Source organism: Lonchura striata, chromosome 19 (assembly GCF_046129695.1).
Source record: "Lonchura striata isolate bLonStr1 chromosome 19, bLonStr1.mat, whole genome shotgun sequence".
NCBI classification, from domain to species: domain Eukaryota; kingdom Metazoa; phylum Chordata; class Aves; order Passeriformes; family Estrildidae; genus Lonchura; species Lonchura striata.
In genome coordinates, this window is record NC_134621.1 from 7,124,784 (window position 1) to 7,250,134 (window position 125,351).

General features: G+C 40.2%; 3 protein-coding genes across 7 annotated transcripts; 2 read left to right on the forward strand and 1 right to left on the reverse strand.

The window, feature by feature from the left end:
• Positions 1–12,596: 12,596 nt before the first annotated feature.
• Positions 12,597–35,460, forward strand: TOM1L1 (target of myb1 like 1 membrane trafficking protein). Its single transcript, XM_077787371.1, has 15 exons — positions 12,597–12,710; positions 12,791–12,875; positions 15,040–15,118; positions 21,047–21,196; positions 21,449–21,568; positions 23,071–23,178; positions 23,747–23,863; positions 26,693–26,826; positions 29,231–29,291; positions 30,720–30,834; positions 31,589–31,685; positions 32,144–32,222; positions 33,039–33,126; positions 33,383–33,455; positions 34,360–35,460. The coding sequence occupies exons 1-15, from the start codon at positions 12,653–12,655 to the stop codon at positions 34,418–34,420; spliced, it is 1,425 nt and encodes a 474-aa protein (XP_077643497.1). The 5' UTR covers positions 12,597–12,652; the 3' UTR covers positions 34,421–35,460.
• Positions 35,461–36,376: 916 nt separating this feature from the next.
• Positions 36,377–40,228, reverse strand: COX11 (cytochrome c oxidase copper chaperone COX11). The gene is made up of 4 exons (XM_021555549.3): positions 39,977–40,228; positions 39,543–39,698; positions 38,354–38,479; positions 36,377–37,861 (listed from the first exon to the last, which is right to left on the reverse strand). Exons 1-4 carry the CDS (start codon positions 40,211–40,213, stop codon positions 37,679–37,681), a joined length of 702 nt encoding a protein of 233 aa, XP_021411224.3. The 5' UTR covers positions 40,214–40,228; the 3' UTR covers positions 36,377–37,678.
• Positions 40,229–40,292: 64 nt separating this feature from the next.
• Positions 40,293–107,733, forward strand: STXBP4 (syntaxin binding protein 4). Of its 5 annotated transcripts, XM_077787375.1 has the most exons (24): positions 40,293–40,450; positions 40,911–41,003; positions 41,945–42,065; positions 49,433–49,506; positions 49,684–49,779; positions 50,775–50,844; positions 51,630–51,704; positions 53,681–53,766; positions 54,378–54,510; positions 55,073–55,205; positions 57,306–57,412; positions 57,813–57,996; positions 58,983–59,061; positions 61,594–61,676; positions 62,170–62,266; positions 63,571–63,683; positions 64,348–64,434; positions 65,521–65,586; positions 71,184–71,360; positions 73,568–73,684; positions 74,208–74,257; positions 75,378–75,508; positions 92,103–92,160; positions 104,839–107,733. In XM_077787375.1, exons 3-24 carry the CDS (start codon positions 42,031–42,033, stop codon positions 104,948–104,950), a joined length of 2,163 nt encoding a protein of 720 aa, XP_077643501.1. In that variant the 5' UTR covers positions 40,293–40,450; positions 40,911–41,003; positions 41,945–42,030; the 3' UTR covers positions 104,951–107,733. The 5 variants fall into 5 exon arrangements, with proteins under 5 accessions (XP_077643501.1, XP_077643500.1, XP_021411006.1 ...); XM_077787374.1 differs by lacking the exon at positions 40,293–40,450 and having other exon boundaries at positions 40,742–41,003; XM_021555331.3 differs by lacking the exons at positions 40,293–40,450; positions 40,911–41,003 and having other exon boundaries at positions 41,408–42,065.
• The last annotated feature ends 17,618 nt before the right edge of the window (positions 107,734–125,351 follow it).

The following is a 125,351-nucleotide window of genomic DNA, read 5'->3' on the forward strand; positions in this document are numbered from 1 at the left end:
TCCTAATCAAAATGAAACCCCTAATAAGTTTCTTTTTAAAGAGGAAAAGGGCTAAGCACTAAGATTTTCTGGTTAAAAACATAAAATCATTCTGTGGAACGTATGTTTACAACCAGAAATATAGAAAGAACTGGAAAAAAATACAGGGGAGTAAACATTGACTCAACTGATAGTTAAATATTAACCATCTTCATAAGGACAAGGGAAATTACAAAGGCCTTGGCAAACTGAGTTGTCCAAACTGACCGGCTGAATCGAGAAGTTAAACATCCTTGGGCACCAGCAAAGGTCATTCCTGTTTCCTCAATGGGTTTTTCTCTTTCACTTTGCAATTGGGCTGGGGTTTTCAATACAGTTTCAGTGTGCAGACACAAAGGTCTTGGTCTCTGTTGAACAGAAAGGCTTCAAAAGGGATCTCCTCACCCAGGTGTGCAGTATTGGGCTGTTCCTTGCAGCAGCCCCACATCCGTGTATGTGAGCGCTCCCCCAGCCAGGCAGTGCTTAAAGATCAGAGCTGTAATTAGCTGTGCTCTACTGGGCTTGCCTCTAGGCCTCAGAAAGAAAAGCATTAGAAGAAGAGCAGTGGAAAGATTACTTTTATTTGGTCTTCCAGCACCATCAGCATGCTGTGTGCTGCATCTGTGCCATGGCACCTCTCACCATTGCACTGCTATTTCAGGCTGTTGCAGTAGAATTAATTTCCTTTATTATATCTGTATTCCATTGCCACAGGAATTACTTAAAACACCAAGAAACCAGCAATCACCTTGCTGGTGCAAGTAAACACATCTGTATTCAAAAGTCTGCTGACAATATTGCACATTTTCTTCAACTGATTTGAGCAGTGGGAACAGTGAGGGTCTAACTGCAGCTCAAGTGCCCTGTTCACAAAAGGATGGTGCATTGTTAACCAAGTCAAAGCTAAAAGTAAGCAGCACTTGAAGCTTAATACCACTGAAGTGAGTCCAGTTAAAAGCAAGCACCAATTTCCAGGTAGCGACCTTGAGCTGTGGGTGTTGCATTATCAGCTGCAGCTGAAAGGGATTTGGTTCAGCTGAGAGGTGTGCACAGACTCACAGTAAAGAAATTAGAAGTAACAAGGCACTGCATGAGATGCTCTGTCTACCTTGCTCTCAGTTCCTGTTCCCCACAAAGTCAGAAAATTGATGGTAAATGCACAACATGTTATCGTTCATGGGTGGTTAGAGAATTCCAATTTGAAAGGGCTGATGTTATTCTTGCCTAGCAGACTAAATGCTAACTATATTCCAGTCCATCTGTGTATAGCAATGGAAAACATGATTTATCTGGGATGTCAGGAATGACATTGACTTTCATTAGCCATAAATAATGTTATGAGTCTCTGCTCTACCACTAGGTAAGTTCATGTACTATCAATTTCTGTGCATTTATACACATGCAGAATTAGTAAGGTGGAAATTCCTCAAAACCTTGCTAGGAGAAACCTGTTAGGAGCTTATAGGAGGTATTTATTTTATGTTTTAAAAATTCAATAGACTCCAGTTAATCTGCCCTCTGGTAATCCACAGAATAGTGATTGAGCCAGACACTTAGCTGGTGTAATGTACTGAAGCTCTTCTGAAAGCAGCAGTCAGGCTGCTCCTCTAAGATATAAGAGGCTTAAGCTCAATTCTCTAATTTACAACAGGTCTCCTGTGTAACTTTGGCCAAATTCCTTCTATCTAGATAAAAACAGGAATTTACAGGTAGCGAACAAAGTTCAAATCCCAATTATGCTCAGACTTCCTACGATGCTTAAGAGAGAAAGGCTCAATGGATGGAGTGCAGAATTAAAACACAGTGGCTACATACTAAGGAGGCACCCTCAGCACCCTCACATAATTTCTATGTGCTTTAGGAAGCTGATTCTATGAAAGGCATAAATCTTCATATTTCCAGTGAGAATCCTCTGTTGCTGTTTACAGGAGAGCACCAGTTTCTTACTGCTCCCAAAGGCAAGTGGAAATTAGGGGCCAAGAAATTCAGTTCAGTCACAGCAAAAGGCTTTGTGGGCAGGCATGGATGCAATATTTTCCAGTCTCTAGTCAAGCCACAGCTATGAGCACATCAGTTCTCTAGAACTAGGCATCAGAAGAAGGATTTTGGAGAAATTAACAGCTCCAACATTTAATCTTCCTATTGTTGCTTCAGAACTTCAATGTGGGATTGAAAGGTAAGTGGATTAAGGAGTGTAAAGCATTCATTATTGTAGCAGTGGGGAACATCTAAGCAGCTAAAATTGATAGGTGCTATCATTTATAATTGCTGAGAACTTGAGCACCAGAGTGTGTTACAAGTAGTGCAGGGGGAAGGTTTGAGCTGTTCAGGGGCAATGGTCTGATCTCTGATCCATAGAGGTACAGCTGGCTGGGGGGAAATTGTGTGCAGATTCGCCAGCCTGGAAAGGTCTGCCCTGCAGACAAGACTGCAGAACAAGCACTTCCACTGCAGTGATGCAAAGCCTGGGTGGAAATGCTCTGTAAGCAACTGGTCAAAAGAGCAATGGTGTCAGTGCCTTTTGCTAGCTGGATGTTTCAGTTCATTCCAGAAGAAATCTTTATTGTGGACATAGTTCCAGGAATAAGTGAATGGAAAACACTTTAGGCGACTATTCTGCCAGAAGAAAGGTTGGAGAAGTGGGCCTGGCAAAGATTCCAAGAGGCCAAAAGTAACAGAGGAACAAGGTGAGGAAATATTAAATCAAATAAGGAATGTATACTGGGCCTTCTGTGAAATGAGAGAAATTATTTGGGGCAAATTCAGCAGAATACAAGGGGACAAGTATCTGAGGAAGGTGAGTGTGTGAGCATGCATGCAGTGCATCAGGAATTAAGTTTCATTCTTCTCTTCTGCAGGATGCTGCCTTGTCAAATGACATCTCACCATGAGCTAAAGAGTTATTTGCTTTCTGTTACACTTGATAGCATTTTCTTCATTCTCATCTTCTCCCCTTCTTCCCATTTGACCCACGACAGGTATTGATATCCACTTTGACTATTCAGGAGCATTTTCTGACGCAAAATCTCAATTTGAGAGAAGTGTGGCAATTTATAGTTGAGTTACTTATTGCTGGATCTCAAAAGCTCTTGAAGCAGGGCTGCCAGAGCCAATGATTTATCAAGTGTGTCAGTGGGAGCCCAGGGCTGTCTTTAATGATGAGAACAGCCTGCACCAAACCATGGACAGCTCCTGGCTTTGGGCTTTGTGTGGAACCAAACATGCAGGGAGAGCACCAGCCATCCTTCCTTATCTACTGGATGTGCAAATCCATACCAAAATTCAGCAGTGGTCCTTAGAAAGCATCAGTGTAAAGCCAAAGCATGCGATTCCCTTAAGCTGAGAGGCCAAAAGTACAGTTCAACTCTGCATTTCTTTTTGAGCAGACCTATGTGTACCATTTTGGAGTCTTTCTACTCACAAGATCAGAAGTAGGGAAAGGATATAAACGAGTGTCGTTGCAAGGAAAAATGAGTGTATGAATTAATAGAAAAGATGGAAGAATTGCCTGTTTCCAGGAGTGACCACAGTAGAAGCAGCAGCAGACTTGATGTGATGGTCTAGTATGGGAAGACCTCTGACATATTGATCATGATAAAAAGAGCAAATCATCAAATAATTTTGATACTATTCCGTATTAAATATTTCAGTAAAAAAACCCTCCACTGCTGACAATACTGCATCATTACCCAGAGAGAGCTGTGGTGAAAGATGAAGTATATACAAGCAGAAATTTCCCGTTTGTCTGCAGGACTTGTGCTGTCTCTTAGAGTGAGTATGCACAGTGCATCCCAAACCATGCTCTGCTTTTGGAAATAGCAGTAGGATTCCTGCAGCACATGAACTGTTCCTTTTAGACATAATGATATGTGTTTCACACAACATTAAATTACTTGTAGCTGCATGGTCTTGCAAATGCCAGAGCTCCAACTGCCTGGGTAAAATGTACTGCACTGTTTGCCAAAAACATCAGTGTGGAGGTGCAGCCAAAGCAGGGAGTGCATTCTGAGGTTTACAGCTGTTCTGATTAGAGATTCAGAGATTTTGACCTTAAGTTTCAGAGCAGCAACCAGCACTAACTCCCTGATTCAGAGGATGTACCTTCTGCAATTTCTCTCCTTACTGAGTCTAACTTCAGTGAGCTCAGGCTCCATGACAGGCCAGCATCCAGGAGTTTCTATGAAAGTGCAGTGCAGAGGAGCTCCCCAGGAAAGCTGTGTGCTCCTCTGCTGCACAGACTGGAGCTCAGGATGGCCCAGGGGTGACAGTGCCACAAATCTCCATTTAGGCCACGTGTTAATCTCTGAGTCCCAGATTAACAGCTAGGGCTGTGTAGCTGCCCCATGGTCAGAGCCACCTGCACTGACCATGCCCAGTGTGGTGTAAATTAAAGAAATCTGAATCCTTTTTACTCAGAAGGTTCAGTCCAACCACAAGCATCCTTTGTTTCTATGTCCAGTTTAGGAGCCCAGGTGAACATTTGCCTCCCCTAGAAACAGGGGAAGATGTTTTCAGCTTTCACTGAGTTACAGCATTAAAATCTGCACTTATTTGTTTATTCTATTAACTGGCAGATATATGGTTGATTCTTTCCATTAAACAAGTTGCATAATTTTCTCTACATCCTGCACTCCAATAGCAGGAAAATCACTGCCTTTCAAGTGGGGTCTTTTGGCAGTTCCCCATAACTGTCACCACTAGTGGAAACATGTTTTGGGTTGGGTTTTTCATTTCCTATCTGTGAGGTAATTAATGTGTAATAAAACCTGCAGCTGATGGGAAATTTTTCCAACAAAACACCCCTGATGAGCAAACACTGACTTGTCAAAATCAAAACTGTCCAAAATTCTAGTTCTGAAATTATCAATATATAAGGTCCTGCATGCTTATAATGAAACCTAATGATTTTTTTGTCTTTGAATAGTTTCTGGATATACTTGGATGGGAAGCATAGTTTAAACTGCTGTTTTGCTAAAGAAAAAACAAAAACATTAGGGAAATCTCAACACTTTCTTGCTTTATATGGAACTTACACATGACAAAAATCCAAAATGGTTTTCTGAAGAGGATGGAACCATAAATTGCATATGTATTTTAGTTTAAAAAAACAGAACAGAATAAAAATGCAAATAAAACAATGCAAACAAAAACTGTAACTTTTTCTTCTCAAGCAGGAAACCATCCCAGCAGACAGAACCTGCATCCAAATTACCTCACTGTCTGCTGAAAGCCTCTTTCCTCAGTTCACCTGACACTCTCCATGTCACCCCGATGGATGAGGCTCACCGAGAGCGTAGATAAAGACTTGCATGGAATAGAATAATTGATGGAGAGCTCAGAATCATGGCACTAGTTTCTTCTTGTTTTTCTTAAAATCCTGACCTTGGCATCTTTTCAGGCCCTGCCTGTGTTTGCTGTAATGCATTTGTTTCATTCAAACTTGTTTCAAAAGTGCTTTGTCAGGCAACTGAAGTTATTAGTAAAGTTATGACATTTGTTATCCCTTAAAAGAGATGAAAATTAATGGTTTTCTTTATGAGAGATGCTTAGTCTAACAATAATTGCTGAGTAATCAACTAGTTCTATTGTTTATCTTGGCATCACACAATTTTTTCTTAAATTAGAACCTAAAAAATAGGTGTTTTTATTTATAGAGGAAAGAGGAGCAAAATGGCTGTAGCAAAAGCTAAAAACCAAACTAAGAACTCATGTTTATAAGCTTTTTAAAAAACAGTTCCAAACCTGTTGCAATTTTTATTTTTATGCTGAGAAGTCCCCTTGCACTGCAGAAAAGTAACTGGTATTCTGCACACTGCTCATGAAAAGCAGTGAAACCTCCACCATTCACTTTTTAATCATTCCTGAGTTTTTCTAGCAAGGACCTGCCTTTTAATTTGCTACAACCAACCTGAAACATCTGTCAAATTTTTTCCCCCCATGAACTAATAATGCTGTAATTAAAATCCAGCAGAGAACTCAGCTGAGACTCCTGGTTAATTAGGACAGGAAGGGCCATGTGAGCAGCGTGGCACTGCATGGCTTGGATTGGAACCAGGGCTCCATGGGTGATGAGTTTCTGCCAGCCCATGAAGCTTTTGGATGCTTCTTCCATCAGCCAGCACAACTATTTGCAGGCAATCAAATATTGCTGAATTGATTGTGATTTATTAAAAAAATATAGATATTGATCTAGTACCGATATCCAACTGTGATGGACAAAAACTCTCTAACAGTTTAAAGTTAGGAAGTTTGTGTTTATTGTGTGTGGGACAGCTCCCAAATCCACACCGCAGCTTCCAGGTGATTACAGAGTCTTTCTATCCATACAAGTATTGAATACACAAAATACAAATCCATATTAATAATTTTGGTACATCCCATTCCCCACTTTGTATGTTAATCACTCCAAAAGACATTCAACATGCATGGTTTGTTCCTTGAAATGGGTCGATGTCCCTTTCATGGGGAGGGGTCCCAAAATGAGGAAATCAATGAAGTCTTCCTCCTTCTGACCTTTCTACCTTTTCAATGCAAATATGACAAATGAACTCTTAGTAGAACTCCCATTCCTTGTCTTCAATTGGTTTCAGAACAGAGGAGGCCCACAATTGTCTTATGTTCCTAAAAGCTATTTATCAGTTTCTATATTCTTCATTATAAACCCAGCTAAACATTGTGCTGACAAGCAATCAATTATTAGTTAACTACTAACTCCTGACTTCATCAAGGCCTACTCATTTATTATTATTATTTTAATTAACTCTAGTAAGGCTTATTTCTAACTAAAATCTTAGCTCCTCTAAAATCTCTAAATTCCTTAAAGTTTACGTTTCAATTGAATTTGTATGCATTGCCCCAAAATTTTTTTCTGTATGTGTATTTTTAAAGAATCTGTGTTTAGTTCTTGTTTCTCTTTAAGCACTAAGAAAATGAGAAGCAGCAGTGCTGAACTAAGCTCTTCCTGAGAGATGTTTTGCACTTCAGGTGGCCGTGGGAGTGTCATGAAGAGAAAAATGAACTCCTTGGTAAAGGCCATACCTGCTGCTAATGGGCAGTGATTGAGGATCTGTGTTTCTTCCAGGATTGATTTCCACACTGATAATTGCAATGGTGCCCAACTAATCAAGATTGCTCCTGGTACTGAAAATACCAGCTTGATTCAGGTTTGATGCTTGTTGATTCCTGTAGCTCAAGTTCTTATACCACACATTCGAGATGTAAGGATTTGGAGGTTGGCTGATTTGTTTTGGTTTGGGACAACAGACAAAATTATTTCTAGTTTTATTGCATTTCAGAACACTTAGAGATGACAACATCAATCTGAAGACCTCATTTTTCAAGTATTTTTTTTAATTTTAAAACGTGCACAAATTAAGTTTTTCACGCTTGCTTGCTCAAGGCAGAGAAACTTATATTGCACCTCAGAGTGAGATATAAGAAATTTTTATCATGAACCTAAATAATTTGAAAAGTAAACTAAACTTGTAGCACATAGCAATGTGTAAATGCAGTGTCCTGCTATGCACCAGTACCATGTAACTCAAAAAGCATTCCTGATTTAATTGGGAAAGTGTGTTTTACAACTGTTCAAATTCCTGAAGGACCTCCCACAAAATAAACTTCAGGCAGCCTCTAATGCAAAGAGATGTTTGGCTAATTCATGCATTTTTTATTGTTAGCTGAAATAAGAACCACTTGTTTGCCACTTTCCTTTGACTTCTCATATGTTAGTTTGCAAAAATCTGAGTTATCAAGTTCATACCTAATTTTTAATTTTGAGCTTGTTTTTTATGCAACATTATATATATAGATATATATACATATATATATGGCAGTTGCACCCTATTAATGAGAAAACTATCTACAATTGCTGTAATTTAAGATTAAGGGAGTCTTTCTTTCTTTGTGAGTTTTCCTGTGATAGTCAAGCTGAGGATTCTACCTATATATATCTATATAAGATATATTTAATATTTACCCTACTACAGAAAATGTTAGTCAAGACTCACCATATTCTGCAGTATAATAATAATTTCATAATTTCTTTATAAATCTAGACTCCATTAGAGTAAAATACACCTCTGGAAAGAAGCTCAGGGAAGTGGATGATGCATCTTTGTCTCTGAGAAGGTGAAATTCAGAAAAGGCTTAGGTAAATTTCCTGAATATACAACAGAATATTTATCTCTAGCTTTGATCCAGGGAAAAAGGAAAGTTGTTTCCTGAAAGGGAGGAGAGGAAAGTTTTTGGATTAACACCACATGGTGAGGGTAAAATCCCAGAGGGATGTAACATATCTTGGGGAAAAAAAAAAAAAAAAAAAAAAAAAATCAAAAAAGCCACAACCCCAAACAAACACAACCCCACAACAATAAACAAACAAAAACCAGAAAAATAAACCCCTGAATAGATGTAAAATTCTTATTTTCTGCAAGATTCTAGCCTCAGCCTGATGTAAAACAAGGTAGACATGATTTTAGTTTCAAATTAGCTGAGACTCCTGTAGTGTATTATTACAGAAAAAAAAATTAATTGGAAATTCTCAGTGTTTTAGGAGTGGGAGAAATACAGATTTGTCTAACTTCACCTGAGAGTCCCAGGGCAGTGGGAGCTGCTTAGGGCAGTGAGCCAGGAAATGCAGCAGGGTCATGTGTGAGAAAACCTCTCTCATCCACAACAATCCCTGACCCTCTCCTACCTTTTGATTGCTTGGCATTGCACTTACTGAGGTTTTTTTTTTCAATTATTTCAAATTGCAAGAGAGCAATGCTAACAAGCTGTATCTAGAGCTCAGTAAAAGAGAAAAGCCAATATGGCTGAGAGGGAATTTTCCTCAGCCACTCTTCACTTCAAGTAGCTGCTGCATGAAAAATGAGATTCCTTGACCAAGCTTGCCCTCTGCAGGCCTCTTCCTCTCTCTGGCACTGCCAGATTTGTTCCTTTTCTACACATTAAATTTAATGTGATGCTGACATAACAGCATTTCGACATTCCTTCCTTTTTCTGTTTGTTTGTTTTGGGGTTTTTTTTGTTAGTTTTTTTTTTTTTTAATAAAATAGTAACTACTTAAATAGATATTTGGGGGCAGCTCTGCATTCTTAGTGCAACTGGGTCCCAAACATTAATTGAATTTGCCCAAATAGCTCCTGATTAGGTTTGCTGTTATCTGAAGCAACGAGCTAATGGAGATGATGCAGAAGGGATTTGATATAACCCTGGAGCTGTTTGTTCAAGTAAAGCTCCCAGCACAGGCTGTAAGCAGCATCTGGTCTAATGAGCCACAGTGAGAATCCCACCGACTGCATCTCTTTTACTGGATAACAAGGAAGAGTCATACTAAAATAGGCTCCTGGTGAAGGCATTGAGAGTAAATACAGCCCCTGGGAGATGGAGGAGAGAATATTTTGCAGCTCCTCACTTAATGTCTGATAAATAATGACCTTTTAAGAATATCTTATTTTTAAACTAAACTAAAAAATCATTGCAATGGCTTTTAATTTTCATATTTATAAATAAAAGCAGGTAGAAGTCAATACCATAAATCAGTTTATGAATGACAGCGGTTTAAGTATTTCACTCAATGTCCTCTGTACATGTATGTGATTCTTTGAAAATAGGACTGAAAGATAAATAAGGTAAAGATGTGACTTTAAAAATAATTAATGCGATATAACTAAAATGTGAAGCCAGCAAAACTAAATTAAAAAAGAATCTCTGCATAGCTATAGCAATTTGGGTTGGTTTTTTTTTATTTGAAATTGACATAACATCATCAAAATCTCTGGTACAAATGAAACCACATTATCAATCCTGCTTCTTTGGTATAATACATGTTAGCTGAGCTGAGAAAGACAGAAGCTATGCCACTTAACACTTTTGCTTCAAACATTTTGCAAAGAGAAGTTCTTTAACCTCTTCCTTTTTATAACACTCTATGTGCTTGCAAGAGGCAGAAAATATCCATTCATTAATAGTAGTAATTAAATGTAATACTATCTCTTCAATAACAGTAAAATTGTAAGAAGTGCACTGGGGCTCTCCTGGGACTCTTTGATCCTCATGAATTCTGAGGATTCCAGTCCTGAGAAGGCTGAAGAGCCAGAGAGGTTTTGCTTCAAGCGGAACCTGAAGCCCACTAGGAGTTCACAGATCTATACCAAAAGCTGATTTCAATTAGTAACTTTAATCAGTAAATTCCAATGAAAAAATACTTTACTGGAATTTTTTCCCCTGATTAGCTCAATAAAATATGCTCTTTGAAACAAGATCTGACTTGTGCTGCAGGTTTAACAAGGGCTAATTTAAATAGTCCCTCATTACAGTTCCAGTGTTAAAGAGCAAATTAATGAAACACCTATGTTTAGAGGATAGCTTTCAAAATTCTGCAAATAAAAATAAATAGACTCCTGTTTTGAAAGCTGGTGTCTGGCTTTTAGCCAAATAACAGGATAACAGAAGTGTGGAAAATCGAGATGTGTTCATTAGAACAGTCTCAAATGGAGCCTCACTGGGCTGCATGATGGATTCCACCTATTTACTACAGACTGAGTAAGAAAAAGATTCCTACATTCATGGTACATGAGCAATTTGCCTAAGAGTTCTTAAATAACTTGTTTTTCATACAGATACTTGCAAGTACACCAAAAAATGTGGTTTTCTCCTGCATTCGCATTAAAACCATCCAGTAGATGGGGCCACAGAGTTGCACAAACCACAAAAGAAAGTAAAATTAATTCATCCTAAGAAAAACTCTCCTAGTGCAAATAGAGCTTGTTAATCCATTAAATTCTAATGTCAGGCAAATAATTTATTTGCTTACATCGTGTCTTGACTGTATGACTCATTAAGCTCTACTCAAAGGCTAGTTAATATGATTCAGTTTGATACTGAAATAATTACAGCTGTCAGCCAACAAAAATTACAGCTGAGATCTTAATTTTCATTCATCGTTTGTTCCCAAGTATTGTACAGGTGTGAGATAGGCTTGTGATGAAGCGACACAATGGAAGTCATTGACAGTAATTGTAGCAAGAACGTCCCACACGTGGAAAGGTGTGTGTTACAGGAGGTTCCTGCAGGACACAAAGAGGGTGACTTTATCAATGGAACTTGGAGGCGCCGTTGGGAATCTTTCCCGTTTCTCTGAGATCTTTGCTCGTATTCTTTTCACATGTGCGGATCAGGGAAGAACGTGGGGGTTTGGAAGCGCCTGTCGGGAGGCTGAGGGGCAGCCCCGGGGCTGAGCAGCGGTGGTGCAGAGGCCGAACCCGGGTCTGCACATGGGGCGGTGCAGAGGTTGAACCCGGGTCTGCACATGGGGCGGTGCAGAGGTTGAACCGGGGTCTGCACATGGGGCGATGCAGATGTTGAACCCGGGTCTGCACATGGGGCGGTGTAGAGGTTGAACCGGGGTCTGCACATGGGGCGATGCAGATGTTGAACCCGGGTCTGCACATGGGGCGGTGCAGAGGTTGAACCGGGGTCTGCACATGGGGCGATGAAGAGGTTGAACCCGGGTCTGCACATGTGGCGGTGCAGAGGTTGAACCCGGGTCTGCACATGGGGCGGTGCAGATGTTGAACCCGGGTCTGCACATGGGGCGGTGCAGAGGCCGAACCCGGGTCTGCACATGGGGCGATGCAGATGTTGAACCCGGGTCTGCACATGGGGCGATGCAGAGGTTGAACCGGGGTCTGCACATGGGGCGGTGCAGAGGTTGAACCCGGGTCTGCACATGGGGCGGTGCAGAGGTTGAACCCGGGTCTGCACATGGGGCGGTGCAGAGGTTGAACCCGGGTCTGCACATGGGGCGGTGCAGAGGTTGAACCCGGGTCTGCACATGGGGCGGTGCAGAGGTTGAACCCGGGTCTGCACATGGGGCGGTGCAGAGGCCGAACCCGGGTCTGCACATGGGGCGGTGCAGAGGTTGAACCGGGGTCTGCACATGAGGAGGGTGAAGGGGCCGAACCCGGGTCTGCACATGGGGCGGTGCAGAGGTTGAACCCGGGTCTGCACGTGGGGCGGTGCAGAGGTTGAACCCGGGTCTGCACGTGGGGCGATGCAGAGGTTGAACCCGGGTCTGCACATGGGGCGCAGCGAGGTGCGGGCACCAGAAGCGGCTCTGAGCGCGTTCCTGAGCTTCGCCTCACCGAAAACCAAATTCCTCGTGGAGTCAGCCGTGCAATCCCACCTGGGAGCCGGCTGAGCCACCGCTGCCGATGAGCGGGGGGCTCGCAGGTTAAATCCTGCGCACGGGGCAGGAGAATGAGCCCGTGGCTGCGTGCCCCGGGGAGGACAGGCGCTGCTTTAGGTCCAGCCGGGGTGAGGGGCGCGGCGTTGGCCCCGGGTCGCCCGAGGGCAGGGCGACATCGAGAGCCGGCGTAGGGCGCTGATGTGAAGGACGGCTTGGGTTCCGAGGGAAGGCTGTGCCTGAGGGCTGCCGGGGGCAGCGCTGCCAGGGATGCCGGGCTGGCTCCCGTCCCGGGGGAGGCCCGGGCGGGAGCCGGCCCCGCTGCGGGGCGGTGCCCGGGCCGGAGGGGCCGCGGCGGCACCTGGAGCGGCTCCGCCCGGGCCGGGGAGGGAGCGGCCGGGTCGGGGCGGCCGCAGAGCCCGCGGGACGCTGCCGGCAGCGGGCATGGCGTTCGGGAAGGCTCCGAGGGACGCGTTCGGCACGGCCGTGGGCAGCCTGGTCGGTGAGTAGCCCGGAGCGGGGCCCCGCGCCGCCCCTCTGCCCCCGCCGGGCGCTGACCCTCGGCTCCCCTTGGCCTTGCAGAGCGGGCGACGCTCGGCTCGCTGCAGACGGAGGAGTGGGGACAGTTCCTGCACATCTGCGACCTGATCAACGCCACGGAGGAGGGGTGAGCGAGCGGCTCGGGGGCAGCGCGGCAGCGAGCGGCCGGCGTGGGAGCCGGTGTGGAGCGTCCCGAAACGAATAGCGCAGAGGGACAGCTTCGGTTCCGGGCAAAAGCTGTGCCTGCCGCGGGGCCACCAGGGCTTTTCGGGATTAGGCTCGGAGGTTCTTCCCCGTAGACACACGCTAGAGAAACTGGTGACAGAGATTTCTTCGCTAGAGAAACTGGTGACAAAGATTTCTTATCTGGGTCTGACGTGTTCTGTACAACCCGTACTGCTCGTCAGGCTGAAGGGCTGTCCCTGTGCTCTGCAAACCCACCTGGAAAAAGGCTCTGAGCACTTGGCTGCCCACAACACTATTTAAAACTCTGTAGGCTCTTCGCCTTGGAGCTCCCTCCCCACCGTGCGGGGTCTCCGGCGGGCTGTGCCGCAGCCGGGGTGGAGGCTGAAGGTGGGCTGGGATCCTGCGGTGGGGTCCATCCCTTCCAGGTGTGCTCCCAGGACTGAGCTGGTCTCTAGCACCGGACGGCCACGTCCAGGCTTGCTCAGCCACTTGCTGCTCTGAACTTCCTTGTTTCCACCTGTTAAAGGGGAAAAAAGGAAACTTGTTCTCATGCAAGATCTGCTTCAGAATTGCATTGCAGGAACTCATTCTAGCAGTGGCATATTTTAATACTAGCTAAAGAGTTTTCTCCAGAGCAATGAGGTATTGTTTACTTTCTGCACAGGTGTCTTTTTTAATGTATCAACTTTTCTTTCCTTGTTTTGGACTCCTCTCACCCGTAGTTCTTAGTGCTTGAAAGGTCAGTAATAATGACTTCCTTCTGGTTATTACCATAAGCAACAACACGCTCTGGCCTTCAGTGTTAGTTTTTATGTAAAGTTTCCATGCAACCGAGCCATTTTTTAATAAACTGTTTCCTTTTGTGCACAGCTTAGGCTTGCAGGGGAGTTCCTTGTAACTTCCTCCTAGGCAGCTACTACTAGTCACAGTCTGTAACAGGATAGTAGGAGCAGCAGAACTGCTGCATCTAATTAGGGAAATGGTTATTTTAATGCAATATCCAGCCCCTGTCCAGAGCATTTCCAGATGCTTCAGTGAGGGAAGCAAGCAGGAGTGGGATTATAGTACAGCTCTCTGCAAGGGAAACTTCTCCACTCCTGTGCCTCCATCTATCACTTGATGCTCTACTGATGTGCCTGGGTATGATGCATGATTAAGAAAAATAGAGACATGTCTCTTGGTTTGTTTTTTCTCTTTTTCTCATGAAGTATAGCACTTCAGACAAAGAGATGCAGTAATGGTAAACACCCACTTAATTTCACTGACTTTGAAATTATTTCAACAAAGATTACTTTTTATTTTTTTAGTGAAACATTGTATTTGGGCCTCTTGCTCCATCTTAGATTCTAGAGAGATCCTAAAGAGACGTTAGGACATCTTGTTTATGTTGATCATGAGTGTTGGGCTGGCCCTAATAATTGTACACTATAGGTAGTCCATATTGATGAGGCAAAACTGCTTCCCACATGTGATAACCTCGATACCATCTTCCACCCTTTTCCTCCTACACAGATAGTTAAAAGATACGGGGAGTATATATAGAAATGAAAATGGATGGGTTAGAAATGCCCCTATCTCTGGGCTGGAGTGGGTTGTCCATCCGTGGTAGTTACTCAGATGAGTTAAGTGCATCCTGCAATTATAAGATTGGAAGCTACCCATGACACCCCTACTCCTGACAACACTCCCAGGAGAATATTTTCTAATTGCATCATACAGGCAAACTGCCAGTCAACTCTTGCTACATCTGGCAATTGATATTTCCTTTCATGGCAATAAAAGCTAGATAAGTAATTCTGTTCTAAAACAGTGGAAAATGTAATTTTGGAGCAGCTTTTGCAGAGGAGAATAACTTCATTTCTCTGCACAAGTCTCTGGAGTAATGCACAGTCTGCTGTAACAAACCTGATTCACTGCTTTGTTGCTCTAGTTCAGTGCTGAAGAGATTTTGCTGAAATCAGTTGGGCAATTGCTCTGGTTTTATGTGGGTGTAAACATGGGGTGGATTTAGTCTTGTATCTCAGGCTGATATTTTTGGTTCTTGGATGAAGTTATGAACTAGAAAATTTCACTGGTAACTTTTCCTCTTTCATTTCTTGTCACAGACCTAAAGATGCAGTTAAAGCACTGAAGAAGAAGCTTTCAAAAAACTGTAACCACAAGGAGATCAGGCTTACCTTGTCTGTAAGTACAGCTATATTTATATTAATTAGACACTAAGAAGGCAAACAGTCTAAACGATAAGGTGGCATGCAAATTATCCCTGACACAACTCTCCAGGATGTTTTCAGTCTTTGTTGTTTGTGTGCACAGCACTGCCACAGTGCAGATCAAATGGTTTGCTGGCATTCCATGGACTCCTGGATGATGCAAATTCTGGTGGTGAGGGGGGCTAGGGGGATGGGTGGGGAGGTGACTTGTTCTATGTAAAAGTAGGATAGTTCTTATTTGCTCCAGCGACTGTCCTGTGAGAGCCCCACCTGTTTGTGAAAGACACGGAGGTTAGGATATTACATAAAAGCTACATTTGACCATTCTATTACTCACCTTGTGGTGCTGATCTTAGTCAAACTAAGCACGGTGTGCAGCATTGGTGGAATGTCTGATACGTGCTTGGTAAAAGGAAATGTTATCACAAATAAATGATAAACTTGAAGGAAAAGGTGGGTTACATAAGGGAGCAAGAGGCAGAGTGAGCTGTGTGAATTTCAGATGTTATGGCTAAAGGTTGGAGTGTCTGGGAATATCCTTACTTGACATGTGGTCTCTAGAATCTGACAGTGTTCCTGAACTGCCCCAGGGTTTGGGGAGCTGTTGTGATTTCAGCCAATTTAAGATTTACTTGTTAATGCAGGAAGTTCTAATACTGTCCTAAGTCCTGAATTTCTGACTTGAATTACTCTTGACTACCAGTGGTTCTACTATGACAAGAGTAATATCTTTTGCATTTTAAGTTCTTGAGAATTAATTTTTCGTTAATCGGCTAAAAGTATTTTCTTCACCATTTCCTTTTTTGAGGTTTTAGTGGCCTATCTGCATCACTTGAAGTACTGTTACTCATGGGTTTGGTATTTGTTGTGCAAAATCATAATCTATGTCAAGATGTGCTGAGAAGTGATTAAAGAAGATGGGTTATGGATAGTGCCAAATTGTAGGTTGCTTAGCAATTGCCCAAGTGTCTCGCGACAAGTTCGAGATGCAGATAATCATTAAACGTGTCAATACAGACCTTCAGCTCACTCTGTTTCCGCACTGGCTTCCTCCTCCACTGTCTCATGAGTCACGTTTTTGTGTGTTTTGTGTGTTTGCATAATGAGAACACTGGCTTTCCACTGTACCTGCAATCCCTGTATCCGGCGTGTCTCCTGCAGCCCTGGTGCAGCAGGGTCCTGTTGTGATTATCTGACACAGTCTCTGCTGATAACCCCGGGTTTAGGTTTGGGAGCTGTTCCTTGAGTATTTACAGTGCAGGTATACCCAAGGTGACACTATAGCTTAGCTTTTGAGTATATAAAAGTGGGGGAAGGATCTTGTTCCAGGTCTATCCATGGAAGAACTTTATCACACTGACCTGGAAGCTCATTGTGTTGCAGAGGGAGCATGCAGCAGGTTCAGCTGGGAGTGCAATTCCTGTCCTGTACCAACCCCTTTCTCTGTCCTCACCCACTCCCATGCACACCTGTAACTCACCTGCCAGGCAGTCACATCCTCTTGGCCCAGCTGCTGTTTTCTGTTTGCAGAGATCTTATCCCTGTATTCCTCTTTTTTTTTTCCTTTTTTCTAAGTTTAAATAAGTTCCAGTCTTTCCTCTAACTCTTTCTAGCTTTAGTTCTTGCATAAGATCTTTTATACTTTGCCTCTCCTTCTGCCTCTGGCTTTTTTCCTTTTTCTTTTTTTTTTTTTTTACCAGTACTGCCATAATTTTAGCATGTGTGAAATCTTTCCTTTGATGACCTCATTGCTGGCCATGTGTGGTTTTTACCTTTCCCACATCACTCTTCCTATGTGCTGTGTCTTCTGTTTTTATCTTCTTAATTGCCTTAATGTAATTGTTCCTGTGTTCCATTTTGAAATGCTTAGATGACAACAGCAACTAATTGAAAATGGAAAAAAAGAAATAATTTTCAATCCCTGAAACACAAGCCCTTCCCTCCCTGTGGAACTCTCATCTTTTAAAAATTCTTTTTCTCACAGAGTTTTGCAAAAATAAGGGTTCTTTTTGGATGAACTGTTATTGCCTGTATTTCTTACAGTAAGTGTGGTCCTCTAGCTTTTGAGACTCTACATAAGATTCTCTCCTACCTACATTTGATAAAACTAAGAAGTTTCTACAAATCTCATTTCTTAGAAGTGCACTTTGATCCACTTCTATCTATTTAACCTTGACATCCTTGAATTTAGTATTTCTAATGAAGCTGCTTAAGGAGCTCATTCCCAGAGGATGCACACTGAGTGGAGTTTGGAAATCTTCATGGAAGCAGTTCAGCTGCACACGTTAGCCCTGATTCTGTTACTGGGATGTGTTAAATCTCAGCAGTGTGCTCCTCCTCCTCGCTCTTGGGTGATGCTTTATTTACTTGGAGGAAGAAGGCTGAGTGCCAGCTGGATAATGTGCTGGCTGTAGCTTGGCTTCAGGTGCTCTGAGCTGCTGAAGTTTCTGTGAAGTCACGAGGATGGAGGTGTTTGTGTCAGGCCATGGAATTGCCTCGTTCCCAGTCTTTGATAACACCGAGAGATCAGGGCTGGCACTGCCGGTTGTGCAATCAGAGTGAAGAGGATCAGAACTGTCAGGCAGGAATCCAACAGACTGTGTGTGTGTTACTTGACTTTTTATTGCTGGTAGATTTTAGATACATAAATTCAGTTTGGTTAATGAGTACTGAGACAGCTGTTCAGTCACCTGCACAGAGCAGCCTTGGTTTTGTAAAGCTTTGTTTGCTGTAGTGCCCCAGTTCCAATCCCTGTCAGGGCTCAGGAGCTGAACAGCTCATGGGGAAATTGTTCATTGAATGTATCCCTCTCACTCTTGCATTCAAAGCAGTGGGCAGAAATTTAAGATTAAATTACTGTTTCACCTGTGTATTACATTGTTGGGAAATATTTTAAAGGAAGTCATTTTCCCAGAGAAATTGTAGATGCCCCATCCCTGGAAATGTTCAAGTCCAGGTTGGATGGGGCTCTTAGCAACCTGATCTAGTGAATGGCAGGGGAATTGGAACTATTTGATCCTGAAGGTCCCTTCCAACATAAGCCTTTCTATAATTGCCTATAATTAAATTTTGACAGGTATTTTTTCCTAAGAATATTTCCTTTTTCCCTTTTAATCGTAATTTTTCTGATGCAGAAAAAATTTTGCATGGTATATGTGGCCTTTAGATTTTAGTTTGTTAAATTGACATTTCACAAAACATCTAAAGGCTTTTTAAAGGATCTAAAAAACAAAAGCATGAGAGAGTCCTCCAACTCCTCAATTTAAAAAGTGTTACTCTATTTTTGTTATATTTTATGGTATGTGCTGATAAAGAAGAGGACATCAAGTGGGAACCAAAGAAATCCAAATCTCAGTGTTTGAAATGTGAAATCTGCAAAAATCAAGACTTTAGAAAATTCAGTGTTTTTGAAATGCTGCACATTGACCAAGTGTACCAAACTCCTTCACTGTAATAGGTGAGTGGCATCTGAAGGAGCTGCTCATTCCGGTTTGGTTTAAATGCTGGCCTTGGAAAGAGCATATTGCAGTTCCAAACCCCAGCTGGGCAGGCATCAGGATGTGTTGAGCAGAGTGTAATCCTGGAGATGGATTAATGGCTTGTTCCCCTTGAGTCAGAAATGTGAAGAAGCAGGCTGTTCATCTGGGTTTTCTTGCAGCCACCTCAGCTCTGAGAAGTTCCCTCACAAGCTGCACCCATTGCTCAGCTTTGTGGACCAAACCTGGCTGCTTCAGATGTGCAGTGGGTCCTGAAATCTGAGCGAGGGCTCCGTTGATAAGGAACATTCCTGACTTTGCTATACTCACCATCTTCTCCCATTTCTTGTTGCTGCTTCACAGTTTAGCTTCACCTCTCTGTAGATGCTTTTTATCCTTTTAGTTCTGTGATTCAGTCCTGTAACCAGAAGCCTTGGGTTACACAGTTTGCATCTTTTGCTGAGTGCAGATCTCTGGGATCAGTTATCCTGGAACACAGCAGCTCTGTCAGTTCCAGCACTTCTCACATCCTGTTTGCCACTGACAGGAAGTTTAATGGTTTGATTGAAGTTAATTTGCCAGTTTTGTTATTAAAATGTGTTTCTGTTTTGTGCTGTCTGGGGCAGTGGTTGGCTTGGCCAGCTTGGATCTCTTCCTTCCAGTGGAAGTGCTTGGGACTATGAAATCCTATTTGCACGATAAATACCCATATTGAAATTCTAATGAAAAGTGTTATTAGCATGAAAGTGGCTTGTTCATGAATAGTCCAGTTAAAAATAATTGAGTCAAATTCTTCTATTTCTTATACCAGCTTAGTTTTACCCTGAGTGGGCTGGACTGGCATGATTGAGTGGAGGATCCAGACCATTAGTTCAGTACTTTCATTCAGTGAGTAAATACTCAGTCCCCTAAGTAGGGAATTAATAATAGGGAGTAGTATAACAAGTTTCCCATGCACTGGGTTGAAAATATTTTACACAAAGTATCTTTGAAGTACTGCGCAGGCAAATGACTTGGCTTATTAGCATATGTTTCATGTACTCTCTATGAAAAGTAATGTTTTGAGCCAAGATGTTTTTGTAATTATCTTTCAGTTAGCTTTTTGCACAGCAGTCTGTCAGTGTCTCTTTGTTTTACCCTGTTTTTGTTTTGGCAATATATCTTCTTCCAGTCTTCTTCTGTTCTCCTGTAAGTTCCTGATCACACTGGGAGAAAAATCCCTGAGTCTTGGGGCTAAAAAATGAGTTACTAACATGATTTCACTTAGTCAAATGTAGTCTGCTCTGAATAGGAAAGTATGCTTAACCTACTTTTATCAAGATCACCATATCATCCCTTTAAATACATGTATCCTTTTGAGAATATGTTCTGTCTGTGACATGATTCAGGGGAAGTTTTGTCTCAAAACCCATGAAATTTTGCAGCCTTTTGTAAATGTCAGCCCTTTCCTTTCACTTTTTTGTCTTCCATCCTTGGGAGGGAAAATGAAGCTGCAATTGTAGAGAAAGAAGCACAAGAATGACAATCTTTCCCTGTGTGGGTCATCATCCATCTTCACATTTGGGCCAGGCCAGATGAGTTCTGTTCCTGATTCTGCACCTAATCTGATTGATCTCAGTTTCCTCTCAAGTCCCAGGTGACTGGCATGTAATGGCAGCTTTTGACATCTCTTCTGCAAAATGCGAATTGTAATCAGCCACCTCCAGATGTACAAGGGAGAAAGAAGTATTATGTCCTTTCCACGTCCTGCTGTGTTTGATAGGGCAGGCACAGTGCTTGCAGAGATCCTTCTCTAAGCATTTGAAGCATGGTTTTGGAAGTAGACTTCCCTCATGAAGATGAATCTGAGAATTGGAACATTTCAGCTCATCTGGTTCAAATCAATGTGACCTTTGAAAGACGTGGAGAATTTGTGTTCCAAGTTGGTGAATTTGTTCTTTCCTATTTTATCATTAGTCTCTCACTTACAGGGCAGATTAGAGGACAGGCATTTAGTAATCTGATTTTCTTCTCTTGCAGAGCTCTTCAGAATCTGTCAGACCAGGGTACCTATGTGCTAGGCAGTGAATTAATTCTATTGCTGAACCTGCACAAGTAATTTTTTTAAGATTTCCTGCTGTTAAGGTACCATGTGTTCAGTGAGTGCTGTGACATAGCAGCAAGTGTGACCATGCTTCTCTGTTAAAAATAGTGTCACTGTGGCTGGCACAGCTTCTTTGGACTGTGCAGGTATAACAGAGCACACAGGGAGCTGCTGTTTCCCTGAAGTGACCTCATCAGGCATACTGATAAGCAGTTCATATCCTACTCTTCCCTCTAACTCCTTGAAACAAATTAAACAAAAAGAAAAAAAAAAAAAAAAGTTGTCAAGTTGTGAGTTTCCCCCCACCATTCTTTGTGTAATCAAAGGTTTTTTGTGTGTGCAGCTGCTAGAGATGTGTATGGAGAACTGTGGCCCAAGGTTCCAGTCTTTAGTTGTGAAGAAGGATTTCTGCAAAGACAAGCTGGTGAAACTGCTGAACCCAAGATACAACCTGCCCATTGATATGCAGGAGAAAATCCTGACCTTTATTATGGTGAGTCTGGAGTACACTGTGAGTGTTTACAGTGTCTCTGCTGTGTGGTAAATGTTTAATTGTGTTTAAATCCTGGGAGCCTCTTCTGAAAGCAGAGCTTAACTTCAGAGCTGTTGTGGTTCCTGTTGCACTGAATGGAATTATCCAAAGTGGAATTTAGGTGTCTTTAGGACCACATGTTTTAAAAGCATTTGTCTGACCCCTGACTGGCCATTTCTGTGACTGTTACTGTTCCTGATATTTCAAAACCAGGTCTGGGCACGAGGTTTTCAAGGGATGGTGGATGTGAGCGAAGTAAAAGAAGTTTACCTAGAATTGCTGAAGAAAGGAGTGGAGTTTCCATCCTCTGACACCAGCAGTGTTGGATCTAAGGTGAGGATACACAAGGACACTTCAGAAATGGGATACGTTAATTTTATGGGACACAGAAGGTGTGTTTCATCTGGGTTTTTTTATTTAAATGCTTCAGGGCAGAATATGACCAAATTACTAAAGCACGTGAGCAGGAATCAGTTTCAGTTACAACAGCTAAGCTAACAACAAAGAAACCTGACCTATATAGTAGTTTATTTCATTTTCTAGTACAGATTCATGGATATGTTCTCAGAAATGAAGCATCTCTGTCTTGAGACTTTGGAAGATCTGTGCATGCTGTTTACTTCAAAATAAATGAGTGCTTAGTGCTCCAAACTTGTCAGCTTCTGAAAGCCTCAATAAAAATGAGTAAGATTTTCACAAAAACACATACTGTTGAGAATATGAGCATCATCTATCTTTAAGATTAAATGGAGAGATGTAGAAATCAATAAGAAAATATTATTGTCTGTGTATCTCTCCAGCTTTGCACAGTAAGAGTTATTTAAGTCTATGTCATAGGTAGTATTGTGTGGCATTTAGGACATTAACTATAACTATGCTTTGAACATTGTGCAGTAGCTGGAAATACAGTACATGGTTTAATGCCATTCTTTCTAGATTTCCTTTTCTTTTTAGATGAATTTTCACAAGAGCTTTGGGCAGTGTGAAAGCCATCCATCACTGCATGGAATCTTGCAGTTACAGAGTTTGATGTCTATAATTAGTGCAGACAGGAATAATTCAGATTTATCCTGAGTTTGATATTCTGGTTGAATAGTGGAGTGCGCAAAAGCCTATGTATTTAAAAGTTCTTAGAACAAGCTGTGTGAAGAATGCTCTCAATAGATACTAATTTTTTCCCTCGCCTAGTCCATTAGAGATTATTTTGTCTACATCATATACTTGCCAGTAAAAATCAGTGGCAAACCTTCTGTCTCTCTTAGCAGACCTGAACACAGTGTTTACCTTAATCTCCAGGAAGTTAAGGGTTTGTAGTGTGTTGTGCAGGCTGGAGTTTACATTGGAATTTTTTAGCAGTCAGTTCAGATGCAGTGCAGGTGAAGCTCTCTCAGGCTGTTTCTGCTTTTCAGTCCAGGTGACTTTTGCATTTTACCTTCTGCAGAGACCCAGACTCAGCCTTTCTGCTGCTTCCAAGTGTGATCACATTCCAAATTGTCCTTCATTGCAAAATTGCAGTGGCACTCTGGGAAGGACTCTTTGCTCTTAGATGGCTTAATTATTCCTTGCTAGCCTGTTCTTAAGGCATCCCCACTTCATCCTGTGATGGCGCTTATTTGCAAACCCTTTCTAAAAATATTTGATTTCCAAGCCTTATTTCATTACAAAATAGCCATTATATTTATTTTTGTAAATAGGAGCACAACGAATTCCTTGGGAGCAATGATTATGAGGAAGATCCTTCCCATTTGTGTAGTCTGAGAGATGTTCCTCTCTCAGCAGGATGCCTGCTGCAATTTTGTTCAACCCAAGCTCTGGTTTTTTTTGTGTTTTCACAGATTTCACCCCGGCCTTGTGCAAAGTCATCCCCATCCCCTGCCAGTCCTGCCAAACGTTCCTTGCTGCCTCTTCCCACGGGCCCAACGCTGTTGTTGACTCCGGAGCAGGTGCAGCACTGCAGGTTTAGGGGAGGGTGGGAGCACTGAAAAGTGCTGTGAATGTGAGCCTTGAGCAGCCTGGGTGCTCCTGGAGGGACCCTCAGTGCTGTGGGTTCCTGCTGGGTTTGTGGAGTTACTGCTCGAGTGTGTGGATATCTAATCACATCTTGCAGTGCTCTTATGCAAATTGATAAAAGCCTGTTCAGAGATAAGTGAGAAAGCCAAATTTATTTCACATAAGGCTTGTGTGAAGGGGTTGTTATAAAAAACAGGAAGGCAAGGACAGTTCTCTTGCATTCCTGCTTGCCCTGTATGTAACTAAAAGGAGGAACAGTAACATCAGTAAGAGGCATTAACTGTAAGGAAACAAATAGTGCTGTCAGGCTCGGATCTTAGTTTGAGTGCACATTTAAAAGCTGAACTAATTCTGTTAATTTCCATGGTGTGTTACCAAAGTAAAACAATGCTAATTAATAATAATGCATATTATACCTGATGGGAAAGTGTGTATTAGAGGTAAAAATTAATCTATTTTCTCTGTTCACCTACACAATATCCTCCTGTTGAATTCCAACAGATTGGGAAACTGTACAGTGAACTGGATATGGCAAAAATTAATGTGAGAGTGATGTCATCAATATTGAAAGAAAACGTTCCTGGCTCTGAAAATCCGGATGATATGAATCTTTTACAGGTACATGATAATTCATTGATAGGGCTATTGGTTTGGTTATAATTGTTTTTTAAAGTGTAACATCTTGACTTTTAACATTTGGATTCAGATTGACAAATGGAACCCAACAACAGGTTTCTATCTCTCATTTTCTTTCATTTCCTTCACCTTCCCTTTGACATCTTGATAGTCAGGAGAGGACAATACATCTTGCAATGCAAATTTAAGCTCTAGGGAATTCCAGTGGCAAAGGAATTTCATAATGGAGCGTTCTCTGTTGAGCATGTTCTGTCAAACAGCCCTGAGAACATTCCAGCTGGAGAATAGATGATGACACAGTGTCACTCTCACATCCATCCTGGAGTTTGCAGAGCTCTATTTATTATCACCAGTCCCTTGGGGGCAGACTGGGGGCCAGTGAAGAATATGAAGCATTGGCTTTATGTGTGTGACCTCAGAGATTGGGAGCTTGCTGTGCTGCAGAGGAATTCATGTGCTCTCCAAGTGTAGCCTGAAGGAAGTGTATTGCAATAGTCCAGTGATGCGACAGTGAACCTGTACATGCTCCTTCTGGGATATTATGCTTATTATTGTGCTTATGCTGTATTTTCCAGTTTAGCGATTAAAAGTACAGTATTACTTCAGCATTGCAATAGTAACCTATGTTAATGGAAGCTTTTTGGTTTCACGTTGTCTCTGAGAACTTAAAAAGCTACATCCTTCTGTTTCTAACCTTATCTCCAAACTGCTACAATGAGGAAGCATTTTTGGTAGTTTTGCAGCATTAAATGTTTTGAAGAACTGGTCTGATTTTTGCAAGCATTCAGTGTGCTCCTCCTCCACATCTACATCCACATGTAGAAATCTTCATGTGCAACAAACCCTTACTGGGTGCTGTTGAGAATACACTGGTTAATTATTCTTGACCACCTCTGTCCAGTTCATTACAAGGTTGGGAAACAGAAAAAGTTTGTCTTTTATTTCCTGTTACCTGCCATATCACTTCTGTATGTGGGTGCACAGATTCAGCTGCCCATGGTAAAGCAGTGGATTTGTACTGACACTCCCAGTAATAAAATTGTTGGCAAAAAGTTAAGGACAGGGTGTAGAGTTCCCATATGTAGGAGAGTGAATGAAAATTCATTCCTTTCACTGTTGTTTTTTCTGTTCTTTTCCCCCTGTGCACGGAGTGGTGTAAAACATCAGGCACAGCAAACCTATTCCTTGAACAACACTACCTGGAATGCTTGGATTAGACTTCTGTTGTCACAGAACAAAATCCTTTATAAAAGAGCTGCTTGTTTAGACTTTGAGTGAGTTGGAGACATTGATTTTAGTACTTCAGATTATCTGGAGTCCCTCAATAAAACTGTAACAAGGTGAACTTGATCAGTGTTTACAGTTCTTTATCTTCATTAGTGGCCAGGCTCCTCTCTTTCCCCACCCTGTTTTGGACAAGGTTTAAGATATCGTATTTCACTGGAAATAATGTGCTGGCCAATAACTGTAGTTAAAGAATAGTTCAGGATCAGCCAAGAAGAGTAATGAACTTTTGTACTGGATGGTGAATAGACATAATGAACAAATAGTGGATGGATGTGCAGGCATTTGGGTCCAGATCAGCAGCTGGTAAGAATTAGCATAAATGTACTGGAAGCACTGATGGCTGTTATTCCAGCTGCTACTCCATCATTGTAAAACTCCAGTTTTCAGGCCCAAAATGAGTATCTCAATTTCCTTCTCTATTGAGTATTGACACGTGCCAGTCTGCTTGTGTAATGGAGTCTTTAGAAATACACATTTTTTTAAATGCAGATCACGAAGTAAAGTGGAGTTGGGGAGATTTTAAATGTAATTAAAGACATTAGGGTGAACACATTTTTATGTGTTTTATCCTGAGCTGTGAAGGTACAGTACTGAAAAGTACAGCACTCTGCAATCCTGACACAGATTTAGCAAAGGGGTACAAATTTTGTGTTAAATAAATAATTGATTTATGTGAAGTACTGTGTTTTTTTGAGGAAAAATCAGATCACTTAGAATATCAAAGCAATTTCTGAATAGCAGTGTGCTAATAGAGTCATTTCCCCCTTCCTTTTTTTTTTTTCCCTTTGTTTCTTTAAGCCGACCCAGCCTGCATTTGCAAGTGTAGTATGAAGGAGAAAAAATGTTGGCTGAATTAAAGTTCCTGTTGCTAAAGAATTTGTTTCTTTGAACATGCAAAATCTGCAGAAGGGAGTAATGTAAACAGACTATCTTCCACTCTACCAGGCAATAATGCAAAATTCCGCTTAATAAACTCTCATAATTCTCCTATCTGCTGATTCTCTAAGGTTTGTGTTACTTTCTCAAAAATCCATAGATTGTTTATACAGACTTCCTACTTAAATGAATAGTTGGAGCTTGAGATTGTCACAGAGCACTTCTGACCTTTAGACTAATATTGTCTTTTCTTCAAGCAGGATTATGTCCAAGTATCCTGCTGAGTTTAATCAGCTTCAAGCAGGATCAAATCACATTGGCTCTACATCACCCAGAGGGGTCTCTGTTATTTTGCAATTTGTAATTTACGCTTTAGAGACACATATATCTTTAGAAATGAAGGTGGGTCGAGAGGTAGGGATTGTGTGGGAGTGATGTGGAGGTGGGAGTTGTGATCCTGCATTGCAGAGATCAAGGACATGGACATTGTTCTATTTGCAATGGCTGGTACCTCAGTGGTTTGTGTAAATTAAGAAATCTTTCCTGTGATTCTGCAGTGCTTGAGCATCTTGTCATTCATTTCCAGAAACACACTGAGAGACCACAGTTATGATTTTGAATTTTTTCTCCTTCCCTTGCCTCGGGCAGAAATTGTACAAGACCTGTCGGATGATGCAGGAGAGGATCATGGAATTGTTGGTGACAGTGGAGAATGAAGATGTGATTGTTGAACTAATACAAGTAAATGAAGATCTGAATAATGTCCTCCTGGGACATGAAAGGTAAGTGTGGGGCCTCTCTCCTCACATTTGGAATCCTGCCTGAATAAATACACTTAATGGAGAGATGGTCCCTATGCCTATTGTTGATCCTCCCCATGGAGACAGATTTTAAAATTCAGAAAAGAAATATGATTGCAGAGAGAAAAAATTCAGAAAAGAAATATGATTGCAGAAAGAGAAAATTATGTATTTGCTACCTCCTAAACGCCTCAGAAATGGTTCTGGAAAGTAGTTAGGAAACATTTGAGTGGTGTAAACTGAGTTAACTGCATGGGCAGGAAATCAGATGGAGGCACACAAGAATAATTTGGAATTTGACATCCCTTTTTGGCACAGTCCAGTGAATTTGTCAACAACTGCTACAAATCCTTTGGTGTTGGTGCTTATCTCTGTTACGTGTCCGTGTTTCCAGAATAGAATACTTACCCTTCTTCCTAAACAATTTTGACAGCTTTACTGCAAGAATTGGCCATAGAGCAGCCTTCTGCCTCATTGCATGCTTAGGAGAGTTGCTTGCTGTTCTCAGCTGGATTGAAACATACTGTTCTGCTTGTCTTACAGCAGAAAATGTTTCTTTCACACATGAAAGCACAGCAGTACTCCTGTTGACATCCTGGGTATTTGTCTGCTATGGCACTGGTAGCATGACTGGATGCTGGCAAAACTGAAATTAGTTTTCAGCTTAAAATTCTAGTGTTGTACCCCAAAATATCACATGAGTATACTTATGGAGAGTCTTCTGATTTAATAGGAGATACCCTTCCATCTTAAGAAGTTGATCTCTTCCATGGCTAAAAAGTGTTCAAGGAATCATTATGCACCAAGTGCAATTCTTCTGTATTAAATTTAGCAAATTTATAGAATTTAGTAATCTTTTCTTTTTAATCCTCTTCTGAATGCTGCACTGAAAACATCACTAATTCTTCTAAGTGTCAGGCATAAACTTTGGGCCTAATCATGACAATGTTAAGTTTTCATTTACTCTTAAGTCTTATCCACTGTAGTGTTGGTGGATTTTACAGCAGCTATCTTGAAAGAACTGTGTGCTCACTTCTTCCTTTAGGAGGTTTTTCCTTTAAAGAAGCAAAAAAATTAATTTTATTCAGCTTTTGTGTAAATCCTCTGAAGTCAGATGTGGACTTAGACTTTTGTTACAAGTGATGAATACTGGTGAAGCTGGGAACCTCAAACTGTGAATACAAGCTTGTGGATGTAATTCAACTCACTAAAAAATATGGTGATGGAAAGAATGATAATTTGGGCAGAAAACTACTGTATTCTAGTACTGTAAAGCTATGGTTTGTATGGTACAGGTCTTCCTGAGTGCAGATCCATTGCACTTCAGAGTGGATAAGTCTGAAAATGTATCTGGCTAGTTTTGTGTTGCATAAGATTTGTCCTTTGGATTTCCCTCTGAACAATGAGGTGTGTAAAGGGACAACTGATTTTAATGAGCTGTATCTGTTTCACACTGTGCATGTTGTTGGAGGATGAGTCTACTGCATTTTCTGTTTCTGATTATTAATGTAGAATCCAAATTAAATCCAGAGCAATCTCAACTGTGCAACCAAAGCTCATGTGTGTAACAGTGCCTCCCTCTAGTGTCTCTGCAGCTTCTTGGTTCTTCCTCGATTACAGATTTCTGCTCTACAGTTGGAAAGGTTTTTTTACTGCTGTTTCTTCATGCATCTGTACTCTTTTTCTGGGCCTGCCTAGTACAGTAACCCTGAATAGCAAATGCAGTTGGATAAACTGTCCATACAACTCAAGGCTCTTGGTCCTGAAACACAGTGACCTTCTAGATGCTCACTGTCACCTGTGTGGGTCTGCTCTGGACCCACAGTAGTGGGTGGTCCACTGTTATTATTCCTAGAATATACATATTTATGCAGGTAGGGGTTTTTTTGGGCTTTTTTTTTTCAATTTAAAAAAAAAAATATTGCAAAGGCCTGCACTAGTGGGAGGGCTGTGTGCCAGAACAGGTCCTGGGAGGGCGTGAGGGAATGCCCAGAGTTCTGAGGACAGAAGGCTTCCTGGAAGAAGTGTTCTGGTCAGGAGTTGGATTTGGCACAGTGGATGTTCACAGTTACCTGCTTGGTGTAAACAGAGCCAAACCACTGTCAGAGAAGCCTTGGTTTTGTTTAGGAGCAAGCAGATGGCTGTCTCCAAACAGGGGCCAGGAACAAACCAGCTGGTGTTGGTGTAGGAGATACCAGCACCACAGCCCTGGAATGGGAGTCAGGCTGCCCACAAAGCCAAGTGCCCCAGAGACAGCACCTGGAGTGCTTGTTTGGTGCTTCTGGAGTCTTTGGAGAATCACAAGTTGATTATAACTGGTTTCATATTCTTCTGAAGCACAGCACAGGAATGTAGGAATGAACATTTAACTCTGCACCTTCAACAGGTTCTCACGGAACAGAGTTCGTTTCCTGGAGAACCAGAGGATCCAGCGGGAGCGGGAGGAGGTAATTAAGGAGGAGCTGCTGAGCTGCAGGACTGCAAACATTCCTTTTGCTCTTCCTTGTGAAAAATACACTTCTGATGCATGCAGAATTTTATTCTCTAGGTGAAAGGTACAAGAGACAGCAGAGTAACACTACTCTTACTGATTCTTTTAAAGTCTCACTTGCAGAATTTCATGCAAACTCATGTACCTAAAGTAGCAAATAATGTCAAATGTAAGAGGGAAGCTTGGGCGTGAAAAATGAGGAGAGATTTATTCAAATGCTGATTTATTGCCTCTCCAGCTAAGCACAATTATCTGCCATGCAAAAAATGAGAAACCATAGGTTCTTTTCATTTGTTTCCTGTTAATGATCTAGAGACTGAAATACTGCTACACTTTGAGAATTCATTTCTTCTATTGATTTTTTTTTTCCTGAGTCAAAGCTTTTTCTGAATTGTGAATAATGGCTTGTAGCAAATCTTTAATGACTGTTCTTTATTGATTGATAATTATGGTTGTTAATTATATTGCCCAAAGTAGTTTTGCACATGTTTCACCTTCTTCTAAGCCATAATTGTGCAGTCATCTAGGACTCAGCATGAAAATGCATTGTGAATGCTGAAATACTGCTGCCAATTATTTAAAAAAAGTAGAAGTTGGTCTTGTTTTCCTTGAAAAGCCACTATTATTACATTCAGGTTATGTAGGTGGATGGTTTTCTTGATGGATCCACTGTTGGGTTAATTAATAATCCAAATGGTGCAGTCTGTGCATTTTTATATTATTAAGCAGACTGAGTTTAAAATGCATCATCTTTTATTTATTTATTTTTCATCTGATGTTACTAAACCTGTATGATTCAAGCATGTGGTTTTATTAAACCTTTGGCTGGCTATGTTTTTAATTCCAACACATTCACAGGAGAAAGGAAGGGAGCTTTTTTCTGTGTCCTAGAATTTTTTTTTTTTTTTTTTTTTGTGGTTTTGATTTTTTTTTTCCTATCCAAAAAGGGACTAGAAAAAATCAATCTCCTAAGAACATATAAAATTTCATTAACACAAGTAAGTAGCATGAAAAGAATTGTACCGGATTGATCAGAAAGTAAATATCAAACCTGTATCTAAACAAGTCAGAATGGCTTTATAGAATTTAGTCCTTTCTATTTTCTGGTTTATTTCAGAGCTGATTTTCTTTAGTTTTAGAAATTGATCTTTTCTGAAATGCAAATTTTGCTTCATTAGCTACATTTCACACACACAGAGTCCTGATCTTCTCTTATACTTAACCAGTTTTTAATATTAATATTTTTAAAGTTTGTGTTTTCTGAAAACAGCAGTTTGTTTAAAACTATGCAAGTTCTTTAAAAAAAAATGCAAGTTCTTTTAAAAAAAAAAAAAAAAAACACTGGGAAAAGCCCCACATAACTTATTTTTTTTCAAATGTTAAGCTGTACAGGAAACAGCCATCTGCTCCCTCAAGTGATCTCCTTGGCCTCTCCATCGATTCTCCATCTTCTATGTCTGCAGTGGTGCAAAGGGACCCTGCAGGATCTCCTTCAGGAGGTAAGTGGTGAAGGAAGTTCCCTTCCACTCTGATTCCCTAAAACCCACAAAAGCCTAGTGGAGGAATCAAGAAGTTCCTTGTAAGAAAGAAAGAAAAAAAAAGATACTCCTTAACTTTAAGGATGTTCCTTAAATTTTCTTGAAAGGAGAATTGAAATGTGTCCATAGAAACAATATTGTAAGGTATTGTAAGGTTGCCTGTAATTTTTTTACAATAATCTTTCTCCCCTTGTACATAGATTTGAGCAATAGAATATGCTCTGTTTTCTACTGCAGTGAGGCCTGTAAAACACTCTGGTAGCTGCTTGTTCTGTAGACTTGGCAGGAAGAAACAGGAGTTTTTCCAGGAGTGTTAGAAAGACTTGGCTTCAAGTACTCTGAATTACTATTTGCAGAAGCCCCTCCTCTACCTGCTTTAGGGATATCCATATACTAAAGCTAAAGGTGTGAATCTTCCCTGGGAATAAATCCCTAGATTTCCATTTTAATCCTTTACAAATAGCAACAAGAGTTTTAAGTGGTATTTATCATGTAGAGCTCTCCTGATGCTCTAAATATAGAGATAAATACCTTGGATCTAAGACTTTTCAGAGTGATTTAACCTTTGCCTTTCATGTGATAAACAGCAATCTACTTCAGACTGGCTGTATAGGCCTTCCAAACAAAAACTTTACTCTTTCAGTGTTCAAAGTACAAGTAGCTACTTTTGCATAATAATGTTTAAATTACCATTAATTATCACTTTGAATTTCAGATGGCCTATCTGCACACCCTGAAGATAAAACCAGGTCTCATCCATCAATTTACCCACAGCTGGATTCAGCAACTCCTACAAAAGCTCATCAGTCCCTGTGAGTAGTCTCTTACCAAGGAATGAGAATGGATAACAGATCCTTAGGGGTATTAGTGCTCTGTAACTCATCTAATGAATATAGGAATCTCCGAGGACACAGATTTACTGCTTTTACATATTAGTCCAGTAAAACAAGTGAAAATTCCCTCTGTGCTAGACATTGTTTAAGAGGGTTCAAAATACACTTGTGCCTGCATCACCGTTTTGTCATAGATAGACATAAATGTACCTGACTTTTGGCAGGGAAAGGGAGAAACATGAAACAGGTCAGGAAAAGAGTTCAAGACAGGGCAGGTGTCTTCATGATTCCTGTGCGTGGGACACTGGTCCATCTGCCCATGCTGCTCTCAGGTGTGTCACACAGGAAAGACAGACCAGCCAAAAAAATAATGGAACAATCAGAATAAAGAGTTTTGATCTTTTCTTACTTACATTCAATGTATTGCTCTCTCCTAGATTTGCAGCTGAAGCACAAAGCAATAGTTTAAGCAGCCCAGCTGAACACACGTATAGCAATGTGAACACGTATAGCAATGTGAGTAATACTTATGTTTGGGATGGTCATTCTTGTCTGGCAGCTGTCAAATGAGAATTTCTGGATTTACCCCAGCTGCAAAGATCTCTTCTGTAACCAGGTAACCAGGTTAACCAGGTCAACTCTCCTCTTTTGCTGCCACAGATCCTAATGTGGAAGCCTGTTTCCTTGGGTCCGGCACAATCCCAGGGGGATTTGCAGAAAGCTTTTGCTTTATTATTTGTATTTAACTTGTTGCTATGCAAAGCAAGTTGAGCTCTCCTCCTGTTGCCATGATGTTATTCTGGTGTACCTTCAATCTCAAATAAGATACTAAAAACAAACATATAAAAAGCCCCCAAAAAGCTCGAAGCCTTCATAAAAACACAGCCCACGAAAAAATCACTTAAACCCCAAGTACAGTGCAGGACAAATGTCATGCTGCAGAGAAACACCCATGACGGAAGGAATGGAAAGAGCCTGAAGGGACTTTGAGGTAATGTTATGAAGGCAGTGTCAAATGGAAAAGATGAGAAGCAGCTCCCAAACAAATATGGACAGTCCTTGTTTTAAACTGCAAATAAAAGCAAATGTTTGAATCTGTGTGGTGGAACAAGTCACACAGAAGTAAATTATGCACATGTGCTATAGAACAGTAAATGTTGCTTTGAAGGTTGTGTGGAGAATGAAGATTAATTGGGTTGCTAACTGTTGGCCATGGAATTTTACCTGCAGTAGTCGAGAGAGTTTAAAGATAAGTCAGCAATTATTTAAGTTAGGTCAAACCAGTTCTCACAGAACAATCTGTTTATGTATTGTTGTGCTTGATGTCCTTAGTTGACAACTCTTTTAAGCCCAGTGCCTCTGAACCCAATAAATCTGCAGGCTGGACAGACTGTGCCATCAAATGGACCATCACCAGCAGGTAATGAACACTGCAAATCACCTCTTTCGTGCTTCCTTTTCTTGTTAGAACTTAAGGCCTTTACATAATGGCTGTCAGTGGCTAGGAACAGCAACAAGCATTGACAAAATAATATTGCATGTGAATTCTATTACACATCTGTCCATTTTAGCATGTAAAGCAGCTGAATCAGTAGCAGATAATGTGCTACTTTCAGGAATACAGAAAAACATGCAGTAATTTTCGATCTGGATGTGTCTGTCTCTGTATTCTTCAGTTGCATCGAAGAACAAGTCCCAGTCACCTCATTACTATGAGATAATGGAATTTGATCCCTTGGCTCCCACTGAGTAAGTAACTTTTAAAATAGAAGTTTAAAATTCTGTGTTACCAAAAGGAAAATGGCTTTTTCTTCAGAGAGGAAAAACAGATCACTCTACTTAGGTTGGTAACTGACCAACTTCATCACTGATGTCAATGACAGTGGCTGCATTTTGTATGTTTTCTTCAAATATTTCTGGCATAACCAATTAAGGAATAAACTGTAGTGTTCTCATTAACTGGCATCTATAAAAGTGGAAGAGTAATGCTCTATCAAAATTACTGAAATCTTACCCAGTGATAAGAAAGTGAAGGAAATATATTCAGGGTCCTGCTGGAGGAAGCTGATTGAGCTTCAGCACAGGTAGTTCTGGAACAAGGTAACCAAAGGAATTCTTGCTTATAGCAATTCTGGGTTTTAAAGTGTTTTTCTACTGCATATGAAAAGAATCCTTAATTTAAACTACAAAAGGGAATGGATGCTGTGTCTCTCCAGAAGGCCAAAATAGTGAGACAGCAAACTAATACAAAACCTAACAGATGGCAGAATTCCCCTTTCTAACAGTAAATTGCAAAAAAAAAAAAAAAAAAAATTGAGCTATCTATACAAAACTTATTTCTAAGGAGCCACTGCATTTTGAGGTACGGAAATCTCAACAAGGGTTCTGTTGTTTTTTTTTTAATTAATGCAGTAAATGCAGAGTAGTGCACTTGCCATTTGTGTTTTGCAGTCCTGTTCCCAAATTGACAGCATCCAGAGGTTCCTCATTAAATGTACAATCAGATAAGCAGAGCAGGGTTGGTTCTTTGTTTCCATGGAAACCTGGGCATCCTGCAAGGGAAGCTACACTATAAACTTTGGGCAGGATTTCCCTGGTGCCATTTGTCAAAATGAAATGTGATGTAGGAGTCACCCTACTCCTTCTCTTTCAGAGCTATTTATGAAGAAATTGATGTTGTGCTGAAGACAGAAGTTAAAAAGAACACAGACTGAACGTGGGGGTGGAATCCTTTCCTGAACACTCTCCAGTGCTGGTCCTGTGCAGTGCTTCCTGTAACTACAAGTGAATAACAGAAGAGGTTTTGCATTTTGACACAATAATTAGTGTTGGAGTACTAAGCTGTGTGCAAGTTGAGGAGTTACTTGGCTCCACATCTTGACAATTTGTCCTAAATGTTCAGCTGTGTGTTCTTCAAGGTCACTTGCATTGCTATTTTAAATTATTTTGGGTGCCTGTAAAATGTGACTTCCAAATTCACCTGTGTCTGAAGTGACACTTGACACCTGGTACAAGTCTAAAAAGACACATTACATTCACAGAAACTGCAGAATCCAGTTTCTTTTGGCCTCAGTGCAATGTTAATCTCCCTAGAAATCTGTAAGGGGGTTTTGAGATATATTTCTTTTTCCTAAATTTGGCCTCTTAATAGATGTCTGAAGATGTGCAGTGTTACTTTCCTACATCCTTAATACAGATTTTTCCTTTATTACTTTCTTCCTAAAAACCCACAGTATAGTTGGGTTTTGTCTTGGAAAGAACCTAAGCTGGGACACAAAGTGCTGTCATCAATTTAACGGGGAAAAAAACTGCTTGTTCCTATGTTGTTGTTGTTTTTATTTACTCAGTAAATATTGGAGGGTGATCAATTGTTTCTTTCAGTATTCCTGCCCTGCAGATTGTTCTGGTGAAGGAAAAATTAATCATCTACAATGCAGATGAGCAATAGCTACCCATTTACTTTAATTAAGTAGTTCAATCCTGTTAATAACTGTTTTATCTTTTAATAAGTGCCTTATCTATTTTAATGCTGAATGTAAACTGTGCACTTTAACAGGTATAGTTCTCTTGAATTTATAGCTGATAACAAAATTTGAGAACTTAGTTCATGGTCATACCAGATAAGCTAATTTTTTGCATTTTAAGCATTCCTTATATTAACTGTTTAAGGATAAGAAGTTCTCAGCTGCTTTTGCAACTTTTGTAGCATAAAATTCCAAATAAAAGCAAATGCTTACTGAGAAGTAAACCCTCATTGCTTCCAAGTTTTTCTCTATTTGTGTATTCCCTGAAATATAAATGTGGGTAGCATTGGAAGTATTTTAGTATGAAATTGTGCAGTTTGCTGCAGGATCATTAGAACAACTTCCTTCTATCCAAAACACAACCTTGAAGAAGTCTGGGAGTTTTCTAAGTTGAGGTGAGAAGGTGAGTTGCTTTACTCTCATTTTTCTTGCAAATTTGCAGTGGTCTGGACAGCAGCCTGAGAAAACAGCTGAAAATAGGATTGGAGGTGGATTGATTTTTTAAAATTTTTCCCCTACAGCTGGGTTGTATTGGCAGAACCCCCCCAGTGAAGGGTAACAAATCAAACTGCGCTGTTGCAGTGTAATCCATAATGGGCAGTTGCTGACAGAACCTCTCCATGTTTAGAGCAGCACAATGTCAGAGATGGAAAGGAATTGGCTAATTAAAGGTTAGAGCCCGTGTTACAGGGGGAATGTGCTCAGCATCTTAGCAAATTTGGGCTTTCAAACTCAGGCTAAGAACCCACATTTTTATGGAACTGCCACTTGCCAGGGGGATACTCCTTTTCTTCTAAAGAATGTGGCCAGAATAAAGCAATGGGTGGAGAACTGCCATGACCTGTTCAGCTTTCAGGACAATGGACTAAAGACAACTGAGGTAAGAAGTTGGGTTTTTTTCCCCTAGCCTGGATTCAAAGATTTGTCTTCATGTTATTTTTTTTTTTTCCCTGAAGCATATTGGAATTATAAAGCTTGCTGCTATCTTCATACACCTATGTTTCACTTGTGTGGGCTCCACATGTTCTTCTGGATAAAATGCATTAGAGAGATGAAAGAATGAAAAGTTTTCAATCTTTAATATACAGTAAAGACCTGTATGTCATCCAAATTCTGTTTCACCAACACAAGTAATTACTACAATAATGGATTTTAAAGGTAGCATCCATTTATTTTCAAAAAGCAGGTTTTGAGTTACTGTATGCAAATATAATTGAGACTTAAGTAACTGGAAGTTATTTCTGAAGTACCATTGCCTTTTCAGAGTGCAGGCTAACCAACATTAGCCTTACTTAGATCTTCTCTGCTGGAAGGGGTAGAAAGATGTGGCCCAGCAGAAGAGATACTGGCTGATACTAATTTCTGTCTGGAAATGAGGTTACTTGAACTTGCTCGGCAACTTGGTTCTGATTTGCAAGGCAGTGATGAAGTGTTATTAGACCTACCACACAGATAATGCCCAAAAGGTACATAAACACCACTTAATGTGTTCTGCTGGTGAAGAGAGTCCCCCTGGAGAGCTGCTGCCCTGCTGGGCAGGCTCAGGCCAACTCAGCCTCTGAATGGGCTGATGCTGGTTTCTGAGGAGACACGATGCTGCTCATCCAGCTGCAATTCAGAGCAGCTGTTACACCCTGCCCTCCCCTAAAAGCATGTCACACACAGGCCAAGATTGCCTCTTGTGGAGGTACCCAGAGTAGAGCCCTCGGCAGAGGCAAAGAGCACTCACCAGCAGCACAGGTACTTCACATGAGTGGGACACAACGCAGAAATAAAATAGTGTTTCCAAATGGAAACCACCCCACAGAGCTGATATGCTTACACTAAAATTACTGTTCTCATGATAACAGCTTTAGAGCAGTGTGCTCTTACCAAATGAACTACTGATTCAGTAGTAACATGAGAGGGTGCATCACCTTCTGAATCATCTCCTCCTGTGCCAGAGAGGCTTACACAGAAATAACAGTCTTAACTTTGTTTAGTTATGAGATTACCTTGTTACCTGGGTTTACCTTTTTCTAAAGTTACTTAACATGCAAGTTATTTTCCAGAGCCAGCAATGGAATTTTAGATGCTTCATCAACTGATTTTTTTCTTCTGTATTTAAATGAGGATCTTAATTTACACACTTGTTTAAAAATTTTTGTTGTGGCATTCAGGTAACATCTTACAAATAGATGGCCTGAGAAAACCCTCTCTACTTCAGGAACAGTTTGTTCCTTCCACTGTCTGATGAAGAAATACTATCCCTAAGAAATAGGGATACGTTAAGTTAGTTTCCTAAAAAATATATATATACATATACTTTTAAAACAGCATGTGCCCATGGAGGTTTAATAATATCATTTCATACTGCACAGTACTCCTTCAGCTTTTTCTTCCAAGGAAAAATGGCATCAAAACTGGCACTCATATGTAGCAGAAGTCAGATTTTGTAGAGAAGGCCCATTACTGATATCCAGGAAGTGGCAACTTCTGTCCTTCCTTTGCTTCGAAGAAGGTGTAAGAGAGAGTGATCAAATCAACTTTAGCCATTTTAGGGTCCTCTGCAAACTCTGGATCAATGTAGAAAAAAACAGGCATGTCCACTTCCTCCTGAGGATTTAGCCTCTGTTCTTCAAAACAAAAACACTGCAGGTGGAAGAAAAAAAAAATTCCACAATTAGACAACAATTGCGATGATAAATTTTATCTCTGCCAACATGAGAGCCATCTTAATGGTTTAAAATAAATTCTCATTCCCTTTACACCCCTCAAATCCTGGGAAGGATCAATAAGATGACCAACAAGACAGCAATTGTGCTACTGGTGATATAGGAAAAAAATATATTAGCTTTTAAGGGAGTATGTAAAGGTTTCAAGGGGCCAGACCAGCTCACATCATTCTGCCTGCCCTTAGAGTGGTACTAAATAACACAGATTTTGGAGCCACTCTGATGGGATGAGCAGTTGGTGTGAGGACAGTAAGGCTAAGAAGGAACTGAAGCACTTCATCATTTGAAAAAAAAGGTATTTTCTTAAAATATTAGCATACTAAGAATGTTGTCCATTAAAACGTAATCTATGGGTAACCATTTTCCTTTGTGTAAAGGAAAATGCAATCTTTGCTTTGTTCACACTTACTTGTATTTTATTGAAATACTGTCCTGCTTCAAAGGGGACAACGTTGTAGGTGGAGATTCCAATTATTGGCTTGTCAGTAGGATTTTTTGCTTTATAAAATGCCAGTGCAGTCTCTCCTGGTACCACCTGTGTAACAGAATTGTACAGTGATTTTTTTTTTTTAATTCACTGCAGCCTTCTACCCCTCAAACCAAGTTCTTTACACTTAACCTAGAATTAATTTTCTCTATCGCTGTTTCAATTTGGTTATTTCACAAATATTTTTGATTACATACAATTCACCTGTATTCAAAATTAAAAGTTTCAATACTGTTCTATGTATTTTTACTCTTACCACTTTGCCTGTCTTCTATTATCCTCAACAGTTCAACAGCACACAGACCATTTTTAATATGCAGATTTAGATATGGTGTGGATTTAATTTCTGAGGTAATTCTTTCAGTACTGGACTCAAAGTATTAAGAAGCATAACTCCTTATTTTGACAACTAATTTGAAACAGAAAAGTTAATCTGTGATTTTTAAATATAAAAAAAAATTCTTATAAGGATAGGGCAATGGGTGAAACAGTACAGCTTTAGATATCCTGTTACACAATATATTTTTTAGTATATATATGTATGCTAATACTGTATGCACATATATAGTGTATGTATCATGTGCATGTGGTCTATATTCCATGAAGTGTATACGTGAAGTAGTTTCAGTAACTTTTGATAGCTTAAAGGGGTAGCAGAGGGGCAACTACACACAGTGTCCTGTAAAAAGGACATTGCCGTGCTGGAGCACGTCCAGTAAAGGGCAACAAAGCTGATGAAAGTTCTAGAGAACAGTCTGGGGTTGTTCATTCTCAAGAAGAGGAGGCTCGAGTGGAACATGACTGCTCTCTGAGCTGCTGACAGGAACGTGCAGTGGGGCGGGCAGCGAGCCCTTCTGCCGGGCCTGCACTGAGAGCACCGGAGGAAAGGGCCCTGGGGCGAGACAGGGGCGATTCCCATTAGGTATCAGGAACGTTTTCCAGCGTTGGTGTGGTCAGGCTTCGGAAAGGGCTGCCGGGGAGGCGGTGTAGCCCGCATCCCCGGAGCTGCTCCCTGAACGCTGCGGCTCAGCGGTCACAGGGGCAGCGCCGAGTGCCCAAAGGCTCCTCCAGCCGCGAGCAGGGCTCTGCGCGGGGGAAGGCGGCGACTCACGTAGATCTCGCTCTGCTGAGGCTTGAAGTTCCACTGGATGCTGGCGTGCGTGTCGGCGTTGAAGGTGACCCTGATGAGCCGGTCCCGCACGGGCTCCATGCGCTCGATCCGCTCCGCGCTGCGCTCCGCGCCCGTCGTGCCGCCGAGCCCCGTGGCCTGTGAGGGAAGGGCGGTGAGGGCTCCGAGCCCCGCGAGGGAAGGGCGGTGAGGGCTCCGAGCCCCGCGAGGGAAGGGCGGTGAGGGCTCCGAGCCCCGCGAGGGAAGGGCGGTGAGGGCTCCGAGCCCCGCGAGGGAAGGGCGGTGAGGGCTCCGAGCCCCGTGAGGGAAGGGCGGTGAGGGCTCCGCGCCCCGCGGTCTGTCAGGGAAGGGCGGTGAGGGCTCCGCGCCCCGCGGTCTGTCAGGGAAGGGCGGTGAGGTCTCCGCGCCCCCCGTACCTGGCAGTAGAGGCGGTAGAGCGGCACGGCCGCGTACGACAGCCCCACCATGCCCACGGCCGCCGCCGCGATGTAGCCCACGGCCGAGCGGTTCCGGCGCCGCCACTCCTCCTCCTGCTGCCGGGTGAAGGGGTTGGAGCCCCGCACGCCGCGGGTCCCGCCGAGCCCGGGCCGGGGCAAGGCCCCGAGGCGCAGCCCGCGGGCACAGCGCGCCCAGCCCCGCCCGCACAGCGCCATGGCCGCAGCGCGGGGGCTCTCGGAACGGGGCGGGCAATGGGACGGGAGCGGGGCGGGGCGGGAGAGGAGGAGCCGGGAAGGTGGAGGGCGGTGGCGGCGCCGAGCCGAGCTGAGCCGCGCCGCCATCGCATCCCTGCCCGCTGCGCCCCTCAGAGCGCGCTGGGTCCCGGAGGAGCCGCCCGCGGCTGCCCCTCCTCGCTGGCCAGCGGGACGGCTCGGGCGCACGGTGTGTACGAGGTAACCGGAGCAGCCCGCAGGCCGGCGGGGATCCCCCGCTCCGGCCCCGCGCTGAGCGGGCTGTGCTGCACGGGATGGTACCCACAGGCCGGCCAGGAGCGGGGTCACCGGGAGGGGCGGTGCTCCCGCAGGTACCGCACGTTGGTACCTGGTGCCAGAGGGGTGGCCCAGGTCCCGCAGATTCCTGGTTGTCCCCCTGGTTGTCCCCCTGGTCGTCCCCCTGGTTGTCCCCCTGGTCGTCCCCTGGTTGTCCCCCTGGTCGTCCCCCTGGTTGTCCCCCTGGTTGTCCCCCTGGTTGTCCCCCTGGTCGTCCCCCTGGTTGTCCCGCGCTGGGCGCGGGGCTGCTCCGGGTGGTCCTTGCGGAGCCTGCAGTTCCTCCCCCTTTGTGGACATTTGACACCGGTTGATTGTTTCTTTCTTTTTCCCCCGGTGCTTTGCTTCTCGTTAATTTCATTTCTAGGGATTTGGTTTTGTTCGGGCAGAGATACTGACACGCTGCAAAGTACCGAGCGCTGTTAGGAAACAGCAGGAACCTGAGGACGGACAAAGTCAGGCAAGTTCACAAACAATAGTTTTTCACATGGCTGATGCCATGCACTGTAATAAAATTTGCTGTAGCAATACTTGAATTTACTGCTTTAGAGCTGTGCCTCTCTTCTATGGTGGTTCCAGTAAGGTGAATCACACAAAGACTGGCAGCTCCTGAAACTTCTCCATTTTCCATGTTGAATAAAAGAATGGTAAAGGCTCAGTGTGTTATTTCCCCTGTGATCAGATGACTGGGTTTTTTTCACTCTTTAGTGAAGAAAACCTGAAAATGTTTGCTGCAGGAGCATTTGTGGTATTCCAACATAGATTTACCATCTTTTTCACACAAGAAGTACAGACACACAGGAATTGGAGTGGTTTTGTGGAGGCTGAAACTGCACCTGGGGATTCTGCTGTATCTTGGCCAGGGTCTGTGGTGTGACACTGGTGCCAGGAGCAGCCATGCTGTCTTTGCCTGTGTGTCAGGAGAGCTCCTTGTCCCTCTTCTTTTGGAAATAATTCCTGTTCTGGGTTGTGAGGGTTCAGCTGTGCACCTCTCAAGGTCAGGAAGATCTGCTACTACTGATACAAACTGATACTTTTTTGCATTAATGCTTTTTAAGCAGTTTTTGAAGTGATTCTAGCTCAGTACGTCCAGGGTTTTATTTCCTGTCAACCTGTTGTATGTACTAATAGAAATACAGTGTGAATTTCGGGGGCTTTGGTTATATTAGTGGTATGTAAGCCTATTTTGTGTGTTTTGGCCTGTTCTATGTACTTCATGTGAGAAGTTCAGAGACACTAAATACCAGAGAGTAAGTTAAAAAAACATGAGAAAACAAGACACACGAAACACCATTCCCTTTCCAAGTAACTTTAAATGGGAAAAAAAAAAAGACATTGTCTTTGCCTTTAGCAGTTACATTGCATCATCCTAGAATTATAATCTGTTTTTTTCTGTTTTAGAAGATTTTGATCCTGGATATGAGCCTATTCTTCATGTGTCAGAACTCTTCATTTTGAACTTTTATTTTAATAGTGCCTCTAAGAAGATGTCCAGTACAGATCCCCTCACAAATACAGAGGAGTAAGTACTTTTTTCCCTATATGTAGAAATAAAATGAATGGATTGTAATATTAAAATTTTTGCAGTTTCATTGGTAGGATCTTGTGTTGATGAAGACTTAAAGAAAAATTATTTGATATTGAAGCAGTCTGCAGTACGTTGTAGGAAAGCTGACACCAACACCTGTGAATTTACACTTGAAGGGAGGAATTGTCCCTTAAGCTTTTCATTAATTTAATCAGCACTTGGTTAGGACTAACTTTGTAGAGATAAAACCCTGCATATAGATTTCTTAATTTAATGCTTCTGAATTATGAAAGCATAGTTGTGTATAGTAGATCACTTCTTTGTACATCTGGGGTACCTGCAGTAGCATAAGACTGGAGGTTTTGTATTACAGTCCATTACTTTTTCAGAATACACTGTCTCTATACCTTTAATTTTTTATGTGTAGTACTTAGGAACCATCATAATTTTACCAGTGTCCCAAGATGTAAAAAAATACATTGATTCTATAAAATATAATCTTACTCACATACGAGTTCGATCAGATTCTATATGTCAAACATGGATTCAGTCATGATTGAAAAGCATCATTCCAGACCCTTTCCAAATTGCCAAATAACCATGCCAATGCTGTCATCAAAACCAGAATTAAAACCAGGCACAGGCGGCTCTCGCTGCACTTGCCATGTTTGTTGTAGTTGTGCAAAAGAATCCAGCAAAGAGTATCCAGAAGAATAATAAAAAAATTAACATAGACTTACAATCATGTCACTTCATAAATAACTTGATTGTTTAGAAAATAAAAAGTACATAACATTAAAAAAGCTAACTTGCCTTTTACTGGGACCTGAAGAAGCCAAAACTCTGCTTGTCTGATAGAAATTCAAGGTATATGATCACAAAGATACATCTTTCAGAACAGCTGTGGCTAGCTAGAATAATGTGAAAGATGAGTAGTTTACATGAGTAGTTCCTTAGCTCACTGTATTCCAAAGGTGGTTTTTCACATTAGAGATTAACAGAAAAGGCATCTAAAACTGCACTTCTGCTGCATGCTGATGGCAGGCTGTCATTCTCTGTACTTTTATTTCTTGTAGGAGATGATGCTTCCAAGAATGCTTGTTTATATGTTAACTGAAGCTTACCTGAACTTTCAGTCATACCTTTCTTCTCTGTGGAGGGGGTTAGCCTCAAACTATTCATGCTTCTCCACAATTACAGTGTTGCCCAAGCTTTTTTTAGGCTTAACAGTTGCTGTGTAATGACCTGTTTTCTTTTAACCTTTATAGCCTAACCAGCAGAATGTATTTTGAATAATGAGTGGGTTTGGATAGATCACAGTGAGTGCTCATCCATGCTGTATGATGCAGCATTCCTTTGCCTATGGTCCTTCAAATCTGAACTTGGGGTTAGTGAAGCTGAAAGGCTACAATTGCATAATGGATTTGTATAGGATTTTTGTAAAAGGCCTTTGGTTTATTTGTAACAAAAAGGATCTTGTGAATCGAACTTCCAAAGATTCTGCAGATCTTTTTGTCATCTGCTAAGTTATCATGTAGTCCATTTCAGTTGCTAAAGCATTGCAAAACTTCCCTTGGGAAAGGCAAGTTGTAATTACAAATGTTGCCAGAATGGAATAGTTTTCCTGCTGTTTGGAAATGAATCTTACTTCACAACAAATGACAACTCTTCAAAATTTAGTCTTACTTATTTATACTAAATTTCATGGCGTTTAGAGTTACATTTTTCCTAGATTTTTCTGGAAGTAGAAAGTAATTTGTGTTCCTCTGAGCATGTTCTTGAAAGGCAGAGCACTTGGAAGAGAAGCAATAATGCTGTCATTCATTAAAAGCAGCACAGTAACAGAATTTGAAGGTAAAGAGGGATAGAAGCCTTGGGGATGAGTTCAGGAAGCTGAACAAAGCACAGTTTACTTTGAAGAAGGGGTGGAGGAGCAATCTTCTGAACAAGTCATGTTTTACTGATAATAACTAACAAAATGAGAGCAATAACGCTAATATTACTTTATATCTGCCTAAATTGTCCAGAAGTTTGTCATGTCTGGTTTAATAAAAATAACTTTTTGCTTTTTAACAAGGAAATTGCAGAGCCTTGAGCCATGTGTTAATTGGGGGATTTCAATAGCAGAAAATGTGACACTGGTTGGTCTCAGTGACGTATTTTGAAAAATGCTCCTGATATTGATACCACAAATTGAACTCCACTGGTGTTAAGTACAGAGATAATTTTGTTGGAGAAAATCTATTGGTATTTTATCTTCTGTAACCTTGCCTAGAGCAAATCTTATTGATATGAGGCTTAAAATATCAATGGCCTTTCTGTAATGCTGGTAACAGCAGCAAAGTGAGCTGACTGAGAAAAAGCTACAAAGGGGCAAATTTTCATCTCTGAATGGATGTGGTCACTGTGCCACTGGGGCTTTTCACTATTTGTGAACTGGGAAGACTGGTTTATGTTCTCATTTCCATCTCTGATCTGATCCTTAATCTGTGGTGGGTCACTCTGCCCCTTCTGTGTTGTGCATTGCAGGCTTTCAGGACTGACCATGCTCTGAACACTGTTCAGCAGGGCTCTCAGCAAAGGGATTCTTTCCCCAGAAGGATTATCTGCTAATGAAACCACAGTCACTGCAGCTTTAAAAAAAAAAAAAAAAAAAAAAGGCTGCCTGAGATAAGCTTTTGCATTCCTGGCATAGCCGAGCCCTCCTGCTCCTGCTGCACCTCCAGACCTGACAGATGCTGTCTGATCACAGGGTTGCTCCTGGCTAGAGAGGATTCACCTTCCTACTTAAAGCCCTCAGTGAACACAGGGTAGTAGGCTTTCATTTCAAGCTGCAGTCTTGTTATGATCTTTTGAGAGAGGAAGAGTAGTAGGGGTACTTCTGAGGCAAGCCTGGAAGGAAACATTCATTAACCAAACTGGTGTCAATGCTCAGAATTTCTGAAAATGTGCATCTCTCTGCAAGACCAAGTCTCCTATCACAGCATCTGACCTCTGGGAACGGGGTGATACATTTGACTTCTTAAACTACATTACTACCAGAGTAATGACATAAATTTGGCAGTTTAATTTCCTTTCACAGAAAAGTACATGTCAGCTTCCATTTCTAGAGAAAATATATAACCCAAGTTCTGTGTTGACTTTTGACTACTGTATCTTGAAAGTCGAAAAATCAAGTTCTGGCAGAAGCCAGAACTGTGATTGAGAAAGAAAAGTAATAGCATAATGGCATTTGTTTCATTAATACTCCCAGTCTGCTTTGTTGGCTTTCCCTTTCGTGTGGCTGTGCATTATGCAGTCTGCTAGGAAGATTTATTTAGAAAGGTTACGAGTTAGTGCTTTTGACCTTGTTTGCAGGGAGCATGTAAATAAATTATTAGAAAAAGAGGAGGAAATACTTGTTTTTAATCATCACATTTGCCTTTGGCTGCTGGATCTAGATTGCTTAATCAGAGTGTAGTAAATTTTCTCCTTTGCATTTATCAGTCTTTAAAATTACTCTAAATGGCCATTTCAAAGAGAGAAAAAGTAAGCATTACCTCTCTAGGTGAATTAGTGCATGTGACGCAGAGGCTTTCAGAGAAGATTAAGTAGGCAGAACGCTCAGCTGGAGCTCTGTGTTTGGGTTTTTTTAGTTGTTAGCAGAAATCATCCTGCTCATAACGTTTATCCGGCTGAACTGGAAACTTCCAGTGTGTTTTGGTTACGTTGTCCTTGTTTTTCTTGCCGTGCTGAAGGATGTCCTTGCTTTCTCCAGGGGCTGAAGATGAACCAGAGCGTTTTGATGGTCTCTCTCTCTTATACTGGTATGCTGAACTATTCAGGTCTGAGGGCATTGCTCTAGTCTGTAATTGGGCAAAGTACAGGAAAGATAATTTAAAATATGATAATTTTCAGCTTCTTTTCATCAACAGCCAGAGTTTATAATTTAGATTTTTATGTGTCAAGTGATACGTGTTTTGTGAGCAAAGTGTATTATTCTCCGGTTGATAAACATGGCTAAATGTTTTGTTTGTGCAGATAAATGACTAATAACTTCTCAGAAATGGAGATCAGAAAAATATCTGGTGCTGTATGTTCTGATAAGTACTAAAAGAAATAAAACCCAAAGTTGTTGAACTTCTTTGTGTATGCTGCTAAAAAGTAATAGAAGCAGGTTCATTTTAATTGCCCTTACTGGAGTATCTACACAAAATGTTGCACTAAAGTCTGTTAGCATTCCAGGACTTCAGTTGGAGTGCTGAGTTTAGTATTTTTTATTCTAAGAAGGTTGTAGTGTACATTTTGGTGGGTTTTGCTTGTTTTTTTCATCTCTTGCATCACATCTTCTCTATGTGCTAAAACCTTCCTTACAGGTACTTTTGCCTGAGTTCAAAAAATGAGTAGTGACATCTGATTATTTAATTTGCATCTTTTTCTGCAAGAAACATTGAATTATTTTTTGTTACGACTGCCAGCTGGCCATTTCCTTATTTTTACTGTTGAGCATGTTTCAGAAGGTCTGGGAGAAATATTCTAATATTTCACAAATATTAAAATTGATGACATAAAAGAAATGTTGAATGGGAACTGAATCCAAGTCATTTTACAGTGAAATTGTTAAAGCTCTGTTTATTTTATTAGAACTATGACACGTAGGTTGACTTGAAGATCTCTGCTATATGGGGAAAAAAACCCCAACTCTGAAAGTCAACTAGACGTGATATGCTAAACAAATTTGGGGCATTTGAAAATCTTTGTCTTTACTTTTCTGTGATAAATTAATTTTAAACTGCATGTATGGAGGGATTTAGTCTTTAGAGCCTAAACAGACCTGAGTACCTTGTAAAAGTTGTCCAAAGTGTCAGTTCATATTTCATTATTATTTAATATGGTACTATATAAGGAGGGTCTAAAATTTCTGGCAAAATCTAAACTTCAGATTAAAGTCTGAGATTTGATCTTTTCAGACTTTGCCAAAGTAAAACCTCTGTGTCAGTTTGTGCGAGGTTGAAGTAACTTTTGTTCTTGCTTTTTAATTTTAACAAAAAAACTGCAGTGTTAAAACGGCCGAGAGGGAATGACAGAGAAAAAACAATAGCAGGAGCAGCAAAAGGCAAGGGAGCAAGGAATGGAATATTTGCCTGTTTTAAAGATCAGTGTACCTTGTTTAATATTTCAGAGATGGGGACAAGTCAGGACAAAGCATGACTGGGATGCTGTCCTTCAGCCTCAAAACAAATTTGTGGGATAATTGCAGTGACAGCACTGGGTAGTAATGCAAAATACTCTGTTCTTGTCATGGAGTAGGAGGTTGTCTATTGTAAAATGTAGGTGAACCTAGTGGGAAGAAATGATGATGTCTTGACTCTAGTTCAGAAGGTTGAATAATTTCTTTATTATAACTATGTTATAATACAATAATATACTATATAAAGGAAGATACTAAAACTACAAACTTACTTATTCTAACTACTATATCTAATTTATAACTCACGACTTTCTGTTGAGAGTCTAGACACAGGTGGATCTGATTGGCTATCAGGCTTAAACAATTTTCATTAGAATCTGATTAAGTAATTACTTCAGGTAAATAATTTTCTAAACACATTCTATACGAGAAAAAAAAAGGAGTAGACATAGAAATTGTTTTCTCTTTCTTTCTTCTCTGTTGCTCTATGAAAAATATTGGAAGACAGAAAAATGTACCTGCGACAGTTGTCCAAAGGAAATATTGGGCTTGGGGATTTGTCCTTTCAGGCTGTGATTAAGTAAAAGCACTTTGGTTCACTTTTAGCCTTACAAAGAGTATGTTCTGACTTATGGCATGGTCATGTGCAGTCCTGTCAAATACACACCAAATACCCTGGGTTTCATTATTTCTTTTTAGCCTGTGAAGCAAATCCTTCAAGAAATACTACAGTGAAAATTATACAGTGCATGAAGCATAGGTTAACTTTTTATTTCTAAAGGTTATTAGAATTATTAGGTCTCTTCTTGTGACCAGCCTTTCTAAAGCAAAGCCTAATTTTGCAAATACTTCAAAATATGAGATTTTGGGAAATTGTTGCTTTTCAGAGCTATTGCTTATCCTTTGATAAAAAAATCTCATCCCGTCTTCTTCTAGAAAACCAAAAGAACTGCGGATGTTCTTTAGAAGCTGGATCCCTTGGCTAGTGATAGAATTTTAAGAACATTTGAACCTTCTGGGTTTCTCTCTTCCTTCTGGCACAGCACCTTTTAATTATGTACTCTGGGTTTTGCAGAAGTACCCAGTTTCAGGCATAGAGTTCAAGCTGTGTGCTGGATTAGATTGTATGGAAGGATTTGGGTCACTGTGTCCTCCACTTTGATCTTCTTTCCCACCCTGATAATGAATTCTTGCTGTTCCATTTCATTAGGACCCTCTAGAAAATACAACTGTCTAATGTAGAACAATATGTAGGTCAAAGCAGAAAAACCTCAGTGGTGCTTATGCTCTTTACTAGAAGAGATCTGCTGAGTCTTCTCCAAAAATGTTGCAGTGAAAGGACAGAGGAGCTATAATACAGCTAACAGATTTTTACCCATAATTCACCTACATGAAAATAAAACCTAAAAAGGTAATCTGTATTTATTTCCATTCTTAATACTCGGAGTTCTCAGAGTAGTGTGCTGGTCATGAGTCTGATGAAATTGTAAATTTAGGTTTCAAAACTCTTAATTTTACTTTGTATTTTTTTTAATTCTGCTGCATGATCAACTACTTTCAAAATATTTCTCTGCCTTTAGACAATTCCAAGTGCCATCCTGGTGTTTTCCCTTGGGGTCGGGAGGTACACAGAGGGTCAGGCAAAGAGTTTGGAAAGAAACTTTTTTTACAATGGAGAAAGAAATCAATGTTGAGTGAAGAAATTAGGAGATTTGGAAGAAGATTGTCCATAAGTATAAAAAATTACATTTTAGATCTCTTAGGAAATAATTTAATGCACTGGCTTAGCTGTACTTTTGTTCAAATATTCATTGCCTAATAACTGATTTTACGGTATGTTTTTCTTGCCAAAATAGTAAGGTGAACCAGCTTGTGGAATTTTGTTTATATTTAATCACAATCCTTTTATTACACAAAATGGGATTCACAGTTCATCCTAAAGTCCTTTGTGGGAGCAGGAAGTAAATTCTGTATATTTATTGTACCTTTTCCTCTAATATTTGTGATTAATAGATTGATTTTAGGCTGGGGAGATGGTAACTCAGAGATATCAAACAATATGAAGTTGTCAGTGGAGAAAGTTGGTTTGGGTTTGTATTTGAGAGGGAAAAAAAGTCACTGTAATTTCTTTTCTGTTAAAATAGCTCTGCCTACATTTCTGTAACTGAGTTACTTTTATTTTGTTCCTTAGGACCATTATGGGCCCTCATGGAATTAATCGAGCTGTTCACCGCATCTCTTTCTCTGATTGCCAGAATGGATTAGGTAACTAAGATTGCACATTCTGTTACTCCAAGTAAATCAAACCTATAAACACCTTTGCCAGCTCATATCTGGCATCAGGAAAGTTTATTTGGCTTTTGTGGATTTGACTGCAAATACATTTTGCCCAGTAGGTGGAATAACCAATTTTTCACTTTTGTCTTTTTGTTTGTTGTTCAGGAGTTAAAATTATTGGAGGTTATCGGGCACAAACAGCAGAAGATTATGGGATTTTCATAAAGAGAATTCTGCCTGGTGGGGTGGCTGCTGTAGATAGTAAGTAATTTTAACTTTTTTGGCTACAAACACACTGCATATAAAAAGCTGTCAAAATAAATATTTATTTTACTTTGTGGGTAAGGATATTTAAAATAGTATGGTTCGGTCAGGATCTATGAGATTTTGGTTTACTTTAAGATAGAAAAATGAAACTTGGACCCTTTATGGAAAAAGATTTTAATGCACTCAGGTCTTGAAAATGTGTTCAGATCTAGATATGGATGGTGAAGGTAATTGGCAATCTTTCTGGCAATTGGCAGCACTGTTGAGTGAGCGTTGAGATGCTGAATCACTTTTAATTTATAAGGTGTGAGAGTGGGGTTTCCTGTATAAACCTAGTATTTTTAGTTAGTTCTGATAATTTTTATTACTGTTTTTAATAGTGGTGTATTGGTGGTTAAGATCTGTGGGGAGAGAAGAAATTACTCTCAGTTGAGTTTGCAATAAATAAGCTACAGACTTCTGTCCTAGATCTCTGTATGGGTTTTTTTGAGATTCCATCTTGTCTCGTGCAAAATGATCATTAAAAATAATCTGATTCAACTTCCTAAACTTGACATTTTCAGAAGGTTAAAAAATAGAATTGGTTCTAAAAGATCTTTTTGCTTGCTTTAGTGATGTCTAAACCATTAATATATCTACACATGGTAACTTACAATAATGCTAAGAGCAAGAGTCAAACAAAATTAGTTCCACAACTGTAAAATATAAATTCTAGTCTCAAAATATTTATGCTGTGTGTAAATAATACAAATAGCTAAATGGCAGTTATTTTTAGTGGCTATTCAGTTGTTAGTAAGACTGATTTATAGATTGTAGTCTTATCTGAATTATCTATCTTACTTAGGATCAGGTGCCAAGTGTCATAAAGTTGTTTAATGCATAAAGTTACATAAAATTGAAAGGAAAATTCCTGGGTTAATAGCTGGTTTAGTACAATACTTTCAACGTTTTCTTGTTGATTCATCACTCACTGTTGGTTTCATTTACAGGCCGTTTGCTCACTGGGGACCTAATCCTGGATGTCAATGGAGAAAACCTGGTTGGAGTAACAAATGAAAGGTGCGTTTGTACTGATTCCTGAATGTTTATTACAGCTTGGAATGTTATGTATGGATTATTTTGGACACTGTCAGTGACTGACTGAAAGAGCACAGCTCCCCTGAGATCCTCGGCGTTCAACTCACAAGCAATTTATCCTGTAAAGCTAATTCAGCAAATCTGTTGTAGAAAAGTGCAGGACTTTATAGCTTCTATGACAGCAGAATCAGCTGGTTTCTTAATGGCACAGATTACAGAAATGTGTGTGAAAACAGCAGTAGGAACTGTTAATACAACTATCTGCGGGTTCAGTCCTGATGCCTGTAAATGGTGGCAGCAGTCACGTAATGGCACAATGAAGGGGAGAGAAAGAGCTGTAGATGGTTTCTGTAGCTGGATCTGTAGAGATCAGTGCAGTTTTCAGTGCTGGAGATGGAGATTGAAAATGCAAAGGAAAATTGCCATTTGTATTGCTGAGGGAGATTCTGAGCCAGGCACACCTGAGCAGCAGCTTTTGTTGGGGTGGGCTGTTAATCCTGAAGGAGGCTCAGGAGGGCAGCAGGATGGCCCAAGGAGGAATGGGGACAGAAGGGAAGGGACAGCATCTGCTGACACCACAGTCTGTCTTTTGCTCTGTTCCCTGGTGCTCACTTGAAGTTTTGCTGCTGCCAAGCTCTTTTCTCTGTATCTGGCCATGAAATTATTAACTATCTTAGCAATTTGTCCATTTTCCTGCTCTTTTAGTACTGCTCACATCTTGCCAGCACCCTGGTATATTTATTTGGCCTTTTTCTGTCCCCTCCTAGGGCTGTTGACATCCTGAGAACAGCCTCAGCCTCAAATCACATGTCTCTGCTCGTTGCTAGAGATGAAGAAGCAAAGTAAGAGAAAAATTGTTTTAACCTCAAAATTAATACAAGTCCAGTGCTGTATCTCAGGGTGGGTGGGTGGGCTTTCATGTATTTTTATTTCAAATTATTTTTAATTGTAGAATTGCACTACGTGTCACATTTTTCTGCATAGTATTTGATAGCAGTTCATTCTGAGATCCCTTGCATCAATCACTTCAAGTAGCAAGCTCAGGCCAACTTCAGTTTAAAGAGGAGGATTGTAATGTTGTTTACAGCTAATACCATTAAAATTGTCTGCTGTGATAGTTTTTGAAATACTCCTCACATTTTAAAATAATGAAAAATGAGGACTCTGTTACAGCTACCACAAAACCGTAAGATTTATATTGGTCTTGCCTTCTGACAAAAGGCAGATTCAGTTGTTTTTTCCCCTCACTAGGTTGCCTTTCAATCTCTAATGAGCTTTGAATAGTTTGGATAAGTAGGTTAAACTGTTCACTGCAACAGGTAGTCCAAAATATATTCATTTTAAGAGCATTTATGTTAAATATTGCTTTAACCTGACTGATGAAAGTTAAGCATATAAACCAATATTGGCAGAGAATCATCAGCAATGTGGCAATCCAGGTCTGTATCCCCTTTTGACTTAAATCTCGGGAGGAAACAGCTGTTATGTAACTATATTTGATAATCATTGCAAGAGTATCTGCTGTTATTTGTCTTTCCTGGGATGTTCCACTTCCAGAGTAATCTCCCCATAAAGGATTTTTCTCTAAATTCCTTTAGCCTTTTGTCCAAATTAAGCTTCCTCTTTTTGTTCCTTGATTTTTTTGTATTCAGCAGACATCTAAATCACTCGGTAGCTTCTGATCTCTCCTTTTTTCAGACTGCCTAGATATATGTGAGGTTCACTCTTAATCTGCTTTTATCTAAAGCATACTGGCCTAGTTCCTGTAAACTCCTTGAATAATTAAAATCCATCAGTCCTTTAACCACTCTGGGGGGGGAGGTGCAGTGGCCTGGGCAGAATTTGCCATTTTATGCAGTCCCTCAGCCACCTTATGACATTACATCCTATGCTTAAAGCTTTATTTGATTTATATTCAACTGTGTTTATGTGTGTACCCTGTTACCCTGTAACATTTATTAGTATAATAAATGTTGTTCTTTTTTTAAAAATAATGCTCTCAGCATTTTTGAACAACCTTCAGAAGTCAAACTGGAATTACCTGGGAATTACTGTCCTTGCAATCAGTTAATTTCTTTTTTCTCTGACTAATTCTCTAATATTAATTTGGTGATGTTTCTGGCTTACATCACTCTAGATTATTTATATCTTTTAAATCAGTTATCACTGAGGTAAACAGAGCTCAGATTATAAACTTTTTTTTTTCATAAATTAGGCTGGATTCAATATCAGGTGAATCGGGTGTTTCTGTATTCTTTTCAATGCCTGTCACACAAGATGTACATCTTTGCCAGTCTGTTACAATATGATTGGTGTCTGTAAGAAATTTCTGCTTTTAGCTTTTAGTAGTTAATAAATATTTCTTCTGTCCTCTTGTTTTTAAGGAGCCACATCTTTGTCAGTCTTTTCTGGGTTCTTGTTCAGTGTAACTGAACTAAAAGCATTCTTTAAAAACACGAGTATGCTATAGGTGTATAATCTGATTCCCTCTAATATAAATAAATTTTTCTGGAGCTTGGTAGTACCACTGTCTTATTATCTGTAGCTGATTGTATTACAAGTTTTATAATTCAGGGTAAAGGGAGGTAAATATAAAGCTTTTTTACCAACAGTCCATTTTGTCCATAGTCTGTTGTTTTCCCATCTTTATCATGCATTCCATTATATTTTTTTGCCTTTTCTGACCATTTGACAGGGCTTTCCTCTTTCAGTGGGGGTTGAGCTTCCTTCTCTGAGGAGGAGCAGCTGTTCAGTACAAGCAGTGCAGGTTTCACTGGGTCCATTCAAACTGACAAAGAAAATGTTTTTATTGGCACAGGAAAGAATTTCATGACCTAATGGATAAGTATGGCTCTCACAGTGAAACAACCTCTGCAAGAACTTCTCCAACACGTCAGTTAGCTGGTGAGAGATCATTTCCCAGCCTGAAACAATCCTGGGAGACAAAAATCAGCCTTGGGGGGAGTAGAAACTTGTACTTAAAATTCCTTATTTTAGTGGAGGTGTATTGGAGAAAATGACTGAAAGTCGAACAAAGCATACATGTACCTTGAGGAATTTGTGTGTCAGTTTCCCCATCTCTTTAAATAAATATACTGGTATTGACTTTCAATTTTAATTAATTATTTATGTGAAAAGTTTTTGGTATTTGTAGCTGAAATGTGCCACAAAATGCTAATAAAAATTTGATCTAGAGCACTATAAATGCTAATCTTTCTGAAACTGCTGCCTAATTAAGATGCCTTTATAGCACATGGGAGATTAGTCTGTCTTGTATTTTGCACCCAATTTGGAAAAAATCATCACTTGTTATGATTTTAAAAATTATTCCTGGAATTCTGGGTGGTTCTCAGTTCTTAACTACTCAGGTATTTTTTGGTTGTCTGATTGCTTAGTTTGTCTGTTTTCTAATATAAAAATAATCCTACTGAGCTTTGTTACATGAGCTGAAATTTTGTGCTTTTTCCCAAATGTGGTTTTAATTCATTTATTTATTTTTATTTCTTTTTTTGAAGCAAAATCTAGAGACAGCCTTTCTTCTGGGTCATCCTCAAGGTCACAGAGTCCTCAGTTGCATCTGAAGGATAACATCACGAGCAGCAGCAGCAGAAATAATTCTGTCCCACCACTATCCCCAAAGCTTCCAAAGTAATCTCCAAACCTGACTGTGCCTCTCTTGTGGGAGCTGCAGGAAATGCTGTATTTGGCTTGTCAGGAAAATTTGGGTTGAGCACTAAGTGTTAAAGTTTGGTTTTATATTTTAACTTCTAGACCTGTAGTTCGTAATACCATCAACATTGCAGACTAATAAGATTCTTTTTTTCTCTTTATTTATTGTTTATGTGGTGGAAGAAGATTAATCAGGTTAATTTTTTTTGTACCTCCTAGTGAATTAATGTTCCTGGTTTATGTGTACCTAGATATTCCCATAAACCTTGGGATATAATATATATCTCAATATAGTAGAGAGGAGTTTTTAGCCTTGTAAAATAGAGTATAAATTCTTTCTGTAATTGTCAGAAGTGCCTGAGGTTGCTGACTTTGTTTTAAATAGTGTAATATTTGGACACTGAGATTAAATGTCCAGTATTTCTCTTTGTTATTGTAATACATATTTGCAAAACCTGTAAGATAAAGCAAGTTATTGCTTCAGTCTTTATTATCAAGTTCTGTGAAATAATTCTGGTTTTCTTTCTCTTTGTATCTCTAGTGACAGTACATTTCAGATTATCTCTGTTTGCAAAGGAACAAGCCTAGGTTTGAATATTGTGGGAGGAATTAACAGAAATGAAGGACCTTTGGTATATATTCAAGAAATTATCCCTGGTGGTGACTGCTATAAGGTAAAGGCCTTTTTTCCCTTCCTTCCCCTTCAGACACCTTAATTGCTTTGATATGCTACATCTGCATTCATATTTTAAATACAAAATGTGTTTGTGTTCCTCCTTGCCTTCTCTTTTAGCAGAATTATCTCACTGCACTGTAACAGAGCTACATGGTAATCATGGTAATGAAAATTTATTCATAAGTTCATTTGAGGTAAATGAGGATCTTATTCCTCAGTTTATGCATGAGAAGGTACAAAACCAGCTTCTGTAAGAGATTGCTTGATGTAAGGTACATCAGGAAGGATGGGACAGAGCTACAGATTGCACCTCTTTTTATTTTCTTGGACATTCAAAATATTGTATTTCCGTGAGACTTAATTTAGATGGATCCTTGCAGTTGGAAATCATTGTGTAGGCAAATGAGAAAAAAATGTTCTAAAAGTGCAGACTAATAAAATGTATGAATTGGTGTTGATTACTGTTTTAATTTGTGACAAATGCAGTATGTAAATCAGGGGGATTTGTCAATGTAAAAAGTAAATAAACAATGTAATTGCCTGGTTCAGGTACACAGAACTGTTTATCCAAGTGTCTCCTCTGGCATCCTGAGTAATTATGGTTATTTGGAAGTGTAGATAACCAGCCTTTGCCTCTGGTCCAGCAAGAGGGGACGAACTGAATTCATGAGCAGTGGGTTTTGTCCCCAAGCAGTTTATAACTATTTGTTACTGAATTTTTATACACTGAGTTTAATCCTAAAATGCAATCTGGAAGATAAAAATGCAGTGTTTCTCAAAGACCTCTTTCAGTAGATAAATGGAAATCATTCCTCTTTTATTTTATCCTATTTTTTTGTGCCTTCTAAAACATTTTTCTCACTGTGAACATACAATTTAAAGCCTATATCATATAATACCATAATCAATAAGCTGAGGCTAAGACATCAATTTCCATTAGTCTCTAATATTAGCAATAATAGAGGTAATTTCCCAGTACTGGATATCCTGTTTGGGAAGGTGAAACAGGAAGCATATTTTAAACACTTGCCACGTGAGGGCAGCGTTGGATATCTTAGAATGTGCTGGATGAAAGCAAAATGAAAGATCTACAGCTTTAATCTTTAACCAAAATACTAATTGAACAAAAAGTAAAAAAAAGGTAGTAAAGTACTGGCATAGGTTTGAAACAACACTGCTAAAATCATGGTATGTGGGTGTTAAGTAAGTAAAATTATACTGGTTTTGAGAAGGTATTTTACTTATTTCCTATGTATCATCTTCTGTGCACAATTTTTTTTTCACATAGATTGATTTTGTGTTTGATTTCTTCAGAGCTGAAGAGCAGAGACACGTTCTGTGTTACATGATGTGTATTACATTAGACAAATGTCATAACTCTGTAACCATAGGTGAATTGCATGAATTTCCAGTTGAATTGGTGAGGGCGCTGTTAAAATGCAAGGAAAGAAAGCTCCATCTTAGTGAGAAATCTAGCCTAGCATGTTTAAAGTCTTGTCTTGGAGTCTCTGGCACAGAAATGTGAGATGTTCTTGTGCTGGTAGAGAGTTTGCAATTAATTCAATAGAAGCACAAAGCTGACAGTATTATTTCTGTCATGGTTTTGGCTGGTAAGTACTAATAGACCACTCTGGTTGTCTCATTAATATGGCCCGTGAGTGTCTGAAGAATTCCATGTATTGCTGTGAACGTTTGTTTTTGAAATACAAATTAATCCAGCTCAGAGCTGAATTAATTAGTAAAGAAGCTTCCTAAAGTCAGATGGATCAGTGCTGGAAAAATCCGTTGTTTCTTTCCTTGGTTTTGTTTTGGTTTTTTTTAACAGAAATGTTTAGGTGAGTCCCAAGTTGTTTTTGATACAATTTTTGAGGTCTGTTTTCTCTGAAGAGTTTTTATAATGACTGTTTTAATGGTGAGGGATGATTGTTTAATCTGTTTATTTCTGGAGGATTGTCAAGCACAGGCAGATCAGTTATTGATATTTTTTGTCCTAATAGAACCAGGGGAATTGTCCAAGTGCTGTGACTACGCAGTTCTTTCTGTAGTGTTAGCAATTAATATAAAGTTTGTGGATTTGGTTTTATATTTGTTATTTTAGGATGGCCGACTGAAACCTGGGGATCAGCTTGTGTCCATCAACAAAGAGTCCATGATTGGAGTCTCCTATGAAGAGGCAAAAAGTATAATCAACAGAACAAAGATGAGGTATCTGTTACTGTCAAACAGCCAACCATCCAAAATTGTTTAATAAATCATATTTATGATCAGATTAATGTGAAATGTGTATTTTATTTAGAGGAAATGAGGGATACAAATTTTTAAAACTATTCAGTTGTAATATTATTTCATCGAAAAGATTCAAGTGCACTTTTTAGACCTGCAAAATTATGATGCTTTAATGTTGAAAAAAAATTACAGTATTTGTCTTTGTAATGATGGGTAACAGAACATAGTTTTAGAAAAATAATTAAATAAACCCAGTTTTAGAAAAATAATTAAATAAACCCACACATGGTGTTTGGAAACGTGTAAGTTTTGCAGAAGTATAATCTTATGAATAATATAAGTATGCAACATGTTGAAACTTCTACAATTTTTATTCTAGGTTTGAAAATTTTTGGGAGATAGCTTTTATTAGGCAGAAAAACATACCCAGTCGTCCACAGAATCTGCAGTATCCTTTCAGCCTCTTAACATCTTCTGTAGCACATGGAGAGCAGCAGGCTGCAACACTTGGTCCTCTTCCCTCTCCTAGTGGGACGCTGGGTTCAACATTCCCTCCAGATGCTGTGAGTGTATTTATTACTCCTCTTAAAACAAACTGAGCAAATGATTGTTTTTCTCCTAATTGTAATTGAGTTTCCATTTTATTAAGAAAGTGACTGACTGTTTTCCTGCACAATATTGTCTTTGGAATATCAAAACTTTTGGAAAAACCATGTTGTATAACAGAAGAGTAAACCACACTGATGAGAGGAATTAGTTGACTTGGGGTAAGAAAACAAATTAAATAAATATTAACTGTGTTCTTAGATACCAAGTTCTCCTTTACTGTTTCTCTGAAGTTTTGGAATTAGATATAAATAATTATGTATTTCAGAGATAAAAACTCCCCTGCTTACTACATATGTGTGAGTACAGTACAGTCTCACACATGCTCTGTGGTAATGAGATTTTTGCTTAAAAAATGTCCTAGAAGTATGTGGGGTTTTCCCCCATTCTTTTGGCTAAGCAGGAATTGTTTTAGTTCACACAGCTCACCATTACTGTAAGGAAATAATGTTGACCACGAGAAGGAAGATTTTAAAACTAATGTTTCAATTTTTGAAAGCTCATTTTCAGTTTATCATATGTTTAAAGCTAAATAAAGTATTGCCTTAGAAGAAGAAAGAATAAAATAGTCTCAAATACAAAGCAAAAACAGATTATTCTTAAATCTTCTTATATTTGTACTTAAAATCCTTGCCTATTTTCCTTTCCTATTAGGGATATAAACATTGAAGTGGGTTGCCTAGAGAGACTGTGCTATCTTAATCTGTGAAGATTTTCAAAACCCAAGGTTTTGATGAGGTCCCAATCTGATTTTTTCCAGTGCTTTTCCTTCTCACCAGCACCCCGTCTATGCCTTCTTGTTCTCCTGGGGTTGTTTTGACCTCCCCAGCCCTTTTTTATTCCCCCTTCCTTCCTGTCCCTTTTTTCATAAACCTGTATTTCTGGTTTGGCTTGTGATCTGCTTTAGAAATGGTATTTCATGACTTTTCATTTCCTCTCGTAGATAGAAACTGGAGTCAAGATGGGAGAGCAATCTCCAATTACTGCTCTAGACAGCAATCCTGCTGATGTGTCTGCCACGGGTAAGTGCTGATTTCATTCCCTGCCACCCTTTCCTTGTTCTTTCAATAACAGTCAAATGGAACATACTGCATAGTGAAACTCAGTAGTCTTTAAAAAAAAGGGAATATTGCACTGTTTTTATACTCCCAAATAAAGCACTGAGATCAATGGATTTTTAGTAACTTCTGTCAAATATAACTTACATTGTCTCTAACAAACAGCTGAAACCAAACAAAAATGAGTGATCACAACATTTGCTGTACAGCAGTCATGATAATAGACTCAGTAGAAACCAGATAATGAAGACTCACATATAGATCAAGATTAGGTTGCCATAGAAACCGTTCCTTCTTGATTTGATGAAATTCTGGGCATGTATGCTTCTTGCATGGTTTTTTTGCTTAAATAAGGGCAGCATATTGGAAGGATAGAATTAACATGCAGCCCTCTTAACAGCTTTTCAGTTAGCAAATACAATATATCATGTATATTTGTGTTTTAGAGTAATGAAATTCAAACAAGGACAAGAGTCACTGATCACATCTTAAAATATCTATTTTGAAAATAACATTCAAGGAAAAAACAGGGTTTGCGAAATGTGGTCAGAACCAAATCTGAGCTGAACAATTGTAATTCCTGTAGGAAACAAATATGTTATATTTAGAAACAGTGAAAATGCAAGAGTGACACAATAATAGGAGTCCCCATTGGTACACTGATAGAACTGACTCTGTTCAGTATTTCTCTGTGCAGACCTGAATATTCTTTTTCTTCAGGCAGTAGCAATTAAGCAGAAGTTGAACTTCTCAATTTCATGTCTAACATACTGAGGATGAGAGGAAGAACAAATACACAGGATCTGATTTATTCCAGATGTCTCTCCACTGATATTATTTAAATTGTACCTGCATTTATTATACTCCATATTAGATATTCAGATTTAAAATGAAATAGTTCCCATATTGCAAATCTGACCAGTTCATTCCCTTCCTTGAAGGGTGATCTGACCAAATGTAGGCTGTTGAAACTGTCAAATTTTTAGTATTGAATATGCCTGGAGATTAATGATCACACAGTTTTTACATATTGGCCATGAAAAACACTACAACTGAATCAAAGGAACAAGACAAAAGTCTTATTTTTTAATATATTCAGAATATAAGACTCTTGGTTAATATAATTCAGTACACAGGAGCTTCTTTTTTTGAAGACACCAAGAAGGGCACAGTCTCTGAACACATCTGAAGAATGTAGGGAGTAGAGCAGAAAGCACAAATACCTGCAGCTCCAGTTTGTACTGCTTCTTGTCATGTTTCCTTTTTTTCTTATTTACCAGCACATCTTTTGTCAAACCTGCCACTTCTTTCATGCTGCCCTTTTTCAAGGATAAACTTTCAGAGATAACCTTGAAAAATTAAAGCATTTCTTAGATGAGATACTGGGTTTTTTTAACACTTTATGAAAAAAACAGAATAGTTTTGAGAAGCTTTTGCACAAACTCACACACTTTTTCATTCTGAGGTTTTTCATTCTGAGCTGAAGGGAAATTGAGCCAATTCCACCAAGGTTCTAGCCCTCTGTCTTCAGACTTTAATATAGCATGTGAGAGAGGTGTTAATGTCAGAGATTTTCAAGATATTTTGGTTTATGCTTTTGGCATGTAAAGAGAATGTAAATTACTTTGAGCTTGGAAACAGATATGCTGGGAAACTAAAAAAAATCCTATAAAAAAGAATTCTCTGTGATTCCTTCTGTTCCTTTACAGAGAATCTCAAACTGCAAGATCCTTTACTTGTCAAACACTAGTTTTGATTTCAGTACCTTTTTAATTCATTAATGAAATTATTAAGACCTACGTTATATCTATAAATAAGGAATGCAAATAGTGAATTGTTTTTATTTGCATACATCTAAAATCCAAAGTGATAGTTCAAAAAACACATGTAAACTTGTGTTTCTGACTATAAGGGTAGGAGGGGCTGATGGGTGGTGGCCTAATGGACAGGAGGTTTTGGAGAAAAGTTCCTTCCCAGGAGAAAATACTGAGGAGCCTGCAGAGTTCAGCCTAAGCTCCCTCCCATATTTGGGAACAGGTCATTCCCTCTCTTTCCCGGGTGTTTTCTGGATCACTCCATGTGGCAACGGCAACTGTCACTTACACTGAGGGTGTGTCTTGGAGGTCTCTCTTGGAATTCACAAGTGTGTTTCCCCTTCTGTTTCCTGAGTATCTGTTATCTCTGAGAGAAGAGAAAATACCACAAGGAGAAGCCATATGCTTGATGGATCACTCAAAGCTATTCCTGGTTATTTTCTGTTAATTTGTTACTTGTCACTTTTTTATGCAAAAAAGATAGTGGAAGTGATTGATGCCCATAACTTTTGTTGATTACAATTATGCCCTTTAAAAAAAGAAGTCAGTCTAAGGATTAACGTGTATTTTTGGCGAGTGGGTATTTAGCTGGCATCTACTTGATGAGCAGAGCACCAGAGCAAATTTTTTCAAAGCAGTAGTTACCACTACATCATTACTACTTTATTTTTTTATTTCTTAGTTATTGCCCCCAGCCAGAATGATGATTATGAGCCCCAAGGAAAGAACTTGAGTATTCATCTCAAAACAGAAAAGCTGGAGAGGGTAAATACTTAAAAATCTTCTGAGTTCTCCTTCCTCCCCCTTCATGATGCAGGTAAAACATCTGGACAGCATTTCTAGGCTGACAAACTTTCAAGTATAAATGGCACACAGAATTTTCTGTTTGGGTAGTTCTTTCATATTGCAGGCCAATATTTCACTTTATGTATTGGGCAAATTACTGTTTTTGTTAATCTAATTACTGATTAACTCTTCTGGGAATCGGAACATCCCTCAGGATTTTTAAAGCAGTTATTAAGGACAAAGGGGTTTGCTTATTGCACTCATCTGTATTCAAGGTTAAATAATATCTGAACATCTCTCAATTAGAAGGAAAAGTCACTGAGTGGCTCTGGAATAAAAGTGTTGTCAGTGAGAGTGTACCAGGATACAAAGGCTCTTTGAAGTGTAGCTCTTTAATTACTCCCCCATGTCCCTGTAGTCATTATCCTTAGTCCTTTCTTTTTTCACTCCAAAATAAGTTTTTTCCTTCCAGGCATTGAATTATCTTGGGATTCAGCTCACAGACGAACAGCAGCAAGCCCTAAGGCAGCAACTTCATAAAGATTCTAAAGGAACAGTGTCTTTTGGAGGTAATAATTTGTTAATTACCATAGAAAATAATGAAAAGTAGGAATACAGAAATTATAGATAATAACTACTAATATATTTCTTGTCAGTATTGGGTTGCTGCTGCAAATAAAATTGTAATTTGAGGCAAGAACTTTATTTTGCTATATAAAAATAAGCTTGAAGTTCTATTTGAAACTAAGCAGTGCAAATCACAAATTTATTTTATTAGGAGCAGCCTTGGGAACGTTTTATTTTGTGCTGACAAATCTTTTTCTTTTTTTTTTTCTGACAATAGGGAACTGTAATTTTCCCAGAAATTACTTGGGAGAGTTTTGATGGTTAAAGAAACTTCTTGAAGCATGTAAATGGATGGCTCACTTAATTTTAGTATGTGGAAACCAAGAACATTTCTGTTGCATATAGAAACAGGTTTGCAGGGAGACCATCACAATTCTTCCAGCTAAACCTAATTCTGATGAGAATTAGTTGCATTTTGTGCTTGTAAAAATTTTGGTTGATGACACAGATAATTTAGAAATATTTTTGAGAAACTGTGAGACATGATGGTTCTGATGCTAAAACTGATGGAAATTTCACTTTTCCTAAAGTCTAAGAAAAACACTAGTGTGTGAAAAATAGTATTTTGTACTTAAACATCCAGAAAGATCTTCAGCAAGAAAGATTATGGATGTTCTATCAGATTTTATGTGGAGTAAACTGACTTTTATATTTCCACCTTTCTGTTATAGTGTAGCAGAGTTTTTTTAATCTAAAATGTACAGGTAATCCAAGCTATGTTGATTGTGCATTAGAGACTGTTTGTATTTAAAACTTTCATCTTGGTCAACATCAATTTTACCAAGCCTGTGTTGGGGGTTTAAAGGGCCTGAAAAGGAAACCATGAGCTCTGAGCTAGCAGGAAATTTTTCATTTTTCCTGTCTCCTCTGGTAAGCGCAACTCCTTGGGAAGGGCAGGTGTGTGTACCTGTTGTGCAGATTTATTTCATTTTTCACAGACACCAAATAGAGAACATCTCAGGTACTTTGAAGGTGAACTTCACACCACCTTTGTTTTCTTTTCTCCTTCACAATTTGATTTGAGGATATTTCATTCCACAATGTGTTTGGGTATTTTTATTCTTACCAGCTTTACCAGAACTTTGTCTTTTTAGATTTCTCTCTGATTTTCTTTTTTTCCTTTAGAAAATTGCATTTATCAGAGTGGCTGTTCATGGTGATACTGGCAGATGTGTTGCATCAGTGAGCTGTTACTAAACTGAACTTCCAGGCTACAGCAACAAAATCTGAACTGTTTCTTTCCTAGATTTCATTGAAGTTTCAAGGAATCTGTTGTCTGTGCAATCAAATGCAGCTGATGATGGCCACAAATCTGAAACTTTTGGGATCAGTAAAGTTGCCAGCTTACAGGACTCACAGGTAAAAATATTGTGCCTGGTCAGTGTTTTAAGAACTGGGAAGAGATTATCAGAGAGTTTATTGTATGTAAAATAACTCCAGATCTTGGGCAGATGTTTAAAACAGCTCTGCACCATGGGGTTCTTTAAGCTAACGTAGTTCCTATGAAGCTTTTTTAAGCAGCATAATTTGTAGAAAGCAATTAATGTAATTAAATTGTGGTTTGTTGTAAGTCTGAACAACATTGATTTACTGAGGTTTCTTAATAGAATTTGGATTGCTACAACCTGTGTGAGTGAGAAACAATTACTGGGCCCAGTGATTTGAACTACTGCTACAGTGAAAATCATTTTATTCTAGAGGTGACTTTTAAAAAGAGCATTTTTAGTATATGAATACTAAAATAAAATGCCTTATTAATTAAAATATTAAAATATTGATGTATTCTTGACACTTTTAAAAGCACTTTATTAATCCATTTTAAAAGGGAAAGTAATTGTTCATTTGGAAGATAAGTTGTTTAAAATTTTATTAAACATTTTTAGCATTTTCAGATCTATAAATCATCCTAAAATTAAGACTTTTTTCTAGTTTTATTAAGAAGAACTTTTAATATAAGATGTTAAAAATTATGGAAGACATACTTAGCAATCCATTCCAACCATATATATTTGTATACACACAGTTTGTAACCTGTGATTCCTTGGAAGATGATGTGGAAAAACTTAAGAAAGAAAGAAATGAAGCTTTAAAAGAAATTAGCAAATTAAAGGTAACACTTATTTTTTATTTGCTTTAAATTATTCAAGAGACTAGGGGATTTTTTTGAGTGTGTATAGAAATTTATTGTTTTTTTTAATTTCATGTGCAGTTTTTCATAGATAAATAAAATAGCAGTGCAAACAGTCCTAATCATGTGTGATGATTGCTTACAATGTATTTGTAGAGACAGTGAATTTTAGCCATTATACTCAATGCTAACACATTTTATAATCTGGTCTATAGAGAAATGAGACTAAGCAGACATTTCACAGAAGTGAATTTGGAGAAATGACTGATTTGCATGGCAATTTTATTTAAAAATGGGTGATGCAAGTAACTGCAGAGTCTGAGCGTATGCTGATACTTCTGAAAGGAATCAGAACTGGAGGATAAATTAATCTGTGTGCAAAATTAATACATATTTTCCCAGACATTACAAAATTCCCAAGTCCTAAAGCAACAAATATTATTTCTTAATACCCCAGGTTGCTGCCATATTCCCATGGTCCTGAAATTTCTTTTTTAACAAACCATAAGATAGTAAGTTTGTGTTCAGCATACATAACTCCACCTCTTGAACAGGAGTCTGAGTTTGGAATAAAGAAAATTTTAAAAATTGCCCCTTGGTCCAAAAAATTTCTTTCTGTAAATTACAGAAGCATTGGGTTGAAATGGCCATAGATCAGTTGTCTGTTCTGTGCACAGTGTTTCTTCTCCTGAGAGCTTTGTACTGAAATGAAAGAGCCCCATTTACATTGAACACAATGAATACTGGCCAGGTGTCCCTAAATTGTTGATGTGGAAAACTGACAGTGATCAATCTATAATTAACTGCTTTATTTCTTACACACTTCTACACTACTGCACATTTCTATTCCAGAAATGTTCAGTAAATAATTCTAAAATACTCAAGAAACTTAAACAGCATTGATGAACTCACAGAAAAGTTAGGTTTCAGAGATGGTTTTATCACAGGTTTTATAAAAGCTGTTGATAGAAGTTAAGTATTGTCTGTAGTTTTGAAAGAGCTAATTGCTTTAGGACCAAAACTCTTTCTCTTTCAAACTTATTTCTTAATCTTTTTTCTTTTAAATAGGAAGAATTGTCTGAATCTGTGAACTTACAGAAGCAATTAGCAGAGCAGCTACAAGTAGTCAAGCAAGTATGTTGAAGTCTCTAAAAATTTAAAAATTTTTAATTGTTTTTTGTGGGAGGGAGAAAGGAGCACTTCTTTTTCTCTTAGTGCTCATACAGACTATACTTTCACACTGATTTCAACACCAAGGTGGTTTTTGTGTTACTACAGAGCTTTTAATTAAAGGTGGAGAATTGATTCTTCAGTTTTTAGAGCAGCAATCTACTTCTCTGCTATTGAATTGAGATAGGAGCCCTGAGACCAGCTGGATCAATGAAGTGGGATGATAATATAGTAGAACCTTTCTAGTCTTAAGTGTTTTTGACGAGATTTTGCTATTCTTAGGCAACAGTTGCCTAATTTACAGTCCTAACATTAACTACTTTATATGTCAACCAAGTGTGAAAAAAATATCAGGAAAGAAAGTCGTAGTCAGGATTTTCTGAGGAAAGTCTTGTTTCTGCCTCCAAATCTATCTAAAATTATGAGCCAATAAATCAGAGTATTTGACTTCCTTAAAGTCTCTTAAAGGAAATTCCCAATTAAAAGTAAGTCTCATGTCATTTATAGCCTGGATTCAAAACCAAGGAACTTTCCTGTTCCCTCTTCCTCCTGAACACCCTGTCAGCTTTTCCTTCTAATGAGCTGGCTGCTTTCCTTCCCTCCTGCACTGCTGCACCTATTCTTTGCAGGTTTCTCATGTCAGATGCCATGGAAAAATGCAAGATAAAGTTTAAAAATCCCCTGTATTAAGATTAGTTTTATATTTTGCTCATAAGATTAGTTGAGCACCTTTATTATCACCTTTTATTCCTTGAATATACGAGAGCTCGCTTGGAAGTTTTTTCCATCAGTGTTGTGTTGTTTCCTTGTGTACACTGTGGGAAATAAATTGGGTTATCTTCTGGATAAAATTTAACTGGAAGATTGTTCCCGTAATGCACTTGAAGTTCCCATTCTCAATGACTGTGTTGTTCTAGACCAGAACACTTGTTCAGTGTGTTAGTCCAGACTAAAGCTGTTACAATCCCTAGTACAAACCTTCTTTTCCGGGGAAGGCAGCCTTGGACAGGGCTGGCTTAAGATGTTTTAAGTGGCAGCAGTGCCCATTTGCCACCACTCGAGGTCCTCCCACTTTTATTTTTCTCAGGTACTGTCATATGGTGGTAAAATTCAGTTTTGCCCTGTAAATCTTCCAGGGATAAATACTGATTTTCTCGTAGGCATTGAAAGGGTTCCATGTAATGAAGTGAAAGAGAAATACTAAATTATATATAATTATAGCATTGTGTGATCTATTTTAGGAGCTAAAAGTGGGCTTTTAATGGACATTTTCTTCTGTTTATACTTGGTGCATGTTCAAGTGTTTTAAATATATTATTATATATGTATTTCTGTTGTTTAAAATCAATATTGGCACTGAGATTCATGGTGATAAGTTTTTTTAAAAATAGGCTACTTATAGTATAAGTTGCCATTTAACTTATGATGTGCATTCCTGTTTGAGCTGGTTAGTGAAATTAGTTAATGAGTACATTATTGAACCCTAATGGCTTGATTAAAAGTAACAAACAACCAAAGTAAAAAACAAAACCCAATTTAAGTCTGTGCGTAAGGTCTTCTGACTTCATCATAATTTAAACATTTAAGTGACTGCTTTCCTGAAAAAACAAAGTTTTAAATGAGGATTTAGATTACCAATCATATATTGCAGTATATTTTGTGGTATTTCTCTTTTCTACTAATTGTGAATTGCAGAGATTACAAATTAATTAAGATGGGGGTACAAATATTCTGGTTAATGAACATGCTTTGTTAGTACCAATTCATTAAAGAGTGCTTGACTCGGTAACGAACAGCATGAATAAACTGTTAAGATCAGAAATGCTGTTAAGCTTGCAGTGAGGTAGTAATTATTTTCTAATTCTGCTATGAGACAATTAAAATTCATTAATTGATCTGGTTTTGCTTTGAAGTTGTGATGTAGCACTATATCTTTGGGGCTTCCTTGAAATCATATGTAAGCTGAAATTGGCACAAAACACAGAAAGGAACTTCTGAGTACCTGAAGTCTTGCCAAGAGCATGAATGTGAAATCTGTAATGATGTCTTCTGTCTTCCCGGAGGATTTGGACTGGATCCTGTGCTGCCTGAGAGTCCTGGGGTGTTTCAGCCTGAATGACCCCTTCTCTACTACAGCTTTTTCTGCTGGAGCACTCAGCTAAACATAGGAAGTAGGAGAGGTTGTGAAGACACTGTTTGTGGTATCCCCAACTCCTGGACTTGGTTCATAGGGCTGAGATTTGCTACTCTGTGGTTGTTTTCTCTAAGGGGAAAATAAGGGCTTTGAATGACTCCTACCTTGGAAGCAGTATCTAATCTATTTCACCCTGCCTGAAAGAAGTGTTTGGTTTACTTAATTAGGCTTTTTTATTTTAATACATAGTAAACATATTCAAAGTTCTTTTAAAGGATTATTTCAATATACTATTTTTATAGAATTAATCAACAAGCATGATTGATTTGTAACTACAGCTTTCATGTAGTTTAAAAGAATATCTTAGTTCTGGTGTTTGTGGTGTCTGGAATAAAACTTGGATAAAACCTTCTGACACTCAAATTTATCCAAGGAAGAAATTGAACCCGGCTTAGGAAGAAACCTGTACCTTGAAATTGCTTTTTTAAGGATTCAACTTCCCTCCTCCAGCTGTTAGTTCCTTATTGGCTGTAGTGGCTTCATACCAGATCAGGACAATGGGTCCCATGAGGTGTTTATATAAATGAAATATTAGCAGCTGCAGATCCCCTGTTTCTTGTGTCTTAGAATCCTAGATTGGTTTGGGTTGGAAGGGACCTTAAAGCTCATCTCATTCCACCCCCCTGCCGTGGAGAGAGACACTCTCCACTATCCCAGGTTGCTCCAAGCCCTGTCCAGCCTGGCCTTGGACAATTTTTTCAACATCTGAGTGGGACAAGAGCTCATGTTGCTGAAGTGGGTATTACCCATCAATTCTTCACTGGTGGGGCCCCCTTACCTGCAAGGTGAGAGAACCCACTTGTCCCCACAGTGCCAATTCCAGTAACTGGAGAATGGGAAAATCTGATGGAATCATATCCCTTTGTGCCCCTCTGCTCCAGCAAACAGCTCTGGTGTGTCAATTTTACTAACTCAGTTGTAGTGTGTGTAATTGTTTCATTGTAATGTAGGAAGCTATTGTTCCTTAATTATTCCTTTAGGTCTTTCACTGTTGAAATCTGGTCATACTTAGTCTGCTATTACAGAGAAATTAATATTCAACAACTGGGGTTCTGAAAAAACAATGGAGGAGTAAAGGCAATTCTGGATTATAAGAGATTAAACCTTTATCTCAAGGATGTCTTCTTTCAAAATGAAGACCTCCCTTTTCATAATAGCAATTTTCTCTTCACTTTTCTCATGTCAGTTTATTTAAATAATTCCTAAGTGTGGGTTTTTAAGATGCCACCCTTTCTCAAGGCCTCTGTGTTCATTTATATTAGTCAAACTTAACGTCAGAGCATCTTTTCACTTTTGTCTCCAAGAGTCTTTCTCCTACCTCCAGCCTGTTTCCCAAGGATGCCTTTGCTGCTGAAGGCTCCCAATTCATCCTCTGTAGCAGCAGGGCCCAGCTCTTGCTGTTGACTCACTTTGTTTCTTAGAGTGGCAAGAAAATGCCCCCCCCCAAAGGCAGTAATTTGACCCCTACTTCTGTAGGTTGATAACTTCTTAGAAGTCCCTGTGTTCCCTGAATTGTTTCTAGGAAAAAGGAGTGCCAGGAGCAGCTGCAGGAGGGGTGATTGCTGTGCTTTCAGGGAGTATGGGCAGTAATGACCCTCACACTGCTCTTAGTGCTATAAACACGCAACTGTGACACCAGCGTGAGGAAAAACACACCCAGGGCAGTAAGCTTGGGATGAGTCTGTGTTTCCAGGTGCAGGTGGTCCTTGTGTAGTTCACCTAATGCTTCCAAAGGAGAAAAGAAAATCATTCTACTTGCTGTCAAATTAAAGGTCACTAAAATGGATCTTGTGGTGCTCGTGCCCTGTAACAGAAACCTCTAAATTATACAACACCACTGTCACCTCTGTTCACTAATGATGTTGCTGTTCTGCATGTGTGGTTGCTTCCACTGCTCTATTTTCTGGGAGACCAGGATGTCCCTGGCCATCATCCAAATTGCTATTATATTGCAAAGTTGAGGAAGCTGATGTACTGGTTATATGTCTCTGAGATTAGCTGGTTTATGACCCAGAATGTATTGTCTATTAAGACTAACAGTGTAGAGATTAAAAGTCATATGAAGCTGAGATTGATAGAGCATTTTACAGAAAAAAAAAACAAAACATGATCACTAAATACAGGAAAACCTGACTTGAAGGATATTGATTGTACAGGACAAATGCTTCTATGTTAGGAAAGAATAAAATCTGAATTTCTAAGTTTAACTGACCTCTCTAGATATTTCTATTATGACACCTTTTATATGCAATTTCTTCCACAAAACAGGAAGATCTGGCCATCTAGGTTTTTTAGAAACTGCATTTTCAAACCTAGCTTTAGAAGGTTATTTCCTCCATGGTAAAGAGTCATTGTGTGTTTCTCCTCTATGGGAGGAGAAACACCCACCTGTTTTCCCTCTAGTTCCGTTCCCAACCAGGATATAATTATAATTATAAGATTGAATAGGTAGACCAGGAATAGAATATTCACCTCAGTATCCTTAACTGAGCAATTTCTACAAAAAACTTCCAGCTCTGTGAATTTGTCTATTCAAATCTGATAACTTGAATTATTCAGAAAACTGATATTAAGTGACTTTTCCTACAGATTAATAGCTGAGGGAAAAGATGGTTCAGTGATTTTGGTGCCAGTGAGCCTGTACATTTTGTGTGAGGAGTCTGTTTGTTTTATTCCTAGATGAGTGTAAATTTACCCGTTGTACAGACCTTTAATTTGGCTTTCTAATTTATTAATTTGTTAATGTCAATTAATAATCGGTCCCCAAATTAACTGAGCAATATCTTTCTTGAAAGGAGATTTTGCAACATTCAGGGATTAAGTTAGCTGAATTCAAAGCTAGCAGTTTCTGATAAGTTTTATCCAACACTCTTCTCTGATAATCCAGGCCATTAGGAGCATCATAGGACCAGGGACAAGGCAGAAAAAGAGATTTAAAAGCACTGATTCTGAAAAGAGTGTGGACTGAATGACTTGCATTAAAAGTCCATCTACATGATGTGTGAGCTTTGACTAGAGTGTGAATTCAGGCAATAAAAATGAAATTAAGTAGCATCTCATTAATGTACTTTTTTGGTGTGGAAGCAATGGGACAGATCAACAGCATCTGGTGCATTTCAAGAAAACCTTTCATTCATAGATTTTCAGTAATTATAGAACTTGTTATTTAATTTATTAGCAAAAATACGTCTCTTTATTTACCTGGTTTCCATTTGCACATCATAATGTTAAAAATTAGCAATTAAGCCCTCTAACCATGAACACTTATGGGTAGCCCTGATGCCAACTGCAGTACTTGTGAGCTAAATCTGCTCTTTTTTTTGGTAGATGGAGTTATAACTTCTCCACTGAATTGTATAATCTGCAGGAAGCCAAGGCAGCTGTGGAGGAGACAAGAGCCCTGCGCAGCAGAATTCACCTTGCAGAAGCTGCACAGAGGCAGGCCCGGGGAATGGAGATGGACTATGAAGAGGTCATTCGCCTCTTAGAGGCTGAAATTGGAGAGCTGAAGGCTCAGCTCGCTGAGCATTCTGGCCAAAATAAAGTAAGCAAAGCCTGTCAGAGTTACCATGGTTTCCTTGCTGTTGTCATGTATCTGGTTTTCATTTTCTTTTCATCTGCTTTTCTAAAGTAGGTCACTGTTTGTCTTTTATTATTCAATAACTGGGATGATGTGGATTGAAGCGGGTAATGTGAAGTGCACGAGGCTTCCTTTATCCAAATATCTTTGGGCTGGAAAACCAGGAACTCCTAGCATATGTGGGTTATAGGTCAGAATGGCACATCTCAAGCTTTAAGCATGGAATAGTTTCTAGGCTGCAGATATATTGTCTTTAAAGACTACACCTTGCATATATTTGTATGCTTTTGTACTCATGTGAAAATGGCCTTCAGGTTTATATTTCTATTAGGCAAACAACAACCATGTAAAGTCCAGTCCTGTTCCAAAGTTAATTTAGATTTAATCAATGCTACTAATCCTGAAAAAAAAAAAAAATTATTGAGCCTTATATTTTAAGTCTACTTAATCTCCAGTGAGGCATTTCAGAATAGGCTAAGAAATAAAGTATTTGATGCACTTAAAATTTTTTTTTCATAGCTCCTGACCTGTGTTTTAGACACAGTTTGAACAAGTGCAAGCAGGTTGGCATTTGTGAGGTTACCTTGTTTTTCTCATGAAAAATGAATGTGCATATGACCTGGTGAAGAAGAACTACTGAAATATTGCCTTGTTTCATCCTGAGAATTACTTTAATATTTCAAGATTTTAGAAGGTAAAGTCAAGCTCTGGGGTAAACAAGCTTGCAGAGAACTGCTTAGGAAGTCCCTGTGGCTCCCAGGAGGAATTCCAATTATCTGATTGTGAGTGATGAGGTGAATCACACCCTAGATGTTGTTTCTGAACATCTGGGTGAGATGCTCCATCTTTTATGTCAGGTGTTCTTGATCACTTTTTTTTTTTTTTTTTGGGACTTCTATAAATAGCCGAATTTTAAGAAATTCATAGAGCATTGGTTGATTTCTTGGAGGTTTGTTCCAGAGATTCTAGCTTTGAGTTCCTGAAATTCTGACTGAATACTACAGTATCTATGTGGAGATTTGTATCTCTGCATTGCTTATCCAAAAGAAACAATATCAAGTAGATGCCAACTCAATTTTATAGCCTTTTGTCCCATCCTGCTATAAAAGGGGAGTCAGTTACAGTAAATCTCCCCCTAAAACACATTCACTAAATGGAATATAACATATGTTGAGGCATAAATAAAAATCAGATTGGTCTCTCTCACTTGTTTAGTGTGATAGAGTGAGTTCTTTCACCAGCTTCTTCTCTAGAGTGGATAATGAAATTACCAAAAAAATTCTTTGATGTTCAGTGGAATGATGATTCTGCTGTTTTGTACAGTGTATACAAACAAATAATTTGATTCCAGTAAAGTTAGTAAGTGGGTTTTGGTGATTATTTTGTAAAGGTTTTAGAGTAGGTTGTGGGCATTCTACTCTACTCATTAGAGAAGAATGATCACCTGCAGTGTGATGAAAAAGTTTATTTTTAATTAGAGTGCTTTTTCTGTATTTTGGAGAGATCTTTCTAGATATTGTGTCCAGCAGACAGCTGTGCTAAACAGACATGTCCAGGTACATGTGAGGACTTTACTCATGGTCCTGTCACAGGAACAGTGCCAGGAACTCTAATGGAGTTCCCATTAGCTCCAGAATTCCAGCTCTGGACCTAATATTGCCCAGAGCCTCCAGAGCTGGATTTAACAGGGCTCATATCTGTACTGAAGGAGGGAGGGATACATAACACTGGTCAATAGGTTATACAAGTGCATGCAGAGACATCCTAGGGGTAATTTCCTCCAAGATGTGCCATAATTACTGCATTGGCCAGAGGATGTGTGGATGCAAACTAGGGGACTGAGTTTGTTCTGGTTGTTTATGCACCCTGCTGAGATAGTATCACCATAAGGTTGGTATTTTTAATCCATTCATCAATCAGTTCAAACTCTCTTAATTTTCAGCCCTATTCCTGTTGTTATCTTTGAATTTTAATTTACCTTTCTGTCATTTGCCAAAATCTGTTGCAGTTTGGAGCTGGTTTGCCAGCTGCTCAGGCATTCCAGTTTTATGTTTTACAGAAATGTAGAAAAGAGCGTGTTAAACATTCCAAACACTCTGTTCACACTATGTCTCTGTGTGATCCATGGGAGGAAAATTATTAGAATAAAAGCTTTAAAATACTTTTCCCAGGAGAACATTCATGATTTGAGAAAGAGGGTTACAGTGCTTGACTGCCAGCTGCGGAAATCGGAGTCGGCCAGGAAGACCTTTGAGGTGGCCACTGAAAAATTGCTACAATTTGTAGAGGTAACTTTGCCTTTCATTTCTAACAATATCATATTTGGAAAAGGTTTGTGTTGATGTTTGTGAGGAATGAGCATAGTAAAATGGCTACAAACCAGTTTGCAGAGGTCCTTTCATCCCTAGAAAATATATATCCCTAGATGATGTGTAAGTGTGCAGATCCATTCAGAGGTTTACATAATCTTTGTGTTTTGCTATAGTAGACAAATGAAAATTATCAGATAATTTTTACCACCTAAACTCTATCAATTTCTGTGAAACTCTTGAGAAGAAAAAGGCAGAAATCTAATAGTTGATAATTCTTCAGCATGTTATGAAAAAACAAAAAAGTGTTGTTGCTATATTAACTTTGTTTAAAGGGGTTATAATATTTTGGTTTTTGCTTTTGCACTTCTAGCTGGGAGACACTAGACTCTTTAATTGCAAATCAAGTCCCCCACCCCCAAACAGAACATCAAACTATAAGGTATTAACTTTTTGACTGTGTTGATTTATAAACTGTTGACTTCTTGACTATGACCAACAGGTTGTGCATGAAATACTTTCAGATAACTCTACTTCCTCAACAATTTTAAGGTAATGAAATGGCTACATTAATAATGCAAAACTCTACTATTGTTTCCAAGTCTCAAAAAGCTGCCTTGTAGCTGTTTTTTTCTATACTTTTGCTGTATAGTTCTGTATGTCATTTTATTGAGGGAGAGGGAATGACATGAATTATAAATTACGCTTTCAGGATACAGCTTCATTAAAAACCTCTGAATTAAATTAAAACAGTTAGTAATTACATAGCTATGATTGTCTGGATGTTTCCATAAATTAATTATAATGTACTAATGATTAGTTAAAATGCAAGGAGCCTTAACAGTGGGTTATAATTTAATTTTTTTTTTTTTAGATTTTCTTAGGTGATTTTGCATCACAATGAATACAGTAGCATATAAATTGATAAAATGTATATCCATTCACACTTTGTTACTTTTCCTGTTTCAAAATCTGTGGGAATATTCAAGAAGATTTAATTAGCCTTTGGTCCTTCAGAAAATTGACATGATTGTGCCTATATATCACAGATAGAATTTCATTAATACTTATGTAACAGTAAAATAGTTCAGTTTCTTTCCTGCAGTTTTTTTCAATACAGCTCTCAAGAAAATCAAATGTATTTAACTGAAGTGAACTGGAACTTTATTTCAAAATACCTAGGCAGGCCTAGACCAACTAGGATATCGTAGATAATCAGTGAGATGCAGTTCCCATGGCACTGCACACAGCAACGATGTTGGCTGTTTTATGAAGTTCATAGAATTTATTTTAGTGAATGGATTAATTATCAAATGCTAAGCCAAGGTGACAAACTGATTCAGATGGCAGGGAAGATAAGAGTTGGGTCCCATGAAGCAGGTCCCTTCTTAAATGCTGCTATGAAAATTCCATTCAGGTTCCCCTCCTGACACCCTTTGAGTCCCTGACACTGCATTTTGAGTTCTGAATGTTATTTGAATTGAACTTTCCAAATACCTTCATTGTTCAGCCAGGACTGCTGCTGGGGCAAACTCACTGATTTGGGAGCATGAATCTTCTTTTACTCATACACTGAGAACAAAACCATTTTAGACAAACAAGTTTATCTTATTAGAAGTAGCAGTTTCCTTTATCATATTACAAATAAACATTTATTTTTTTATTATCTTAGTGACAGGAGAACATTGTCTACTAAAGCACTTCTGGCTCGGCTGGGAAGGGTCGGACCTACTGTCACAGCAGCTCTTGCAGCAGAAGCCAGGGACCTTGCCAAGTCTATCCGGGCCATTTTGGAAGTTGATTGTGAGTGTGTCCATCTCTGTGTGCTTTGAAATCTGGTATCAGTTCATCAGCCAAGAAGATGGATAATTGTATTTAAAATTGAATGTGAACTGGCTGAATAAATCATTCCTAGCATGGAAGGACAGAGCAGGTTCAGTGTCAGCTCAGGCTGCGTCTTCATCAGACTATCATTAGAATATAAAGTTATTCCAGAGTGCATTTCTTCACAGGAAAATTTAAAGCACAAAATTAATGCCAAAGTGAGGAATATGAAGATTATCAGAAACTAGCAGCATATGTAAAACTAGCAGCATTTCATTACTTTAATACTCTATTTTTCATACTGGAATATTTACAAAATGTTATTTTGCTGCATTTACATAAATATGTATCAAAATGTTTTAATGAAGATGTTGTTGCTGTAGGGAGTGAATGTAGGCAGCAGTTCCATTTGGAAATATCCATGTATGTCCTCAGGTCATGAACAGAAATCCCATTGGTGGAAATGATGGTCGTTCATAAGAGTGACTGTAGTAAACTGCATCAGTTGAAAATCTAAGAAATAGGTTTGAATTATCATATAATTCCTGGTTCAGATCATTGAAATGATTGTTTATTTTGATGGTATTTGCCTGTAGTTGAGCAGGCATGTCAGTTCTAATCGATTTTTGATTTACAAAAATGGAACAGAAATGGTACATCGTAGGACACTTGGGAAAGGTTAATTATGGTTGTCCATAATTATTGTATCAAATATTTGAATAGCTTTTACTGTTCAGGAATTAATTTAGAAAGAGACTAAAAGAGTTAAGAAAATAAGATATGAAAAATAGTTTTTTGACATTATTTATGAAACATTTATTACTCATTCTGTGGCAAAGAAAGCAAAATAAGAAGATAAAATTTGTTCAAAAGTGTTCATAATATTAAAGAGTTACTGGTGGGGTGAAAAGAATAACAGTGACCAGGAGAGGAAATAATTGGTTTTCCACCAATGACAGTAATAGTTCTGTCACACTGAATTGGTCTTATTATGCTACACAGGAAATTGTGCAAAAAAAACTTTTGGTTCTAAATGCAGCTGAATTCTAACACACGGTTGTGTCAAACATAATATGTAGAATACATGTTAGAAAGCTCTGGAGCCACAGCAGGAATCCATTTTATGAACCTAAGAATTAAAAATAGGTCTGCAGAGAAGGATTTAAAGATTGAACGTCATCTTTCTGAGTTCATTCTGATTTGGAGAGCATTACAGATAGATTTGGGCTCTGACAAGCTTGGGTATGAGATTAAAGCTTTAAACCACACTGGTTTTTTTCTCCCTCTCCCTCCAAAAAAAGTAGTTAAGGCAAAGGAACTATGTAATAGCATTCTGTCTGCAGTGCTCTCTGCCAGGTTCTCACTAAAACTTCATGTGATTTGAAGTTTTCTTGCAGATGGACTGTCACAGAAAGGGGGCTCTTGTGTATGTGGCATTTCATAAATATCATCCATCAAAGAGAAAAGTGTAATAGTGACTACAGTGCAGACTGAAGGATTCCTTTTCCAGGAAGGTGTCCACAGCATAATAATTTGTTATTGAATTCTTAGAGAGAGAACTGGAGTTAATATTTTTGGGTTGCTCATTGGATCAGAATGTCTGGCTGGGAAACCTTTGTGATACATTTTACCTTCTAAATAGAACTTCTCTTTCATTATTTGTTTCATTCTTGTAAATATGAAGTACAGGAGCCCCAGCCAAAATTCCTCTTTGATTCATTTACAGTACATGTGAAACAGAGTCTGGGTGCCAAGAAAAGGTTGTAGAGTGTTTTTCCAACAGAAAACTGCTTCCTTTGTAAAAAAAATCTTCCTTGACAACCAGGTCAAAATTACATATTTACAAGTCATCCACACAAATTATATCCTTCCTCTGTAATAGCCTGAGGGACATTTTGCCTGAGGGAAGAGGCTTGAAGAAGTTCAGTGTATTCCTGAAAATCTTCAAGAACATGTTGCCTTGTGATACTGCTGCAGATCAGCTTTCAGCTCTGCAGGCTGAGTGACAGCTCTGTGAAGGCACTTCGGTGGTTCTTCAAGTGAAGACTCTGGGAAAAAAAATAGCAGCTCATTTTCCAGGGCTTACTGCTTCAGGATCCTCCAGATCCCAAAATGCAAATAATGAAGTAATAAACAGAATAATCAAGCTCATCCCTTGAAAGAGCCATTCTTCATCTTCTTTAAAGACTGTAAGCTCTTTTAGAAACCAAGCCTTGAGAGGCCATTCTGCTTTACAGAATGTGAGCATCTCCTGAACACTTGAGATTACTTCCATCATCATACAGAGGATAATAATGCCTCAGTGAAGAACTGCAGCATTTAAAAGTAGTTGCTTGCTGCACTTAGTAGACCATATGGTGCAAATCATGCTAAAAAGAATAGAGGTAGCATTTTCTTCTTTCTATTACAAATTTAGAAAAGGAATGCACTGGGTACTGGTGATGGCCAAAATCTGATTAACCCTGGAACATACTTATCTCCTCATCAAAGAGCAGGCAATCAGCATTTCCAAATGGGCACTCGTATAACACAGCTTTCAAGTATTTTGGCTGCCCATTTCCTCCCTCTGCCTCTGACACTTCTGACCAAAAATACAATCTTGCTGTAATTGATACAATCCCAACCATCCCCATCCAGGAAGTGCTCTGAAGCCAGGTTCTCCACTCACTGGGAGCTCAAGCACTGAATTTGGAGCTATTTTATCCCATCATGTTCCTGTAATGTGCTCTCAGCCCGGAATCTGACACATGGCAATCATGCTGGAGTTCGCTCAAATGATCTCCAAATTAATACAGATTCCAAAACTCCTACTTAATTTACTGATATTGATCTTGCCAGTCACTATGCACTTGATTTTGAAGATCCTACAGGCAGATGTTTAGTTGTCTGGATCTTATATTCATTTTCCTTGAATGCTGGCTAGATAAAAGATGATAATAGAAAGTGCTGCTGCTCAGCATCCATTAGTGCTTGTTCTCTTGATGGTTAAATTGATTTTGATTTTTGGGCAATGCCTTACATCTTTGACATTAAAAGCTGAAATATTGGATCTATCCATTTCTTCAGTTTAGGGAATTTTCAACTATATTGTGTTCAAATGCCAAAACCATTCCATAGTCAAAAAAATGTCAGTTATCCCTTCCTATTCTTTTGACAATGTGGGTGGAACTAAGCTATAGAGTAACAAGGCTTCACAAATAACTAAGCTATAGCAAGGCTTCATAAATAACAATTTTGCTATTTTGAAAAGGGCCAGTATTATTAAGTATTCATATTTCTTTTGTTTGTTGCCTGGTGTGTTTATTACAACAGAATAAATGCTATTTATTTATACATTTATTATACATTATTCTTTATGTTTTTGAATCTTCAATTTTATGAAGACAGCAGTGGTGTAACTTTGTGCAAGTAATTGGCTGTAGTTCATCAGCCAGAACATGAGCTGTTCCCCCTCCCCTTTTTACCCCTTGCCTGTGTCAAAATCCAGCTGTAACTGTGGCATGGACAGGCATGGTCTGGTTAACTTTTGTTAGTTTGGCTCCTGATATTAAAGATGCTGTATCTTCTTGTATTTTTAGTATTAGGCAATTTTTAGTATTTCCTGCAAGGTCCAGTTTGTGGGAGGAGTGTGCATTGAGGGAATTCCTCTGACATTCTTGCAGCTGATGAACCAGAACTGTACCTTTCCTTCCTCCCTGGAAGAGCTGCCTGGGAAGGAGCAGCATAATGATAAGTAACAAGATAACTCTGTGTATTCATTGTTCTGGCAAGGCCATAAATATTTCAGTGCATTACTGAAATTAGAAATAGAAGAGACCTGATGAATTATACAGAGAATATCCTGGACACAGCTGTACAGTTCCCTTTTTAGTAGTTTTTGCTAGCAGAAGAATTAATATCACTGCTGTGTGCTTTAAAGGTAAAAAGCTTGTGTTTGTCAGCTGAACATTAGCTGAGATGGTACTTCCACTAAAAAATACCAATTTGGTGACATTACTATGTATTATTCCTTTGAAACTTTTAACAACAAGTGAGTTTTTCCAAAAGAGAATTTATCAACTGTTTTATTCAAAGGAAAATTTAATAGTTTTGCTAGTCCCTGAAGGTTGATTTTTTTTTCCCTCCAAACAAAAATACTTAATGGGAAGATAGTTTAATTTTTTGTCAAAAATTATAATATTAAGTTATTCAATGAACTTTTTGCTGTTGAATCTTATTTGAGTTGACATTAAGAAGAAAATATATAGAAATCTCAGACTTACTTAATTTTTGCAATAAACATCAGATATATACAAGATGAGAAGTGGAGCTGTTTCACATTATATTACAGACCTTGGTAAATTTTTGCCTTATTTTGAAAATGGGAATTTTTCATTAAAAATTTTCTGCAACCCTTTAGATTGCAAATCAGATCACAGTAAGAAACCCAAAGGTGAACAATTTATGTACTTGCATAAAAATTAAAATTCAAAGTTGCATAACAAGGAAAATGGCTTCTGTAATCCTCAGGAAAAAAATCCAGTCATATTTAATATCATTTTATAGGGATGCAGTCAAGAATGCAAAAGTATTTTTCTACATAACTGTTTACTTGCAGCAAGACTTTTAATTTTCTGGAAATCATTTAAATGTCCAATTTTGCCTGCCTGATTAAAAAAAATGACAAGTTGTAATTCTGACAGTGTTCACAGAACTGTAATTTCAAAAAGAAAATCTGTCCAAGAATTTGAATATGTTCCATTGCAACAGAAAAGAAATTTTCCAGTTAAGAAATGTAATACTGTACAGTATTACAAATAATTGTGATGTAAATTAAATTGAGTGTGCATAAAAATTAATTTGAAAAGGGAGCACTAGACCTCTGAGACAAGTCCATTCTCTCTCCAGTTTGTAAATCTGATACAAACTGCTTTATTGACATTTCTACACCTTGATTAAAATTATTACCACAGTTTTAAAAAGGAATTTGAGTAATGAATCAGCTGACTTGCTCATTCATAGGTAAGAACAACAAAAAAAAATCAAGGATTTAACAAAAGTCTTCTGAATTTAATATTTACATTTTTTTTCTGATTAAGTGTCTTTTTGATAGGAAATCCTGAAAGCAGCTTTTTTTTTTTTTTCTTTCTGGACAGTATCCTACAATTACTAGAATTTAGTATTACGCTGGAGATGCTATTCCCCAGCAGCCTTTGGTAACTGCCAGGTTTATTAGTGACTTGTAAAAATTCCTTGCTTCTGGTTTATCATTACTGTGTGTGGTGTTTATGCAGTGACTTTTCATTGAACAGAAATGCCTGGACTGTGAAATGGTGTCAGGGAGCACCTTTGCACTGTCTGACCTGGAAATCTTTATTAGGAGAGGAATGGCTGATGAGGAAGCACAGACAGCCACAGGCTCCCTCTCAGTTTTCAGAGAACATTTTACTCTGTTAGGTTTCTTGCTTTCTTTATCATAATTTCTGCAGTTCAGTGCTGTAGGTCTCATGCAAAATTTGGTGTGCTGGATGCACATTAATTATGTAATGCATAGATAGCCACATATTTTTAGGTGATTTAGACTCACAGCTGTAGTTTCCAGGCTGTACTTGGTCATCAGCCACTGAACTGCAAAAGACTGCTTTACAGCTTTGTCTGCAGAACCTGGACTCTTTTATATTCTTTTCAACTGCAAGATTTATTATGATTATCTGGGAGAGATTTTGATGTTGGGTGATGATCCCTGACTCAAGAAAAAATAAATAAAAGTGGGGCTGCTAAGCTGTAAGCATCATCATTGATGAAATAGTAATATTTAAGTGCTTATCTGTACTTAAAAGCAGTGCCTATAATGTTACAGAAATAAGTTATGCCAGTGCAGCCAGATCAAGACTATTAAAAAGATATAATAGAAAAAACAATAAAGAATAACCAAAAAGAAAAAAGAAAACAAGACCACAAAAAAACGTTTTGCTATTTCACCTTTGGCTGTGGTTTTGTTGTTTTGTTTGGTTTTAGTGTTAATGTTGGGGTGTGAATACAGGTGCTGTCTGACAAGCCTTAAAAACATTCCCTAAACCCTGTTTCTCTGGCCAGGATTGCCTTGGGTTTACAAGAAATACTTTACAGGAGACAAGAGAAGAGTTTTTCGGTGCATAATATAATTAAAATGTATCACTTCCATGAACACAAGGCATAAAAAGGCCTTGCAAATGATAAGCAGAACAAATGTCTGCATATAATGTAAATTACACAGAAGTGTAGAAAAGTAGCACTCAGTAATTTGCCAGCAAATCAGAAAATATTTATCTGGGAAGGACCTGCAGCAGTTAGGCTGTGTATCCATGTGCTTCCAGCAACACAATTATTATTAGCTCAAACACAGATTTGTCTAGCATATCCCACTGCTTCTGTTGGCCAGCTGTTGCCATCCTTAATTATCTTTGCCACTGGATACCTTTTCCTTTGGCTTAAATCCTCCTCACTGTGGTTAAAGCCTGTTACTCCTTGTCTTGACCCCATTACTTCCTTAGTGGCAGCATTTAAAATATTTGAAGACCATGTAGTATCTCCACCCTGTTTGCTGTTACCCCAAATGAATGACACCAGTTTGCTGAATTTTTCTTTACACCACATCTCTCCTGGCCACTTCCTTACCTTTGTGTTTCTCTGACTTCAATTCATCAACGTTGTATTGAGTTCTGTACTTGAGAGCTTCCTGCAGGAGACAAGAATGGAATAACCTCTTTTTGCTTTAATATGCACTCACACTAGGTCCCAAATGATGCTTCCTTTCCCCAGTGGCTCCATGTTAGTGGTTCTTGTGAAGTTTGGAGTTTCTTCTGCTCCCAGAACCAAAGGCATCTGGGTGTGTCCACTTCCCTCTGGGCAGCTGATTGTCCACACCTTGAATACAACATTTTGTTGTTATCTTTATTCAGCTGCATCCTCTTTATTTCAGACATTTGATCCAGTTAGTCAAACCCTTACAAAATTCTAATCTTGTTTTTCAATGGCATTTCAAGGAAAGGTCCTTTTACCAATGGGTTTTAAATCCTGAATTATCCCCACCCTTTCCTTGAACTAAACCCACATTTGTTGAGTGTGAGTGAGGAATGATATTCTTTTCACCTAACTGGCCTTACTGGGGGTGTTGTTACAGGGCCCAGGAACTAGACCTTGCTTATTTAATTTGGTGTCCGAGAATCAGAACATTACAGTAATTATGAACAAGCAGAGAAGCCAGAAAAGCTGGCACTAATAAGGACAGAATTATTTTAGACCCTGATCAAATCAGAAAATACATTTAAATGTCAGTTATGAACAAGTTGCATGCTGATTTATTGGTGATTGAATATGCATGTTAATCCCCATGTTTCACAGCAAGGAAAAACACAATGCAGTGTCTAAAGCTTGTATTTCAAGACAGTTCTTTAATGTGACCTAGATTTCAGAACTCTGTTGTTGCTGCTAGAAAAGCAAATTATTCTCTCTCCATTCACTTACCTTTAATGAGAAAAGATGAGTCAGCTTTTGAATAGGCATTGCCTGTCCTGACTTCCAAATCAAAACATTTTAATAATGAAAAACAAGTGATATTATTATATCTTAAAATACAGATGACCTAACAAGATTAGTGCAGTCTCATTAATATAATTTCCAGCATTTTTAATCTCTGAAAAAAAAAAAAAAACCTTCATTAAAAGTCTATGGACTTGTTTCATTCAGACTGTGACCCCTCCATGAAAAAATTAGTTGACTTTGTGCCTCTCCTCATACAAGTTGTATTTGCTCTTGGTAACTATGGAGACTGAAGTCAAAACTCTCCAGATTCAACAATTTTACTGGATGGTAAATACTTCCTAAACTGCCTCTCTATTAATTTCTGTTGACATAATGCTTAGAATTTTGATATATTAATGCTTCATTATAACACGGTGTTTTGACATAAGGGAGGAAACAAACTGAAATCCTGTGGCACAGAGATGCAAATTGTCCCCAAGCTGGAGAAAATACCCAGGGGAGGCAGGAATTATCTCAGCCCCAGATCAGTGTCTGAAAGCCAAAAAATACCCTGGTGAGACAGGAACTTATCCTTGAGGGGTCAGTCCCAGATCCAAGTCCTGCATCCTTCTTGGAGTGGCAGGTTCAGCTCAGATTCAGGCAGCTGGTTGTGGGGAGAGGTGGGTACCCCATGTTCAGTGGGTCTGGGTGCCAGCAGCACCTGTGGAACCGCTGAAGGTGACCAAAACCAAAGTGACCATTGCAGTGGAGCTGATCCAAAGCACTGTGTGCTTTTGGCAGGCAGTGCTGAGTTCATTTTCTTTGAGCATCCTGAGAGATCTGGATTCATGCTGACAAGGGGAAGGGGGATGAGCAGCCTTCCCTTTGTTGGGAATCAGTGTGTGCTGAAGCTGTCAGGGCTCATCTTGTCTCCCAGGGCTCGTAGGCTTTGCTGTCAGCTCCTGCAGTTGTCACATTTTTTCACTTCTCCTCAGTAGGTAGGAGTGAGAAGCTGAGGGCCAGCAGAGTTCCTCAGACATACACAGCACACAAGTGTGTTCATTTAAATGGAAAGAAGCACAAGTTGATTGCCAAGAAATGAGAGAGGAAGCTTTTTTAAAAGTGCGTTTTAAGGAGAATTTGCTAGAGGAAAATGTAATTACTTGGTGCTTGTAAAGGAGACCTAAAGGAAGTGCAAAATGTATGTATGGCTCACACTAGATGTGTTACCTCATGGCATGAGGCATATGGATACTTGGAGTTAAGGAGGGAGATTTTTGCCTTGCATTAGTGATTGCTGTGGGTATTGTGTTTGGTAACAGAAATTTTCCTTTCACTGTAAATTTTACCTTTGCATTTCAAGTAAAGTTTAGTATGCTAAATGGAGGCACTTTGTGATTTTCTTTTTCTCCTCTTCGGATTTATAACAGAAAAGGAAATCCATCTTAGACTTTAAGAACTTTTAACATGATTTCTAAAATATATAAAATTATTTCTAAGATCCCTTCTTTTACCTATTTGTAGCTACAGGCTTTTTTATATCAGGCTAAAAGGATGTCTTGAGTTATGTATTCTTACAAGTCTTGCTTCAAAAGGAAGAAATATTACTTTGGTCAGTCCTTGCTGTGAGATGAGCTGAGCAGAGAGTGGTTTTGTCTTTCAATTGTAGGTGGTTCGTGCCAGCCCCTTCTGCAGTTTAATTTCATCATCAGTGCAAAAAAAAGTGAGCTATTACTTAGCAAGAAAGGCATATCATGTAATACTATTGCTTTTTAAATCTCAGACAATTTCTGCTCAATTCTAATTTTAGGCAGTCATTTTAATTTGTTACCAATGAATGCTTTCTAATTAAACTTGCATTTAACGATCACATACGTCAGTGAGCACTGGGAGCTGACAGTGATGGAAGTGGGTGGAGAGCACAATAGATGCTGACAAGAGCAGCTGATCCAGTAAGGAAAGGAGATGGGTAAATTCCGGAACAGAGAATCAAGGGAGCAAGAGGGAAACTGGGGAAAAAGAAATTATTTCTTTGGATATACAGGGAGGTATTCCAGGCTATTCCTAATTATGTGGCCCTGGTGGTGAATGCCCTGTGTGCAGAGCCTTGAATTTCTGGAATAAGAACGGGTTATTCCAGGTTCTTTTTGATCATCTGAAAGTGGCTTGTACCAGTTCAGAACAAGAATGTTCCCCAGAGAGTATTTCCATTAATTTAACTTTTTTTAGCCTATATAGCATTGGTGTAAAAATCCCCCAGTGAAGGACTGTTTCTCTAATTTAAGAGTTAATTATGTGTTTCCTGTGTACTCTTCAGCAGTTCAAGATTCACAGGTATAAACAAAATTAATTTAAATTTAATTTATGTAAAAATCCCCCAGTGAAGGACTGTTTCTCTAATTTAAGAGTTAATTATGTGTTTCCTGTGTACTCTTCAGCAGTTCAAGATTCACAGGTATAAACAAAATTAATTTCAATTTAATTTATGCAAAAATTCCTCAAAAATGACTTTGTAACTTGCAGTGTGTTCAGTCAGCATAGAAGCAATAATGCATTCTTGACTCATCCCAAATGGACAGCATCATGTTAGCAGTCAATAGTGGGAAACTGCAAGAAAAAAACCTTGCAATTCATTCATAGGAAGGAATTTTTTTTAAAAAAAAACTGGAAGGGGCTGAGAAAAATGTAATGTGGAACAAATGGTTTACCATTTTTCAATCTTAGCAGGGAGCAGTACCAGCCCTGTGATCCTTGGGTTCATTTCTCTCACTGTGTCACTAATTGAGACTCGGCTGTAGAAGTCTTTAACACCAAAATAAAACAAAATATCTTTAACTTGGCAATCAAAACAGCTGGGAGCCACTGGAGGATATGGAACACTGGTATGATTGCTTTTTCATTGGAGCATTTTCTGTGGAAGAGGTGGATTTCTGCGTTCTGCAGTTTTCTGATTTTTTCTGTATCACCTCCACCTTATCAACAGATTCTTCACCACAGTAAGCCAAATAATTTGGAGTGAGTGATCACTGCATCCTTTTGTATTTTCACTAGACAGCCAGTAGCATTTTAGAAAGAAGCAGTGTAGGTGAAAAGTACAAAAATCAGTGTCACATAATCAGTATGTTAAATGCATTTAAGGCAAATAGTAAGAGCCAGTAGATTATGCAAAATCCAGTGTTTGGTCAGAAGAAGCTGGTCTGAAATCCCTCCCAGCTTCCACTGTCCCTCACTTTTGAAGTTTTATGTTCTCCTGACCTAATGCATTAACAAATGTATTGCACCCATGAATGAAATGTGATAATACTGAGGGACAAGCAGCTTCATGGTATCTTGGCCCCTTCAAAATCCCTTTTTGAACATCTGAGTATCAAATGTGTGATGTGGAAAGACTTTGGAAACTAGTTGATTAGAAGCATATTGAAATAAGCTTGGTTTTTTGATCCAAGTTGCTAAAGATTTTTTTTTTTCCAAGAAGTTATTATTTTGTATTATTTTGACTACTAATAAGCTCCTGCACAGATTTAAATCAGCATCAGTTCCTCTGTTTGCTTCTTATCTTGTTAACAGTCCAAATTCCTTGGAACCTACAGCACCTAAAAGTTTTATGAAAGCAGATAATTAGTCTTTCTCTGGAAAATATGTACTTTGGGGTTTTTTTCTGTTGTATTTCCAGTATTAAGCTTCTGAAAAGGTACCATTTTAAAGGTAATTCTTTATCTTTCTTAAAGACACAGCAGGAACCTCATTGCTCAGGTGACTGTAGCTCTCTCTCATTTCTGAAGAACTTCACATTGAGCAGAGTTTTTTCTGACTTTGGATTTCCTTCATTGTTAGGTAGGAGAGGAAAATTTCTGTACTAATGTCTGACCACATGTGCTGTCTGAGGTCATTCTTATTTCCTTAAATTTTAGTCAGTTGACTGGTCATTGTTCATAAACTGCAATTGCTCTTGTATTCAAACTGTTTCTAATTAACTGTACCAAGCTTTTCACAGAGAAGTATTAGAATAGAAGACATTTATAACAGTTTGTCATTTCAGAGTTACCAAAAGGATCTAAAAGTTGTACATATAATCCTTCAGCGTGAAACACAAGCTATTTAATAACTCATTCTCAATTTTATGTTGTAATTGTTTTAATCCAGGATTAACGAGTTTGCCCACATAGATGGGTCAATATGTGATGATTAATAGGCAGTGGAAAAACACAAGCTCATCCTTCACCATGCCCTGAATGCCCACAGTGAGACAAATCCTGTTCCTGAAGCCTGGTTTCTAGGAACAGACTGAAGGGAGACAAGCCAATCTGCCAACCATAGTGCAAATCAGCAGAAGCTTCAGTTGCTACTATTTCCCAGATGTCTCTTCTAGAAGACTCCTGAGTCATCTTTGTTCTATTAAGTGACCAACAACAAACGAAAAGAACAATTTCTTTAAAATGGAATTTGATATGTGAAAAAAAGGAATGGAATGTCCCCTCAGCAGAGTATTATTTATGAAAGGAAACATATTTGGTTTTGGGAAAAGCACTTGAAATGATCTAAAGTGACACACAAGCAAATGCCAGAAGTGCATATTCACTTCTGAAAGCTGTTTTCCGGAACCTGAGTGTTTACAATTTAATTCACAAAAAGGCAGGACTATTATTGATAAAAAACAGCTAATATTATTGATAGGCTCAAAATATAAAAGTCCATTTTGTGCCTGCACCCTTCTGAACACTCTGGACAAACAGGAGTGGATATTTGTCTGCAGATTTTTTGCTTTAGTTGTGTCAAAACACATGTGTCATAGAGGAGTCCCTCTGCTGGTCTCGTACCAAGATACCTCTGGTGTCATCTCTGGGATATTCCCAGATTCCAGTAGCACTCAGGAGTCCAAAACCAGGCAACTTAGAACCAACAAATCAGACCTTCAGCTTCCATCCTCTTTGCATTGCTTAAGTAGCTCAGAAGAGAAGAGCAAAAGGCACTGGGGATCTTAATTTACACCTTTTCCTTAATTACTGACGCCACTGGAGGAAGGTTTAAATGTTGATAAGAGCTAAAATTGATGGCTGTTGAAAAGAGATCAGAATTCAAAACCACATTTATCAAGTGACAGAGAAAGCTGATTTTAATGTTCTTTAGCAAATCTTCTGTATGAGAAAACCTTTTAACGGGTAATTCCTTTTAACAGGTAATGGGGTTTTTTAAAATACCCTATAAATTTTGAGTCTCTGATACTAAATACAAATAAATTATCAGGAGATAAATAAAGGGTGTGAGCTGGCCCATACTCTAGTATGTAAAAAAGATACGTACAACTGGAAAAGTCATAAAAGGATATGTAACAAAGACATCCTTGTTTCTGTTGTTGATCAAAAAATGGTTCATTGTGATACAGAATATGTGTACAATGTGGCTTTAGCATTGCAGATAGATACCGTGTCCCTTAAACTTTATATTAATTCCAAATGCTGTCTGTTTATCCATCACAGGAAAGGAATATAGCTAGAGACCCTTTTAATGGTGGATGTCAAAGTGTGAACAATGCTGGAAATTAGTTTGTGTTTCACAGAAGATACTTAGGGTGAGATTAGCACCTCTGGGAGGCAGTTGTCCCTAAGCACTCCTTCCAGATTCATCAGTGCTGTTTGGTACCTGCTGTAATGGAAGGAGAGTTTTAAATTCTGGCCCCAAAGCCAAAAGAAAGCACTTATGGACATACTTATCTTGAAGCATCTAAACGGGGCAAATCCAGATAGAATCCTAGTACACAGTGCATTTATTTTAGTGATCCTTTCTATAGGCTCTAAATCCCTCATTTCCTTTGAGTAATTTTGTCAAAAATTAAGCAAAATAGAGCATTTATGGACTGCAGTATTTTGATGTCAGGATTGCAGTTTTGAGTCAACTGAATGTTCTGCTGTTGTATCTGATTTAGTACTTTCATCTGCTGATCTCTGTGTATCTTTTGCTTTAATAATTTTTACTAGATTATTTGGGGGGGGGGGGGGGAAATCACCCAGCTACATCAGTGCAGTTTCTAGGTTTGATAACTGCCCAGAAAAATGAGACTTTGCCCCTAATTACCTGTATTTCTCCCTTTTTCCTTTAGAGACATGAGGGATATGCCATGAGCAGTGTTACTGAGGGAAAGCACACACATTCTCTCCTGGGAGCTGCAGGCAAAGTCTTCATGTCTGTCACTTCCTCCAGGTTTATAACTGGGGCTGATGCTCATCTCTTTTTTTCTGGGACCCACATGTCAGTGCTGGTGCAGTTTTTGTCCTGTTAAAGGAGGGAGGTGATAAAGATCGATGAGTTCCACACTGATCAGGGATCAGGAAGGTTCTGTTTGCCCCAGGGCTTCATTTCCTCTCAGCTGTTATAAACCCGAGCAGTGGTTACCCCAGCAGGCAGCTCAGGGGAGGAGGAGCAGTCCCCAGGGAGCCTGCCCGGCACAAACAACAGCGACTGAAACAGAGAATTACAGACATTTCTTTGGCGTGAGCCCTAATGAAATGCACATACTCAGAACAAAATGCTGTAGGTTATTGTGTATTTTGACTAAAGTGCTCTCTCTCAGGAGGCTGCTCTTCCTTGTGCATGCACAATTGCTTTTGCAGTTTTACCTTTTCTTTACCTTGCAGAAGGTAAATAGTCACAAGTATTTGAATAGCAAGAAGCCCTCTATTTTCTGCTGAAATGAACTAGTTTTTAAATACTGTACATCTGTGATTTCTTAAGATGATTTATGCAGACAACTGAAGCCAAATATATTATTTATGAAGATTCATCAAGGAGACTGTAGCAGTTCACACTAGAAATTATAAATATGCAGGAAATCTGAGATTGCTGGAGTTTATGTAGGCTAAATCCTGTATATTTCAGATGTTTTCTGACTTTTTCAGCTCCTTTACCTCCCATTTACTCCAGGTGAGAGCTTAGCAGCCTTTCAAAGCAAGTCCTGGGACAAACAACAGATTTGACCCTGGAGGGTGTGAAAAAATAAAACAGGAGGAAGTAGATCAACTTATGAATGATTCATGGAGACAGTGAGCTTGGAGGAAGTGAAGATGATGTCTGGGGAAATACAATGCAAAACATGAGAGCTTCCTAGCTACCAGGGGAAAATACAAAAAATAGAAGTACAAATCTGAAAGGGAAGGAGAGCAATAAAGAGAACGGCACTAAAAACCTAGTGGAGAGCAAGTAAAACATTTGGAAAACAAAAGCATTAAAAAACCTGTAGATGTAGGTGGAATGTGGAAGCATATAAAGAATGGATAGGATACACAATCTAATGTATACAAAGTCAGAAAGGCAAATAAAGCGCTGGAGATATTTCCAGTTTCATTCCTAGGTGACAAATGTATTCAGTCTATTTGAAAAGCAAAGTCTTCAGTGGGTAAGGGAAGAATACAGAGTATCAGTTATTGCTACCTATGTGCAGTTCTTCATTTAGAGGAGGAAAAAAGACCATAATTTTAATCAAATCACCAGTGGAAAAAAGTGCAGTTATCACTGATAAATGAAACAGGTGACATAGGGGATCCATGTGAGTACAGAGCAGATGCTGGGCTTTCACTCATAATTGAGTAAATCCCTTGTCATTTATTTGGACATGAATGTTTCATGCAGGAAAAAGGAAAGGCCGGGGCAGATGGAAGTAACTGAGGGATGAATCCAATTGCCATTTAAATAACCAGAAAATACCCATACTGAATTAAGGTCCCATTTTCATGGGAGAGGAAGGAAGAGCCAGTGACCATGTCTAGCATATTTATAGCTTAAAACATCCTTTTCTTCCTCCCTTCATAACAGAGTCAGAGCCTGAGAGCTGCTGCACAGCAGCTACTTTGTGTTTAAAGGGAAGTAGCTGTGGATTATTCTCTTTGAAAGATAGTGGGTAGTGTGTTTTGAGGAACAGATTGTATAGATCTGTTCTAAACTGAAAATGAGAAGAAGCCTGAGATAAGTGCCTAGTGGGGGTAAAACTGATAGGAGAAAAGAAAATCAGTCCAATGAGTTTTTTCTTTTTCAAGCTGTACTGACTGATCACAGTTCTGTTCTAGTTCCCAGTTCTCAAGTTCCCTTCCTGAGTTGTGGAGTTTTGGTTCCTTGTTGCTCCTCGCTGGGTGCTTACGGGTATAATTCCTTCCCAGGAGGTTTGTACCAGCTTCAGTGTGCCCAGTCCTGATTCAGTGGCTGTCATGAATCCTCTTTATACTGGAGAACTGAAGTTACCCCTCTCCAGACTTTTAAGAAGAACCATACTAGGGACAAAGGTGTGACAACAGAAGAAAATCAGCCTTTTAAAAAAGAAATTTAAAAAAATAAAAATGTGCACTTAGGGCAGTCCTTGGGAGGAGGCAGCTTTCAAAGCTCAGATGGTGCGTGCCGTCCAGCACATTTTCCAAATAAAAGTTTTAAACCAAAAGCAGGCTCACAGATGGTTCTAATGAGCTGGTCTTTGAGATACACTGGGACTTGAACAAAAATAGTTTAACTCCTAAGACACTAACATTTCGAGATGAGTCTCAAGCAAAACACTTCAAGAATTTTTCTTGCATATTTGAATTTGATATATATTTCTAGTCTCAAAGACCCACACTTTTTCAGGGCTTTGCACTTGCCATTATGTACTTCACAGTACAGTGTCACAAAAGCAGGAGCATTTTCACACAGGGACTGATGCTTCTTTCTCCAGCACTTTTCAAACCCTACAAAGATTTAGTTTTGAACAAATATTTATTAAAAAGGTGAAGATTTGCTAGGACAATTTAATTTTTAAAAGAATATAGAATAGTACCCTACGAGAAGTATTACTCATCATTCTAGTAACAGAAGTGTCATCAAATGATACTTACAAAAAATTATCATCTGGCAATAAATGTATCATCAAATCATCAAAGCCAGTAGCTTTGTAGCACAGCAAGTATTTGTTAAATTGTATTGTTTATAATATTATCTGTTACAAAAGTAGGAATTGATTTATAATCTTTTTATTACATTGTTTGAAATCACAGCATTGTAACTTACAGTATCTCAAAACTGTGTTCTCTGTGTCACTTGAGTTTTCAGAGACTTCTTATTTATCTCCTCTTAGGTCTCCCTTATGGATGGGAAGAAGCTTATACAGCTGATGGAATCAAATATTTTATCAAGTGAGTAATTCTGGGAAAAAAAGGGTCAGATTTAAAATAGAAGCACATCAAACTAAACACATTTTCAGTCCTAGAATTAATAGAAAAATTTATTTCACATTGCACTGTATGCTCTTGTTTCTTCTAGAATGTAGTGAAGATTATACATAAATTATGTATATAAACCCTATTATATATATAAACCCTATTATATTATATGTAATAGGGTTTTTTTAATTATTCCTCTGAAAGATTGAAGGAAATGGTGCAAAATATAATTCACCTCCATTCTGTATATATCATGATCTAGTTAATAGTAATATTCTAGCTGCTGAAATTTCCACAGTGTCTAATTCTTACAGGTGCCAGAAATACAGTTTTGCAGGTGGAATTCTGCAGTCTTCTAAAAGAGAGGAAGGGCAGCAAATAAATTACTTTTATCCCAAACTCTTCCAAAAGTCACGTAAATAACACTGATCTTGATGCATTAACTGGCCAAGAAAAGCAGGGGTTTTTTTCCTTTTTTTTCAAGCACACTGCTCAGTTGTCCTTGCCTCACCCCATGCTGCCTCGAGCAAGATGTATTAAAGCAGACATGTTTTCTTTCTGCAAAGGTTTCCAAACACACTGTATATGATCCTGCATTCCAGCTCTAATCAAAGGGTGCCTTTTATTTCCAGACAGATGTAGGTTACTACATGAGATTTATACCAAAAAAAAGAAAGAGATTGTAGAAAAATCGCTTAGGAAATGAAAGTGAATTAAAAGCCAGTTTCATAGCAATGGAAATAAATACAAGAGCAACTATTGAAATAGAGCACTGTTCCCTTGGGCTCTCTGTTCAAGCAGGGAGCCATGATAGGAGAGTTTGGAAGTTAAGGTGGATGCTGCATTTTTTTCTGGAAAATACTATGGGTTTGTACCTGTGTGATTGGAAACTGAGCTTGAAGACTGTATTATCAATAATAGCAAATAAAATTTAGAATCAGAACAAAAGAAATTACATATTCTTGAAGCATCCCCCCCGGCGTATTTTTGGGTTTGTTCCTGTATTTCTCATAGCTGTGTATCTCAATGGCTCAGTAGAAAGCTGGATTTGCTGGATATGTGCAGACACTTCTTTCTGGGCTCTGCATTTGGATGCTGAACTATTGCAGATGTGACAAGCAGATCCTTATTAGCAACAGTAGAATCTCAGCTACTAATTTGCAGAAAGCTTCAGATGTTTTGCATCTTATTCCCAGTTGCTGAAAGTACAGATTGGAGCTCAGGAGTTCACATGAAAAAGCTTTTTCAGGACTTTTTGTAGATCTCACTGTTAGTGACTCTCTTCATTTGCTTCTGGTGACAGTGCCCAGGTTTTCCATTGTCCTAAAAAAATCTGCCTGTCAGTCTTTGTGAGGAAGGAAGACAAGGAAAATTTATCCATTTAATGGCAGAGAAGGGAAATCACCCTTTGTGACCACTGGCTAAAAACTTCTGAGTGGAGTCACAACACTGGTGTTAGAGTTCTTAATGCAGCTCATTAGAATGGAATTAACTGAGCATTTCAATAACACATCACGGTAATTAATATTATTTTTAACTATTTCCTTGTTTTGCTTCCATCACTGTTTCCAAATGCCTTTGCAGAGTGTAAGCCAGGCTGTTTGCATGCCTGGCAATCCATACCTCTTACTGCACTGTGTAATGTATATGAAATCAGCTGTCAACTGTTTGGAGCAAGGAGCACGGCTTGCACAGTCCCTTGTTTCTAACACCAAATGGTGGAGATTTTAGGGTGAAAACCAACACTGAAAATAACCTTTTTCTAGAAGGAACTTAGCTTGAGGGGCCATCTTACCAGCTGATCCTTTCCCGTAGGATTTAATCTTAATTGTTTAAATAGGGATTATCAGAATAGTTGATACTTCACAGCCCTGGTACTAATGCTGTAACCTTCTTTTTCTCTTTGGCTGTGAATGTCAATCCTTTTATTCTACTTTAGAATACCTTCATTCATTTTTAGCCCAGCGAAAGCCACGAGGGGCTTTAAGAGTATTTCAACACTAGCCCACTTCCCTGTATACAAATATACAATCAAATATTATTTTAATTAGCAGTTGCCTTCAGTTCCAACATGCTTTATTGGGCCATCAAGTAGCTGAGTCCATAAATCTATACATTATAAATCTAATGCAGTAAACACCCCAGAAAGGAATCTTAATAGCACATAAGCTTGAGACAGCTTGCTGTGAAATTTCCATAAATATCTCTGAAGGGGTGTAGCAATATGAGGTGCATGAGAAATCAGTTTAAAAGAAGCAAACCAGCTGGCTTGTGTTACACACTAAAGTGAAACCCACTTATGTGAATAATTGACATGAATAAAACATTGGCATGGGGCTGAGCAGCTCCCTGTACCTACCAGGGAAAGCTGAATCTTGTCCATGAATCTTGACTTCAGGGAAACTTTTGAAATCACCACTTTTATCCACCAAATCATTTGTAAATTGTTTTCAATCAACCAGATTTCCAGGACTTGTCAGTGCTGCAAGTGTGAGAAACCACCCTTTAGACTGCTAAAACTGACCTGAGCCTGGGCTGGGCATTAAGCTCATTTCTACAGCTTCACCATGGAATAGCAAACTGGAATGGAAGCTTCTCTGAGTTACAGCTCAGGGTGCACTAGGGAAAAAGCAAGTTCAAGTGTCTTACTAAAATAAAATAAATTAACAGTTTTCAGAAAGACAAAAATTCCAACAGTAGATCAGGATCAGCTTCATTTCAAATGTAACTTCCCTCCTGCCAGGCAGTAAAGGTGGAATTTGGGCCCAGATATATGTTAAGATAAGTTGTTGTACTTTAAAATAACAGAAAGGACAAGTACTGTTGTATTTTTATGTAGCAATACCACCAGTCATTCACACATGACACCAGATTCATGCTTTGTTTCAAGAGAAGCAAAGCACTGGTGCCTGTTTCCTCCCCAACTTACATTTCGGATCTCAATCCTTTTTATACTGGCTGGGTATCCCATTCCAACGTTTAGTTGGTATCACAGTGAAGAATATTTTGTTAACCTAGACAGAATTTCCCCTGAAGCAACTTGTGCTCATTGGTTCTTGACTGTGCCCAGCATCTTTGTGAGAAGAATGGGCTGAACAAACCCAATTCCTTCAACATTTCTTCATGTGCCAAGTTCTCCAACCTTCTCATCACCTTGGTGACCCTCCTCTGGATCCTCCCCCATTTTTCTATTCTCTGTCTTGAACTTGGAGGATCAGTGCATTGAAGAGACCCCACATAATAAGGTAAAAAGATTAATTAATTATTTTTACTATGGAATGATTGATGAAGGCATTTTTTAACTTACTGATTTTCTAATAGCCATTTCTGTCCCAAGCAGACATTTCATCTGTAAGTGTCAGAAACACAAAGGGCTAATAAAGGACCACCTACACCCAGATGGGTGTGAGAGCACTTAGAGTCACCTGGGAAGCATTAGGATGGAAAAAGGGTTTTGTAAAGAGGAGAAAGTCCATCTTATTCACTTTTAAAGTTTTCATGTGGCTGGTTTTGCCCAGGCTAAATGAGTTTACAAAGTGTTCTAACCAAGCACCACTAGAACAAAATCTCCCTTTTGCTGTATGCTCCAGCACTAAAATTCAGCAGTGCAGTGTCTATTCATTCTGCCACTGAACTGATTTTGTGAATTAGGAATTTCTGGGTTTGATTTTCAAATAGGAGAAAGAGACCATGCAGAACTGCCCTCCCAGGGAGGTATCTGCTAATTAATGGCTTAATCCTGATAGTTTAAAATCACACAAGTACAGCATAAAACCCCATAGCTGGGACACACTCATTTTTCCCCAGAAAACCCATTCTAGTTAATCTCTTCCATCCTCCCACTGTGTTCACCTTTAACATATGGCAGCTCTGTATCATAAGGCTGGCACCTAAAATTAGGCAGGCCCTTGCTATGCTCCCTCCTACTCCCACCCACTGCTTGCATATGTATGTGGTTTGTAAGGACCAGCTGTGAATTTTGCCCCTGTAAACACTGTTTCTCAAGCATTTTAATAGGACTAGATTTCAGATATTCTACATTAACAGCTATTTTCCTCAAGAATGCTTATCTTTAAATTTTCACAAAAGACAAGTAGAAGTTAAAATATTTTAAATCAAATATTTTAAAATTTGTGGGATCTTTCCCCTTAGATGTATTAGGGCCTGTGATGTTTTCTATCTTACAACAAAAAGGAAACAGTAATGCTTTGTTTAGGGTTATCTTTCAGCAATTTATCTAAAAATCAGAAGTTTCCCATGGAAGCATTGTGTACTTCAGGTGCTCCATTGGAAAGCAGAGAATTTGCTCCAGGTTCAATAGAAGCCTAAAGTCAATATTTAGAAAATACAGATTAATAAAAACCACACATTATGTGTTCCAGTAGATTTTTAAATCCTGCCTAACAAACCAGGTTTCTACTTGGAAAGCAGATATATTGTACTTAGATACTATAAAATTTTATTTTGTTTGGGAAAGAGACACCGTTCACTGTACTGAAAACTGGGCATTCATAGAAACTGTTTATCATTTTAGCTGAGCTAAGAATAGCAAAGCATGTGTGATAGATGAAGAACTTCTGTAGTATAAATGTTGATGGTTTACAGCGTTAAAGGTATCATCATAAAAGGAAATAAATCACAATTGATTTTACTAACTGCATGGTAACTTGAAAATATAAATTTGTTCCTTTTCTAAACGTTCTCTGCACATTTCTGCTGCTTTGTAAATGAAGGATGCATACTCCAACACACTGAGGTGTGTTCAGCTCACTCCTGAATACTCTGGTGTGTTACAATATCCTGGTTATCTACACTTTATCTCTTGCAAGGGTTGTGGCCCTTGCTAGAAGAAATCAGTTAAGTTCAAATCATACCAGACCTTATGCAGAAGTAAATCTCTGTATGTTCCGCTCAGTTTTCAATCAGCTCAGCCAGCAAACTAAGAAAACCCAGGATCTGCCATACTGATTTCAGCATGAAATTGAAATTCCCCTGGACTGAATCCAGTGCCAGCTCTGCTCCCAGCTCCTTGTAAAGCAGTAGGCAAGTTCCTTGCACCAAAATTAGCAGTTATCAAGTCATCGTTGTAGGTGTCCCCATCTTAACTCTGATGTTTTGTGGGTAGGGATGGGTAATTTGAGGCATGCAGTGCTGGTTCCACTGAGTTCAAAGAAAGCTGCAGTTACTTTGCTTCTCTTAAAATTTGGACTTTTTCTATTTTACATTTCATTAAAAAAAGAGGTTGTTTTTGAAAATACTTCCTTTTACCTGTCATCCTCTAATTCTCCTGAATGAAAATAAAGAATAGGTATATAGTCACAAGAAGTGGCAAATATTTAAATAGAACTGGCTGAGCACTAACTAAGTGCTATCTGCTATTACTGCTGTTTAAAGAGCAGGGATCCAGAGGTGTCTCCATCCATCAGCTCAGCATCATTTCACACACCTTCTGAAGAAGCCATGTGAATCTGGGTAGTCCTGACATGTTTCTCTTGGATTTTTGGAATTCAGTTTCTCTGGTTCTCACTTAAATCATTTTGCATGACTATAAGGAAAATAATCTCAGATGTAGAACTAGGAAACTTGGCATTGGATTTTATGATAACATGAGCTTGTAGTACAAGAATGTTAAGACCTTAAGCTGCTTTTGGTTGGGCAATCTTTTTTTCCCTGTGAGGTTGTTTGTTTTTTAATATCAAGAACCAAAATGGAGAAACATTCTTTCAGCTTCCACAGGCACTGCACACTCTGTCCAACTTCTGACCTGTCACAGAAGGCATCTGTTAAAATTTCTTCTGTGAGAAAACAGAAGAAGGTGAAATTATTTTGCTCCCTGGTATTTGGGAGGGCTGTCAGAAGCAGATCAAAGCACATATCAAGTTTTTTAGGATGTGCTTCCTCTGGAGCAAAATCAGTGCTCCAGGTTCATGTCAGTTTAGTGCAGGAGAAGTTTAAACAAAAGCCTTGAACGTGCTCTGATGCATTTGCAAATACCCAGCACCAGAATTTTTATGCAGCTCACTTGGAGACAGGACTGTGAGAACTGCACACGTTGAACCTGCACCTCCAGAGGAGCAGCACTTGGCTGATACTGAGGGAGACAGATTTCAGGTAGTACTCTCAAGCTGAGAAGTGCCTGTGCTGTCACTCAAACCTTAGTTCTGACTCACCCTTGGCTCAGATCCTGCTGTTGTTACTGATTTTATTTTAGTTCAAGCAATTTGTTTATTGTTGACAATTTTTATGATGCAGCACACACTATTTGGCTGGATAAATCTTCTTCCTAGTGATTACTGCCCTCTGAAATGGCTCATAGATTTTTCTGAGTAGACAAAGGTTTAATTGGTTTAATCAAGGAATAAATAGCAAGACTGTCTTCTGGGGTTTCACTTTATATCCCTCAATCTTTAATTAATACTCAAGCAAAATCTGCAATCCCAGAGGGAAATACAAGAAACATTTATGTTGCCTCAGGACACAGCTCCATGAGGTGACAAGTGCTCTTGATCTTATTACACTAGTAAAATTAAGGTCACTGACATTTTCCAGGACCTCCCAGCATCTCCTGGGGTACTATTAGAGGTTGTATGTTCCTTTTGAAATGTCTTGTAAGAGGGTACAGCCTTAAATTAATTTTAACAAAAAAGGAAAAAGAAAAAATGAATGTTTCCATTAAAATAATCCTATCCTGATAAATGCAGTGCAAAAACCCTTCTCAAGCTGCCTTTAGGATTTGTGTATGGTAACTGTCATCCTTAGATGCTCTCAGGATTGATTGATTGATTGACTGAAGGATAGATAATACTTGCATCAATGTCACTCAGTTGTTTTATTTTGCTGTAATTGCTTACCCGCTAAATTAAAATGCTTTAGTTACAGCTCAGAATAAGTTATTGCTGGCAGATCTTCCCAGCATTTGCTCTTCAAAATAGCAAGAGTTTTCCAGTGCTTGACAGCATTTAGTACCTGGCCAACCACTGGCCTTTCCAGAGGGGATTCCAGCCACAACAGACACCTTGGCTGGCTCTGCAGGTGTGTGCTGGCTCCAAGAGCTGAAGAGACAAAATATGAATACCAAGTTGAAATTCAAAAGGGACAACAGCAAAGTGTTAAAAGCACTGGCTCTGGAAAGCTGAGAAGTAGTTCAAGTTAGGAGTGCATTCCTAAAATGTCTGAGGTGCAGAATGAGCAGCTCCATATTATATTTAATAGAATAATAGAGTGAGAGATTTGAGTGCAACAGAATTGACCCACTTCCAGCATTTTGGCCATCCTGCCTAGCAAATACTGCTGTATTTATCTGAACTCTACAGCCATGTGAGGGAGCCTGGCTGTAACTAAAGCCAGCTGTTGCCATGATCCCATGGACTGCCCTCTGGACTCCTGCTCCACTGTGACCTGCTCTAACAGGGGAGGGTGATTCTCTTTCCCTGCCAGGATGTGAAGGTCCTCAAGATGCTGCTGCAAGCTGGGACAGCTCCACTGTTGTGCAGGATCTATGTTTGATTGTATATATACCAATTATACATTTCCAAACGTGCCCAAGGAATTCTGATCATGGCTTAAGAGAGTTGCTTTAGAAAAGCATGAGAATAAGAGCTGAGAGCCTTCTCTGAGGTGTGAAATTTGGGACTGTGGGTTTGAAAGGGATAAAGGATCCTTGCAGAGCAAAGGGCTGTCCCAAGCACAAGGGGAGCAGGAACAGAAAGGCCTGAAAACAAAAGCCAAAGGCAGCAATTCCAGCAAATCTTGTGGAGCTGTGTGGAGTCCAGCACAGAGCCTGGCCTAGAGCAGGCAGGGAGGATGGCAGAGCCTCTGCATGAAGGATTTAAGTTTCAGGATCTTCATGCAGAGGCATTGTTCTTTATTTTCCTGTAGTTCTGGCCCTCATTAGCCTCCAAGCCAGCAGTGCCCAGGGTCTGTATGCCAGGGCTGGGAGGGGATGAGGAGCTGGTGCTCCCTGCCCCCTGGCAGATGGCACACACTCCTTTCACAGCATCTCCAGCCCTTCCACTGGGAGATGCATGCAAGTGTGAAAGCTACCAAAGCACAATGGGGAATATATATGTTGGTAGTTTAGAGCATGTCCCCTTCAAACCCATTGCAGCTACATCTAGCAGTGCTGTTTGCTGCATTTTTTAATGATTATTGCATTAATAGCAACAGTGAAAGCACCAAAAGGTGAAGCTCTCGGGGTGTACAGTGCCTCAGGCTCTCAGCAGCACTGGGGGCCACCAGGTCTTTGCAGAGATCAAGAACAGCTTCATCAAACATCAGTATTCTTCAGCTGAGCACTCTTGTGTGTTAAAGGGCTAGTGAAGATTGGGAAATCAAAAAGCAAAGGCAGATTAAATGTTCAGTGAAATTACTACTATGGATTACAGGGATTTAGTTTATGGGGTGTACTTATTAAGGAGGAAACCATGGGGTTTGTGTTGTTTCACACGAGCAGAGTTTCACTTTCATCTTCCATACTGCTCAGTCTGGTAGGGAACAGGGCTCATCTGAGGCAGAATTTGGCATTTTATATTCAGATAGAGCGAAATCCTTTTTGGCCCCTAAGGAATAATGGTCCCTGTTCATTAGGAGAGTTTGTCTGAGTAATTGCTTAAGGTGGCATATCCTCTCCCAGTCTGATCTCAAACAGATGGATCTTGCACAAGGGGCTCCTTTTAAAGCTCAGGAGTCCTGGTGCAGTTGAAACATTGAGCCAGGTGTTGTGGGTGTCATCTGATGTCAAAAGGGAAAAAAAAAAAACAACTTGTAATAATGCATGTGAGGTTTGTCGGGCAACATCCTGCACTGAGACCCACAGCACTTGTGGTGTCTGCAAGACTTCACAGTTCTCTGTTAGGCTCCAGATTTTGGCCCTGGTTGGAGAGCACAATTTAAGGTGAAAAATATATCTTGATAATGCTTAAAATGTAAAAAAAAAATGTGCAGATATTTTTTCCATTAGGTTTTCTCTGAATTATTGAGTTATTCTTTTCTTAAAAGATTGTCTGAGGTTGTAGTCTTAAAAGAAATAATTTTCCATCTGAAGAAGGAAGAGCCATAAGGAGAGTAATTATAATGGCATTTGAAATAATCCACTATATTTCTTTGCCAAAACATCCCTCTGTTCTCATGTTTTGTTTTCCCAAGCTCTGAAATTTGTCCTGCAGTTTGCTAATGTTAAAAAGACAGACTAATCTACTGACATATTTCCAGATCAAATGTTTCTGTTTTCTAGCAATAAATTTGGCTGCCCTCCGATTGCAGTGATTTGTTTGAAAACCTAAAAATCTTTAAATGTTGCTAATTGCTCTGAAAATGTTAAATTAGACTTTCGAACAGGAACATTAGCAAATGAAAAATGTTGTACATTTAAACTTTATTATGCTGGCTTTCCAAATATTCCTTTAATATTCAAATCAGTTGCATCAGCTAAGCAAAACCTAGAGGCAGACTTGGACTCCCTCTCACTTTTTATTGCTGGCCCAAACACACAAATCAGAGAGGATGTATTTCTAATGCAAGAATGTTCTCCAAACCAGTAAATCTGGGATTATCTCTTCGGACTGATTATGTCAAAGCTCTTTAGTCACAGCACTTTTGCAGAGCTAAAAATAAACAGCAGCGGGGTTTATACATTTATTCTCCACCTAAATAATCTGCACGTATTGTGTGTGTCTGTCTACAATGTGAGACATGGTATCTGGACTTAATGTTTATTTATAAGAACTCTTTTCCTAGGAAGGATTTTGGCAAAGGTTTTAAACCAAACTGTCTTAAGAGAATAAAGTCTAGAGTAAGCTGAAAGGAGCTGGGTTCAAACCAGAAGTGTTTGCAGCAGCAGCTTGACAACAAAGCAAAACTTGGAGCCATGTGTCTTGAAAATGAATGAAAACTGGTTCTTTTCTTTCTTACCAGTGATGAAACAATCTTATGCTATCAAATACAGAGAAAGGTAACCCAGATTTCAGTGCCACAGTTTTGCACTGTTAATGATCTGGAGAATTTTGTGCATTTAATTTGTGTGAGAGCAAACTGAAGTTCTTAGAGCAGTAGCAGGAAGTTGGGCACGCTGTCATTTGCCTCCTGGCCCTGGAGAATGCAGGAGAAAAATCTTCTGAAGAAGAAACACTTTACAAAGAATTTTTAGTTGGATATACCAAAGATCTGTGGATGCCTTTCCACGTAGCTCTCCACTCCTGTGCACTCTCCCATTTCACAGGGCTGATGCTGCATGCTCAGGAGAAAATGGAGCCAAGGCTTCAGGTACACAGCAGGTCAGGGCATGCACACAAGGAAGTCAAGGGAAAAAGAAAAATACTCTAAAATAATTTTGGTCTTATTTAAATTCAGAAATGGTTTGATAAAAGTCAGCATATAAGCACTTAAAATAGTGCTGGAGGCAATAAATCTTGCATTGGCAGAGGTGGAATGGATGGAATCCAGTTCATTCAGCTCCTGTAATTCTGCAGGTATTGGAAGAAGTTCTGTGTGTTATACCAATAAACCACATGCTGGGACTTCAATTTGGAGCACATCTCCAATACTAAGACTTTTTGACTGAATATTTTAATTGGGAAACAAGTCATTTCCTGACCTTATAGAAAACATTGCAGAAATACACAGCAAAGATATTTTTCTGAGTATATTTACAAATGTAAATATATTTATATTATGTTGTGGAATAATGGGAACAGTGTTCTTGATTGCACAGACTTTATTACCAAGTCTCTCATAAAACATTGTAAAACAACTCTTTTCATGTTCATGTTGGCTGTCACCTGACTTTCTAAAGGTAAACATTGGAAATGTTTGGCAAGTTGCTCTTATTCCTAGTTAAAAAAGTACATTTACTTTCTTGGAATTAAAGAATTACTGTCTTTGAGAGTGCTCATTGTCTGCTGCACTGTAATTTCTGTAGGAACATGTTTTTAATTTTTCCTTTTGTTTTAACTCCCGTGAAACCGATCCTACAACCCCAGTAATGCATATTTTTGTAACAAAAGAAGGAATGGAGTCTATCCAGTCCTGCTCCCACCAAAAGAGCACTTCTGAATTGGTTTTACACAAAACTTGATCTTTGGGTTTTGATTATTTTTTTTTAATGTTTGAGAACAGAGGGTATGGCCTTTATATTCCACTTTGTCTTCCTTGTGTTGTCCTTGCTCAGGCATTGCCTCAGTTGAAGCAGTGCCCGAATTCTCAGGTTACCTGCTCAGAGCAGGGATTTACATTAGGATTAAATTTACCTTTTGGTGAACAGTATCATCCTCATCACACCCAACTGATTCCAAGCTCAGTGCACTCAGCTGAAAGGTGTGAATAGTACGATCATGGTGATGAGAGCAGTGATCTCAAACCCATCACTCAGTTTAGTGAAACATTGACTTGAATTCCTACTTCAATATCTCTTCCTGTAATCAGTTATTCAAGGGAGTGTTCTCACACAGAGAAAGACAAAACCTGTTCTCACTTGAAAAGGTAAATCCAGAGTAGTTCCTTCAAATTTAATTAAACCAATGCACCTGGAAAGTGAGTACAGACCTGGCCTTTAGGGACACTGTTAGGACCTGTGAGAAGAGCCATTTGTCCTTTGTGGCATTTATTGTACCAACAAGTATTTTTCAGCTTGTTCTTGTAGTGAACTTGTATTACAAAATTAATCTTTGCACTGACTTTTACTATAAAAGCTGTGAATTTATTAGCAAGATTTTTTTTTCCAAGTGCAAAGAAGCTATTTCCTTTCCCAAGAACACATTATTCCAGAAGGGAGAAGAGGCAGTGTGTTGCCCACACACAGTATGGCTCACATGCACACACCACTCACAAGGTGTGCAGTGTTCTCAGCACAGACTCCAAACCTGTCCTTGTGTCTGTCCTTACTGAGCCCTGCTTGGGCTCTTTCCATTCACACAGAAGCTTTCCAGAGAAAGCAGCTTAGCCTGCATGTCAAGTGTAGGGTTTAAACCTTAAAAATCAGTACTGATGCCCTTTTATTGTGTGTGTAAAGGCTGTGGGAGCACATCCAGAATTTGGGCTAGAGGACATGTAAAAAAATTATTTTTTTAAATTATTATTCTTTCTGCAAAAGATGAATTAGTTAATGATGCTAGAATAGTAATCATGGAGTTGTTTGGGTAGAAAATGACCTTAAATACCCCCTCATTCCAACCCCCTGCCATGGACAGGGGCACCTTCCACTATCCCAGATTGCTGCAAGCCCCATCCAGCCTGGCCCTGGACACTTCAGGGTTCGTGTTATAAAGAGCTGAGTGTGTTTCTGCAGTGTGATTCCACATGTGTTTAACTTCCTCTTGACCACCCTGTCTTCCTCAGGCTGTAAGCAGTGAGATGGCCATGTTAATATCCTGCTGTGTTAATTGTCTGCAGCTCCAGTAATTAACAAGAAATGTCACCAGTCTGTGTCAGGAGTCTCATCCAAAAGCATTATCTTTATTGCACTGGGAAAGGGAACCTCCAGTCCAGGTTCTGGCTGTCTGAAGACTCCACATTTGTTTTTAGAAATCTTGCAGTTAGCAAGAAAAAGTTCTGTGTTTGATGGTGTCATAACGATTGTTACAGTTTCACCTGGAGTTCCTTGTTTGGGATGGGTAAGGCTCTTTTGGGTTGCTGAGAGCATTTCTTGTTGGTTTTTAGCCACGTGACACAGACAACGTCCTGGATCCATCCCGTCACGAGCGCCCTGAGCTTGCTGTGCTCCGAGGAGGAGGAGGATGGGATCAGAGACCTGCCCGGGCCCAAGGGCTGAGGACAGCTGTGGACACAGAGCTGTTTGTCTGGTTTTAGTCCCTTAGTGAGCAGATGCACAGGTTTTTATCTACCTACTTTCTAGTGTGATGTAGTAGTACTGGTGACACTTCTCCCCATCAAGCTGGAGGAAGTTCTGCTGGTTTTGAGATGGGTTTGTTGATGTGTGCTACAGAGGATGCAGGGGCCATAGGAGTCCTTAATCTGCCCCATTTTGGTGTGCCAGGGATCAGTCTTACCTTAGGACCCAATCCCATCTTTGCATGATTTCCCCACAGACCCGTAATATCCCTGACCTGAAGCTGAATTTTCCAGCTCAGCTGAAATTTTCACAGCTCTGAGCAACATGAGATTTAAGATGGGACCATTGGTGGTAGATTCCAGCTGATGGTTGACTGAGAGAGGCAAAATGAGGTGGAGATTTTGGACCAATGCTAATGAGAATAATGGAAATGACTTAACTGAAAACTCTTATTTCCATGGGAGAAATCTTCAAATAAGTTTTGCTACTAGAAATTTAGTGATTTATTAGAAATATTGGAGCCCTGATGACTTTTTATACAAATACTAAAATCGGTTGTTGAGCTTTAGAAAATGTGTCTTTGATAAGTTGTCAAGTAAAAAGAAAGTTTTCGTAGAGGACATCATACTCTGACAACAATATGAGGCAATATGAAAATTATTCTACTTTTGTACTCTGCTAAACCAATACAGACACACATCAAATACTTCAGTGGAAGCTGTGAAGTTTCAAGTACAATGAAACCTGTGAAACCACCTCCAGGATCAGCAGAAATCAGTCACCTCCTCAGAACTGGTCTTTTAAGTAGAACAAAATCATTTTGTACACATCAGTGATGTTTTAAAGAGGATAAAGAAAATGATGGGGGGTGCAAGTTAATGAACAGGTTTCTGTGTACCTCAATAGCACAGGATATTTTAAATCTCATTATTCACAGCACAATGTCTGATGTCAGCTTTGTCAAATGTATGATTCTGTGCTGCGTTTTTCTGGAGGCTCTTTATATGTGTGTTGTGTATATAATGGTGGGTGTTACTAATGAATGAGACAGACCTGAACCTGCAGAAACACTGATGGATATCCCAGAGGAAATCTCCTATCTCTGCTTCAGTCCAGGAGAGAGAAGGGGATTGTGGCAGTGTGAGGAAGGCACAGGCTGCAGTCACATTTTCTGAGGTCTGTCTTCAGCAGGTGTGGCATTGGAGTTAAGAATCGTTGTCCTCTGAGGAATGAATATCAAAATCAGACTCACTCACAGTTCTGGTGCCTTGACCACGCTCTCTGTCCTCAGCAGTGCAGAGCTGTGCCAGGTCAGGCTCACTGGAACAGTTGATCCTTTTGAACCAGAATAATTCACCTTTTTTTGAAATCCAAGTCAGGCCTCTGAATAGCAGCCCAGTAATCTCCTGCTCTTGGCCAGAGAGTTGGAGAGCAGCACATCACCAAATGTTCTTCCTGAAGCTCACAAAAGAGGCCTTTACAGGCTTTACAGGAAGTAGATGTCAGGATATATTGAATAAGCAAATAGGAAAAATTTGTTTTGTGCTTTCAACTTGGTCAGACCCAAATTATCTGTGAATCTACACAGGTGGTGTGGATTAGAGGAAAAAAGCTTGCTCAGCAGACCCACAGTAACTTACATTTCTAAGAAAACTTCTCCTAGCAATAACACATGAATGGCTTAGCCACATTTGCTCCAGTGGCTCCTGCATGCTCCAGAGCCTCCTTTGTGCTCCCAGAGAGCTCAGGCCAAAGGGTCAGAGCATGTGCTTCAGTTTCAGGCTTGGACACTCCAGAAGCATTTTTATTTAAATCCCTTTTCTCAGAATGGCACAGACTCATGACCTACAGGAGATATGTCACCTGAATTCCTTGTGGTATTTGCTGTAGCCATAGTAGTCATTTGGATGCTTTATGACAGCACTTTCTGTTCATACTTCAGTGATATCCAGCCTGCACAGATCTGAAATATTCCAGCTCCCCAGGTCTGCTCAGGAGAGGTTTGAGGCACCACTTGCAGCCCTGATTCGTTCTGCTGGTGGCCGTGTCAGCCAGCTGGGTGCTCCAAAGGGGAGCAGCTCTTTAGGGATGGGGATGTGGCTCAGGCTCTGCAGGGGCAGGGGCTCCATGGAGAGCAGCTCAGGGCTGTCCCTCTGTTGGATCAGCTGCAGGGGCACAGCTCTGCACGTGCTGCCCTTCCTGGGCACAGCCTGCTGTGCACGGGGACAGTCTGCCTGCTCCTCTCACTGCCACCTCCCACAGACCCCAGTGGCACAAACCTGGAGCCTCTTCCTCTCTCTCTCTCTTATAAACCTGCCTAGAAATTAAAGATGTTAGAAATAGATCTCTGCATCTCTTCAGCTGCTCCAGTGAGCATTTCCCTCCTCAGATAATCCACCAGTTCACATTCTCTGCGGTTGAGAATACATTTCCTTACCTACAATCTCCAAATGTTCCAATCTATTTTTGTACACTGGCATACTTGTTTCCTAGGTTATTTCTCTTGATCTCCCCTTATCTCTTCCTTTATGTGAAATGGTTTTGTGAAAATTATTTTGCTTAAGCTGAACTATGTATATTGAGAAAATGGTTCTAGCATAACTTGGAACAGAATTTGTAAAGAGCAGTTGTCGACATATGGAATACTGTAAACAGCAAATTTTCATTTTTATTCCTGAATTTAAAAAAATAAGTGGAAAAGATACTAAAGTGCATGTGATAGCCTTTAAATTAATAAAACTACACCTTTATATTGTAACAAATCTGTCCCGCATTCTCCATCTGTTGAAATGCCTCTTGTAACAGGCTGCTTTAGGAATGGTTTGGTTCATTTATTTAAGTCTCTTTCTGACACTCAGGAGGTGCCTGGTGCCACTGAGGTAAGGAAAGGAAAATTCTTTAAGAAAAATATTTGTGGTTGCAGAACGAGCTGGGCTGTGCAGGGCTGACTGTGGGCAGGACTCTCCAGGAGCTCAGGAAATGCTGCTCTGGCTTGGCTTGTGAAATGTTTCATTTTCTGGGAACTGATGGGATTCTTAACCCTCAGGTCAAGGCACACAGGACTCCAAACCAAGCTCCAAAATTCAGTGGCCTTTTTGCAAGGGCTGCTCCGAGTGACTTTGGTGTGGCTCTATTTTAAGTCAGCAGCAGAAATTTCAGTCGTCTCAGGAGCCTTTGTCCAGTTCTGTGCTCCTGCTCCCTGTGCTGCCAGCACTCCCCACTCCAGAGGCCCTGCAGGGCGTGGGCCCAGTCACACCAGCTCAGATGGCACCTGGCAGCCCAGGCACTGGGGCCAGCTTTGCAGGATGTTTAGCAGCTTAAACATCTTCGTGGAGTTAATGGGAATTAGGCACCTAACCTACTTAGATGCTGCTATAAATGCTGCTAGGCATGTTTAGGTACCTAAATACCTTAGTAAATCTTTCCCCTGGCTCCTTGCAGTGATAGTGCACCAAAAATCAAATACCAGTGGCTAAAGCCTCACCTTTGTCCTCTGTAACCAGCTTTGCCTTTCCCTGGGGATTGTTTTCATGTTACACTAAAAATACCAGCCAGCTCACAGGTTGTGCCATCCAGGCTCTGCTCATATTTTCTGGTGCCTTGATTATTTATTGCTCATTCTAGATTTTTTTCCACCAACAGTGGGTAATGTTGGCATGGATTTAACAGGTTGGTATTTTCACAACACTCATCTAAGTTAACTTATTTTATTACAAGATAATATGCTGTTTACAGCAGTACTCAAGACTCCAGAGAATTTAGTCCAGCATTTTTCCACAGCACACATAGGCTGTGTTCTTCCTTCACCTTAAGAAGGATGTCGACAGAGACATTGAACTGCAGCTACATGATCCTTGTCATTCACTGAGGGCTCCAACGAGGGAGGTTGCTGAAATGACCCCTCATCCTGATGAGGAGGAATGCAATTTTTCCAGCCAGTCACTATGGGGAATTTTGGCTTTAATTTTAGGCTTCTTGGCTAAAAGCAAACCATGAAAAATCAGTAGTTTTGCTGCTGTTTCACGTAAGTCACTATTTCACCCTGACCTCCAAAAGCTACACTCTGATCAGAAATGTCTTCATCTCCTCTCAAGTACCCTGCCTGTCAGCTACCCACAGGCAGTGTTTCCCTGTGGTCCAATTATTATTATCAAGAACTATCCTTGCTCTTGTATGTGAAGAGAATTCATTTAAAAATGGAAAAAGAAATAAAATTATGTTTCTTGCCTGAAATGGAAATGTAACAATAACAGCACTTATATGGGAAAGAGAAAGGATCCAAGGAAAGCAAAGCATTGGAGCTCCTGCTGATGTTTTCATTTTCACTCCAAAGGCTGGTAATGCATCCCTGTTCCTTTCCAGCCCCACTGTTCTGAGAACAGCAGGAGCATGGAGCTCTCCAGGGATGGGAGATCTCGGGCCCTGGCTGAGCTGCACATTTTGATCTCCAGACTGGGGACCCATCGTTAGGAGCAGTAATTAGGCACTGTGGGGCTGATGTGTTCCAAGCTAAAGACAGCTGCCCATCACTGAGGGCACGAGCAGGAGCAGACAGGCCCAGTTAGAACCTGCCTGGCACTCTCAGACCATATTACACTCCCAATTAAATGCAGAACTGTTGTAAATAATAAAAACACAGAGGATCAGGAAATAGGCCCTGTTGAAGTATGGCTGTCTTGTTTCTTGGCTAATTGAAAGATGCAACCAAAAGGAATTCTGGTACTAACTGAAAGCGTGTAAATGCAATTATCTCTTACTCCTTTCTCTGCTCAGCTTTGGGCATGCAGTCCAGTTCCTTGAGCCTGAACTCTCCTGTTTAACCCGTTCTGACTGCAGATGCTGAAGCAGCACAGTCCTGCAGGCTCTGCTGTTTCCAATAACCACTTAGAGTCCTGCAGAGAATGATACAAAAGCCAAAAATGAAATCAATAGTAAATGCTCACTAACAGGAAAACTCCTGTGGCTGGCTGAGGATAACAGAAAAAATGTTTTACTGCTGTGCTCAGAGGGTTGTTTGGTACAAAACCCTGAAGTCTGTTTCAGACCACGTTTGTTATTGTTGCTTACCCCAATGTTTTGGATACACAATTTAACCCACTTAGAGGGAACTGGAGGAAAAGGCCTTGGTAACTTCACCACATTCATAAAAATGCAGGTTCTCATTTATAAGAAAACTCAATACTCATCCTGACTGACGTGAACACCACCAGTGGCTGCTCCCAGGGAGCTGTTCTGGGCCAGGGACATGCCTGGAGCATGGAGGGGAATTAGAATTAGCAATTCAGCTTCTGATGTGGCTGAGGGAAATTGCAGCTCTCCAGGTAAGGAGAAGGGTTGAGTTCCTATTTTTGCTATAGCCAGAAGGGAAGGGGCTCTGGGGCTGGAGTGAGGACAGGGGCACCCTGCCAGGGGCATCACCACCTCCCTGAGCTCAGGATCTGGATCCTAGGGAGTGTCACCAGGGGAGCTCTTCCCTGGTAGAACTGACAACTTTTAGCTCATTGTAGTGGAAAGCCCTCAATCCAAAAAGCAGCGTGCTCTGCAAAGGCAGCAGCAAGCTGTGGCTGCAGGCAGGGAGGTGAACGAGCAGAGGTGTGCAGAGCAGGCTGTAATTCCTGGCCAAAGCCAAGGCCACGGCTCAGCCTCCTTCCTCTGTGCCCCCTGCACCCAGAAATCCTTCTTGGATCCATCTCCAGCTCTCCTGCCCTACCCGGTTCTGATGTGATCCCCTGGAGCAGAGCAGCGCTCAGCTCACTCTCGCTGTCACTGCTGCCTTTCCAAGGGAAGGACTGCAGCTCTAACAGCTCCCAAGTAGGTAAATTGAGTTTGCAGTAATCCCAAATACCTGAGATAAGAAGCACGGCTCTGCCATGGAGGCTGAGGGCTTTAGAAGCAGGGAGGCACAGGGACTCGGATGTACGTGCCTCATGTCGTGTCTCTGCCAGGGCTGGAGCCTAATTGGATTTCACAAATGTGACTTGTGTGCCTCTTGATCACAAAACCAAATTAAACCTCAAGAAGTTCTGAATAAATCCATACCCAAAAGTTTTCCTCAAAAAAGAAAAAAAAAAAAAAATCTAATTCCAGCTCTTCTTCTGCCATAGTAGGGGAACAAAATGAAAACTGCAGAACTATTGCTTTAAAACAAATAAGAGAAGCAAAGCACACCCAGCAAATCTGAATTCCTGGGTGCACTGAATAAAATCAGTCATGTGATAATGATGAGATTTTCTAGAACACCTTTTAGGCATGCAATTTCTGCATTAAATCTATTCAGATGTCCCTAGAACATCTGCTTCTTCTGTAAAATGGGAGTAACTGCCACTTTTTACAGTGCACTGACAGCTACAGATAAAAGCCTGGTAATTGCTAGCAGGAACTACTGCCTAACCAGGGATTTTCTTCAAAGTTAACTTGCCTGGGTTTTAAGACTATTGCACACACGATAGCCCTGTGCCGGTTCACACGACTTTGGGAGGTGCAGTTCGTGTTCAAATCGTGGGTAACAGTGGGATTCAAACATCCCAGCCTCCCTTGAAGGCAGATCAGACGCGGCTGATGCTTGGAGCCGCGGCAGCAGAGGGAGCAGAGCAAATCCCCAGATTTGCTGTTAATGTGACCTAAAATCGGTGGGAGCTGCTTTAGCACGTGGGTGCCAGGGAGACACCGGGACACCTGCTGAAACCCTGGGCAGCCCCAAAGAGAGGAGTCATTTACTGCCCGGGAAGAGCCACAGCTCTGCGGCAACGCCGTCCTGGCTGCTTTTCCTCTCCTCCCTCTCTGCCATGTTTATTCATGAGTCAGGGTGCAGGGAAGATGAAAAGGCTGCTGGCAGACTTCTCCCCGGAGTCTCCTCTTGGAATGGTACCACATTTCCAGGGAAGCCTCACTTGTGCTCCCAGCAAGGTTGATCCTCGTGGGAACGCTGTCAATGTTCTGCATCTCTCAAGGCAGACAAACATCACCGTCCGTACACTGAGGCACGGGAAGTCAGCAAACCTCATCTGCTTTGGTGCGATCCAGAGCTGGAGTGAGATTTTACTGCTCTTGAAAAGCCCAAAGCTTGATGGATTAGCCCGGTGCCAGGGTGTCCCTCTGGTCTTTACAGCAGCCTCTGGAACAGCTGTAAAACAGCACCTAAAAACCAGGGGACTGCTGGCACACAGGGCTCAAGCAGAGCCAGCTCTGCTACAGAAAACCCAGCTGAGATCTCTCTTTGTTAAAGAGAATAGCAGCTAGTGGAACACAAAAGAGAAATCCGTGCCTGACTGGAAGGAAAGTGACATTAGGGAGGACTTCTGAGCTCAGAATAGCTCCTGCCATCCTCTGTCACAGCCTCACTCCCTGAGCCAGGGAGAGGCTACCAGGGTGCTCAGTTCTTGTAGGCAAAGTCCTCTGCCTGGAGAACCTGCAAATTGGAATAAAAATCAGTCTGATTTTTGTAATTTTGAGGAGAAGTGTTAAAAATATTTCAAAGAAATCACATCTCCTGTTAACTAATATAAAACTGGAAAGCCTAATTTTTCAGTTGATTTCAAATTCCCATCAGTGCTGTTGATGCTGCTGCTCTATCACAAAGGGGTCTCTGCTGACAAGTTTGTTCTCCAAACAAAGCAAAACCACAGCATTTTATGTCTGCAACCACAGTGTGTGTTAGTTACAGGGTCCTCTCCCATGAACTCATATATGTTTTACTTTTTATTCAAATTTACAAGCACGCTCAGACTACAGCAAAGCCTATGTTTATAATAAAGCCAGTGTTCCCTTTGCAGAAAAGCCAGTTGTATGGACCACCACAGGCCCTTTTCTGACCCTTATGCCAGAAATATGACATTTCCACAGATTTCTTCAAATTTCAAACCCAGTCCCCGTGGCAGGGAGCTGTAGCAGCTGCATTGCAACAGTGAGAGTGAATTGTTGTAGTAGAGATTACTCAAGAGCAACTAATCTTAGCATAACAAAGCATTTGACTGACTTCCAAAGGACCTCAGTGCAACTCTTAAGTAAATCAGTCTCACCTACTCACAACACAGACCAGTCAAGATATTTTCTTGCAGGACAGCATCTCTCGGTGTTCTTGTCCCAAGCTGGACCCCTACTAGCCACATCCATCACCTGCTCTGAGTGGCTGAGGGTGGCTCAGCCCTCAACAACCACCAGAACCTGTCAGAATCAAAGCCCCCAAATCCAGTTAGGGTCTGAGCAGTTTGGTTTTCCTATGAGGAGCCATTGTAAGAGGGTTTGTGCAGAAACTTGCAGTGACTGAGGTCGACGCTGACGCTGTTATTGAGCAGACACTGCCAAGCAGCCTCTGAGCAGCTCAGTGAAGGGGCTTGAGAGATGGAGGATCTTCATGCAAAAAGAATGTTACTGTGAGGTTCCGAGAAATTTAATGTACTGCTATAAGACTTCTTACTGGAAACAAGCACCTGGCTGCTGTGTGCAAGAGGTTTGCAACCTGACAGTGTCATAACAGACCTTGTTACCTTATATAGCTAAGAAATCCCACAGTTAACTCTGGCAAATACTCATCTGACATACAGGTTTTACTCTCTTAAGATCCCCCTACCTGATCCTACAGGAAACAGGGATAAAGAGAGAGAGACAACACTGATGAAAATTCAGTGACTTTTCCAAGGCCATGCAGCAAGTGGTGGCAGGGGGTGGAGAGCCAAGGTCACCAGCCTGGTGCTTCCACCCCTGCACTGAACTGTCTCAATAAGTGAAGGCTCCGGATCAAGTGTAAAGGTTTAAATTACAAGAAAATTTTATTCTTACAAAACAGTAGTAAAAAAAAAAAAGGTTTATAACTTTTTTATCTCCTGCTCAAGAAAATAAAAATAATAAGACAATATAGCCTCTTGCAGAAAGGACAGGTTTTCCAGGAAAGAATTTACACAACAGAATAGTTGACAAGTCAGTTAGATAATGACCAAGATAAATAATGATGCTGGCTATCTGAGAAAAGCATCAGAGAAATGTTCCCAAAATCTTGTCTAAAAGTCTGCAGCAGCTGACGTTTTGTTTCTGCTGCATGGAAACTTCTTGGCCATGGAGGCATTGCCCTGCCCGATAGCTCCGGGACAGAGGAAGGAGTTCCCCAAGGAGAAAAACGATCCCCGACTGCAGAGTGGAGCCAGCGGATGGGACTCTGTATCCATGGCAGCTGAGGAGGTGACTCACGACACCACTATAAATACAAACTCGTGTGCTGCAAAGAGCACACGAGTGAAATCTGCATTTGTACTGTGCATGCACAACCTGGAGACACCACTTCTCCCGGGCTCCCAGTGCATCCCTCAGGATGAGATACTGGTGTCCCCCTGCTCTGCCTCCCCTTGTCCCAGCTGGCAGCGCTCGGGGACATCGCACCCCGGCCGCGGCAGCACATCCCGGCCTGAGGGAGGGATCGTGCCGTGCCATGCCAGGAGGGCACCAGAGCAGGGAGGGAACAGGGCTGGGTACAACTGCAAGAGCTCAGCTTGCAGTAATTCAAAATGTTTGCTTCGCTCAGGAGCAAGCCCCTGGCACGGGCAGTGCCATCGGTCACTAAGAACAGAGTGATGGCACTGGCTGCAAATGGGATAGCCATTAGCTGCACACCTCCTCACCTGGATCTCTCCTGGGAAGGAAGAGCACAGCACTAGAATATCTGAAAGTTCCTAGAAGGAATCGCAGCCCTCGTAAAGATATCAGGCAGAGCTCTGCTGGCAGCCTGGAATTCGCATCAGCAAATAGTTTGGGATGTTTGTGCTTGGAGAGGAGACTGCAACTTGCCTGCCTAGGAAAAAAAGGGAGAAAAGGCAAAAAGGCAGCCTCTCCGAAGTGCGAGAAGTGCCATCTGCTTCGGAGCTGGGGAGCTCCGTGCCCCTGGGGCGATGCAAAGCCGTCTGTGGGTTTCAGAGCCCGGCCAAGGGAAGAGGGTGGAAGCTGCTCCCGGCTGAGCGGCGATGGGTGCGAGCATCAGTGGGGAAAGAGCTGCGGCCAGGCTGCTCTGCAGGCAGAGCTCTTTAAGACACAGATACAGGATTTTAAACAATATTATACCGAATTCTTAATGAGTTTTAGGAGGCACAAAGAACGCTCTCGTTACAAGAACCTTCTTCTCTCTGCATTGTTTAAATATCCCCTGGCTCGGCGAAGGTGGGAAAAAAAGTCAGAAAGCTGATTTGGTTCAACACTTCAAAAAATGCTTTGAAAAAACTAGTGATAGCCAAGCACTTCCTCTCCTTCGGGGTCACAAACCAGATTAAATCTGACCACTCTGGTAATTTTTCGCAGGTGTTATTGTATGTCTTCAGATTCCAATAAAATGGAAAGATAATCAAATTGGAATCCCATTAGTATGTACCTTTTGTAAGATTAGCAATTTCACAGTATATTAATTTCTTCCTAGATTAGTTTAAATGTGTAACAGCACTTGATTTAACAGAGCTGCATGGGCAGACAGTATTTCAACACTGTGAACATCTGTTCCGAGTTACAAAAATTCCAGCTCAAAAACAAATATTTCCCCCATAAATCAACCCAAACATTATTCTGAGTGTTGTAACAGATGCAAAATGAATCTGGCTCCCTCTGCCCTGTGGTTTGGCTCTTTCCTTAAACTTGATGTGAATATATTTATTTAAACACTTCAAGAAATACACATCTGAAATAGCAATTTAAGCTTCCTTGGAGTATGTCTGATGTTGGTTCAACGTTTATGGTCAGTTGACAGACGGCCTCATTAACTACAGATTCTGTTAATTAGTGTAAGCTCTGGTTACAGCTTTGCAGATAAATCTCTTCTGGAGCAGAACTTAAAGTCCCATTCAAGTGTTCTGAACACTTCAGCCCAGCAGCACAGTACTGATGAGCCTGAGTTTGTGAAAGGGACAGAGTTTATTTTGGGGTTTATATTCATTTTGTTCTGGCCTGTTTCAGTGGGCTCTGTGCCCTCATTGTTACTGCTGCTGGTCATCTGTCATGACCTAAATGAATCAGAAGAGGTATTGATTTTTCTGGCATAAAGAAATGAGATTTGTTTACTAAACACGAAATTTGGAAAGAAGCTTTACAAGAGGGTTCCCAGTTAATGGTCTGAGTATGTGAATAAAAATATTTACTTAGGCAGAAGCAGCAATTCCATACTTTGAGGTGTTTAATTGTATTAAGCTGCAAAAGAGCAACAGGGATACAAGTTTGGTTTTTTTAGTAGTTTATATGTCTGTATGGCTCAGACAGACAAGGAGAAAACTAAATTGTGTTACCATAAATAACTACAAACTCCTGTATAGAGAAAAATCCTTCATCCCTCCTTGCACAAAATACCCTCTGGGGGCAGAAACAAGGCCATGCTTTGAGGATGACATTCTGGAGTTGTTAATAATTTTCTGTCTTAAATGCTTGGAGAAAAACCGCGTGTGTGGACTAAATGTAACCCTGCCTTTAGTGCTGGTGGGGAAATGGGAATCCCAGGCCAGTTCTCTCCCACAAACAATGGGAACACTGGGCCACAGGGAGGATAGCAAAGGGAGCACTGCAGGACCCAGGGGTCTGTGTCAGTCAGTGGGAACCACACAGGGGGTTCAGCCATAAGAACCTGCATTACTCCCTTGAAGGGATGCCAAAGTTGTTATGAATTCCGCACTTTCCAAAGGCAATTGGTTAATAAGGCATAACAGTAGAAATACTAGGGAGCTGCAGATATGTAAACCTGCACAAAAATGTGCACTTTGTTCAACATTTCTATTTGTCAAGAGATCGGAACCCATTCTATATGCAGTAGGTTACATCCTTCTATCACATTATACATTAGCTTTATACATTGTTAATTAGACCTAATTTAGGCCTCAAAAAATCTCATTAAAATTCTGATTAGTGCTGTTGGCAAGCAGCCATCTAAAAAGCCTCTATTTCTTTCTTTGATAAGTTTGAAGTCACTATAACAAACAGGAAAAATAAGATCACAGCCTTCTTTCTCATGCCAATCAACATAATGTATTCTGCAGGTCAAAGTCATTTAAGGGAAAATGCAGGAGGAGGACATCTTTATCTCCCTGCATGGATGTTGTCAGGTAGCTATAGAATCATAACCATATATATGGTTATGCCCTTTGGCAGTTAAAAAAACCAACCAAACAATAACCCCCAAACCTAAGAAACTTGTTATGAAAAAGCTAGTTTTAAGCCTCCAAAACTACTCTGCAAGCCAATTAAATAAAGGGGTTTTTAAAAAGGCTTTAAAAATTAATGGGAATAAAAATATTACAAAGCTGGTTTAATATTAAAACAGTTATGTCTGATGTCTTCTGCATAACTTTCTGCCTGATTCTTTCCATACAGCTTGTAGTCTAAATGCCTGGCCAGGAAAATGTACAGACAAGAATATCTTCAGTCCAAATACAGTCATTATGCACCCATATTGCTGCAGATCAGAGCAGATAACTGTAAAAGAAATCATGGCATTATATAAAAAAAAGTCAAAGTCAGAACAAAGCAACAAACAATAGCAGGGCTGCTCAGCTTCCTTGTGCCTGTGTATGTTGAGGGGTTGTTAAGATACAGCTGCCAGCTGTCGTATTCATCTCAATTAACTTAAACATTTCACTTTAATGCAGAAAAACTTTACAGAGCTGAGTGCTGCTTGAAACGGCAAACACGAGGTGTCTCTTGCAGTGTACATTGTCCCTGTGCACATCTGTCCTCGCAGGAGACCCAAGCAATGAGCCTGGGCTTGCAGAGGAGCCAGCAGGACTCTGCAGAGCTCTTACCCCAGCGGAGGAGAGGCAGGAGGGCTCTGATCTGTCCCTGTCCCTCGGAGCACAGTCTGCAGTGTGCAGCTGCTCCGTCCTGCATCACCCTGCATGCTGGTAGGACAAAGCCAACATATGATTACGAGAAGATACCACCTTTTCCTTCTGATAAACACCCAGCCATGCCACTGAAATCCAGCCTTGGGATCCTCTCTATCAAGTAAAGCTGCTTCTGGGTTGGAATATACATTTTTTAAAAGTCCAACTTACTGTATTTTATCAAGCCTTTTTAAACTGTAATCTTTAGAGTTCTAATCAGACTTTCTGTATCAAATAAAGTAGGGAGATAAACACACACAGAATCCAGGGTGCATTTGCCTCTTAAGACAGTGTTCAGTCTCTGTGTTGCATTGATATTTGCATAAGCAGGTTTTCAAAAACCTGAGAAGCCTGGTAGGCTGATATTTAACATATTCTGATGTGATACGGCAACTAGCTACCAGCTGAATTTCCTGATGAGAGATTTAAATGAACAAAATGGGCCATAAGAGAGGTGGTAATTTAGCAGAATGCCCTGCTGGGTGTACCTGGGGTACCCAGGAAGGGCACTGTGGGCTGGCAGCAGTGTCAGGAATCTGCTCAGGTACTGCATGGAACTGAGAGGGGGAGTGCATTAAAAAAGAGGAGGAAAAGAACAGCCCCAGTCTCAGAAGCAACATTTAATTAATCTAAACCTGCAGGACAAACTGCATACAGTTAGTAATGTGCATTTCTGCACTACTTGCTGCTATTACAGTAATTCTTTCGTTAAAAGACATAGCATGATTTTAATACCTTTCTGTGTAGAAGCCTGATTTTTGTCTGTAGGAATTTTTGCAGTCTTCCACAGAAGGTCAGGCTTTCCTGCCAAAGATAAGAAAGGTTTATCACATTTCTGGGTTCTTAATAATTTAAACCCATACGATTAAGAACTGGTCTGTGCTTTCTGCATTTTGTTTTTTCGAGAGGGAAACCTGGGAGCAAGGTGGATGTCATAGAACTAATCACAGAAAGAAATCCCGATCTTAGGGCAGCCTAGCAAGCCTGAAGCCCAGGGCAGCAATCACTTCAGTGACTTTGAGACAGCTCGTTGGGGAGCACGGGTTTGCAGCATCAAGCTGTACAGATCCCGAGCTGATAAGCCTATGCATGTGGAATTCTTCAGGCGAAATTCTGCCTGACCTTCCCCAGCACCATGCCTCCGGCAAGCTCTCTGAAAGCAGCCATTTGAAGTCAGAGAAATCTGGGTCATTGACTTCAATAGAAACTCTGATTAAGGAGGGGATGATGCTCAGCTCCTGTACCTTTCTCTCCTCCCTTCTGCTGCAGCTCTGCCTGGGGATGGGCTGCTTTATTCTGTGCTCGTGGGTGCTCTTCTGTCTCCAGTAAAACCAATGCCAAATTCCAAAATCAAACAGCCTGAGCATGTAAGAACAGCTATTTCTAAACTATCTTTTTGCAGCATGCAAGCCAAGAGTGAAAAAGGAAGAGGAATGGAGTGCAGAGGAATAAACGGAAGGATCAAGTTGTTTTTCCCATTGGCACCAGCTGGGAGTTGTCCTTATTGAGGGGAAGGTCTGACTGAAAAACAGGCCAGCTATTCCCTTATCTCTCATCTCAATCCAGTTCTGTCATCTGGCTGCTTACACCTACTGGGTCTGAATAATTCGCCAAGGCACCAAAGGCACGAGGTGCCTGGAATGGCCTTGAGAGTCTGGTTAATGCTTTACAGGGGGAAGGTTGCTTTAAAAAGCAGAGCGGAGTATTTGTTCCAAAACTGTAGTCATCACTGAGAGCCACACTTACTGAGTTCAAACCAGGTCGGCTGCCCAGGCAAGAACATGTATTTGATCTACCCTGTCATGGTAAAGGCTGCCTGTAAACTTTGGCAGAGAAAATTATTAATCTTTCAACTCACAGCATATAAGCAATGACTAGTAATATCTATTTTTCTGAGAACTGGAATGCCTTTCGGAACCACCCCAGATTACTTAACAGAAGTTCCTCTGCCATCACCCAAAAGCAATTCCAAACCTGTCTCTCCCACATTCAATTAAACTTTAAAAAAAAAATTAAAAATAATGAAAAAAAAAAAAAGGTGGGAGCATCATGGTTCATTCAACAGGCATTTTTCATCTTGTGTGGAGCCCCAGCAGCTTGCTCAGCTGCACCCCACGGGGACAATAAATATCCATTTTTCAGTAATTCAGTGCTGTGGGTAGCGGCTTTTACTTGGAAAGCCAAGTGAGGTTCAAGCCAGAACCTCTGTGCAGGGGAGGGAGGTGGGGGGCAGCCGGTGCTCCTCGGTGTCTGTCGACCATCTCTTCAGAAGCTGCTGCTTTTCAGCTCAGTTGGGTGTGGGTATCTGAGCGTTCCCATGTGGCTTTTCATGGCCCTCCACATTCTGCGTCACATCGCTGGAAATGCACTGCCCTGTGAGGCCAGCCTGGGAACTTGCACCGCTTTGGGACAAATCAGAACTAAAACAAAGGCTGAGTCATGAGCCTCTTCCAATTCTCTCCTGTTTAGTTTTTTTGGGGGGTTGGTTTTTTTGGGTGTTTTTTGGTTTGTTTGTTTTGTTTTGGGTGGTTTTTATTTTTTAACAATTTTTCTTTTGTTTTCTTGGTGGGTTTTTTGTTTTTTTTTTTTTTTTGTTTGTTTGTTTTTGGTTTGTTGTTGTTGTTGTTGTTGGTTTTCGGTTGGTTTTGGGGTTTTTTTGAGCATCTCACTCAATCTTTACATCCATTGTTTTGGCTCCCAAAGGGCTGAAGTGGAGATCCACTCAGTGGATGAACCAGTGGGTATTGAAGGTTCTGTAAACCATTTGCTTTTTCAGTCTGTCCTGTGCCTTGACCCGAACACTTGTTCTGCATTATTTATCCTCTCCATCTTACAGCTTGTTCTCTGCCCGCCTACTTTTGCAACTCTTTTCTCCAGACAGAACATATTTAACAGAGCAATGAAGTGACAGCAGCAGTTCAGCTGTGACCATACAGACACCTGACTAGGAGCTTTGATCTCTCAGGTTTCAGAGATCTCTCACTGCACATACAGTACTGGCTTCCATTTAACCCTGCTACAAAAAGAGGAAAACACAAATTCTGCAGACCAGTATATATTTAAATACACAGAGAGTTCTAGATCACAAGCTTGACTGTACAAAACCCGTCTCCCAACATGGCAGTGGGTGTCTCTCCATCTATCAGTAACCATAATTCTGCTGACCCATGATTACTGCATTGTCTTCCTGCCCCACTTTTATCCATGTTTATGGAGAAAATACAGGTGGGTGCCTTGGAACATACTGGTCAGCTGGATCCCTAAAAAACCCACTTTCACTCCAGCTTTCTCTATGCAGGAAAAACCCTGCAGTCATATTTCCAGGAGATATTTCAGAACAGAATTCCCAATTTCCATTACAGGCTACGACAAAGCAATGTATAAGAGAATGGGAACTGCTGCAAAACAGTGGAAAAAATTAATCTCATGAACCGTCCCGGAGTTTTTTACCTACAGCCTGCAATCCCTCCTTTGTAAAATGCGTTTAAAACAACTTGGATGGGGCAGGAGGGGGTTATTGAGTTTTCAGCAAAGGGGCACGAACTGAGACCTAAGGGCAGGACCGAGTGCAGGCCAGGCCAAGGGTGACCCAAACGCGACATCCGCGGTCCGTGCCATCCTTGAGCCGAGGCAGGTCTGACCCGCAGCGCCCCGAGCGCGGCTCCGGCGGGAGCGGCTGCGAGCGGCGGCGGCCGCTGGAGCTCCCGGGACGCTTCTGCCCGGCCAGGGCTCGTCCCGCACGGTGCCCGGGGCCGGGCGTGGGCACACGGCGGGCGATGGCGGGACCAGGGCCGGAGCCGCCGCTCGCCTGGGCGGCAGAACACGGCACGGCACGGCACGGCAGGGCACGGCACGGCACGGCACGGCACGGCACGGCAGGGCAGGGGAACCTCCCACCGGGACACTCCTGACACCCCATCACTGGGCACGACAACATCCCTCTGCAGGGCCTGTGCCACCGGGACACCCCCATTCCCACACGGACACCCCTTTTCCCACACGGACACCCCTTTTCCCACACGGACACCCCCATTCCCACCGGGACATCCACTTTTCCCACCAAGACATCCCCTTTTCCCACAGGGACACCCCCATTCCCACACGGACACCCCTTTTTCCACATGGACACCCCTTTTCCTACACGGACACCCCTTTTCCCACCGGGACACCCCTTTTCCCACACGAAAACCCCTTTTCCCACATGGACACCCCTTTTCCCACACGAAAACCCCTTTTCCCACACGGACACCCCTTTTCCCACACGAACACCCCTTTTCCCACCGGGACACCCCTTTTCCCACACGGATACCCCTTTTCCCACACGGAAACCCCTTTTCCCACACGGACACCCCTTTTCCCACAGGAATACCCCTTTTCCCACACGGACACCCCTTTTCCCACAGGAACACCCCTTTTCCCACAGGAACACCCCTTTTCCCACACGGACACCCCTTTTCCCACAGGAACCCCTTTTCCCCCCACACGGACAGCCCCGTTTGGCCGTGGCGGGGCTGGGGGGGGGGGTGCGCTGAGGGGGCTGCGCGCGCGCCCGCCCGCGGCCCCGCCATTGGCCCAAAGTAGGTCACGGCCCGCGCGCGCGCGCGCGCGCTCACGTGACGGCCCCGCGCGCGCTGCCCCCCCCCCATGAGCCGCGTGACCGGCGGGCGGGGCCCGGGGGCGCCGTGAGGGACCCGGGGTCGTGTCCTCGTCCTGCCGCCGTCCCTTCCCTTCTCCCTGCCCTTCCCTCACGGACACATCGCTGCCTCCCCCGCCGAGCCTCCGGCACCGCGGCCAGCGCTCTGCAGCTCTCGGCGTGCCCGGGTCTCCCCCCGGTAGTCGCCCCGCGGTGCTCGGGACTCGCCTCTGCCCGTGGCGCTTCGGCCACCGCGGGTGCTCGGGCACCCCAGGTGCGATGGTCCAGGGCGGTGATCAATGTGCACCTTGATACCAAGGACCCCTGAAAAGTATATAAAGATTTTTCGACTTTAAAATGGCCTTGTAGATTGTCTTTGCTAAGGAAAATAATCGCACCGAAAAAAAAAAATATCTTACGGTACATTAACCACTAGGTGCTTGGTTTGAAAAGAATCGGATTTTTCATATCACTGATGCCAGCGATGGAAACAACCATGAGCAGAAATATAAATACTGGTTGAGATAATTTTTTTTAAATAGGGGACCTATCAAGATATTTTCAACACAAAAACTAAGCAGCTGCATAGTCTTTCATAAGCCATAAAATAGACATTTTATGGGTGAATGCTAAGCTAAAAACACATGCCAGGAATTGTATTGCAAGTGAAAAATTGAGAAATTCATTATCATTTTAGTGTGGTATCATTCATTATCAGTTTAGTATAGTGTAATTAGCTCTGTTTTGTCTTGGTTGGCTTTACCTGGCATGCACCATGTGGGGTAAGCCAGTGGCCAAAACAGTATAAAGGAATTAGAGGCCACCTTTGGAAAATTGTAGCAAGTAAAAATCATTAATTTGTATGTACAAACAATGTGGTGTCCTGACAGCCTGGAATTTAGGTTAATTGGGATGAAATCTGCCTGTGTAGTATGGCTGGAGTTAAATTACTGTTCCTGTTGTGTGACACTGAAAATAACAGCTCCAGCACCCTGCTCAGGTACTCTGCTCAGCTTTGCTAGCTGGTCTGTAAATCAGGAAGTTATTTTGGCTTTCTCATCCAGGAAATTCCCAGCTCCTGTGTTGGGAATAGCAGGGTCTGTAACTACACACAGTGCTCAGAGAGGCTTCCTTTTGTTCCACACTTGCACTGATCTACCTATAATTTACCCCATTCAGTGTCAAGCAGTGAAGGTTTCGTGTCCTTCTGTGGTGTTGAAAATGCTGTTTCTTTCTGATGAGTTGGATCAATAATCATAAAAACACAGCTGTACTCGAGCTTCCACTGGAAACTAGTCACTGGTGTTTCCCAGTATTCCCATTACTTGTACATCTTCTGTTCTGTTTACTCTTCTTTGCTGTTTATCATATCTCCTAAATGCATCTATTTTTCTTTAGACCACATAGAAGAAACATTCTGTACCACATCTGCATATGGATTGGCAATCACCCTAATCTTTGTGGCACTCATCTGTACCTCTGTAATTAAAGGTTTCCACTAACCACCAATTTGGCCATCTGAGGCAATATTGGTACGTGTATAGTCATTTAATAATCCAGGGCTTTTTTCCTTGCTTAGGTGACACTTAAAAACTCCTGTGCAGCTGCTATCACACCCCTGCTCCAGTGGTGAACCATGTGGCATCTGTGGCATCCCAAGGTTCTCCCAAGCCCTGCTCAGCCATGCCCTGAGTCTGTTCCCTTCACTTGTCTCTGGTTCTGTGGGGCCTGATGGTCACAATCCCTAATCTTCATGTTTTTGGTTGTGCCAGTGCAGTTTTATTGATTTGAGTGTACTTTGGACTTTGCTCAGTTGCTTGTTTTAGGCAGTTCATTTAGCAAGGCACCTAATAACAGATTATAGAATTATAGAGTTGGAAGGGACTGACAAGGATCATTGAGTCCAACCCTTGGCCCTGCACAGACACCCCAACAATCCCACCCTGTGCATCCCTGAGAGAATTGTTCAAAGGCTCCAGGAGCTCTGGCAGCCTTGGGGCTGTGCCAGTTCCCTGGGAAGCCTGGGCAGTGCCCAGCACCCTCTGGGGCAAGAACCTTTTCCTGATATCCAGCCTGACCCTCCCTGACACAGCTCCAGCCATTCCCGAGTCCTGTTCCTGCTCACACACGTTAACAGATACAGTAGATACACAAGGGGAGAACATAACTGTTCCTCAGGCAGCTTATACTTCTAAATACTGGGCAGTTTATGCACATAAGTTATCTTCATTTGCTTCTAGTGAATATTTATGATTATTTATATTTGTTGATGGTTAAAAGCTGATTTTTGAAGAAAAAGTCACAAACAAACACAGATGGTAAAACTTTGCAAAATGCGATCCAAAAGAAAACCCCAAACAAGAATAAGGGAGATACAGATGCCCACAGGCACATAAAGGGTGAAGTTACTCTGGGACTAATGCGGTTCTTGCACAGCCTGCATGGGCTGAAGGCCAGAGCAGATGGAAAGTCAACCGTGCTTGAATGCAGATCATGGTGAGTGGGGAGGAAAGTCCCATTTGAGCAAAAACAGGGCCTGGGGGTCTTAGCAGATGACAAGTTGACCATGGGCTGGCAAGGTGCCCTGAGGCCAGGAGGGCAGTGGGATCCTGGGGTGCATTAGGAAGAGTGGCACCTCTCCCTCTACTTGATCCTGATGAGGTTCATCTGCAGTGTTGTGTCTCATCCTGGGTTGCTGAGGACAGGAGAGAAAAGAGCTGCTGGAGAGGGTTCAGCAGAAGCCACAAAGATGGTTTGGGGTCTGGAGCATCTCTTACAAGAAGAGTCTGAATGGAGCTGGGCCTCCTTGGTCTGGAGAAGACTGAGAGGAGATCTCATCAGTGTATGTATCTCCAAGGCAGGTGCCAGGAGGATGGGTCCAGACTCTTCTTCGTGGTGGAAGGAAAAGTGG

What these genes read in the sequence shown, in the direction of transcription:
- STXBP4 (XM_031506399.2), top strand. Translation starts at nt 45,810, where the DNA reads ATGTCCTTGCTTTCTCCAGGGGCTGAAGATGAACCAGAGCGTTTTGAT. An exon ending in TGATTGCCAGAATGGATTAG is followed by an intron (nt 49,507 to 49,683) that starts GTAACTAAGATT and finishes TTTGTTGTTCAG; the next exon opens with GAGTTAAAATTATTGGAGGT. An exon ending in AAGAAATTAGCAAATTAAAG is followed by an intron (nt 64,435 to 65,520) that starts GTAACACTTATT and finishes TCTTTTAAATAG; the next exon opens with GAAGAATTGTCTGAATCTGT.
- COX11 (XM_021555549.3), bottom strand. Translation starts at nt 40,213, where the DNA reads ATGGCGCTGTGCGGGCGGGGCTGGGCGCGCTGTGCCCGCGGGCTGCGC. An exon ending in TCTACCGCCTCTACTGCCAG is followed by an intron (nt 39,699 to 39,976) that starts GTACGGGGGGCG and finishes CTTCCCTCACAG; the next exon opens with GCCACGGGGCTCGGCGGCAC. An exon ending in AGTATTTCAATAAAATACAA is followed by an intron (nt 37,862 to 38,353) that starts GTAAGTGTGAAC and finishes TTCCACCTGCAG; the next exon opens with TGTTTTTGTTTTGAAGAACA.
- TOM1L1 (XM_077787371.1), top strand. Translation starts at nt 12,653, where the DNA reads ATGGCGTTCGGGAAGGCTCCGAGGGACGCGTTCGGCACGGCCGTGGGC. An exon ending in AGATCAGGCTTACCTTGTCT is followed by an intron (nt 15,119 to 21,046) that starts GTAAGTACAGCT and finishes TTGTGTGTGCAG; the next exon opens with CTGCTAGAGATGTGTATGGA. An exon ending in ATGTGAACACGTATAGCAAT is followed by an intron (nt 32,223 to 33,038) that starts GTGAGTAATACT and finishes TGATGTCCTTAG; the next exon opens with TTGACAACTCTTTTAAGCCC.